This window comes from Nyctereutes procyonoides, unplaced genomic scaffold (assembly GCF_905146905.1).
Source record: "Nyctereutes procyonoides isolate TBG_1078 unplaced genomic scaffold, NYPRO_anot_genome, whole genome shotgun sequence".
NCBI classification, from domain to species: domain Eukaryota; kingdom Metazoa; phylum Chordata; class Mammalia; order Carnivora; family Canidae; genus Nyctereutes; species Nyctereutes procyonoides.
Window position 1 is genome coordinate 9,919,447 of NW_026575132.1, and position 123,103 is coordinate 10,042,549.

The window sequence follows — 123,103 nt, forward strand, 5'->3', positions numbered from 1 at the left end:
ACTCATCCCCCTTGGTTGAAAGGGAAAGGCCTGTGTGCTCAGTCACTCAGTCAGATGCCCCACCCCTCACCCCCAGGAAGGGCAGGCCTTGAGGAAGGACGCTCTCTGCCCCTGAACGAACCTGCCTTCCATCTGCCAGATGGGATGCCGCCCAATTCATGCATTATTGCATAAAGCCAATCAGATCCTTACATTTACTCAGCTGAATTTTCTTTTTTGAACAGTATCATGTATCAAATACTTAACATAAAGTATCTTAAGCTACGATTTCCATTTTATTCTTTTCGTTATTTTTGCTGGTTTGTTCAGGGATGAGTAATTCCATTTCTTCTCTTAATTTTAAAGTTTTACTATACCACTAGTGACACATTTCCACTTATTTTAAGAAACAAACACATATTTCTCTACCACTATTTGAAAACACGATACCAACTATTTCCACCATGAAGTTACTCTCCCGGCCTCCTGGTCTCTGTCCCCGTGTTTCCACCCTTTGCCCAGTGAAATAATACTTTCATAGCTTTTACTTTCCCCTCTCCCCAGCAACCCCACCCCTGAATTGGTTGAGGCTGTGGTCAATTTTAGTTCTAGACTATGAATTGAATTTCCTGTACTATACAACTCTTTAGCATTTATGTTACACTTTCCCTAATAGCCTACCCTATCCACTTCGACTTCCTCCCCCTTTCTCTCTCATCTAAATTACGTTATTGTTTGATCCTTCTACTCAGATGGGTGGTCTTTATCCAGGAGGGAAGATGTTTTGCTCCGCTTAGAGTCCTCATTGCCCTTCTTTCCTCTCAGAAACCTTCCACTGCTAGTCTCCTGCCCTCTAGGGTCCACTAGGGCAGCCAGAACTTTGATACCAGGAAGCAGGTGCCCACCAGCCCCAGAATCTGCAGGTGCCTCCATCTAGAGATAGGACCTGGGAGGGGAATGGCATAGTCAAAACAGTTGAGAATAGAGGGTCTGGAACATAGGTGTTTAATGACCAACCCAAGGGTCCTAAAAGTGCCCTATTATGGGTCTGCTTGGCTGTGTTCTGCCTTTGGGGTTTGAAGAGCTCACCACAGAAGGCAGCAACCTGGGAACACTGAAGTCATGGCCAGTACTTTTCCATTTCCATCCATGAGCAGAATTTGTTGCAGATTTCTTCCAGAAATAGGTTTGTTTGGATTGTTGGGGAAGGCAGTGTCTCATCCAATATTATTCTTCCACTGGGTAAGAGGGACTTTTTGATGTGACTTTAAGACCTTTCTTATAACAAACATAAAACCTCATGGGTCAATATATGTCAAGTTTCTCTCGCTTACCAGAATAACCCGTTTAAAAGGGAAGAAATTTAGCCTTCCCTTTTCATTAAAGGAAAAAAAGAAAAAAGCAGTGGTGGCTTTTTTTTCCCTTTGTCTTGACTAAGATCTGAGAGTCGGAAAACTTCAGCAGAGATTGCATGCTATCTTCCACTGTAGGCAACCTTTTGTTCCCTCTGCTGCTGAGTCATTTTCACACCGAGCTCCCCAGAGCCCTGGGGCTTTCTAAAGGCGAGAAAACCAGAGGTCTCCAGGCCTTACCCCCAGCCCTCTGGGCTAAGCGGTAACCTTTTTGTTTAATTTGTTGACACTCTACGATTTCAATCAAACAAAAGTTTCCCTGCCTGAGACAAGTTTGAGAAACACTTCCCCAAAGCCATTCAGGGTCAGATTTCAGTTTCCCAGCAATTGATGTATTTGGTTTCCGTAATCCAAACTAATTTTGTATCTTCCAAATCTAATACCATAATCACACTTTAGTACCCTAAAACCCTTCTTCTGCATTAAAGGCTTGTATTTTATGTTGACACTGAAGGATTTATTCCTCTAAGTATTTTGAAACTCCATGATCCATGCTTTTCATTGCTAGTGTGCATGCTCCTGTCAATGGGATCCGTGAGCTCTTGGTGTTCACGACTTCCCTCTCTTAGGGGCAGAGTGAGGTGGTGAATAGATGGTAGACCCTGGAAAACAATCCCTGTGTTAGTTTTTCCCTAAATGGAAGCAGCCATAAAAGGGGCCTCTGCCTCCCCTCCATTCCCAGTTCTCACAGAATCAACTCCCATTCATCTGTCAGGACTAGATGTCCCTTCCTCAGGCCTTCACTGATCCCCTTCCCCAAACAAAGCTTATTTCCCTGCTCCATGCTTCTCACAATGATAAATATTTAATGGTATGTCAGTACCTACTGAGTGAATGAATGAATGAATGAATGAATCATTAATGCCTCTTTCACTTAAAAGTATCTCAGGTAACCAATCAGCCATATATTCACCCCCTCAGTTAACAAGTTGTCATTCGTGTTGAGCAGTGGGTAGGGGATACAACCACCTATTCTAACCTCCAAGAGCTTGCTACTCAATTGGGAAAATGAGATAGAAACATCAAATAGACAACCAACTATTTGTGGCAAATAAGAGGCTAGTCTTATTTAATAAGCCAGGTTCCTGGTTTATTAAATGACAAGTAAAGAAGCAGTGGGTTGGATTTGCAGGTGCTTTTGGAGTTGCCTGAAAGAAGAGAGTGAAAATGAAAACCCAACTGCTCAAAACCTTTGGGATACAGCAAAGGCTGTCCTAAGAGGGAAGTAAATAGCAATACAAGCCTTTCTCAAGAAACAAGAAAAGTCTCAAATACACAACATAACCTTACACCTAAAGGAGCTGGAGAAAGAACAGCAAATAAAGCCTGAACCCAGCAGAAGAGAAATTATAAAGATTAGAGCCAAATCAATGAAATAGAAACCAAAAGAACAGTAGAATAGACCAACAAAACTAGGATCTGGTTCTTTGAAAGAATTAATAAGATCGATAAACCCCTTGCCAGGCTTATCAAGAAGAAAAAAGACTCTAATAAAATCATGAATGGAAGAGGAGAAATCACAACCAACACCAAGGAAATACAAACAGTTATAAGAACATATTAAAAGCAACAATATGCCAGCAAATTAGGCAATCTGGAAGAAATGGATGCAATCCTATAAACATATAAACTACCAAAATTGAAACAGGAAGAAATAGAAAACCTGAATAGACCATAACTAGCAAGGAAATTGAAGCAGTAATCAAAAATCTCCCAAAAAACAAGAGTCCATGGTTGCATGGCTTCCCAGGGGAATTCTAACAAACATTTAAAGAATAATTAATATCTAATCATCTGAAGCTGCTTCAAAAAATAAAAATGGAAGGAAAACTCTTTCTATGAGGCAAGCATTACCGTGATCCCAAAACCAGACACAGATTCCACCAAAAAGGAGAATTACAGACTAATATTCCCAATGAACATGGATGCAAAAATTCTCACCAAGATACTAGTCAAGAGGATCCAATAGTACATTAAAAGGATTATTCACCAGGATGCGTGGGTGGCTCAGCGGTTGGGCATCTGCCTTCAGCTCAGGTCGTGATCCTGGGATCCCGGGATCGAGTTCCACATCGGGTTGTCTGCATGGAACCTGCTTCTCCCTCTGCCTGTGTCTCTGCTTCTCTCTGTGTGTGTCTCCAATAAATAAATAAATAAATAAATACATACATACATACATTTTAAAAAAAAAAAAAGATTATTCATCACAATGAAGTGGGATTTATTCCTGGGCTGCAAGAGTGGTTCAACATCTGCAAATCAATCAATGTGAAGCAATACATTAATAAAAGAAAGGACAAGAACCATATGATCCTCTCAAAAAGATGCAGAAAAAGCATTTGACAAAGTACAGCATGCTTTCATAATTAAAACTCCCCACAGTGTAGGGATAGAGGGAACATATCTCAATATCATAAAAACCATATATGATAAACCCACGGAGAATGTCATTCTCAACAGGGAAACACTGACAACTTTTCTCCTAAGGTCAGGAACACAACAGGGATGTCCACTCTAGTCACCATTGTTCAACATAGTACTAGAAGTCCTAGCCTCAGCAGACAACAAAAAGAAATAAAAGGCATCTGAATAGCCAAAGAAGTCAAACTTTCACTCTTCACAGATGACATAATACTCAATGTGAAAAACCCAAAAGACTCCACCCCAAAATTACTAGAACTCATACAAAAGTTCAGCAAAGTAGCAGGATATAAAATCAATACACAGAAATCAGTTCCATTTCTATACACTAACAATGAGACAGAAGAAAGAGAAATAAAGGAATGGATCTCATTTACAATTGCACCCAAAAGCATAAGATACCTAGGAATAAACCTAACTAAAGAGGTAAAGGATCTGTATTCTGAAAACTATGGAACACTCATGAAAGAAATTGAGGAAGACACAAAGAAATGGTAAAACATTCCATGCTCATGGATTGGAAGAATAAATATCGTTAAACTGTCTATGCTATCTAGAGCAATCTATACATTTAATGCAATCCCTATCAATATACCATCAACTTATTTCACAGAGTTGGAACAAATAATCCTACAATATGTATGGAACCAGAAAAGACCCCAAATAGTCAAAGGAATGTTGAAAAAGAAAACCAAAAAAAAAAAAAAAAAAGAAAACCAAAACTAGTGGCATCACAATTCCAGACTTCAAGCTCTGTTACAAAGCTGTAATCATCAAGACAGCACGGTACTGACAAAAAACAGACACATAGATCATGGAACAGAATAAAGAACCCAGAAATGGATGCTCGACTCTGTGGTCAACTCATCTTCAACAAAGCAGGAAAGACTATCCAATGGAAAAAAAGACAGTCTCTTCAACAAATGGTTTTGGAAAAATTGGACAGCCATGTGCAGAAGAATGAAATTGGACCATTTTATTACACCATACACAAAAATAAATTCAAAATTAATGGGAGACCTAAACATGAGATGGGAATTCATCAAAATCCTAGAAGAGAACATAGTAGCAACCTCTTTGATCCACAGCAACTTCTTGCTAGACACATTTCCAAAGGCAAGGGAAACAAAGGCAAAAGTGAATTATTGGGACTTTATCAAGATAAAAAGCTTTTGCACAGCCAAGAAAACAGTCAACAAAACCAAAACACAACCTACAGAATGGGAGAAGATAGTTGCAATGTTTTATCAGATAAAGGGTTAGTATCCAAGATCTATAAAGAATTTATCAAGCTCAAGACCCAAAGAACAAATAATTCAATCAAGAAATGGGCAGAAGACATGAACAGATATTTCTGCAAAGAAGAAATACAAATGGCCAACAGACACATGAAAAAATGCTCAACATCACTCAGCATTAGGGAAATACACATCAAAGCCACGATGAGATATCACCTTGCACCAGTCAGAATGACTAACATTAACAAGTCAAGAAATGACAGATGTTGATGAGGATGAGGAGAAAGGGGAACCCTCTTACACTGTTGGTGGGAATGCAAGCTGGTGCAGCCACTCGGGAAAACAGCATGGAAGTTCCTCAAGAAGTTACAAATAGAAACACCCTAGAACCCAGCAATTGCACTACTAGGTATTTACCCCAAAGATTCAAATGTAATGACATGAAGGGGTACCTGCACCCCAATGTTTACAGCAGCAATGTCCACAATAGCCAAACTGTGGAAAGAACAAAGATGTCTACTGACAGATGAATGGATAAAGAAGATGCAGTATATATATACACAATGGAATATTACTCAGCCATCAAAAACTGAAATCTTGCCATTTGCAACGGTGTGGCTGGAACTAGAATGTATTATGCTAAGTGAAATAAGTTAATCAGAGAAAGATAATTATCATATGGTTTCACTCATATGTGGAATTTAAGAAACAAGCATGAGCTCCAACATCTCTTCTCAGGACCCAGTTGTGGGTTTATTCAGCAACTTTTTAACACATGTAGAACACCTGCATGCACATCCACACACGTGTGTAGACACTCATCTCCACAGGTGTAGGAAGACAAGTATGCCTGGAACTTCAGCATTAGAATAGTAAAGAAAGTTGGAAGCCACCAACTCCACTTGATTAGGAGTGTTTCTGGACTAGCTCTGTGGTGGGCGGATTCTGAAGCCCCATGTGGACCACGAGGGAAAGCCCATCATCCCCAGTTAAACTAGTCAGGAGGATGCTAGGTCCTTGCCGTCTCTGGCTTGAGGCCCTGTCGCAAGGTGAGGTCATCTTAAGGCAAAGGGTTGACCCTAACAGCAGTATGCCAAGGCTCCATGCACTTGTGAAGGACGCGTCAGGGAGCAGAGGGGTCTTGCCTCCGCTCTGGAAACCAGTCCACTTGAGTGGTTACCTGCTTCACTCATAGGTGAGGCCTGGGCATTACTTTAGCCAAAACACAAGAACTGCTTGATTTTACCTCCTAATATCTAACTGGAGAGGTTCAGAAAAATCAAAAATTATATTTTTCCTTTTATTAAAGAATCTGTCTTTACACTTAGTGTTTTAAGCCAAGAGATCTTGGTTTGGGTTCCTGCTTTGCCACTTAACTTTCTGTGTGACCCTGAGCTACTGATCTCACATATCATTTACCTGCAAAGTGGCTGCCTTGCCTTAACTATATCACTCTTTTCCAATGGAGCAACTCTGTGGGTGAAAAGGAAGTAGTGGTGGCAGAGAGGGGCTGGGTGGATGTGGCACCCCACACCTCCACTTTAGGGCACAGAGTAGTACACTTATCCACAGGATTCCCTATGAGGGAATTTCTAGAGTAAGAAAAAAGTTGAGAAAAGTGGGAGGTCTCAGAAAGCCCACTTCTAGCTCTCTTTGAGAAGAATGAAATCCATTCAGAATATATTCCTGGGGCTGAGACGGTATGAAGAGTGGGTTTAAGTTTAGGTGGTTGTTTATGGTTTTCACACTAAAGCCCTCCAACTCACAAGAAGGCAGGAAGAGTGGGCTGTGCACGGAGCAAGCTTTGAAGCCAGGATTGGTGGGAAACAGAGTAAGAGGCCGGGCCACACAGGTGCCCTAGACTTAAAAGGCCACAAAGCAAGGAAGTCTCCACCCATTGTCCTCTTCTCTGGGGCTCTAGGCTGCCTGCTTCTGCACGGGGAAGGATTTCAATTGCTTGGCACTACATTTTCATTTCTCTGACTGGTGCCAGAGAACATCTGCACCTAGAGTTGTAAGGCAAACTGAACTTATGGGTACAATGCCTTGCCCATCGAAATCCGATGACTTGGTTTTCTTTGTGAATGGGAGAAAGGTAAGTGTCGGGTGATACTACCGTGGCTTGCAGAGAGCAGGAAACTATTAGCTTGGGGGCAGTTCTTGTCCAGTCAGGGACAAGAAGCCAGGGACTAGGAACCCATACTATTTTGGGCTCTTACCCACTCAGCGAAGGCTCAGCTTCTGAGGATATGGGGAGGTGGCAAAGCATTGGGGTTAATCACACATGCCTTGGCATCAGGCAGTCTGGTTCCAATCCAGCTCTGCCACTTTCTATATGACTTTATACAAGTTACTTCACCTTCGTGAGCCTCAGAGTACCCATCTCTAGAATCTACTTCCTAAAAAGATTAAAAGGACCCCTTAGGTCCTTATAAAGCACTTAGCACTGGGCCTGATATCCTAGAAGCACTGTATCTAGTAACACGTCTTGAACCTCAAACTCAGGAGGACAAGAAATAGAGCGCCATTTTTATATTTATCAATTTAATTTTTCTGTCAAGACTCCATTAATCACAATTGGTTGAAATGTAATTACAGTCAATTTTCAATCCCCTCTTTCCCAGGTTGCAACTAAGTTCTAGAGGAACCTATACAACGAAAAAAGGGAGCTCTTCCATTGTAGCTCTTCCCTAGCAGCCCCTTTTCAGTGCTCACCATCTGCCCAACACAGGCCGCTGGTTGACCTTCGGTGTCCTTTGCCAGGCCTGCTCTGCTCATGAGCCTCTATCTCTCATTCTATAGTCCCCAACGTGTGTGACTTCTCTGGCATCTTGCCACCACCTCCAAGGCCCCTCAGCCCTCCAATCCCACAAACCTAACTGGGATTTGGCCATGTCTCTCCTCCCACCCCAAGAAAGAAGACAGAACATAGAGCCTCTAAGTTCTCATCATATCCCTCGTAACTCTTTTTCCTGTACCAGTCTCCACAGCCAGCAGCCACCATACATTTTTTTCTAACCATTCATGACCTGAATCCTAACTCACTTGCTCCACCGGCCTAGGCTTTGGAGGCTCCTTTGTCTATTTTCTGTTGCAAATCCCTTCTGAGCCATGAGTCTGGAATTATTTTGGGGGGGTCTACACAAATTCATGTTTTTCTTCTGAGGATAAAGGAAGACCCTAACATGAATAGCCCACTGTGTCCTCCTTTCCTCTGGTTGCCACAGAATGGCTGGAGGTGTTTGCAGGACACTCTAAGACAAAGTCAAAGGAAATATCCCCAAATAAGCAAATAGGATAGAAGCACCAAAGAAGATCCCCCCAGGTTTCTGAGTGACAATCCCCCACTTTTCAAGGAGTTGGGAGAGAAATTCTAGGGTACCACCAGAGGCACCCTGGGTCCTGAGCTAGGACAACAAAGGTTCACCATTAGCCTATGTGCCATGAGGGGACTGGCGGAGGACCCCTTCAGGATGACAGCAATTCTCCCCACCTCTCATTTCTGCCACCAACTCTTGAGATACCTCGTGTTATCAGGGATCCCCAGGAGTTGTCTCAGAAGTGCCAGAATAGAAACCCTTCCCATTCAGACTTCTTCCCTCCAGGAACTTTCATTGTACACACACACACACACACACACACACACACACACACACAGCATCCAAGTCTCTCCCCAGTTTCAAATATTCCATGAATACAAAAGACTGAGTTGGAAGATTCCACAAACATAGAGAATGGAGCAAACATGAAGAATGTAACTCCCAGTGGTGGCTTACCCAGCGGTGGCTCCCCACTCTAGTCACCTACCAAAGCACTGTTGTCTCCCTTATTTGGTAAGCCTCCAGCTCTTTACAAATATGTGAAACTTGTTTGACTTCAGAGCAAAAACTAAACAGGCAAATGAAAGTATTATACCCCAGTCCCTAAATCAAGCAGGCCACCGCAGACATTACACTGGGTCACCCATTCGATCCCCATAATAATCTCTTTTCTGTTCTCAACACAGGTGATAGAGAGGAACGTGGACCCGGAAGTCACTCTGCTGACCTTCCTACGAAAGAACTGGATCCTTTTGATCAAAATCTGGGCAGTGTCTATGTTTGCCTTAAAACTTAAGCCTGTAATGATGATGAAAACTAATCTCACCTCTCCATCCCCAGCCAGCTCCACTGGCCCTTACTCTCTTTGCTTTTGGCAGTAGTTAAGGATATTAAGTTAATTGGGCTATTTGGAGAGGATGAAGTTTCCCCCAGAGCTTCTTATATCTTGATTTAATAGCAATGAAATAGAAGCTAAGCTCTTTACTTCAGTGCTAATTATTCTTTTAAGGGCTCTCCAAATCCCCAGGAAGGTAGTTATATAATAGAGGTTTGTGTTGCGTGTAGCCTGCCCTGGAGGGAAACCAAATTCTCCAGATTCAGAAAGATCATGTGTCATCGGAAAAGATTGCCTTTCCCTACATCCATCATCTTATGACATATTCTCCCTACCATTTTATATTCTGAATTGTATATCTTCATAATGGCAAACATTTTAAATGGTAAGTCTAATGCATCTCTCAGAGAAGCCAAAGGTAAATAAAGAAATGGCTGAAATAATAAATTGATGGAGTCAACCCATGGACAAGTTTTGTTTAAAAGTCCACATGGTTTTTAGTTATCAATGTTTAAAAATTAGGAAATCTCAAATTTTAGAAAATCAAGATTTTTCAAGTTCTCACGAAAAATGAGAAAATAGTCATTGCTGCATGACAGTCGTCTTCCTGAGTAGAGATGGGACTGTCCCTAGTGCCCTATTTAGAATGAGGCACAAGATCTCCAGTTATACCCAGCCCACCGCATTCATTTACATACCCTCTCTGATGCTATAACTTAATTTAGATGAATAAGCCCTATGGCTTAAAAAAAAAAAAAGTCAGTGATTCTGAAATTTTCTTAGCCAGTCTAATGAATTACATCCAATCTCATAAACTAAACTAGGTGGAAATGGACCGCAACTGGGGAGGAGGATGAAAGAGACGGGAAAGAGTCTGAGCCTGGATTTGGGCTTGGACTCAGACCAAGCGAGAGAAGAGGGACACTTTAGGTGGAATCTGAAAGTAAGGCTGGGAGTTTTCTCCAAAGGCTCACTCACTTGTTTTCAAATACAATACAAGTGGACAAAACTAGCAATACATTGAACTGCTAAAAATAAGATCTTCTCTTCTAATTACATGATTGGAACCCAGAATACCTATAATGAAATAGGACTTTTCAAAGTGTTTTTACAGCCATCATCCTATAAGATGCTTATGATAAACCTGTGAAGGTAGATATTACTTTTCCCTCTTTGCAAGTAAGAAAACAGGCAGAGAAAGGTTAATATGTTCAGTCCCACACAACTAATAAGATCTAAAGTGGCCTTTACTGAGACCTGGCGGACAAATGACTTCCCAGACCTATCCTTTACCCCCAGAAGAAGACCTTCCTTATTTTGACACCCTAGGGAGGCAGCTATAATGGGGGTAACATGTGTGCCATGCCATCTTTTCCTTAACCACCCCCCTCTAGTACGCCTCACAGGAACCAAGTATGCCTGTGGAAGAGGAGGCTGTGGTGCCTGTACTGTGATGGTGTCTAAGTATGACCCAGTGTTGGCGAAGATAAGGTATCCTACCCAGAAGCCCAGCAGCCAGAGGGGGTCTTTGTTTCTTTGCCAGGCTTGTATCCTCATCTCAGAGCAAAAAGTCTCTAAGATCTTGTGATTCTAACCCTCTCTAGATCTTCAACCCCTGAAAATCTGGTAAAAGCTATAAGCCCTCTACTCAGAAAGTATATAAACTAGGGACGCCTGGGTGGCTCAGCGGTTGAGCGTCTGCCTTCGGCTAGGGCCTGATCCTGGAGTCCCAGGATCGTGTTCCACATCGGGCTCCCTGCATGGAATCTGCTTCTCTCTCTGCCTATGTCTCTGTCTCTGTCTCTGTCTCTCTCTCTCTCTCTCTCTCTCTGTGTGTGGCTCATCAATAAATAAAATTTAAAAAAAAAGTATATAAACTAATTATGTTTGCACATAGTTTCAGGGTGATTACAGACTTCCTGAGGCCTATCTATGCATCTCAGTTTAAGAAGACCCAATTTAGGTAAACCATTAATTTTATAGATGAGGAAACTGAAGATTAAAGAGACAAAATTATGGGCAGCCCAGGTGGCTCAGTGGTTTAGTGCTGTCTTCAGCTCAGGGCGTGATCCTGGAGACCCAGGATCGAGTCCCACATTGGGCTCCCTGCATGGAGCCTGCTTCTCCCTCTGCCCGTTTCTCTGCCTCTGTGTGTGTGTGTCTCCCATGAATAAATAAAATTTTTTTAAAAAGATGAAATTACTTGTTCAAGGTCATACAAGGTTGTAGAACAAGGCCTTGAACCCACATTTTCTGGCTCTGAAGATAATGCCTTTTCTACCACTGGATTGGACCAACCCTGCAAAGCAGGGACCTGGGCCATGATTGCATCCTTAATTAAGGGCCAGTTTCAGGACTTGGGCTGCTCCCAAATCCACTGGCCTAAGAAATCAAGAAATGGTCTCAGAACACATGCCATTCCATGCCATTCTGTTGAATGATCTTATCCAGAGAGGGTTTTTTTTTGTTTTTTTTTTTTAAGATTTTATTTATCTATTTATTTGAGAGAGAGAGAGAGAGAGAGAGAGAGAGAGAGAGAGAGGAGAGAGCATGAGTGAGGAACAGTTTCAGAGTGAGAGAGAATCCCAAGCAGACTCCCTGACAAGTGTGGAGCTCCATGCCAGGCTCAATTCCAAGACCCTGAGATCATGATCTGAGCCGAAATCAAGAGTTGGAAGCTCAACTGACTGAACCACCCAAGCACCCCTCATCTAGAGAGTTTAAAATTAACAAGCAAAAAATTCTCAAATGTAGGCATAAAAGACATAAGTGTGCTTTTTACCTGTTATGGGGTCAATATCCTAATGAACACTAGTTGAAGTCAAATCATACTCCTAGGGACGTGAGTCCATTCCCATTGAGTCCAGACCCAAGTGGGTCTGTATAGGCTTAGAGCGTTTTTCTGAAGTTCAGAATGCCCAAGTTCCCTCTAAGGGTCCTCAATTCTTACAGATAGTACAGAATCAGCAGAGAGAACTCTTAAATTCTTCCTCCCTATCACCCCTCCAGTTCCCCATCCCCCAGGCTGAATGATAGGCTTGGGGGAGGGGGATGGTTTCTGCTGCCCTCCTTGGTTCACTGGTTTTCCAAGGGGCAGGACTGTGTTACTCTCCTTGTTTTTGTTTGTGTTCCTCGTATGGAAGACACTTCTCCGTTACCGCATGCCTGGTGCCAATCTGCTCTCTGTACGGGAATGCTGTCACCACCGTGGAAGGTGTTGGAAGCATCAACACCAGGCTTCACCCTGTGCAGGTAAGAGCACAGTGTAATTTTCTCACTTCTTAACTCTTTCTTTTTAACCAACACTGTGTTACTGTGTTACCTGGAGCTTCTGGTTTGTGACCAGGCAAGTAGAAGCTTTGGATGCATACTGATCAAGATAATAATATTTAAGGGATTGAAAGAAAGATGAAAATCCACTTACATTTTATTAGATGATCATCTTCTTTCTTACTTTTTCCATTAGAATGATAAGCGGGATTATCAAACATTCACTAATGCCTATGTGACTACAGGCTGGAATACATATTGTACAAAGGATATTATTCATAGAATAAAATGTCAGAGGCAAACAAGATAAAGCTCAGGATCATTCCCTATGGCACAGGACATCTTGGGAGTAAAATTAGAACTGAGGCTGACTGTACCAGAGCACAAGGACAATCATTTCTCCACATCTTAACTTGAAGCTGGAACAGAGAGACTGTTTTTAAGAGAACTGTGACATGCATTGACAGAAAACACACTGACTCCTCTGTCATTGTCACAAAGAAGGGAGATAGAGAACTGAGGAATCATAGGTCTAGATCCACCAACACTGCAAGTGCTTCCAACAGGAGGAGCCCCGAGGGTCTCTGCGCTTCACAAGTGAGAATTAACTCCAGGAAAGGTCAGTGAAGGCAAAGGACCCAGCAGAACTTACTAGAGTGTCTGGGGAGATCAGAGAGGATTACACTGAAATCTAGAACAAGGATTCCCAAACTTTAATGTGCTAATAATCATCTGGGAACTTGTTAAAAATAAAGATTCTGAGTCAGGACGTTTGGACCAGAGGCCTGAGATTTTGCACTTCCTGCAAGCTCCCAGGTGGAACCACCACTGCTGGTCCACGGACTACACTTTAAATAGCAGGGATCTAGGACACAGATCAAAATCTTGGATCTTTGAAAGTAGAGCTCCTTTTGAACTAACACAAAAGAATTTGAAGAAGAAAGTAAAGTGAGGTCAACAGTAAATAGTCTCCAAATTAATCAAAAAGAGGTGGCCCCATGGTCAGAATCAAGATATGGAGATGCTCAGGAAAATAGTTTTTGAAACTTACACATTCTTTCCTTATAATTACTGATTTCTGGAGAATTCTTACTCTGGGAATAGAAACTGCACACCGCTAATTCCCAGTTAGAAGGATCTGAGCTTGAAAGCTGAATGTGGTGATAGAATATGGCTTCTGAGGCACCTCCTCCAGAGCAGCATAGGAAAGGGGATGCTGGCCATCACTGAACAAGGGGAGGGGTGCACTGCTCAGGGACTGGGTTCCACCATGATAAGGGTGGGGCTGAATGTAGACTTTGGTGAGGGGTAGTGACAGCAGAAACACCTGTGATCATGCACATGTCTTTCCAGGAGAGGATCGCCAAGAGCCATGGCACCCAGTGTGGGTTCTGCACCCCCGGGATGGTGATGTCCATGTACACACTGCTTAGGAACCATCCACAGCCCTCAGAGGAGCAGCTCACAGAAGCCCTGGGAGGTAAGTCTTACACGAAAAAACACCACCACCTGCCTGAGGCTAGGTGGGAATCATGCTTCAGACTGCTCCACCCCACTCCTGAGGCTATCCCAAACCCACTGGGATGTTTCTGAGGTAGCCACAGCTCACCTAGGACCAGAGAAGAATGCCAGAGTGCTGGCTGGAGAGGCCTGCATGGAACACATTATGTGTGGACCACACACCCATCTTGACCTCTCACTTCTCTACGCAGTGACCTATTTGGCTGCCTTCACTAAAGCTGTCATAACAAAGTGCCACCAGCTAGATGAGCTAAAACAACAGGAATTTATTCTTTCACAGTTCTAGAGGCTACAAGTCTGAAACCAATGTGTCAGCAGGATGGTTTTTCCTTGCCTCTTCTTTGTTTCTGGTGGTTGATAGGCATCGTGGCATTCTTTGGCCTACAGATGCATCACTACAGTCTCTGCCTCAGTCTTCTCATGGCCTTCTCCTTTGTGTGTCTTTGTCCAAATTTTCCTTAGGATGGATTAGGATGGGCCCGAATCCAATATGACCCCAATTTAACTTGAGTATATCTGCAGAGGACCTATTTCCAAATAAGATCACATTCATGGGTTCCAGGTGTTAGAACTGCAACATATCTTTTTTTTTTTTTTGGAAGAAACAATTCAACTCACAACCATTCACATTTTGAAAGGATGCTTTAAATTTTCCAGTGGGTTTACGTTACTAAAGAGGATTGCCTACTCATATCCCTTTTGCAGGATCAATAAATACCATTTTCAAGCTCAACAATCTCTAAACAAGTCATCTATTAAAAACACAAATTCTTAGATTGAGACCTGAAGAGTGAGCACAGACACACCCTCGTAATCTGCCAGTTGCTGGCAATTGCTTCCTTTATTCTCTTGGCCCCATTACAGAAAATGATACAGTGCCTTAGAAATGGCCTATATTTTCTTGTTTTAAGATTCCCTGTATCCTATATAAATACATGTTGAATGAACGAATAAACTAATAGAATGAATTCAAATGAGCTCACCAGATAGATGATCATCTTCTTTAGGACAGAGAATAAAACTGGAATTGATATGGTAGAAAGGTTCATATTCTAAGAAAAGGAAAAAAGCATTGAACAATCTGGAAGATATTTAAACAGTCTCAAAAAAAGAAAACTCAACCTAGATCTGTGTTAACTTTCAAAAGAAACCAGTAAAAATAAAGCCTACTGATAAGCGTGCTTCTTCTCCGTAAGGTAATCTTTGCCGCTGCACTGGGTATCGGCCAATTCTTGCAAGTGGAAGGACCTTCTGTGTGGTGAGTAGGTGACTGGGGATACCGTACAGAGCAAGAATGACAGTGACAGCTGGTCAAGGCTGGGAATACAGGGGTTGAATTGTTTAGATCATCTAATAAAACTACAAGGGAGACCTAGTGTGTTAGTTCCAACTGACTCATGAAAATTTTAGCTATTTGTTGAGGCTAGGGCGAAAGTTACACCACCTCTGATGTTCCACATCCCATCACAAAGGGAAGTTGGGTGATCTAACCAGGCATCCAGATATCTTCCATGACTCATTAAGCGAAGCATCAGAACAGAACAAGTAGGAGGGCTCCAGCAAACCCAAGGAGATGAGCAAAGGTATGGAATTTACTTTGGAGAGGCAAGGTTAGTTCCAAGAATCCAGACTGGCTGGCAAAGTGTAAGCAGGTAAAGAAACCAAATATACAAAGTGGAATCCACAATTCACCCTAAGTACAAGAACACAGGGAGTTTCCTCCATAACACTGGGTACTTCACTGGGCTGCTGTGAAGATCAAATGAGAAATCATGGGCAAAGCATGTAGCAGAGTCCTGGCTGGCACCTAGTTGCTACTGTTTACTGACCATGCTGTTGAGGCGGGATGGATGTGGGCAGGACTGCCTTTATGCCCAAGCAAGGGGGACTCCATATTTTGGAGGGCACTTTGCTGGTCCTCCCCTAGCCATTCTCGGGAGACCATGGAGCCAAGGTGAGTTGTTCAGCTAGACCTTTCACCCTTTTCTAGACCATGCTCCCGATATGGTCTTGACCCCATTCCCAGACCAGACACCAACGTCTTCCTGAGCCCATCTTCCTAGGGAAGATCATAATGATAGCCAGTGTGTGTACCCCTAGGTTAAATGGTAGCCAACAAACTGGCTGTTTCTGGAGAAAGTGGATGCAGCTGAGGCATTCTGCCTGGGATGCACACCCACATGTTTGAGGCTCCTCGATACAGAACAGAGCCAAGGTAGGAAGAGGAGGGCAGCAGGCCAAGGCCGGGGCGTCCATTTATACTCTTGCCCTAGTTCCACAAATAGTAGAAGAGGTGGGCCTGGACGTAGGTCAGCAGGTGTATCCCTCTCTCCAGAGCCAGGCGTGTCCCAGACTTCTACTGCCACATGGGGGAGCCAAAGTTGATGAGCTGAGAAATAAAATCAATAGCTTGTAAACCCCTTAAATTGCCAGTGTAAGTGAAGCACTTGTCAAATATGAATAAAGGAAGTTAAAAGAAACCTCTCTCCCTCTGGAATATGGATGTTATGCACCTTTCTGGGCACAGACTCTGGGGATAAAGGCAAAAAATGTGGTTGGAGACCTACCCTGTAGCCAGCTGGCCCCAGGGACTTTAATTGGTGAAAGAAACTGTGCCCTGGCAGGAATACGTGAGGCTTATATCTACTAGGTCAAGAAAAAACTGGCTACCTCTGTCATAGTTAGCTCATGGCCCATTGTGAATGTTCTCAGAGCTCTGAGTAAGAGAGGAAGCTCTGGTCACTGGACCCAGGTGGTTTTGCCTCTTGGACAGAGTTAGGAAGATGGTACCCTGAAGCATTCGGGCAGAGAACTGGGGTGTCTGAAAGTATTTTACTAGACACTGTGGAGAAACTTTTTAAGGAAGAAAATACTAGAGGTAAGTTTGGAGGAAATGGGAATTGAAGGAACTAGTAAATGGAAACCTGCTGTAAAATTCATCAATTGTCCATTCATTCCCAGCTAATCCCACACAGATCACATATGTCTAGAAGACTTGGTTCCAAAATAGTTTCTTTTTTCCTGCCTTTATTTTTTTCTTTTGTTTTAAAGATCTTTATATAAATAATAATACTCAATGTTGTTGAATCTTACAAATACTAGAGAATGAATAAATCATCATTGCCCTAAAAGGCATTATATCAATTAATTCTACCACTAGGAATTCACCTAGAAAAAAAGATATACACAAAGCTTTCCATGTAATGAACAGAAATGTCCACTATGTTATTTATAATTATACAATGTAGAGAAAAAACCTGTGTATAATAATAGCAAATGTTATGAATATATTATAGACAAACCAGAAGATTGACTAATATGTGATTGGCAAAATTAAATTTTAAAGACATTTTTTTAAACGTGAGCTTTAATTTTTTTTTAATTTTTATTTTATTTATGATAGTCACACAGAGAGAGAGAGAGGGGCAGAGACACAGGCAGAGGGAGAAGCAGGCTCCATGCACCGGGAACCCGACGCGGGATTCGATCCCGGGTCTCCAGGATCGCGCCCTGGGCCAAAGGCAGGCGCCAAACCGCTGCGCCACCCAGGGATCCCTTTTAAAGACATTTTAATAAAAAAAATAAAAATAAAGACATTTTAATGATATAGAAGAAGATTTGTAACATAAGTGAATAAACATATAAGTGAACAAAACAATAAGCAAATAAATGAACAAAAAGGCAAAATAAAAAGTATATCATATCATAAATATAGTACAAATATATAATATATAATATATTATTGATAAAATAGGGTAATAATAGTGTCTTCTATGCTTCTCTATATTCTTTATTATTATATACATTATTATGCTGTCTATTATATTTTTTGTATATATTACAAATTTTATACATTTCATATGGTCCATATTATCATTTTATTTTTGAAATAAAGCAAAAGAAGAAAGATCTTGTGATTAGCCGTGTTCCAGCAAAAACCACCAAAAATAACTACCAAAAGCCTGGAGTCTCACTTACATTGCCAAGCCTTTCGAGGCACACACCCATATACCTAATAAAAAGTTTTTCTCTTTTTTATTAAAAAGTTTTTCATCTCAAGGCATTTATTTCACTGTCCTAGGAGTCAAATGGCTGTCAACAGAGAGGAACAGGAAAATGCTGCTTGGATCCAGGAGGAAATGATTCTTCCTCAGTTGGCAGGGAAAGTGACGTGAGTCCCTCTTTGTTTTGTCCTCTCCCTGAGAGTATTGCTTAATGCTGGCTCAATGTTAAGACTTTGCTTGTAAATGTTGATAGTCATACTCTGCATTACTTCCAAAACTCCAAAGCACATGCATGAATAAAGCACTTTTCATTTGGAACTCAGTGATGGGGTGATTCAAAGCCAGGCTCTGATTTTCTCTTTCAAGTCTCTGGAAGGGTTAAAAACAAAACAAAACAAAACAAAACAAAAACCATAAAACCACTCAGACAAGAGAAAAAGACCTGCCCCAGCTATGAGGAGTCCCATCCTCGGCTGAGAAAGGGGTTTTGTGCCTGCCCCACCCACCCACCCAGAGCTGTCCTCTATCACTGTGTCCCCCCCACCTTTGCAGAGAGAGGGCGCTGCAACCTCAGGAAGGAAGCCTGTCCAAAGGTACATGGCAAGGGCATGATCATCACAGCTGGGAAAACTAGCCTGAAACATCGCAGTCTCTAGCTTTGCTCTCTGAGAGATTCTAGTTTCTCAAAAAGGCTCACTGCCAAGTTCTTAAAGGAATTACTTAGAGAAGTTGGAATAAGGATAAAATAGTCTACTTCCTATAGACAAGGAAATCTGAGAACAGAGCTGTCCTTAGATGAAACTGAGCCCATCATCCCCCTGCTGTAATTATTTCTATCCCACACACCTACCTTGTTCCCATTCATGGCCTCCCACTATGACCTCATTTTGGTCTGAAGAAAGTGTGCAGTGAAATAGAGAGCGTTATTGCCAAAGAAGGTTGGCTGCACCCCCACCCCACAACTACCTCACAGAGGATCAGTGCACCTCAGAGGAGTCCGTACATTCTAAAGTCTGGTTCTCAATTTTGCAGCCTCAGGGAGTCAATCTGGGCAATGACTGGGCTCTAGAGATCATGTGATTCACTTTAACCAAACTTGAAAAAAACATGATATTTAAATTGGAATGTGCCCTAATATTTATTTACAGAAACACAATTTTAAAGTGGATCTTATGGTCACTGAGCTGCATGTTCTTTCCCTATAGGAGAACACACATAGGAAGCCACATTATAATGAGGTTGCTCAGTGAGCATGGATGCAGAGCAATTGGGTAATTTTAAGGGTAATATAGAAAACCCCTCTCTTCCACCAGGGTAGACTGCTGGATGGTGGGTGTCTGCCCCATGACTCTCCCTTCTCTTAAAGCTCTGTTAAGATCTTCTATTATTAAGTCCTGGCCTAACACTTGATTGGATGAACTTTTAATTCCTCAGATCTGATTCATTATGCTTGTTTTACATTTTCATTCTCAAACACGATCTTATTTCTAGGTTTTAGAGATACACCATATAATTGCCCCCGGGTACTGCCTACTTTTCTAATTGTAGCTAATGCAAAAACTGATTGTTCAGATATTGGCCTATAATTCCTCAATCTGGAGTCTTACTAAGAAACTTTATAAGGAAGAGTTGCAAGTTTCCATTCTGGAACCTGGGAAGACCCCAGACAAATAGAAAAAGAGAGGAAGTGTTGGACAAGTGTCAGGTCCATTTCACCTAATTGTCATGATTACCTTTCAAAATGTGCATTATTTCCATTTAATCTTTAGAGAGATTAAGTACCTTTCCACTGGGAGGGTCAGGGATCCAAGTCATGGCAAAGCTGAAAATGAACCCAGATTTGCCCCCAGGTGTCTACCCATGCTCTCCTCCACTACACAGACCTCTAGCTCTGCTTCCCATGGTTCTCCCACTTTGCCTTACCTCTTCAGGAATGTTTTTTGGGAATAAGTGTTTCCAAAGCTAAAACAGGTCTCTTTTAGGCAAGATTAGAGTTTGGGTAACCTTTCATTGTGCGTTTGATTCCTAATTGGTAAAAATGAAGATGATAATTTACTTTCTTTATATAACTGTTGTGAGGACTAAGCATATTATTAATACATGTAAAAGCCCTTGGAAAAAAAATAAAAGCCCTTGGAATGCAACATTCCATAAATGTTAGCTATTGTTATTAAAATTAGTGTGTGAGGGGGTGTTTATGCAGAGGCATGTATATCTAGTCATTTTTATTAAACTTCAGGATTTCTCAGAGCCGTTAGCATTTTGAACCCTGACTTGACAAGTGAGAGGACAGTGGCTGGGGCACAGCGGAGACAAGTCCCCAAATTTAATGACCCCTGTTCGTTTCTCATATACTGCCGTAGTGTGACGTAGGGGACTCTGAACTATTTCAGAGAACACTCTTTTCTTTAGTATTATATCAGTAGCAAATCAGTATTTCTCTTACAACAAAATTCTTATTTAACACTTTGATTGCATTTGAACCATTTCCCATTACTGTCGCATTAGGAGAGTAGGAGAGTTATTACTATGCTCATTTTTCCTAATTAAGGTAAAGAATTACAATGCTGTTTCCAGTTCAGCTGGGCTGACAAGGCCATCTTCTGCCCTTTATAAAGATTTGCACAGAGTTATTTGCGGAAGACGAGTTCCAACCCCTGGACCCTACCCAGGAGCTCATATTTCCCCCGGAACTCTTGGTAAGATGAGTTGAGTGCTTTATGCGTTTATGTAAATGTCACTGGTTATAAAGTCAGCTTTATAGAACCACCCTTTCCTTCCTGTGAAGTTGTCAAACTGTGGAAATATTTAATCACATCAAGAAGCCTGTCCTCACCCAGCTCACCAAGCCCTCCCTGCCTGATGCCTTGGACACACTCCCTGAAGCTTTAGCTAAGGCTATTTGTTGGATGATTTGGTCATTAGTCTCATCGTTGTCATCTGTAGTGTGTCCCTGTTGACGGTCCAAGCCATTCAACTTTGCTCAGCTTCTAACTTGGTCTTCCAGCCGCTCTGGTACATTGACCCCAAGGAGCACCTCCAGGGCCCTCCCTGAGCCCCCCTCTTCCCTCTGTCAGCATCTCTCTCCTCTCTGACTTCCAGTGGTTCCATCCTTTAAAACATCTATTTCTAAAGGGGGTTCTTATGTGTTTATTCACTCATTCAACAAATATCAATCATCCAGCAACGTGCCAGGTACTGTTCTAGGACTAAATATACAGCAATGCATAAAACTAATACAAAAACCTACACTCGAGGAGTTGTAACCTGGTAGAAACGATAGATAATAACCAAGGTAACAGATCAGAGATACAGTGTATTAACCAGTGAGAAGTGGTAAGAAGAAAAATAATAAAACAGAGAAGGGAGCTAGAATACTGGCCAGGGAAGAGTTCCCTGAGAAAGCAACATTTGATGGAAGTTCTAGCAGAAGTGAGGAAGCAGCCTCGAAGGTATGGGGAAAAGCATTCCAGGCAGTGCACACACCAAGAGCAAAGGTGCTAAGGAGAGGAGAATGCCTGCCCTGACCCAGAGGCAGAGCAGGGTCCAGCCCCACTGGAGCAAGTGAACGAGGCTGGAAAGCCACGGGGGAACAGACCATAAGGACTCAGGCTGCTGACTTTCACCCTGCGAGAAATGAGAAATGATTAGGGAGGTTGGACAGGGGAGGGGCAGGCTCCTATTAATTCTGTGATGGGATATGGGATCGTTCTGGCTGTTGGGATGGGACTAGCCTACCAAGGGGCACAGGACGGAAAGGCGAGCCTAGTCAGGGTGCTAACACTGTACTGAGAGAGGGTGGTACTGGACCAGGCTGCCAGCACGTAAGTAAGTAAGAGAGTGGATTCTGGATATATTTGGAAGGAGAGCCAACAAGATTTGCTGCTGGATGTGATGTGGGGTGTGGGACAGAGAGAGAGATCAAGGTTGACTCTGGGGCTTCAGACAGCTGAAAAGAGGAGTGGCCATTTACAGAGAGGGGAAAGACCTCAAGAAGAGCAGGATATTTTTTTGATGGGGGATCCTTTTGGGGGGCTTTGAAAAGGATGGGCTATGAGGAGCTCAGTTTGAGATATGTTAAACCTGAGATGCCTATTAGACATCTAAGAAGAGACATCAAGTTCTCATTCAGAGCTATGAGTTTGGATTTCAGAGGAAAAGTCCAGACTGATGATAGTAATTTAGGAGTATTAGTATAATTATGATTTTTAAGGCCATGATACTGAATGTGTTCAGTTAGTCTATACTGAGACAGGTGCCAGCCTATATCATCACTTGCCTGCAAAGAGCTACATATACTAATAAATCTTAAGTTAAAGAAGTTAATATCTAATTATGGAAATACAGGCTTTAGTCAATGGGTGTAGTGAGTATCTTTTCAGTCAAGTGGACCCCAGGTACTCCTGAAATCTCTCTAGAGGACCATACCTCCGTCTGGGATCCTGGAAGACAGGTGTGCACTTGTGCATACATACTTGTCCTTTGCACTTAGAGAATGGCAGAGAAGTCAGAAAAACAAACTCTGACCTTTCATGGAGAGAGGATTACCTGGATCTCCCCTGGCACCCTCAAGGATCTCCTGGAGCTGAAAGCAAAACATCCTGAAGCCCCTCTCATCTTGGGCAACACCTCACTGGGTGAGTGATTATAATGTTTCCCACGCCACCGTTAACGCCGAGCTGAACTTCCTGTCCTCTAGTTTGCCCTCAGCCTACGAAAACTACTTTTTAAGGACAAAGCCTCATCCTTTATTATAAAAATATTATAATAGTATACTACAAAATATATATAATAATAGTATATTATAAAATATATATTATTTTAGTATATAGTATAGTATATTTATATTACAAAATATACTATTACATATCATATGATATAATTATCTAATTATTTCTATAATTTAATATATAAATAATATCTACATATTGTATATATTATATATTAGAATAATAATAGAATAGTATATATTATATATTATATATTAGAATAATAAAATATATAATATAATAATATATATTATGTATTATAATAATGATGAGTGATGCCTATACCCTGGGAGTATGCAGCATGATCCCCCGAGATGTGGGGGAAAAATATTAGAGGGTCTTTTTTTATCGTTTAATTTATCTTGTCCTTTTTAATTTTGTTTTTGTTAAATAGTGAGTAGATATAATAGAGGTTTGTAAAATATGTATGGTCACATTAATAGTGCACACCCAGTTATCACCTATACCCAGTTTAAGAATGAGAACTTTACCAAAAACTTTGAAAGCCCCATGAGCCCTCCCAAACCACATCCCCTTCCCTTCCCTTCCTCTCAGAAGCACTCATTAGTCTGAAAGTGGCGGTGGTCAGTCACTTTCTTGTTTTTACAATTTTACCACATGTATTTGAGTGTTTGGGCAATATGTCATTTACTTTAGCATATTTTTGAACTTCACATAAATAGACTGGCATAGTATTATTCTTCTTCAGTTTGTTTGTTCAATGTTCTTGACCTGAAATACACTCAGTGTTGCAGGTGACTGCTGGATTCCATTGTATGACTGTACAATTTGTTCATCCATTCCACTGTTGAAGGACATGGAGTGTTTTCCAAGTTTTGGCTATTATGATTATTCTTTTTTATTATTAAGTTTTTTATTTAAATTCCACTACAGTCAACATACAGTGTTATATTAGTTCCAGGTGTACAATATGGTGATTCAATGATTCTATATATTGCTCAGTGCTCATCATGTTAAGTGTAGTCTTTAATCTCCATCACCGGGAATCCCTGGGTGGCTCAGTGGTTTAGTGCCTGCCTTCGGTCCAGGCGTGATCCTGGAGTCTGGGGATCGAGTCCCGCATCTGACTCCCTGCATGGAGCCTGCTTCTCCCTCTACCTGTGTCTCTGTGTCTCTCATGAATAAACAAATGAAATCTTAAAAAAAAAATAAAGCTCTAATCCCCATCACCTATTTCACCCATTCACCCACCCACCTCCCCTGTAGTAACTATCAGTTTGTTTTCTGTAGTTAAAAATCATTTCTCAGTTTGTCCCTCTTCCTTTTTGTTGCCTTTACTCATTTGTTTTGTTTCTTAAATTCTGCATATTAGTGAAATTATATGTTATTTGTCTTTCTCTGACTGACTTATTTCATTCAGCATTTTGCCCTCTAACTCCATCCATGTCATTGCAAATGGCAAGATTTCATTCTTTTTTATGGCTGAGTAATATTCCATTATATATATATGCCACATCTTCTTCATCCATTCATCTATTGATGGACACTTCCACTGTTTCCGTAATTTGCCTTTTGTAAAAAATGTTGCAGTAAACATAGGGGTGCATGTATCCCTTTGAATTAGTGTCTTTGTATTTTGGGGATAAATACCCAGTAATGCAATTATTGTATCAAAGGATAGTTCTGCTTTTAACTTTTTGAAGAAACTCCATACTGTTTTGCACAGTGGTTCCAGCAGTTTGCATTCCCATCAATAGTGCATGAGTATTCCTTTTTTTCTTCTTGTTTCTTGTGTTTTTTATTTTAACCATTCAGACAGGTGTGAGGTGATGTCGTACTGTAGTTTTGATTTGCATTTCCCTGATGATGAGTGATGCTGATCATCTTTTCATGTGTCTGTTAGCCATCTGTATGTCTTCTTTGGAGAAATATCTGTTCATGTCTTCTGCCCATTTTTAATTGGATTATTTGGTTATATAAGTTCTTTACACATTTGGGATACTAATCTTTTATTGGATATGCCATTTACAGATATCTTCTCCCATTCGGTAGGTTGCCTTTTAGTTTTGTTGATTGTTTCCTTTGCTGTGGAGAAACTTTATTTTGATAGAGTCCCAGTAGTTTGTTTTTACTTTTATTTCTCTTGCTTTGGAATTCATATCTAGAAAAATGTTACTACGGATAATGTCAGAGAGATGACTGCCTATGTTCTCTACTAGGATTTTTGTGGTTTCAGATCTTACAGTTAGATTTTTAATCCATTTTGAGTTTATTTTTGTGTATGGTGTAAGAAAGGGGTCCAGTTTCATTCTTTTGCAAGTAGCTGTTCAGTTTTCCCAACACCATTTGTTGAAGAAACTGTCTTTCTCCCATTGTATATGTTTGCCTCCTCTGTCAAAGGTTAATTGACCAAATAATTGTGGTATAATTCTGAGTTTTCTATTCTTTTCCATTGATCTATGTGCCTATTTTTATGCCAGTACCATACTTTTTTTAAAGATTGTTTGTTAAAAAAATAATAAAATAAATAAATAAATAAATATTGTTTGTTTGTTTGTTTGTTTGTTTAAGAGAGAGCATGAGCAGGGAGGAGGGGCAAAGAGAGAGGTAGAAGCATACTCCCCACTGAGCAGGGAAGCCCAATGCAGGGCTCTATCCCAAGACCCTGAGACCACAACCTGAGCTGAAGGCAGACACTTAATCAACTCAGTCACCCAGGCACCCCCACCATACTGTTTTGATTACTATAGCTTTGTAATGTGATTTGAAGTTTTGAATTGTGATACCTGCAATTTTGCTTTTCTCTTTCAAGATTGCTTTGGTTATTCAGGCTCTTTCATGGTTCCATACAAACTTTAGGATTATTTGTTCTAGTTCTGTGAAAAATGCTGTTGGTATTTTGATAGAGATTGCATTAAATCTGTAGTTAGCTTTGGGTAGCATAGACATTTTAACAATATTTGTTCTCCCAACCCATGAAGATGGAATGTCATTTCTTTGTGTCATCTTAAATTTCTTTCATCAATGTTTTATAGTTTTCAGAGTACAGGTCCTTAATCTCTTTGGTTAAGTTTATTCCTAGGTATTTTGTTATTTTGGTGTCATTGTAAATGGGATTGTTTTCCTAATTTCACTTTCTGCTACTTCTTTTTTAGTGTATAAGAATGCAATGGATTTCTATACAATTGATTTTATATCCTGCAACTTTACTGAATTCACTTATCAGTACTATGTTGTTGTCATTTTTGGTGGAGTCTTTACAGTTTTCTATAAATAGTGTCATGTCATCTGCAAATACTGAAAGTTTTACTTCTTTCTTACCAATTGGGTGCCCTTTATATCTTTTCATTGTCTAGCTGCTGTGGCTAGGACTTCCAGTACTGTGTTGAATAAAAGTCCACTGAGTGGACTGACTTTAGGGGAAAAGCTCTGTTTTTCCCCCTTCAGTATGATGTTAGTCATGGGGTTTTCATAGAAGGCTTTTATGATGTTGAGATATATTCCCTCCAACCTTTGTCAAGGGTTTTTATTATGAATGGATGTTGTACTTTGTAAATGCCTTTTCTGCATCTATTGAAATGATCATATGGTTCTTATCCTTTCTCTTATTGATGTGATGCATCACGTTGATTGATTTGTGAATATTGAACCACCTTTGCCGTTCCTTTCCCAGGAATGAATCCCACTTGATCATGGTGAATGATTTTTTTAATGTATTGTTGGATTCTGTTTGCTAGTATTTCGTTGAGGATTTTTGCATCTATGTTCATCAGCGATATTGGCCTGTAGTTCTCTTTTTAAGTCATGCCTCTATTTGGTTTTGGTATCAGAGTGATACTGGCCTCACAGATTTCCTCTTTTATTTTTTGGAATCATTTGATAAAAATAGGTATTAACTCTTCTTTAGGTGTTTGGTAGATTTCACCTGTGAAGCTCTCTGGTCCTAGACTTTTGTTTGTTGGGAGTTTTTTGATTACTGATTCAAATTGCTAGTAATTAGTGTTTTCAAATTTTCTTTTTCTTCCTACTTCATTTTTGGTAGGTTATATGGTTGTTTGTTTTTGTTTTTTTAAGATTTTATTTATTTATTCATGAGACACAGAGAGTGAATCAGAGACACAGGCAGAGGGAGAAGCAGGCTCCTTACATGGAGCCGGACGCGGGACTCGATCCCCAGACTGGGATCAGTCCCTGAGCCAAAGGCAGACGCTCAACCACTGAGCCACCCAGGCCTCCCGGGTTATATGTTTCTTATTATGACTGTTCTTATGTATGTCTCCTGGTGCCAATGTATCAGAGCTTTCTGATAATCTCCCATCCATTCTGTTTTCTATTTTTATTCACATATAGTGAATGTATAAATAAGTAAATACATATACTGGGAGAGCATCCTTATAAATTTACTTTGAAGGGTATATAGCCACTGCCTTTACATCTATATACATCTATATTAATATTCATTTTTTAAATTAGTATCTGAATATTTTTATGAGAAACTTTCAACACCAAAAAGAGGGCATTTATCTTTCCTAAATCTCTCTAAAATATATATATATATTTACTTTTCAGGACCTGCAATGAAATCTCAAGGACATTTTCACCCAATTCTCCTCTCTCCTGCTAGGATTTCTGAGCTCAGTGTGGTATCTAAAACAAGTGAGGGTGAGTTCCTGGTATTCTTAGTAAAACATTAGTGAACTAATCCCTGCACTAAACTTACACTTCCCAAGGAGCTTGGAACCTACTTATATGTTTGTCTTGTCTGGCCTATTTCTAATTCTTCATCATTTTTCTGATGTGATATAATATCCCTACTATAAAACCTTACCATCAAAATTTTTGCATAGAATATGAGGTATTCAGATTATATCATTCAAGACCTTGTAGTCACCTGCAGGATTCTTGCCTATAAAATGCCATAGTGATCTAAAGACAATAAATTTACAGTGAAATTTTGATAGGAAGATAGCAAGAGAACTAGTGCTAACCATCAGTTGAATAATCAATTCCCAGGAGGGAGGATTTTGGAAGGAGAAAGTAGGAGAACTATCTGACACTTGAATGCTACTTATTTCATGTGGACAACGGCAAGAGGTAAAATGAGACAAAGACTTGCCCAGGTGAGCACCCTCCATCCCTGACAATGTCCTTAAGGGCCTACTACAAGCAAATACTACTGATCATGCAAGGTGGAACTCACAAAGTAGGAAGAAAACATATGAGATTTGCCTTCAAGATGCAGAGTAAACCCTTTGATAAAAGGAACCTTATTTTATTCCTTTCCTCATCCCCCAGAGCTCCAGGCATGTAAGTACCTGCAAATAAATACATGCATGGAAGTGCTCAGTTCAATGACTGACTAATGAATTAATGGGGAAAAAATGAGTGAATGAGTGGATTAGGAACTTGAATTTGGGATGCAGTGGTAATGATGACTTTCTTAAGTCATCTTGGGCAAGTCATCTTGGGCAACAAGATGGTGGACTGAACTGAGAGCTGAGTCAAGACTAACTTGTGGGCCATTGTGTGCTCGTGGGCATCAGTGATAGCCAGGGGAGGGGACCTGCCTTGGCTGTATCACTGTCATCCAGGAGTCCTACCTTCCTGGCTTCTAACCATCATTAGCCGAACTTAGACTGTGCTGCAGACCAGCAAGCATTCCCATCCCTGGCATTACCCTACCCATTTGCCAGGAAAGGGACCCTTCCTGGTTTTCCCAGCACTGGGCTTCACAGCTTCAGCCTCAGGACAATTCAGACAGCACACCTGAATATCACTCAGAAAATGAGGGGAATATGCTTAGATTCCCTCAAAATCTTGGTGATAACAGAAGGGAGAGAAGAGAGAGTAGTAGAATGGGTGGATTGGGAGCAGAGATAACCAGTATAAGCAAGAGGTTAAGGCAGGAAAACCCTTCCCAAATCTTCACCCCAGATATCAGTTAGCCCACAGTTTTCAGACTTTTCTAGCACAACCGTGTCCTCAAAACAAATCTTAAACAGAATAAGTAAATGAAAATATGTTGTTCTATTTGGAGGAGAGGGGAGATTTTTCACCATCACCCTGTCACTGAGCCCCCTTATGTCTGTGCTTGAGAGGATGCTTCAGAGCACAGTTCAGAGTCCCCAGTGTAACCCTAATCCCTCATTTTAGGAATTCCTCATGAGGAAGCCAAGAAGCAAAAGGAGAGTAGACTTGCCCAAGGTCCCCAAACTGGCTGGTGGCCAGGTCACCAAGACACACATCTCCCATTTCCAACTCAGAACTCTTTTCCTTACTTGATGAGCCTTCCCCCAGGCCCACCCTGCGGCCTGCAGTTGTTGGAACGGACTGCTCAGTTTGGATATGCAAACAAAGCATAGCCAGATTCTGAAATCTGAAGAATCCGTATGCCAGCCTCAGGCCTTCTTAAAATTAAAGTGTGAGTTCCCTCTAGTGGCAGAATGTTCCCCCAAGAACATTTCCCAAGGTTCTCAAACTTTTCCCAAGGCCCAGAAGACTGCCAAAACAGATGACACTGTTGAGGGAGGAGTACATTGGAGCCAGATGTGTGTTCCCCCTTCCCAGGACCCCTCCCTGGATAAATTTCTGTGAAGGCTTATGTTTGTTTAAATTTTGCATGCTGATCCATATCAGTGTACGTTTTCACCCTCAAAAATCTTTAGTATAGTAAGTGCTCCAGAAAGTCCCTACATCTTTATCCCGTAGACCCATGAACTCTGAAAAGCATGAAGTTAAAACCCACATTCTGAAAATTAAGCAAAGTTGAAGCTCTTTCTAATTCTATTGGAAGACAAGCGAGGTTTTGTGACCAAAGATGGAATGAAATAGGAATAGGAATATAGTAAATAGAATTTTCTCGGTATAGCTGTGTCAAGCCTGGCACAAAATCAGGGGGTAATGTGAGCAATGCAGAAATAGAGCAGAGCAGACAGCAAGCATTTTATTCTCCCCTGAGGCTGAACTGCCCTGTTTACCTGTGTCAGATAAGAGATGGTCATGCTGGTCTATATGATGCTTCTGACCTTAAAAGAATAACAACAACAACAACAACATCTTTTTTGTTTCTGACTTCTTCCCCATGAATAAGGCTCTGGGACTATAGGGCAGGAGGGATTGCATGACAGGAAGCAAGCTTGGACTTCCCAGTGCTCCTGAAAGCAAAAGCATGGCCAGGATTTTTGCAGAAGTTAAAAACCAAGCTGCAATGGACCCTGGATAGGAAGAAATGAACCATCACTGATGGGCCTCGGATGTGCTCCCATGTTATGGAGTGCCTTTTATGAAACCCTGGGCAGTAATAGGGTGAGGACTCTAGACTGAGACATTCCAGGAAGGAGGAGAAGTTGAGTTACCTTTAGACAAGATTTGCTTAGTATAAGGATAATAAGGAACAGATAGTGGTTTCCCTAATCAGTTAGGTTAGCTGTGATTATTGAAGCTGCAGGTATGTTATGTGTATGAGGATATGTTGGCAGGGGTGGGGGAAGTATTGTACCAAGTACATTTTTAATATTGATAAAAGATAAAGCTAGGTGGGAGGGTAAAATATTCTCAAAGATTAATCCACAAGAGGAAAATCAAAGCCTGGCCCAAAACCTGATGAAAACAGACTAACTGAAGTTAGAACTCAGCCCTCAAAGTGATGTCAAATCAGACTCTATGTGTGAGCTATTCGTTCTACAAACCCAGGGAAGTCAAAGATTAATTTTATTTTATTTTTTTAAGATTTTATTTATTTATTCACGACAGACACAGACAGAAAGAGAGAGGCAGAGACACAGGCAAAGGGAGAAGCAGGCTCCATGCAGGGAGCCTGACATGGGACTCGATCCGGGGTCTCCAGGATCACACCCCGGGCTGGAGGCGGTGCTAAACCACTGGGCCCCTGGGGCTGCCCCCCAAGGATTAATTTTAAAGGCCAACTAAGTGATCTCCTGACGGTTTGGGACTTCTTCACTTTCAAAGATTGATCTAAACCCTTTCCATCCCTACTGTAGGGAAACCCCAAAGCTGGTACTAATATCCTGCCAATACTCACAAGTATGCCTGCAACACCTGTAAATTTTTAATTACTTCCTTGTCAAGTAGCAAATAACATTGCCCCAATCCTCCTGGGTGCTCTCCCATCATTCCCACTGCCCTGGCCACCCCCAGTGTTCCCACACCCAAGAACACCTAATATAATACCCAGGGAAGCTCCCTGCATCCAGGAGCTGTTTTCATTCTGATTGGCTGGCATCCTCTTGGAACTGGTTGTCAAGGATTTTGAGTATCCACACTACCTGTAGAGGTGCAAATCACCAGTCAGAGCATTTTTGAGGGGCGCCTGGGTGGCTCAGACAGTTAGGCATCTGCCTTTGGCTCAGGTCATGATCCCAGGGTCCTGGAATTAAGCCCTGTGTCACACTCCCTAATCAGAAGAGAGTCTGCTTCTCCCTCTGCCTCTGCCACTCCCCACTGCTTATGCTCTCTCTGTCAAATAAATACATGAATAAAATCTAAAAAAAAAAAACTTAAAGCATTATTGATTACAGACAATGCTCTAGGCAATTGAAAGTCCTTTGTCATTTTTTAATACCATCAAATTTATTCCCCTTAATCACGAAACAGTTTCACGTAATTTCACTGTGTTCAGTCAGGAGAGGGTAGAGAAAGGTTCTAACAGGGTCTGCTACCTACTAGTTGTCACTGTGAGTCCCTCTTTCTAGCCTCTATTTCCTTGCATTTGTCTACAGAAGAGTACAGACCATCCCAGGGGTTCCTCTTGGCTACACAAGAGAACTACCTGAGGAGTCTTTGGAAAAACCACATGTCCAAAAATTCTGACTTCATTGATCTGGGAGTGAGGGATCTGTGCTGTTTTACGTTCCCAGTGGTTCCCCGTGCAACCAGTGTAGAGAGCAAATGCACCAGTGGAACACTAAGGCCCCGGCACCATGATTATAACTCAGTTGCTCCTCTCATGTCACCTATAAAAAACAATTTGCCTCCTAGGACTGATAATAGGTGCTGGCTGCAGTCTGGCCCAAGTGAAAGACATTTTGGCTGAGCGAGTTTCTGAGCTTCCAGAGGAGAAAACTCAGACATACCGAGCCCTGCTGAAGCAGCTGAAGAGTCTGGCGGGCCAGCAGATCCGGAATATGGCAGTACGTTCCGGGGGCCAATCACGCGACACGCTGCACCTATTTCTTAATCTCACTGCAGTGCTGAAATAGCATCAGCAGAATCAGTATGCAAAAAGGTCTCAGCAGATTGAAACGACAGGCACGATAAATAAATATTTAATACTTAATAAGCATTATTAAAAATATATTTTAAAAGACTCTGAGTCAAGCTCAATCTAATAGCCAAGTAGTAATGAAGGTACTCATAGCTTTCCTACTTTCATGATAAGACCATCAAAGAACCTAGTCTAGTTTTAGAAGACATTAACAGCAGTTTAGTACCTAAAACTAGGAGGGTAGTCTTCTCTACTCCATACTGTTCAGACCGCAGCTCTGATCTGAGAGTCACACTTTAAAGTCTGGCTGTTTCTGACCTCAGAAAAAAAGCAGAAGAGGCACAGTTAGGTTTTCAAAATATACTTGCTCCCTCTGCTACGTATCCCAAATGGGGTGTCAGAAATCCTTGGGATATGGGGAATTAAGGGAGGACATATTTCCTTCGAAAAAGCTCTTCAAGTAATTCCAAAATAGTCTCTCCTCCTGCCAAGAACTCTAACACCTTGCAGCCTGGCAAGGAGATGGTGGCAGGAGGGTGAAAGGTTGGAAACCACCTCAGAAGGAGGTATGGTGGGGGATGGAACATCAGAGGGATCATGAGAGCTGCCTTCAAATGCTTATAGATTCATGAGGGCAGATGTGATTTATTTCATATAATCACAAAAGGTAGATGTATGATAGGGGAGAGTCCAGGGAGGCAAAGTCAGGTCAGCAGAAACTAGAGCTGTTCGCAAAGGACTGGGAGGATTGGGAACGTCCTCATCCATGTCCCAGCCCAGACCGTGGCAAGCCAGGGTGGTCCCTGGAGGCTCCATCGCTATGTGGGGTAGAGAGTACGAAGTTGAACAGCCAGTCATTTCCCTCCCATGTTCTGAGATGCTAGTGGCTCAACAAGATCCAAGAAGAGCAAGAGGGCAACCGGCTCTCAGCAGTGTGGTCCCCAGAGCCCCAGCACAGCCACATGGGTTCTGGCCATCTTGGAGGCAGTGCTGGGCGCAGGACAGCACCTCTGGAGCTGACACCACAGCCCCCTGTGCCGTGGCCAAGCCTGAGTTGGCGCTGGTTCAGAATGGGCCATGGAGCCCCCTACTTGGGCTTGAATCCCAGTCCTGCCCCTTCCTCACTAGGATACCGTGGTCAAGGCTCATAATTTCTCTGTGTCCCAGTGTCCTCATCTGAAAAATGGGGATAATGGCATCAATTTCATTGGGTTGTTGAGAGAAGTGAGTAACTTCCTGTCCCTCTGCCGGGAAGACCAAGACTCCTTGTGACACTTTCACTGCAAGAGGACCTTAAGCAGGTGCATGTGGGGTGTTTGGATGGGGATAAAATGACCAAGGCTATAACTCTCTCTCTTTAGTCCTTAGGGGGACATATTATAAGCCGGCACTGCTATTCGGATCTGAATCCAATTTTGGCTGTGGGCAACACTACCCTCAATCTGATATCAGTAGGTAAGCTACCCCAGAACATTCTGAACTGCACCTAAGATTTTCCATCTTTCTTTTAGGGAATTGTTGTAAGTGAAAGCCCTGGTCTCTAGCTCTTAATCCACCATGGGCGGGGGGGGGGGGGCGGACACACGACTCAGGATCCTAGAGGAAGACACACTGAGGCATGGGAGTGGCTAGTGCTTCCTTCTGGCACCACACCCCGCACACACACAACCCTCACCCCACCATAACCCTGGGACAGCCAGGGGTGGTGTTCAGAGACTGAGCTGGAGGCCCTCTGCTGCCTGAGAACTGCTCCCTCCTCCTCTCCATGCCCACCCTCTAAGCTGTGGTGCCTGAGGCCACAAGTCTCGGAAGACACACTGCAGACACTGTGGGCCCTCTGCGGGGGAGGGGAGGAAGGCAATGATTAATTTTACACACTGGCTGAAAATATCATTCCCTGAGGGCCGCTCCATGCAGAACCACCCTCGTCTCCCTGGAAACCTCCTGTGCCTCCACTGCTCCAAGGATGCCGACACGCCCCTTTGCTGGGCACTAACTGTGCCAGGCTGTGCTGGACATTGTACACACAGCACGTCTAGTACATCCAACCTCCTGGCCAAGGTCACTCATAGAGACAGACACGGGGGTGGGGGGGACCATTGTCTGCAACAAGCCGTCTCTCCGGGGCCTCTACATCTCCCTGCCATCACGCCTCCCCAGTCCTCACCCACGGCCCATCAGATACTCCCCCTTCCATCCATCTCACTTGGCCAGCTGCCGTTTGCCCCTCCTATGGGCTGACTGGACCCAAGGACTAGGGTGCAGGAAAGCAACCAATCTGCTCCCCACATGAACTTTGGGGTGTGTCCAACCAGGAATTATATCACAGGCAACATAACCCTCCCAAGGGGTTTGTTGGCCATAATATGATCCCATCCCTAGCTGGTAGGAAGTGTTGGGAGAGGCTTTGTGCAGAGGAAAAGCTCTCCTGCCCCTATTCAGCTTAGTATGGGGCCCACCCAGGAGGGAGGAAGGGAAAGGCCTCACCCGGTCTGGCCCTGTCAGCCATTTTCCTGAGTCCTCCCTGCCTGTGGGCCAAGACAACCCCGGCCTGACCCCCAAAGACCAGGAAAGAAGAAGCCGAGACTCTGGGCATCAGGATAGCGAAGAGAGCCTGGCCCCCATGCAGAGCCTTCTACTACACCAGTACTAGTAGTACTAGTAGTACTAGTAATAGTGTGGTTCTTCTCGGGTGTTGGTCATTACCTTTGGCTTAAGGTCTCTGCTTCCCCCGCTTGACCAAAGCCACCTGCAGCCTGAGCACAGCCCCGCTCCAGCAAGGTGGCAGCAGCAGGACGGGTCAGCAAAGGGCAGCGGGGGCTCCTCTGGGGCTCCTGCCTCCTCCACGACCACCCCTACGATCCGGTCAGCATCTGGCCGCCTTTGTCGGGGACAGAACCCACCAGACTATGGTTGGGTCCCATCACCCCTGCTGAGGGGCCACAGAGCACGCTTTCCAGCAGCGGGGGCCAGTCCTCACCACTAACTTGTAACAACTGAGCTCAAGGGAGGTTTCGTGAGCTGCTCACTTGGTTTGAAAGGTGTGGGTCTCCAGCTTAGAAGCCAAAGGCAGGGATCCCTGGGTGGCGCAGCAGTTTAGCGCCTGCCTTTGGCCCAGGGCCGATCCTGGAGACCCGGGATTGAATCCCACGTCGGGCTCCCGGTGCATGGAGCCTGCTTCTCCCTCTGCCTATGTCTCTGCCTCTCTTTCTCTCACTGTGTGCCTATCATAAATAAATATTTATAAAAAAAAAAAAAAAAAAAAAAAAAAAAAAAGAAGCCAAAGGCAGCAGCGAGAAGGCAAAGCAAACACCATGACTTGGGCTCGGCCACTGGTGGCAGCAAACCCTGAAGCTCCCCCCACTGTGGTCAGAGCGTTGACGAGGTGGGGTTCGTTGACCAGCCTCTGCCTGCGGGGCCTGGAGGAGGCAGAGGCCCAGCTGGTGGAGGCCGGGAGGCAGGGAGGCTGGGAGGCCGCACCAGCGCTGCGCTTGCAGAGGACCCGGTACCCCAAGGGCGCACACGGAGCCCGAGGCGGCCTCTCCCCCTTCCCTGCTGACACTCAAGACTGCCGAGCGACTCCTCGTTGCACCGGGCAGAAATGTCACTTTCTTCACCAGAAGGTGCGCGGCAGATGCCTCTGAACGAACGTTTTCTTGCCGGGTTGGCAAGCGCAGACCTTAAGCCAGAGGAGATCCTGGAGTCTGTGTACGTCCCCCACTCTCACGCGGTAAGAATTCTGCTGGCTGCTTCTGAGAGTTGTTTTTCCCTTTTCACGACTGAATGCAGTCATCTTTAGAAATCTGAAAACAGATGGAAGGAAAATAACTCTGCCCTAAAAACCTGTTTCCCGTCCACCGTGGGCTGGCCCAGCACCAAAGCCCGCAGACAGCCTCGAGCCAGCAGCTCCGGGTGTGGACGGGGCCGGGGCTGTTGTTTCAGCTGCGGGTGGGGCCTGCTGAGGGCAGCCTCGCTGCTTCCTGGCCTCCGCCTCCAGGTCTACAGGCCGACCCCGGGAGGCGGAAATTAAAGCTCTCCAGCTCCGGGCTGAGTTTCTCTGCCTGACCCACAAAGAGGTGGAAGCTGGGGCAGGGCCTCCCCACTTCCCACTCTAGCTAACTCCAACAGCTCATGGGAACATGGGGCCTCCGGAGGTTTGCTAACGCAGGGTATCTGGGGGTGATGTGGCCACCCAGCTGGCTATGGAGTGGGTCCTCTGTCCTCACTCAGTGTTCTGTGTCTCTCCCCAAAACTGTACCTGAATCCAGGAGGACAGTCTTCTCAGAGAGAGGCAATTTAATACACACACACACACACACACACACACACACGCCCGCACACTGATCAAAAGCCAAGAGTTAGCTTGGTTATGCAGGAAGTCTTAAATTAAGTCATGTTTCCAGCCATGTATGACCTTCATTTATTTTTCCTTTGGAATGGAAACTTTGAAATGTGTTCTAGTCAAATGTGCATCTGTGTAAAGACCCAAGACAGAAAACCAGGCTGACTCAAGCATGGTGCCCTCGGTGGCTGCACAAATGGAAACACACTTGAGTCAGGTCATTGCCATCAACCCCATGTCAAAATAATGTCAAAACACTGACAGTCACCATGCCCAAGGGCCCAGTGGGGCAGCCATCACCCTCCTGACTCTTGTTCCTGATATAAAATTTCCTAGTCCACTGTCAGAAAGTTCTATTCAACTCCCTTATGACCTTTGCATAGTGGAAACGTAGTCATTTCTACAAACTGGGAAAGGTGGGGGGTCTCTTTCACGCTTGAAGCAAATCGCATTTAAAAGCACCTGTGCTGGCAGGGCTCCTCCATCCTCCCAAGACAGAGGCATCTGAAGACTAGCAGAGAGAGCTGCTGGACACGAGCCAGGCTTCTGGGCCTCAGGAAGAATGCACAGTGATCCCTGGTCCTTGAGGGTATTGGGTGTTGGGGATGGGCCTTTGGGGCAACCCCATTCTCACTTCAAATGGGAAGGCCGCCGACTTATCCTCTAATTGTGCCAAGTGCCTCTTGTGTCCCCTTAGATAGAGTCTCAGTGATTAGTTAGTGGCACCAAGAAGCAGAAACCATGCTCTTTGTTTTGACATGTCGAACAACACACATGGTTCCTGTCTCCACAGTGGGAATTTGTGTCAGCCTTCCGACAGGCTCAGTGCCAGCAGAATGCCTTGGCCGATGTGAACGCTGGCATGCGAGTCCTCCTCAAGGAAGGCACAGGCACCATTGAGGACCTGAGCATCTCCTACGGTGGGGCTGGGGCTGTCACGGTCAGTGCACAAAAATCCTGCCAGCGGCTCATAGGGAGGTAAGCAACAAGCCGCCCTGCACCCCAAAGGTGAAGCTTGATGTCAGAAAAAAAAGGTGGACATTTGGCTCTGGCAAATGTTGTTAACACCCTGGGAAGATGGAAACTCCTATTTGTAGAACAACTGCCTGTTATTTCTGTAATTTTCCTAATAGCAAACCTCACTGGACTTTGATTTAATTAGGAGTGAGGGATACTGGCCCAGGATTGCATCCAGCCCTGGTTCTTGTACGCACATCAGCATTCCAGTACCCACACCAGGCAGTGTCCAAGGGCACCTATTGCTGCTGCTGCCTGACTACACTCTAGCTCTTCCTCAATAAAGGCCTGTCCAGTTCATAAAGGAATTGTCCCCAATTTGTCTATTTGTTAAGTGCCCAGTTCCAGCACGGTCTGGCTCTTGAACATCCTTGGTTCACGTTGCAACGAAACGGTCCCATCCTCACCCTGCCGTGACCCTCAGGCCACTCGGTGCAGTCTTGCAGGCCTGGGTTTTCCTGAAGGACTTGGTTAGGTGATTTCTAAGTTCCCCTCCAACTCATAAAAGGAGACCCTGGGTTCTCTAAATTGTCACTATCCAATATCTAGCACCTACTGGGCGATTGAAACTGCCCTTGAACTCGACCCGTCCCTGCCTTTCAACCCTACCAGGCCCTGGGATGAGCTGATGCTGGAGGAAGCTTGCAGGCTGCTTCTGGAAGAGGTCTCCCTCCCAGGCTGGGCCCCAGGGGGGAAAGTGGAATTCAAGAGGACTCTGGTGGTCAGTTTCTTCTTCAAATTCTACCTAGAAGTTCTACAGGAACTGAAGAAGCTGGCAAAGTTTATGCCTGTAAGTGGTCTGGTACTTATGTGCTCCTTGCAGCCAAAAACTCCCAGCTTTTCCTACTACATTTGAGAACCATCTTGTGGGCAGCCTGTGCCATCATCTGTCACCTGTTCTGAGCCAGACCATCTCGTCCATTCCCAGCCATCCTGCCTTCAGGGATCCAGCCCTGAGGGGCTGCTCCATGAGGCTCAGGATGCCAGGCTGTCTTCCTTTCACAGATATCCACCGTGTGCCCTGAGCAATGCAGCATCATGGTGCGCCCTACCTCCAGTGTGCAGTCTCTTTTTCTTTTAAAATCAACTTATAAATAAATAAATAAATAAATAAATAAATAAATAAATAAATAAAATCAACTTTATACTGAAGTATAATTACATATAATAAAATGCACTTATTTAAACTCAATGAGTTTTAACAAATGTGCAAACCCATGTAGCCACCTTCAAACCAGGTATAGAGCATTTTCAACACTCCAAAAAGTACTTTTTGGCCCCTTTGCAGTAAATCCTCCCACCCCCACCCCCAGGCACCCACCGATCTGCTTCATGGCACTATGGATTAGGTTGGCCTGTTCTGAAATTTTATATTCAACATAAAACACAAAATAAAATTTTATTTTTCAAAAAAATACTAAAATTTATTTGTATGCAAATATTGAAGTGGTTCTAGACTTTCTGATTGCAAACTTCTGGAATAGATTAAGCAAAGCAAAACATTCTCTTTCCCTCCCTCTGTTTCCTTCCCTGACCATGAATATAGCTCTCTCCCTACCTTGTCCCCCCGTTTCCAACCACATCCTACTCCAACACTCTTCACGTCACCCAAACTGTCCAATTTTCATTTACTCAGAGGTAGGCCCTCACCAACCACATCCACCAAGGGAATCATCACTGCCATTTAATTTCTGAATCCAAACACTTGGTGTGTTCAGACACCCAGAGAGCCCTCCCAGTTTTACTGCTGAATTGCTCAGTTGCTGAGAAAAACAATCAGGACATGGTTTCTTTTGTGTACAGTGAACTCTAGCTCATTCTGGGATGGCTTATCCAGCCCCCAATTTTCTTGTCTTTTCTGCCTTTACCCAGCTCACTGGCAGGCCTCTCTCTCCTTGGGGTGACTTGAGAATCAGATTCAAAGCAGTCAGTGCCGTCCCTCCTTCTGGGAAAAGGAAAAGAGGGCAGGATAGCTTCATCAAGGGAGATCCTGGGAGGTGATGTGGACTTTGGTCCTCGAGGCTACCCTGGCCCTGCAGTTTCTTGGGTACTTTAGCCAAGTCATTTCACACAAATTAAAACCCAGTTTAACCATAGACTAATCAGTTCAACTTTATTGTTTTGAATTGTCTCTCAGGACAGCCATCATTATCCTGAAATTCCAGACGGATTCCTAAGTGCTCTAGAAGATTTCCCCATCACAGGACCCCAGGGAGTCCAAAGGTACCAGGTCAGTGAGGGTAATTTAATAGAAACCTAGAAACTAAAAGATAAGCTATAGCTATGTGAACAAAGCAAGCATTTCAGAGTTGTGATCTGTAGTTCTGACTTTCTAGCTTTGGCTGGTACATTGCCCTTTGTTTAGGCCTAGCCAAGAAGACTCTGGATCTAAGATCAGGCCTGAGCTACCACTACACACATTTGAGGCCGAACCAGCCTGGAATGGTTTGACCATGTGACTCATAATTGATGATAGTCTCCTCAAACTGATGTTCTTTGGGCTTTTGTTTGAAGAGCACCTAAGTCAGGTGTGTGGGAAGGACTAAGCAAGAAGTAGCAAGGTTCAGCCTTCAGCCCTGACTGCAAAATCTGATCTCCAGTCAGCAAAACAAGAGCCCTGCCCGTACCTGAACCCACACTTCCTGGAGGACAATTTAGAAAGTATCTGTTATTCTCTGTTGGCATACAGCCCCTCCCCCACCCCATCTACACACACACACACACACACACACACACACACACACACATGACTTCCAGAGTAAACACTGTCTCCCTCTCCTTATCCACCCAGTGATGTTCTGGGGCCACTCACGGGGGCAGCCAAGGCACCTTGGTCTGGATCTGAGTGGACTCCACTGCCATTTGCTCTCCTCCCCTCTCTGCAGCTCCAGGCCCTGTTCAAGTTGACATTCAAGCTTTTGGCTTAGATTTGGGTTCCCCACCATCAGGATTCATATCACTTTAAACTCCATCATCGTGATCACTTTACTGGTGAACGGTTTGGTCATGGGAAAGTTAAGACAGCAGGGCAGAGAGACCCGCTGAATTCCAGAAAAAAAGCAGTACATGGGCATGACTTGGGAAAAGATGCCAAAAGGAGAAGCTGGGGAGGCGGCCCCTTCACCTACTCCACAATTCTGCCAAAAGGTCAGCATGCCCACATAACTGCCAGGACAATTCCCCAGTCTAGTTACATCATTAAATTGTCACCTTTATCATCTGACCCACTCCAGTGTTTGTTGCCTGTGGGTGACTGATTTCTTAATCCTGAATCAAGAGTGTTAGTAATTGGCCAGGCCTCTTCTGGAGATTCAAGTTTTCCAGGGCAACTTCTGTCTCCCTCTGCAGAGTGTGGATTCTCACCAATCCCTCCAAGACCCAGTTGGACGCCCCATCGTGCACCTATCAGGTCTTAAACATGCTACAGGTGAAGCCATATTTTGTGATGACATTCCGACGGTGGATAGAGAACTTTTCATGGTTTTGGTGACTAGTACCAGAGCCCATGCAAAAATCATGTAAGTAAATAGAAAGCTTTCCAAAAAAACTTTTAAAAGCACACCTGCTGGTTCCTTCAAAAGAATGTGCCTCTTCTGCCATGTCCTAAACACAAAGAACCTAAAATTAAAAGAATAAAGAAAAGGTCACCATCCCCAGGAGGAGCAAGGGAGAGTATCCGGAAATGACCATTAAGAAAGAGAGAACAAAAATAGTAGTTATGGGCTCCTTCCAGTCTAACCTCACAGTACCTCAGCTCTCCGCTGGAGCCTGAGGCATGGTGCCCAGGAGTAACTGAGTACGGCGATACTCAGCTGGTGATAAAACCCTGAAATACTGCATTTCTAAACGGTAAATGCCCACTGTCCTAAGCTTCCTAAGACTTGCCACAGCTACACAGGCCCTTCCCCCAATGCTCCTCCAGGAGCCAAAGTGTTACTCTGACCCAGCCTCCTGGACCCTGGGGCAGGTCAACTCTTATTGGTCAGGACCTAAACTGGACCAGTTGCTATATATTTTGATTTTCAACAGTGTTCTATCCTTTCCTTGGGTCTGGGGCCCTCAAAATTTATATTTTGAATATGAATATTTCTCTTTTTTCAGATCAATTGATTCATCTGAGGCCCTTGAACTACCTGGGGTGGTTGATGTGATAACAGCTGAGGACATTCCAGGCACCAATGGGGCTGAGGATGACAAGTTGATGGCTGTAGATGAGGTACAGAGCATGCCTTCTGAGTGACTTAGTGCAGATAATTACCAAGGTACCACCTGGAGTCAGTTTTCAACCACCCCCCTCTACCCGGCCCACTGGGGGATTAAAGCGCTAATTCTAGCTTCTCTCTATACCTAACATCGTTATTCAGACAGGCTTAGAAATTACAGAGTAAAAAGGACATTTATTACAGAAGAACAAGTCCTAGTTTTCCCACTGTGTGCTCTTGAGTCAATTTACCCTCGTCTGAAGAATAAATGTAGGATCCTGACCTACAGGATAGAATACCCTAGAAAGACCTAAATAGGAGAGTACAAAAAAAAAAAAAATACAGCCACTCCCTGTTACTTATACTGAACTCCGTCCCTTCCTGGACCAACCAACCCCACATACAGACCCCCAACACCCTCCTAACTCTTACACACTCCATTTTTTATAAAGTTGCTCTTGCCACCTGGGACCTTTTAATTCAATTCTACATTCATTGAAATCTTGCTTTTGGAGCCAAGCTACCTTGGCTCATGTTCCAGTTCCATCACTCACTAGCTGTGTGCCTTTGGGTATCATTATCTGTAAAATGGGAATCACCATAGCCCCAACCCCATAGTGTTAGTGCATGTAAAATGCTTACAATAGTGCTTGGCACCTAAAGTGAAGGCTCTCAGTAAGTGTTAGCTAGTATTGTCATGTCTCAGTGAGTCACACAGACTGTTTCTCCTCCAGCCATGAAAGGAATCACTGTTCTTTTGGTTGAACTCCAAATGAAGAGATCAGCTGTTACTTAAAGAGCTATATTATCTGCTCAGGCTGCCATAACAAAATACCACAGACTGGGTCACTTTAAAAAAAAAACAGGAATTTATTTTTTCACAGTTCTGGTGGCGGATCACCCAAGATCAAGGTATTAGCAGGTTTGGTTTCTCCTGAGGCCTCTCTTCCTGGCTTGCAGGTGGCCATCTACTCACTGTGTCCTCACATGGCCTTTTGTCTGTGGGTGAGCCTCCCTGGTATCACTTCCTCCCCTTATAAGAACATCAGTCATATTGGATTAGAGCTCCACCCTGATGACCTCATTTAATCTTAATTACCCCTTTAAGGCCCTGGCTCCAAATACAATCACCCTGGAGATTAGGGCTTCAATATATCAGTTTAGGAAGAAGGAGGGGACACGGTGCAATTCATAACAGGAATCACATTGTACAAAAAAGCACATTCCTCATCTTTAAACTCTAAAATGATAAGTGATACCATGAAGATGACCTATGTGAACCAAATTTGACAGAGATCCCAGACAATTTGACGTCCACTCTGGGGCTTACATTCATTGAGTAAAATGGCCAATGGAATCATCTAATTATTTAAATTATTTTTGTAATTAAAAAGTTTTTTTTTTACCCAAGCCTAATGTGATTATTATCACAGTGTGGTTATTATCACAATAGAAACTAAGACACTGGTCTGTTGCTGGTAAGACTATTGCTACTGATATTTTCCTACCTATGCATGTACTTTCCACAGGTGCTTTGCGTGGGCCACATTATCTGTGCTGTGGTTGCAGAGACAAATGTACAGGCAAAGAGTGCAATTGAAAAGATAAAGATCACCTATGAAGATATAGAGCCAGTAATCTTCACCATCAATGTAAGCAGGACTGGCTGGCTTCTTTCCTGTAAGGTTATAGAATCAAAAGCACCTTTGTGAATTTCTTAATGCAAGGCTAATTCTAACTTTTCCTTGTCACTAGCTTGTTGTGGGAAAATCAGCTTTCTCTGGAAGGTATTACTCGTACGAATTGAAATTAGTTTTGGCTCTAAGAAACGGTGAGGGGGGAGGGGACACACCAAGAATTAAAATTTCTTTCTCACATTCAAAAAATCTAGAAGTGGTCAGTCCAGAGCTTATGTGGGGTTCTAGGTGTCAGGGATCTAGGCTCCTTCTATCTAGTTGCTCCATCATGCATGGTTTCTATCATCCAGGTCACACTTTGGTCCACAATGGCTGCTAAAGCTTTGGCCATTAAGTCCACATGCCAGACAACAGAGAGAATGAGAAAATGAAGAAGGGCATATCCTGTCCCTTTAAGGACACTTCCCATATCTCATTGGTTAATACCTATTCACATGCCATACCTACATGCAAGGGGTGCTGCGAAATGTAGACTTTATGCCAGGTGACTACATATCCACTAAAAATCAGGGAAGACGATGAGAATGGATATTGAGAACAATCATGTTTTCAAGGTGGGGTCCAAACACAGAGTCTTTCATGATGGAATTCCACAGAAACTTCCACTCTTATTTTTGAGTCTGATGGAATGCTAATGCTATTTCTAAAGCAGAAAGAATGAAGTTAGAATAGAAAATTCAGATATAGACTGAGATTTGCAGGTTCTAAGTCAATGAAGGTCAAGTTCATAGTAATTGAGTTGAGAAAAGCTTTCTTATTTGTACACATGTGACAGAAAACAGAATTTTTTCAAAGGCCCCAGTGAACCATTTGACATTTTTTAAATGTGCCTAAAAGGTACAACTTGCTCAATATTCCAAGTGTTAAAAAGGCCATGTTTCTTGATCTTTCTAAACCAAATCAGGTCTGTTCCAAATTCCCATTTTGCCAAGTCTGCAAGAAGTCCAGGTCCTTTTTCTTGGCTCAATCTCCGTCCCTGGTTTGTACTAGGATTCAAATGTCAGTTTTTGAAATCTCAGTTCTAATCCCATTTCCTCAAGGGTGAAATGGCTCCCAGAATAAAAACCATGAAATATCTTGGGACTCAGAATGGTTAGAGATCTAGAGTTCTCTCAGAATAGGATTGCCCAGAGTCAGCTAAAAATTTCTTTTGTGAACAAAAGTAGGTAACAAAATAGTCGTACATATCAATTCTTATTCACTCACCCATCCATTCATTCATGTAAATGACCATATATATGAGAAGCAGTGCAGAGTAGTTCTAGAATGAAACTGCTAGGTTTGAACCCTGGCTGCACACCTGCAGACTAACTGCATCACCTTAGGTGAATTAAGGTGTAAGACGGAGATAATAATAATACTTACCTCATCGAATTGTTATAAGACTAAATGAGTTAATACATGTAAAGCACTTAGCACAGTGCCTGGCACATACTTAATCCTCATTAAATATAGTATATATTACAATAAGATGATGTGATCTTATGATGCACTTCCAGTATGGCAGTAAACATACTTCCACACGAACTCGGGTGACTCATTGAGATCTTAGTGTAGCAGGAAATGAAAAATTCAGTTATATCATACATTTTCTGCTGCTTTAAGAAATCAAGTATATTTTACTAGACAAGAGGCTTCTGAAAAACCAAGCCTGGACTTGAATGCTGCCTCTATCACTTATTGGCAGCATGACTTTTAAGAAAGGTATTTGACCTCTCTAAGCCCAGTCTCTTTGTCTGGGAAATGGAGATCACAACGGAATTAATGTGAGAATGTACATAAATACACTGTGTATTGTGCAGTTGCTTGATACCAAGCAAGTACTCAGTAAATATTGGCTGCTCTCATTATCATTATCATAATTAGTAAGATAGATGATGAACTCTAAGGCTATTGGGGAGCAAGAATGCAGGACACAGGTGCCGTCCTGAAGTATGGACAATCACTTTGGGCCTTAAGGCTAAGTGAGGATCAGTTGTCAATAGGTGAATCCACAGAGCCTCAAAGTGGGATGGATTCCAGTCTTCATGTGTAGTCAGTTCACGCTATTGACAGAAAGAAAACATGGAAGTAAGTACTAGAAAGGCCCTTAAAAGATGTGTGAAGTACCCAAAGAAATGAATAAACTTCCCACAACATCTATTGGGCTTTCTTGCCCAGAGATGTGTTAGGACTTAAGCCTCTTCCCTCAATATGGCCTCAATGCTTTAACCCCTGAGTTAGAGGTTCTTGTGCATGAGCTACATAAGTTTGACATGAATATTTTTCTTCAGGGAAAGGTTAAAGAGGGAGGGTCTAGAACCTTACCCATATTGCAGTTAGATCCATCTCCTGTTCCCTGGACATCCACACCGAAAATGAGAAAAGAGTGTTTATCCTCCTGAGCCATCATAGCATCCTCAGATCTCTATTCTTGACATTTCTCTAAGGCTTCCTGTTGGTTTTCCCTGCTGTCTAGAAGACATCTTCTGACATCTCATCTCTGCCACGAGCCCACTACTCTAGCACTCCCCCACTTGATGACTCCCTTCATGGCTATTCTAGGGAGTTTACTGGCCTTTGATTAAGAAAAAAAAATACCATTGGAAGAAAAAATGTTTAAAAAGTGGTTTGTGTGGTGTTTTTTTCCCTATCATTTAGGATGCCATAAAGCACAACTCATTCCTATGTCCTGAAAAAAAACTTGAACAAGGAAATATTGAGGAAGCATTTGAAAAAGTTGATCAAATTCTTGAAGGTAAGCATATTTAATAGAATCTTTGCACAATTCTATTCCAAAGCAGACACTGAGAGCATGTGATTTCCTCTCAGAAAGGGCATCCTTTAAAGGTTCAGCTCTTTTGCCAAATTTCTCTTATATCTCTTCCTCTCAAATTGCAACTGTGTGTGTGTATTGCCCTTAGAGGTTAGGGGATAGGGAGCAACAGAATATATAGAAGAAAAATCCCTAGCACTTTATGATTAGTCAAGGACAGGGGAATAGACCCAGACATTTTCAACTTGTTATCTAAAACTGTAGCCTCAGACACAGACTGCCCTCGGTTGCCACAGGACAAATGCCTGATCCATCCGTTCTTTGGTCAGAACAAATCCAGACTGGTCAGTCCACATCTTATTTTTTTTTAATTTTTATTTATTTATGATAGTCACAGAGAGAGAGAGAGAGGCAGAGACACAGGCAGAGGGAGAAGCAGGCTCCATGCACCGGGAGCCCGACGTGGGATTCGATCCCCGGTCTCCAGGATCGCGCCCTGGGCCAAAGGCAGGCGCCAAACCGCTGCGCCACCCAGGGATCCCCCACATCTTATTTTTGAACTCCCCAACATGGTAGTTTCCAACTAGCACACACTTTCAAGAATTTCCCTACCTTGCACTTAACAGGAGAGGTCCATGTTGGAGGACAGGAACATTTTTACATGGAAACACAAAGAGTGCTTGTTATTCCGAAGGCGGAGGACAAAGAACTGGACATTTATGTGTCAACACAGGATCCAAGTCACGTGCAGGTGAGGTCCAGGATCGCCCTGGCCTTCCCAACTTCCTGATCCCATCGATGGCCTTCAGTCCCCAGAGCTTCACAGTTGGCAGCCATTTTACCTGTAGAAACGTGATGTCCAGGTACTGGCCATCAGTGGAGCAACTAAGAAAACAGAACCCTTTTATTTTTTCTGGTCTTATCAGGTAAATAAAAGAACAGTCGAGGTGAAGGGGATTAAGAGGCACTAATGATGAGCCCCGAGTAATGTATCGAATTGTTGAATCACTATATTGTACACCTGAAACTAACATAACACTGTATGTTAACTACACTGGAATTATAATTAGGCAAAATAAATTTAATTTTTAAAAAAGAACAGTCACCGTGACTTCAGATTTAAAGAGTACATTCATTTGCAACATGCTCAAACGAGTTCTACAATTGGATAACAACACTAAATTATATCTGTACTTGATTTTTCTCTAAAGTAACCATTACAGATAACTTTCGGAGTAAACATATCACTTTATAGCACACTTTCATTTCCCAGTCAGGAAGTGCTCTAGGTTTTAGCTGCAAACATCTTCTTTAGCAACTTGTCAGGAGTTTGCTGATTTTCACCTTGTTGGGACTTGAGGTCTAGGCGTTTGGCTATGATTCCAGCTTCTGACAGGAATCTAGGATTCAGAAAGTTTCCCTTCTGGAAAATACCATTTTTCTGCTGGAATGGCTGTTCTGTAAGATTAACGATGTTTATGAACTGAATAGAGCTCCACAAGGCCGATTTAGACTTGGTTTTTTGGGGTTTTTTGGTTTTTTTTTTATTTTCCTGACAGCAGGTGTGGATGAATATTGCTGTGGTATTTCAGAAAACAAAAGGCTTCTTTGCCATTTCTTGTAAAACTTTTCCATTATCCAACTTTTACAGAAAACAGTGTCGTCTACTTTAAGCATCCCCATCAACAGGATCACCTGTCACGTCAAACGGGTAGGTGGAGGTTTTGGAGGGAAAGTAGGAAGACCAGCTGTATTTGGAGCTATTGCAGCTGTGGGCGCTATCAAGTAAGTGCACTTGGGGATACAAGAGGGTGTAAAATGTACAGAGCTAAGGGTAAATCAGCAGACCGAGAGTCACTTGGATGCTGTCATAAGCATCTGGGTGTCCTTGGGCAATTCAGGCTCCTGTTTTTCTTTATAATTATAGATATAATACCCACCCTCCTAGAGTTATTGGAAAAGTCAAATGTACATAGGACTTCACATAGGCTCATTTGCTATAAAAAGGAAAAGTGATGTCATTAGTTAAATAGCTCCAAGGCTGAGGCTGCCCTGTCCTTGAGCTTCAGGGAAGGTGACCCATTTAGGAGTGGAACAAGTACCCTGCCCAAGTGGAAGCCAAAGGAGTGGCTCCTCCCCCACATTTCCTTACTACTCTAACTGCAGACAGGGTGGATTAAGGAAAGAAAGGCTCCCACCCTCTGTCCCTCTGCACCTGGGAAGGGCTGGCTATTCAATGTTTGCTTAATGACAGATGACATCCTCAAAAAAAGTTCCCAGGCTAACCTCAACCGCAAGGCTTGCTCCTTTGCTGTTCTTGCTGTTCAAGTTGCTGGCTTTTCTGTTCCTTGTTCATTTTCTATGGCTGTTTCTCGGTGGTAACAAATACTGTCAGAGCCCCAATCAGCCTGCAAAGTTCAAAGATCCTCCTTCCTTTGACAGAGTCTGTGTAATTCAAAGCTAGGTCCCAAAGCACTCAGATGTATGTCTTGTTCTGCAGTGAGAGGTGGGAAATCACAAGATCTGAATCCTATCTCCAGTTCTCTCCATTATGAACCTCTCTATTTACACCCACCAAGTACCAGCAAGGGATCAGTTCATCATTCTCCCACCAGGCTTTGTGCCTTTAAGACCTCCCAAGCATTGCTGCACAGTTAGAATCATCTGGAGAGTATTTAAATCCCAATGCCTAGGCTGCCCCATACCAATCCATCCAGGTCAGTACATTTAAAACTACCCCAGTGTTCTAAGTGTGGGAACCAAATGCCTTAGGCTACAACCCTACCTTAGCACACATCTGGCATGCATTAAGTAATCTAATCCCCAGAGCAGGGTTCCCAAACTGTTGAAAATAAGACTATTGCAGGCTCATAGAAATTCCTGCCTCCCCATCCCAGACCCACCAAATCAGAATCACCAGGGGGTGGACCCAGAAACTTTATATTTAACTCATGCTCCAGGTAGTCTTCACCATTAAAACAAAACAAAACAAGAAGTCTTGTGCCAGAATTGTAGTTTTCAACATGTACCTGAAAATACTTGCATAAGAATCACTGAGAATAATGACAAATCTGCGGCGCCTCCCTAACATACTGAATGAAACTCCTAGTGCTAAGGCTCAGAAATCTGCATTTTTACCTAAAAACCAGATGATTCTTTTGTACTCCAAAGAGTATGGAACCTCCACCCTAGAGATACAGAAAAGCTAAATCTCTGACTATCCAAGGGCCCAATGGGGCCAATATGATAGCATTCATGGGTAGAAATGAAGACACTAAACCATCAGACTAAGGACAAGTCCTTGGCCTTGTTTTTGCAGTTGTGTTAAGTTTGCATTTATCTATTTGCACGCTTTCTCTTTTGTCACATGTGGTAGGGATGTGCAAAATGACTAGATCTGGGTGAGCATCAAATCTGAAGCCATTAGAATACAAGCTAACTGCCATGTGGCATTAATCACTTTAGCTAGATCTCCAACCACTAAGTTATAGGCTAAGAGACACTAGTAATTTGGTCACATATTAATTCAGATCAGTGCCTACCTCATTGTATGTTCTCAAGGAATATATATGGGATGGATGGATAGTTAAATGAATGGTTGGATAAATGGGTGGGAGAATGAATGGAGGATGGATGGGTAGAAAGGTAGATGGATGGGTGGGTAGATAGTTAAATGAGAGGATGAATAAATGGGTGAGTGGATACAGAGGGATGAATAGGGGAATGGATGGGTGGAATGGGTGGAGAATGTAAGATTTATTTTCTTTAGAACTGGTCGTCCCATTCGTCTTGTTCTTGATCGTGAAGATGATATGTTAATAACTGGGGGAAGGCACCCATTATTTGGAAAATATAAAGTGAGTATTAAAGATGAAATTACTAAATTACCTCATTTTATCTGAGTGGTTTTAACATTTTCTATTATTTTGATTTTGCTAAATTCTAAAAACAATTACCTTATCTAAAATATTAAATGAAAAAGTTGTGCATTTAAATACTCAAATTTTATAAGGAACTTTTAGTAAATCTAGTGTAGATTATAAAGAAATTGAATGATAAAAATACAATTTTAAATTATAAAAACATTATTGAAGGAATAAGATTTTCATTAGCAGTTCCTCAAAGATAAAAAAAGCTACAAGCACTTGTTATACCAAAACTTCTTGACTATAAAAATATTTTTGCAGTAGAAATGTTTAGACACAATTTTACCATTTTAACTACAAAATCATTTTTACAAGTGTTCCCACCTAGTTGTTATGAAAGTGTCCCAAAAGATCTTTGCAAATAGGAAGAAAAGAACTCACTAATGAAATAATTTTAAATTGTTTTAAACCATGCTCATTGCATTTTATGCAACTATGGCATAAATACCATTAAAAATACTGTTAACATTGGGCAGCCCCGGTGGCTTAGCGGTTTAGTGCCACCGTCAGTCAGCCCAGGGTGTGATCCTGGAGACCTGGGATTGAGTCCCATGTCGGGCTCCCTTCATGGAGCCTGCTTCTCCCTCTGCCTGTGTCTCTGCCTCTCTCTGTGTGTGTGTCTCTCATGAATAAATAAGTTTAAAAAAAAAAAAAGAATTCTCTCTGCTACCTTATCTGTTATACGATTTTGCTTAGCAATTCTTCATGAAAAGTCACAGGTAAACTTCCACCCTGCATTTGTCAAAATTACCATAAATTCTGAATTTGTGCGGTTTTCTACATGTGCTAAGTGCTCTGCTTTGTTATCCAACATGCCCATAGATGATAATAGTCATATAGTTGTGCCCATTTTTTGGGAACAAAGAGACCAGAGCCGATCCTTTTCTGGTAGGACTACAACAGGAAGTGGAAAATTTTCAATCTGAGCTGTGCAGACCAACAGGTCTAGATGAGCCACAAGGGAGTGGCAACTTCAGAAAAACGCAAGGTGCTTCTTTGAGTCCCAATAAGAACAGCAGCACTAGCTCACCTTTATTCCATCCTTAATCAATCACAAAGCCTCAGCTCTCTAAAATAAGAACAGCAGTTCTCATGTCCATTCCTCCCCAGCCTCAGTTTCCAAGGCTTTCCCATAACAAGATCCACTGTGATTCATTCCCATGCACTCTGGAATTCCAGAGACTTCCATAAGAAAGAGAAGCTACAGACTAAATTATAAGGAAAACTAGTAAAAAGTGAAGGAGATTTGGGGTACCTGGGTGGTTGAGTCAGTTAAGCATCTGACTTTGGTTCAGGTCATGATCTCAGGGTCCCGGGATTGAGCCCCCAGGATGAGCCCCTGTCAGACTCCTCACTCAGCAGGGAGTCTGCTTCTCCGTCTTCCTCTGCCCCTCTCCCTACTCATGCATGCTCTCTCTCTCTCTCTCTCTCTCTCTCATAAATAAATAAAATCTTAAAAAAAAAAAGTGAAGGAAACTCTTCCAGAAATTAGGAAGAAGAGGGTAGCAATCATATACCAGGAGGCAAGGAAGGACTTTGGAATTCCATACTGACTGAGATCAGAAAATGACACTTTGAAAGGAAGGGCTCAGCAAAATTCAGGTCAGAGGGGGTCTTTGTCAGTGAAGCACTGAGATACAAGGGGACGGCCGGGTGTGGCAAAGAACCACACAAACAAGAGCAGAGTCTGTCTTCAGTCCCACCGAATAGTAGAGATGGGCTGTGACTTAAACTTGGCATATAAATTTTTTTTAAGATTTTATTTATTTATGCATGACAGAGAGAGAGAGAGAGACAGGCAGGCTGAGGGAGAAGTAGGCTCCATGCAGGGAGCCTGATGTGGGACTCGATCCCAGGTCTCCAGGATTACACCCCAGGCAGAAGGCAGCGCTAAACCGCTGGGCCACCAGGGCTGCTGGGCATATAAATTTTAAACAGATCATAAAATGCCCTTCATTTGGTGACAGGTGGGATTCATGAACAACGGGCGAATCAAAGCTCTAGACATTGAGTGCTTCATTAATGGAGGATGCATGCTGGATGACTCTGAGCAGGTATGTGCATCAGAAACCAATAACATCCTTAATGGTGAATAGAAGGAAGAATTTCCAGATGAGTCTTTATGGAATATATTTCTTCAAGTACTTACTCAAGTTCCACAAGCAAACTCTGTACTTGACTTTTACAGGGAAAAAAAAACATATTGTCCAACATATTTTAATACCTCCTTTCCCTTCAGGTAACAGAATTTCTTATATTGAAGCTGGAAAATGCATATAAAATCCGTAACCTCAGGTTCCGGGGTCGTGCATGCATGACAAATTTACCATCTAATACAGCCTTTCGAGGATTTGGCTTCCCACAAGGAACCCTGATAACAGAATCTTGCATCACAGCTGTGGCAGCCAAGTGTGGCCTTCTGCCAGAAAAGGTAAGGTTGTAATCAAGGTCATAACCAACGTTGTCAAAGAAGCAGATGAGGTAGGGAACTAGCTACCCAAGGAAAGATCCTAGAAGAACCACTCAAATTAGCCCTAAATCAGATTTCAAGATAAATTAAGTGCTACCCAAAAGAAATGACTTTTCACTATCTTCCTACTTCCTTATGCAAACAACTTTCTGTTCCTTTCTTTCTTTTTTCTAACTTGTACAAAAATACTCTTTTTAAAATTCTAACCACATTGAGGTAAGTAAAGTAAAAAGTGAGCATCCCCTTTTCCATCCCATCATCCCTATTGGTCAAGAGTAGCTACTGTGAATGGTTCTATGTTTATTGTTGCAGCCTTCTGTATTCATACACACATACGTAAACATGGATGTATTTTGTATATATATATATATATATATATAGATATATAGAGAGAGAGAGAGAGAGAGGGAGAGAGAGAGAGAGAATTATTTACCAAAATGGGACCATGATAAGCATGTTATTCTGCACTTTACTTTTTCTACTTGACAGTAGGCCGTGGCCATCTTCCTGTGTCAGTAGAATGACCCACTTCATTCTTTTTCATAACTGAATAGTATTATGTAATATGGACGTACTGTAATTTGTTTAGCCACTCCACTATTGATACACATATATGTTGTTACGCAGTTTTGGCTATTAAAATGATGTTGCAAGAAACATCTTGGTACAGAAATACCAAAATATAGATGTGTTTTTGCCTTATTGTCTATCTCTGTACAATAAATTTATAGAAGTGGAATTGCCAGTACACTTGAAAACTTTTGAGAGATATACTGCCAAAAGAATACCCTCCAAGAATATTATTTTGTACAGTATCCTAGAAGGTGCATAGCATATACAGGATGCTAAACCAGAGAGAGGCAGACAGACACTGGCAATTGAGATAATTATTAATAACACCTTTCTAGCTTTCACACATTTCAATTAGACCCTACCCTACTTTTTACACTTCTCTTCCCTTTTTCCTCCGAATAGTCCCTCTGCTCTAGAGAGCACACAGTATATTGCCCTTTGAACCCCTTTGTCCCTAAGTTCAACAGAAAGGACCACCAGGTTTGTGATTGTCAGGGTACTTCCTATGCACAAGAAAACACCTACATACTGTACAATGAAGATAATAATTATCCTAAGAGAAGTCACATAAAGTGTTCTATGTGTACAAAGGAGAAACACATCACTTTGACTTGTGGGGAGGAGAGTCAGGAAGAACTTTCTGGAGAAGATAACACTTAAAGATAGGCCTTGAAGAATAATGGGCACAGATAATGGGAAGGTAATCTAGGCAAATGGAATGGCTCCAACAAGGAGAGGCAATCTTTTTGTGGTTCAGTTTCCTTATCTATAACACAAGGACGATGTGACTCACTACACAGAGTTCCTGCAAGAATCAAATGAGTTAGCACTTGTTGAAACATTTGTTTTCATAAACTGGATAGTATTATTCCAATGTTACTTCTGAGAATAATAATTCTTTTATTGTTACTAGAGTGAAATGGGGAGAATGAAGACTTCCTGGGCACGTCTCAGTGACTGAGATATGGCAGCAATACTATTCCTCTTTGGCAGAACCAATCTTCATTTAGGACAGTAAATCCTTGCTTTTTTTTTCTAAGATTTTATTTATGTATTCATGACAGCCACAGAGAGAGAGAGAGAGAGGCAGAGACACAGGCAGAGGGAGAAAGAAGCAGGCTCCATGCAGGGAGCCTGATGTGGGACTCGATCCCGAGTCTCCAGGATCATACCCCGGGCTGAAGGCAGCACCAAACCTCTGTGCCATCAGGGCTGCCCTAAATCTTTGCTTTTATATACAATATACCAACTCTTTTTTTATCCTCTGAATCTTGTAGGAAAAAAGGAGTATCTGCTTCCCTCACCCCTACAGCCTACTGCCCTGCAGGGACCAGTTACTACCATTACCCTCTATTTTCAAGAGGGAAAAACCCTATTAGTACATTGAAGAAGAGATAGGAAATAACTCCCATTATTTTTTTTTTAAAGATTTTATCTATTTGAGGGATCCCTGGGTGGCGCAGCGGTTTGGCGCCTGCCTTTGGCCCAGGGCGCGATCCTGGAGACCCGGGAACGAATCCCACATCGGGCTCCCGGTGCATGGAGCCTGCTTCTCCCTCTGCCTATGTCTCTGCCTCTCTCTCTCTCTGTGACTATCATAAAATTAAAAAAAAAAAAAGATTTTATCTATTTGAGAGGGAGCACAAGTCGGGAATGGAAAGGAGGTGAGGGACAGAGAAAGAGGGAGAAACAGACTCCCTGAGCAGCAGGGAGCCACCAGGGAGCTCAGTCCCAGGACCCTGAGATCATCACCCAAGCCGAAGGCAAATGCTTAACCGACTAAGCCCCCCAGGCACCCCTAACTCCCTTATTTTTTCAAAAGCACATGCTGTTCAAAGAAAGAAGAAACACCCTGTCTTCTCCCCACCAAAGTTTGTGTTTTAATGGGGAAGCTTTTCAAGTCTCTTTTTTACAGTCAGTTTCTGTCTTACTGTAACCATCAACTCAACTTCTCACCCATTTCAGATTAGGGAGAAAAACATGTACAAAACAGTTGATAAGACCATCTACAAACAAGCGTTCAGCCCTGAGACCTTGATAAGATGTTGGAATGAGTGTCTGGACAAGTCTTCCTTTCACAGCAGAAGAATGCAAGTGGAAGAGTTTAACAAGAAGAATTATTGGAAGAAGAAAGGCATTGCAATCGTCCCCATGAAGTTTTCAGTTGGCTTTGCTGCAACAAGCTATCATCAGGTAAGGCTTTCCTATGTGGTAAATAACCCTCAGGTCAGACGCACTTCTAGCCACATCAGCTCCTGTTGACTCTGGGAGAGTGCCACATTTTCCAGGTACCGAGCCCCTTCCTCCCCCAGCACCTGGGAGAAATGTAAAGAACTCTCCTGAGCAGAGTAACCACATCTGTAAGCACGTTCAACACAGCGCAGTAGAAAGCATGTCTCAGTGGCAGAAAATGGCATCAGCAGGCAGGCTGCCAGCATAACTGCCAGGTCACAGCAGCGTGACCACGACCACTACCCCACCCCACCCCGAACCATCCCTATCCCAAAGGGAACAAGAGCCCACAAGGCCTGTGGTGCTGAGCTCTCTGAGCCCAGAGGTTATGGCTTGGGCAGGAAATGGGCCTCGCCTGGTCTGTGCCCCAGACACCTCAGCTCTCTTTGGTGCCTGAAAGTCTAGCATGTTGTCCTGACAAGCTAGCTGTTTCCAGCCACCTCTCCCAGGCATCTGTGTCAATTCTAAAGGGAAAATGGAGGTACATGGTCCAAAAATCCTTCCGGGTAGATTTGCCAAAGGAAGAGGCCCCATCCAGAAGGGAGCAGGAAAAGTAGCAAATAGGTGAGTCCATTAAATAACACAAGACTGTTACAGACAAGTGTTCCTAGCAGTCCCAACAGGTCATATATGGGAATGCTGTTTAGAAACCTGGTTAATGTTATTGCCTCCCCATTATTGTCCACCAGAAGCAGAGGCTCCACAACGGGAAAAATCTTGTACACATTAGATTTCCCTTGTATATGTACCATTGAAAGCATTTTTCCACTTATACCCAACTACAAGCAGCCAATAGACACACACACATACACACATCACAAAAGCTGCCCTGTCCAAGGAAATCTTTCTTAGGGAATAAAGCAGATGCCCCAAAACCCTAAACAACTAGAGTCAGGTAGACTTGAGAAATTCCTTAGCCCTGCCACTTACTCACTGTGTAATATTAAGCAAGTCATTTAATCTCTCTGAGTCTCGGCTTCCTCAATTATAAAATAAGAGTAATTACCCTTTCTCCTAGGATTGATGAGGATTCAACAAGCTAAGAAACAAACGTAAAGCACTTGGCAGGGTTCCTGGAGCACTATATAGTTAGATCTCTCTCCCCCAGAGATCTCAGACACACCTCTCAGGGCTGCAGCTACTCCTACAGGCAGGATAAGACTCCCTGGCTGACGGAGTCACACTCCTATTCAGATCCAGCATGCCCATTCAATACAGAGGTGCGGAAAGGTTAACCGTTATACCTACGAGCCTGAACTAACTCAGCAGCTAGAGCATAAATGATTCTAGATATCCACCTGTGTGTTTTTTTTTCTCTGACACAAAATGTGTTTTTTCTGCACCGATCCCCCAACACCAACTAAGCCTGCAGCAATTCAGTTCAATTCTGACACTAACTTTAACCCCAAGTTAGCACAGACCCCACAGATCAAGGGCTAGTCTCACAAGACTGCCTCCATTTCAGACACCAGCAAAAGTGAGGTGCCCAAACTATTCACACTTCTGCCCAGGCAACTACAAATTCAGGGGTTTCGACTATCCTCCTCCCTTAGGTGTAATAATTTGCTAGAATGACTCACAGAGCCCAGGAAAGCACTTTACTTACTATTGGTACTAGTTTGTTATAAAGGATACTACCCATGAACAGCCACATGGAAGAGATGGGCAAGGTATGTGAGAGGGAGTGTGGGGCTGTCATGCCCTTCCCCTCTAGCTTGCCAGAAGCTACCTGAACCCTGTTGTTTCCGAGTTTTATGAAGGTTTCATTACATAGGCACAGTTGATTAAGTCATTGGCCATTGGTGGTTGAACTCAATCTCTAGTCCTTCTCCCCTCCCTGAAAGTCAGAGGGTGGGGCTGAAAGCTGGAACCCTTTAACCATGTGGTTTGTTTTTTCTGGCAACAATACCCAGTCCCCAGGAGCTGTCTAAGCTCCTCCCAAGAATTATCTGAACAGCAGACAAAAGACAGTAAATTCCCAGGGTTTTAGGACCACTGTGCCAAAAATCAGGGACAAAGACCATAGATTTATTTTTTATTATACAACACTTCTCCTCATGTGATGGCTGCCCCTCACCTAAACCACAGTCTACTCTCTGCCATCATCCATGGGAGCCAGCTTCTCACCTCGACACACACACACACACACACACACACACAAACACACACACAAACACACACAAATCCTTAAATCAAGCAATGACTTTAAAGCTCTATTTGGAAGGTCTCCAGCTTCTTCACAGAGTTCCAAATTGATGCATCCAAGAATCACCAGGCTAGGAGTTGAAATGTGTAATTTCAGGGCAGCTGATGACTCACAAAGCTGGAATACCTACTCTTCAAACTAGGCATGGGTAGCATTGTCAGAGGGAGTCAAAAGGCCCATGATGATAAATATTGTCACTAGCATCTCAAGCCTGGCTGCCCCAAAGCTCCTCCAAGCCACTCTGAGCCTCCAGGCATCTACAGACAGAATAAACTGAAGTCCTAATTCCTCCTCCTTCTCCTCCTCCCCCTCTTGGAATGAAAACTACCACATTTCCATTTGTCCAGTTCAACAAATACTTATTTAGTTCTCTGTGAGTCAGACTTGCTCTGACTTCTCTACAGGACACAAAACTGAATGAATCTCTCCATGAGACTCTCACAGAAGAGCTGGTCACCCCCTGTATTCATTTTCTGTGGCTGCCATAAGAAAGTACCACAGACTGGGTGTCTTACAGCAACCAGTTCTCCCAATTTATGCTCTCCCAGTTCTGGAGGCTTGGAGTTCAAAAGCAAGGTGTGAGCAGGGCAATGCTCCTCAGAAATCTCCAGAGAACCCTTCCTTGCCTCTTCCAGCTTCTGGTATCTCCTAGTGTTCCTTGGCTTGTGGCCATGCCACTCCGGTCTCTGCCTCCATCTTCACACGACCTTCTTTGCTCTGTGTCTTCACATGGCCTTGTATAAGGACACCAGTCATTGAATTTAGAGCCCACCATAATCCACTATGACCCCATCTTTATTAATTATGTCTGCAAAGACTCAATTTCCAAATAAGGTTGTATTCTGAAGTTCCAGGTAGACAGGAATTTGCAGGGGACACTACTCAGCCTAGTTCACCGAGAAGCAGGTAACTTATCCTTCCCAGATGGGAATGAGAAGTATTTGAGGAAGCTTTAACAGAACAGAGACCACAGATGTGGGTCTGAAGCCCGGGGAGCAGACCAGGAAGTGAGAACAGCGTAAGCATGAGCACAGGGCAGGAAGGAGCAGCAATCACACAAAGCAGGAAAAGACAGTGATGAACTGGGAAAATCTACTAGACCAAATCCTAAAAGGCCTCATACTGTAATGAGAAGCTAGGCTTTCCCATACAGACAGACAATGGGGAATTTTGCCCACCTTGCCCAGTAGTGACCCTTCCTCCCTTTCATGATTTCATTCAATTGTCCCTTTGGGGAACCCTTCCCCAAGCCTCTCAAAAGCAGCTGGATCTGTCCTCCCAGGACCCTAGGGCCCCTTATGCCATGCCCATTGTCTCACAGATCATTCTGCATTATAATGACTTGCTTTCCAACCTGTCCCCCCCGCTTACAGTGTGTGCTACTGTTTTGTTGAGGAAGAACCACATCTTGTTCACCTGTGTATATCCAGAGCTGAGCACAGGTTGGCACATAACATGTCAATGACTTAAGAAATGTTTATATGTTACCTGAGTGGTCAGCCAGAGCCTTTAAGCAGGGGAGTGACTTTCAAATAGTTGGAACCAATACTCATAACTCCTGAGTATCCAAAGAGGCTCCTATTAAAATCAGGTTCCTGGGACACCTGGCGGGCTCAGTCAGTTAAATGTCTGACTCTTGGTTTTGTCTCAGGTCCTGATCTCAGGCTCATGAGACTGAGCCCCAAGTCAGCCCCACATCAGGCTCTGCGCTCAGTGTGGAGTCTGCTTAAAATTTTTCCCCTGCTTCTCCCCCACCCCATGCCCCCCCACCACTCACGCTTGCTCGCACTCTCCCTCTCTCTTTCCAGGTTCCTTGGAATAGGAATGTTCTTTACAGGTGACTTTTGCACGGAACTAAGCTTCAGAATTCCACCAGGAAAGACTGCCCCTCTGACCCTCCTCACTCCGTGAGACCGGGGTGTCACTATCTTATTTGTTTATATTGAACCTCACTAAACTGAACTGTGCCTTCTGGGTTGTTTTACTAGGCAGCTGCCCTCGTTCATATCTACACAGATGGCTCTGTATTGGTCACACATGGAGGCAATGAACTAGGACAAGGTATTCACACCAAAATGCTACAGGTAAGCCACGTACAGTTAAGTCATTAATCTCTCTGTGCATTGTGGACATGACTGACTTTTGGACTAATCTTAGGGTGGATGATAGTTCCTTGTATCCAAGCCCTAAGCTCTTGGCTATTTAGTTGAAAAACTTCTTTCAAATCAAATAGAATGTCTAAAGTAGCAGAAGTCCCATGTATGTATAGATAGTCCTAGAGTGTGGCCAGGCTGTATGGGTGGAGGTGGTTGCTGATGAAAACACCACTAATGAGCCCCTGGAGTGCTGCGTAGGTGCCCCACGCAGGCTTTACCTAGAGTAGGAGTTTCTCAGGTTTTCTACTTTGAGACCAGTATGAACGATTTTTAAAGTTTGGGCAACAGCAGTAGGTTGCTATATACAATTTGGACAAGTAAGGACAAGTATGTCATCAAGTGCCATCATGCTATAATTTTTCAGGTATATTTTAACACACACATACATAACACAAAGTAGGAAGATATGAGCTCAAGAGAAAAAAGAATAATCCTTTAAATTGAATAACTATGATAAATTTGTTAATTATTATAGGACACATCTGCAGCTTCTTACTCTCCAGCCCATTAGCTCCTTTAGAATACAACCCCTATGTTCCCTAGAGTCCTAGAGGACTTCTCAAGTCTGGTACCTTTTAGCCTCATTTCCCTCCTTTCCCCAGCTCCTGCCACAGATACAGGCACAGGTGCCAGGTCCAGCTAGTCATGGCTCCTGAACTGACTGGCTGCAGGGACGGGTCCAGGGGGAAGGCATGTGACCAAGAGCCTTTCCTGGGACTGATGTGCAGATGCTGGCAGAAAAGAACTATCATTCCCTTATGGTTGTTTAGCTCCTATGCTGTAAACTAGGGGTTGTCAGAGGCAATTTTCCTGTGCCATCAAGAAAGCATGACTATTCTTGGAAATAATATAGCCATTGTAGAAAGAAAAACAAATGTGAGAGACAGCCAGAGGACTCTGAAGAAACCAGAGTCTTTAAAAAAAAGAAAGAAAGAAAGAAAGAAAGAAAGAAAGAAAGAAAGAAAGAAAGAAAGAAAGAAAGAAACCAGAAAGACTTAGATACTGATATATGTGACACTGGCTCCATCTGTCCTTCCCAAATAGGGAACCCAATAAATTCCCTTTGGCTCTTCATCATCAAGAATAAAACTGTCCTTTTTTTTTTTTTCATTTTGCCTCTTTCTGGGGAAACTTAGTCTTACAACAGCATTAGTCTGTAGATAAGCACTCAGGAACAGGTATATAACTGCAGACATCTGGAGAAACTGTTTTTGTCAAAACTAAAAGACAAGAGAAACCAAAATAATGCTTCTTCCCTTCCTTCCTCCCTTCCTTCCTTCACTCTCTTTCTTCTCTCTTTTGCATTCTTTGTGATTAAAAATCTTTCTTTTCACATGTGTCTGCTAGAGAAACTACAAGAAAAAGAACAGAACAGAGAACAGTGAAGAGCAAATGCAAAAGGAGTATAAACAAGAGGAAACAAATAAAAACAAAATTTAAAAAAAGAGAGAGGGAACAAATAGAAGACAATGGGAAGAATGGAAAGATAAGGTGGGAATGAGGGCAAGAGAGAAGACAGGCTCTCAGGGTCACTTGAAATTCATCTGATGCTTATACCAACAGATTCAGGACCAACCTCTGAACCAATCAGTCCAATCTCTCTCTTCCTGTCATTGCTACCAAATAAAACTCAGAAAAAAAGGAAGTCCTTAACATCCTAAACACTTTATTTTTATTTTTTATTTTTTATTTTTTGCTGGGCTTGAAAATATTTATTTTTCTCATAGGTGGCCAGCCGTGAATTAAAAATACCCATGTCTTCTATGCACATCTGTGAAACAAGTACAGCCACGGTGCCTAATACAATTGCTACAGCAGCTTCCATTGGTTCTGATGTCAATGGCAGAGCCGTACAGGTGCTTCCTCCTGTCTGTCTTTCCCTTCAGCACTTTTTCCATATTGCTGGTTTTCTTAGCTGGATACAAACATGAGCAGTTGGCTTCAGGGCAGTCATCTGTGGCACTAAACATAGGATAGGATAGCCAAACTGTCAGGAGAGGGTGCTAGTTTGAGTAAGCTAAACTGAAGTGACACATAGACACATAATACAGTGGCTCAAACACAACAAAAGTCCCTTTTATAACACGTAACAGTTCAGAGGGATCATTTGGTCATCAGGGCACCCTGGGATTTTTTTTTTTTTTTGGCACCCTGGGATTAATGGCAGTTCCTCCACCTTCAACATGTGACTTTCATGGTTGCTCTGAGGATCATCAGCAAGGAACATGCATGAGGTCAGACCTGGAAATGATCCAAGTGACTTCCACTAATCATCCACTAGCAGAACTAGTCTCAGGTCATGTCTACCTGCAGAGGAGGTTGGGGAAATGTGGAGTAGGATGCCATATTCCTGGCTACCATGGAACAAGGGGAGAATAAGGTTTGATGAGCAAGCAGTCTCTGTCCCTCGGAGACACAGAAAGAAGAAATCTGGGTACCAAGTAATGCAGAGCTGGGCAAGTTTCCTCTGACACAAGCAAGTTCTTGCAAGCAGGTAAGCAAGCGGAACCCCAGCCAAGTAGATATGGTTCAATTAAAGTGTCTACATCAGTGGAATTTTACCACAGCACTTACACTTACCCTTTGTACTTATTTTCAAACTATTTTTTTAATTGCTTAATTTTCACTTCTTCAGAATAGCCTGTGTCTTTAATATCCCTTAATTCAAATATCTGATCACATGTACTTTTGAAGCAATGTCATGTTTCTGTTATATACTGTCCACTTTTTCCCATTGGGATATTGTGGAGAGACATATTCTCAGAACACTACACTTATGCTACCAAAAGCAGCCACTTTCAAGTCCATCTGATTTTCATGGAGACAATTGTTAGAGGCTAAAAACCAGAGGCTCTTGCACTCAGAACAAATACACAGGACACTTCAAATTCATGAGACCCAGTTTGGGGTAGGATCGAAACGAAGATAGGAATAGCTCAGTGTTAATGGGAATTGTCAACCCTAACTAAGCATTAACCCATCTTCTAGAGTTTTATGTTTCTGTGTTAAGGATCAGAAATTTTGCAGATCTAGGTTATTATAAAGACAAACTTAGTTATTTTCTCACTTCGTATCCAAAACTAAGGCCTTCATTCCAGTAGTTTGATGGTGGATGTATAAACTGATGGGAGGATGGACAGAGAATTGACTAATATTTCAGACCCACAGAGATATTGGCATGTTATTGTTGCAGATTGGAAAGCACATATTGGAATGAAAATAAGATGTTTTGTTCCTTTTATGTTAATGGCTAGAAAATACAAAATAATGTGCAAGTCAAAAATGTAGAAAAAGAGAAGGAATTAAGAGCACAAATAGAAAGGGGACCTGAAAGTAGAAATTCAGTTGAGCCCGTATTTTCATAGGAAGTGAACCAGGGAGGTTTAAAAAAAAAAAAAAAAAAAAAAACAACAACAACCCTGCAGTAACTGATACTCTCCTCAAGGTCAGGGGCTGTGCTGTTCTTGTCTCTGTGTTCCCAGCATATTAATATCAAGCAGTCCATAAACATTCACTGACCTAATCAGTTATCAGTTACTCTTCTCCCATAAAAATCCTAACTACCGGGCTCTTCTCTAATGAGGCTTCACTTCTTTACCCCTTCAAGAATGCTTGTCAGATCCTTCTGAAACGACTTGAACCCATCATCAAGAAAAATCCAGAAGGTACTTGGGAAGACTGGGTAAGTGTTGCCCTCTGTTTGTGACTACAAATGAGAAAAGAATCCAAGGCAGTGCTGAGAACATCATGGCAGCATACAGCCACACCCATACACAGGCAGTTTTTCTAAGAGCGGATTTCTGCAAAAGGGCAGGATCACAAGAGGTTGAGGCAGCTGCCCCCATACTGTATACCAGGTACATGTGAGAGAGCGCACAAGGAGTAGCATCACTGAGAGGAGGAACGGAAAGTGTGTGAAGAACACCCAGAAGACCTTACCCACTCTGCTTAAATAAGAAGAGGGAAAGACTTGGCCTTCCTAAGCCACACACACACACACACACACACACACACACACACACCATGTTTTAAATGGGGAAGAGGAAAAAAAAATAATAAAATAAAATAAAATGGGAAGAGGAAAACTAAAAGGCCTAATTGCTATTAAATATGTCTGAAAGGAAATGACTCATCTAATCCAACTTCACAATGTCCTTTATCTTATCTCATTAGAACAGTTATCTCATACACGTACACTTATCAAGAGTTCTAACATTTAGAAACAAAGCCCATACCTTGTGAACTAAGCCCCTACATCACGGATGTGCAGTAGGAGTCTATTTATTTGTTTAATTCAGACATCTCAACCCAATCAGAAGGGAATTGTTAGTGTAACCAGCTGAGGAAAACAATATGACAATGAGTTCTATTATTGGTAACAAAGCATCAGCAACAATTATCAAATGTCAATTTTGATACAGGGAATACTTTCATTTTCACCTCTCAGATGATGTATCTAAAATACTCTGACTAAATATGCCCATTCTGCAGATAGAAGCTGCTTTTGAACAAAGAATCAGTCTTTCGGCCACTGGATACTTCAGGTAAAAATTACAATCATGGGAAGACCTGGGTGGCTCAGTGGTTGAGCATCTGCCTTTGGGTCAGGTTGTGATCCCGGGGTCCTGGGATCGAGTCCTACATCGGGCTCCCCACAGGGAGCCTGTTCTCCCTCTGCCTATGTCTCTGCCTCTCTCTGTGTGTCTATCATGAAGAAATAAATAAAATCTTCTTTAAAAAATTACAATCATGTCTGGGCTTAGCTGAGAAAATATGAGGTGACCCAATTGCTCTGGGGTTTAGGTCCCTTATTTGTAAAACAAGTTTTTATTATGTGATCAATGAGGTCCCTTCTAAGCCTAAAATTACATGATTTTATGTAAGCCTTTGAACTATGTCCAAAGAAATATTAAATAATAAAGATACCCTTATTGGGTAAAAAGAAAATTTTTAATATGACTTAGAACACCTCATCATCATTTACTATTCATTGTTGAGTAGTAAAAAAAAAAATATATCATTATTAGAAATAACTTCCAACTCAGCTTTACAAATCTCCCTCCCATTACCCTAAAACCTTTCTGTTTTGAATCTCCTCTCTGGGCAGGAAGAAACAAGTAGGATGATCATCACCAATCATCATTTGTGCAGTTTCTGTCTGTGGGAGGCTCTCAATCAATTCATGTTAATTGAATGAAGCACAAGGAGAACTGATTGTCAAGTTCAGGAAGTGTATGACATCAGTTTTATAATCTAGTGAAACAAGTGACCAAACCAAACATACACATACAGAGAGAGAGAGAGAGAGAGAGAACAATAATACAATTTTCTCATGAAGAAGGAAGGAAAAAAGAAGGCAACAGCCCAGCCCAGTGCCCTGTACTTGAGTTCTGAATTTCTGAGTTCAGTTACCCAAGAAGAGAGCAAATCAGCCCACGAGCTGAGTATATCTTCAGCTTATACATTGCCGCATTGAATTTACGTGTCCCCTTTTTTTAAGCCCTGAATTATCATCAATTCCCCAATGAGTTGGGCTAGCACAATGTAGAGGGTCCCTTTGGGAATGATGATAAAATTCAGTTGAGGTTCTCAATCCACAGAGCTAAAGCTCAAACCCTAAATGATGGATACAGACACACTGGGAGGTCCACATCAAAACAGTCAGTTGGATTCTTTCTGTTCTTGGCATCCTAACTGTAGCACAGAGTATCCTCTTTAAATGGAGGCATCTGCTGGTGTGTAATTAGCTAGGTTGGAAATACATGCAGTAGTTTAAATGAGCTTAAAAAGCAGTTGAAATAAATATCAATAAAATGAATTACTATCATAAAACTTTAATAACTTTTAACATGAGTCAACGTTGTTTGCAACCGCACCACCACCGCCACCCCCAAGTTGAGAGGCTTGTTTTCTCCCATCAGGGGCTACAAGGCCTTCATGGACTGGGAGAAGGGAGAAGGAGACCCTTTTCCATACTACGTCTATGGAGCTGCCTGTTCAGAGGTTGAAATTGACTGCCTGACGGGAGCTCACAAGGTAAGCCAAATATAACTTTCCTCTTGGCAAATTAAAAGAACAACCACAAAATTGTGTTGTACAAGTAGGCCAATTTCATTGTGTAATGCCTGTACAATAAGAATAGGATTTTTTTCAGTTCCTTGGGAATGTCTCACAATCCAGCCTCATTCTGAATTTCCACTTAAGAAGTAGTCAGGAAGGCATTGCTCCTAACAGTGGCTGGTAGTTGCCAGAGGTAGGTGGTAAGGGCGTTGATGAAGGGGTAGGGAGGTCAAAAGGTACAAACTTCTAGTTATAAAATAATTAAGTCATGGGGATGTAAGGTACAACTTGGAGACCATAGTTAATAATACTTTATTGCATATTTGAAAGTTGCTAAAAGAGTAGATCTTAAAAGTCTTCATCAGATGAAAAAAAAATTTTAACTACACGTGGTGATGGTAACTATGTTAACTAGACTTACTGTGGTGGTCATTTTCTAATACATACAAATATCAAATCATTATGTTATACACCTGAAACTAACGTTATATGTCAATTATACCTCAAAAAATTAAAGTTTAAAAATTTTTTAAAGAAGTAAGCAAAAAAGAATAGTTCATGACAGCCTAAAATGCATTGTTTTTAATTCCATTTCAGACAATAAAATTGCCTTCCAAAGTTTTTGCAAAAAATAAAAGGATCTGTTCCTAAAGTGAGGTCAAGTTATCTAATCTGAAGGAAAACGTCATTTAGTAAATTGTCTTGAGTAAACAATTGACAGTACATAGCAATGTGATGTTTCTCTAAAGCCAGTTTCCCAAGAGTACTGCTGTCCTTAACAATATAGATGGAGGATGGATGTGAAAATAATTTTTTAAGTTCACTAAAATTAATCAAGCATCCTGCTTAAGGCAGAGAGTCATATTTAATCAAAAGTTAACAACTTCCACTATAAAAGGTAAGCCCATGAATATACCCCAGGTATTCTTGGAATAGAGATTACAGAAACCTTAAGTAGAATATAGTATATACAGTAAGAGACTCTTAACTCTAGGAAACAAACTGAGGGTTGCTGGAGATGGAGGGATGGGGTAACTGCGTGATGGGCATTAATGAAGGCACATGATATAATGAGCCATGGGTGTTACATGCAGCTGATGGATTACTGAACTCTACATCTGAAACTAGTGATACACTATATGCTAATTGAATTTAAATCAAATAAGTTATAAAAAAAAGAATATACTATATCCAAAATATAGAAATTGTTGGGAAATTTAGAGAATGGACCAATGACACATCTAAATTCCATACACAGGTTATTCCAACATCATCTTGAACCATCTTACCTGAAACTAGAAATAGTCAATTTATGTAAAACAGGAATGAATTTGCAAATGCTGACTTGCAAATCTTATCAAAATATCTTTGATTACCCCATTGTTAGTAAATTTGTCCATCACTTAAATTCTATATAAATAAGATATAAAATACAGGGGCACCTGGGTGACTCAGTCAGTTATGCATCTGCCTTTGGCTCAGGTCATGAGCCCAGAATCCCAGGTCATGAGCCCAGCATCAGGCTCCCATTCAGTGGGGAGTCTGCTTCTCCCTCTGCCCCTCCCTCCCCCTCATGCTCTGTCTCTCACTCACTTTCTCTCTCTCAAATAAATAAATAAAATCAGGATGCCTGCTGGCTCAGCAGTTGAGCATCTGCCTTTGGCTCAGAATGTGATCCCGGAGTCCTGGAATCGAGTCCCACATCAGACTCCCTGCACGAAGCCTGCTTCTCCCTTGCCTATGTCTCTGCTTCTCTCTCTGTGTTCGAATGAATGAATGAATTAATTAATTAATTAATTTTAAAAATCTTTAGAATTAAAAAAAGGATAGAAAATACAGTAAATGAAGGGATGCCTGGAGAGCAGTTGGCCTCACATCCCACTTGAGTTCATCCTTAGGATATATCATATCCCCATTTTCATTCTAGATCATTGTAAAGAAGTAAACTCATAAAATTAGGATCACAGATTGTTCGTATGATTATTTTATGTTTCCTAATATTTTTTACATCATGGTACACATAGATAATGATAATATTGATACAGCACACTTTTGCAAACAAGGAAGTCATGTTGGCAAGTGACCAGCCTAAGAATCCTGCCCCAGATCCCACAGAAGTCCAAGTGTCAGTGTCCTGACACACCTGTAATCCATTCAAGGCTCCAAACTCAGTGGAAAGCTGTTTTTAATTTTTTTTAAGATTATTTATTTGAGAGAGAAAGAACATGAGCAGGAAGATGGGCAGAAGGAAAGGGAGAAGCACACTCCCCACTGTGCAGGGAGCCTGATATAGGGCTTGGTTCCGGGACCCTGGGATCATGACCTGAGCTGAAGGCAGGTGTTTAACTGACTAAGACACCCAAGCACCCCTGGAAAGCCGTTTTTAGAAATCAACTAATTTTCTGATCCTCCACCCTGAAGGTGGTTGCCAGATTTGTTGCTAACAAATAAAAATACAGGATGGCTGGTTAAATTTGAATTTCAGATCAACAACAAATAAATTTCTGATATAAGTATGCTCAATGCAGGGTTGGGACATACTTATTTTACCTGGCAATTCTATCTGGTGGCCTTGATATAAATCTCTGAAGAGACAAATCTCATGGGGGTCTTCCAGAATTTATGATAAAGTTAAAATCTGGTTGTCCCTGTGCCTTCCTTGTTACTGTTTAAGGTTCAGTCATTTTGGTATCACTTCAGCCCTTGAAATAATTTATTCCTTAGGGAGGCAAAACTTCCTTTAATTAAAGGGAAATCAGAGAAATTAAATGACAGGCCTGTTACTACTGGATATTTATGGTCGTTGAACCAGAATATATGCCAATCCCATTAGTGCGTATCTATCTCTTCCCATTGTACAACACCCCTAATGCAAAATATACCAGTTTTTCAGATGGAAGTAAAGGCCCACTCTGAGGTGTGTCCAATCTGCTGCCTTATCTGTTGAGAATAAATGAAGGCTGGTCCCAATGTCCATAGAAGCTTGTCTGAGAGGTCAACATTTGAGTCAAAAAAGAACTGCCGATATCCAAAGAGCTAGATAGAAAGTAGGAGCCCAGCTAGTAAGCCCAAGCAGAGAATCCTGATATTGTCAGAACAAGCGCATGGGGGCAGGAAGAAAGTCCAGAGATATTCCCAAGATAGACCACTGGCATTTTGGGGCTTTCTGTGGCTCCTAAACAACCTATCTGCATGCCAAAACATAAGGGCCAAATTAGTGCGATGTTTCTTGGGAAATTAAGTAAATTAGAATAGTCAAAGTTGGTCTCAACATTTTCCCTTTATATGTTCCAAGACCTTTCAATCTCCAATTTCATACATGCCATAGCTATATGACTTCCTCAGTAAAACAGCAATAATACCACCTACATCAAATCATCATGAGGACTAGATGAGCTCATTAATTGTATTAGAACAAGAAACCCAGGTTTAGAATCAGATGAACAACCAGGATCAACTATTTACTAAGTGACACTCAAAGGCACTAACATACCATGGACTTTGGAGTCACTTAGGAGAAGTCAAAACCATGATGACAAAAGATCTTCTGGGGTCATCGACATTCCTGGTGCTAAAGTTGAAGAGTTTGTCAGATTTCTTACCACCCCTAATATTGATGAGGTTCAGTGCCATGTTAATTTACCAGCAGGCATTCTGAAATACCTGGAGACCTTTTTAATAAACTTTAAGATGATCTTTTTAATTTAAGTTTTTATGGTGAGGTAATTTTCATTTTTTGGCAGAAAATCAGAACAGACATCATCATGGATGCATGTTGCAGCCTAAATCCCGCCATTGATATTGGGCAGGTAGGTGCTGGCCCACTGAGATGGATGCCACTTCCTGAAAAGTCATTGCAGGATAGGTAAGTACTTCTAAAAAGCATAGAGTATCACAGAGTTTGACATTTCCCCCTTTCAGGTTGAAGGTTCCTTTATTCAGGGAATGGGCCTGTATACCACTGAAGAGCTGAAATATTCCCCAGAAGGTGTTCTGTACTCTCGAGGCCCAGATGAGTACAAAATTCCAACCATCACTGACATCCCAGAGGCGTTCAATGTCTCCCTGTTGCCATCATCACAAACTCCACTAACCATCTATTCATCCAAAGTAAGGCCCCAAACCTACTGTTGTGCAATGTGATTGGTCAAGTTGCATGGTAAATGAAAGCAGGTGAACAAAGTAAAAAATAATGTCAACCTGTATTAGGACTGACTCACAAAAGACTGTCAGGATTTGGGGAAGAATCACCTAGAGAAAAGTGAGATTCAGGGAGGATAAGTGATCTCTTCCCAATGGCCATCCTCAGCCACTTTATTTATTAATATCCTCTTTCACTGGAAATGCTAAAATTTTGTGAAAAGTTCTGATTTAATAGAATAATATTTTCACCTAAACTTAAGACTAAAATATTAAATGGGATTGAAGGCATGATACTCCTGAAATCCTGGGAAGGAGTGGCAACATGGGAAGAAGCCTGGACTGAGACCTCAGTGGACCTGGGTTCTCAGCCTAGCCTTGCCAGCTCCGTATGATTGTAGATGAATCACTGACCTCTTGGGGGCTCACAGTCCTCATCCATACCCAGAAATGGATCTAGAATAGTGTTTCTCAACTGGTCTCCAGGGTACATTTGGCAATGTCTGAACACATACCTGGTTGTCCCAACTGGGGTTGTGGAGGGAGGAGATGTTCTTACTCTGGGTAGAGAGGCCAAGGATGCTGCTCAATAGCCTTCAATGCACAAGACAGCCCCCACAACAAAGAATTACCTGGCCCAAAATGTCAGTGGTGTCAGGAAGCAAAGACACAAACCGTTAGTAATTGCCAAAGTAATGGAGTTGCAAATTAAAATAAAAGTCAGCATTTATTTCCATTGCTGTATGCAGATTGTGTGAAAATCACTCTCAGAATAGAAACTTCCTTTAGGTTTGAGATGTATTGTTAAAATTTTCGTTCATGTCTTTTAGGAGACTTCTTACTAGGGGTGACAAATTGATATAAAAAAAATGAGTTCATGTAAATTGGCTGAAATTTTATCATTTCCAAACTGGAACCCACTTTCAGCCTAGGAACTTTCTCTGGGCAGATGGTGAGGGAGCTGGGAGGTGGAGGGGTGGGAGGTGCAAATATGAAAGGAAGAACAATCAGCATCACCTTTGGATTCTCATTAGGCTGAAAATCACTCAAAGAGCAGCCTTCAAGCCACCAAGAGCAATAGAACAGGCAGGACTGTGAGTTCTATGGTTGTGGCCAGCCACTCAGAGGTGGACCCTATGATGAAAATCATGGGTTTACAGGTCCCCCATGGAGTGTACTATGTAATAATAACAGGGACTGACCATGCTAGGTGATTTTGTACTTCCTGAACTTATAATACCCTGTAATGTTGATATCATTGCCTGAATTTCACTGATAAAGGATCAGAGGCTCAGAGAGATAACCTCACCCAGAGAAACAGAGAGAGTAAGGGCCAGCGTTCAAACTTAATGTCTCTAGCTCAGGGTTGCAAATTGGGAGCCCACTGGCTGAATCCAGGCTGCAGATGTGTTTTCTGGGATCTACACAGTATTTTTAAAAATCAGGGAATTGTAGGGGCTCCTGGGTGGCTCAGTCAGTTAAGCCTAATTCAAGGTTTTTTGTTTTTTGTTTTTAAGAATTTATTTCTTTTTTCACGAGAGACACAGAGAAAGAGGCAGGGAGAAGCAGGCTCCTTGTGGGGAGCCTGATGCAGGATCCAATCTCAGGACCCTGGGATCACAACCTGAGCCAAAGGCAGACACTCAACCACTGAGCCACCCAGGTGCCCCTAGCAACCAACTCTTGATTTTAACTCAGGTCATGATCTCCGGGTCCTGGGATTGAGCCCCTCGATGGGCTCCATGCTCAGCAGGGAGTCTTCTTGAGATTTTCTCTCTCCCTCTGCTCCTCCTCTCTCTCTCTCTCTTTCTCAAATAAATAAATAAGTCTTAAAAATCAGGGAATTGTACATTAAAATAAGAATATCTAAATTGTCTTGAAAACTTAGATGATCTGGTCATTTTGGTAACATTCTTAGAAGGCATTGATTAGCTTTAGACAGCATATGAGGGTATCTCCACTTCACCATAATTTCCACTTTTCCTTGCTGTCCTCCAACTGCCCACATCACTCATTTATATTACCTGACCATTCCTTGCAGATAATAGGCTTGCAACCCATTGTCTGGTACCCAAGTCAATACTCTTCTACTAGAATACCCTACCTCCCCTGATGCTGGAGTCATAATGAGGCATTTTTCTTTACTCATGAGGTTGGCCATTGCATGTGCTTCTCTAAATAGGATAACACACACACACACACACACACAAGGGGAAGTTCAGGTGGTACTGGGATTTTTCAGAGTACGCAAGCTTCATTCAGTCAATAAGTCAGTGAACAAATATTTATTGAGAATTATTGTGAGCAAGACACTGTGCTAGGATTTGGGCATGAAATGGTGAATAAAGACCTGGGCCCTGAAATATAGCATAGCTTGTAGAATAGTGTAGAAGATTCTAAAACAAATGTGCTCTCTTGCAGGGGCTGGGGGAATCTGGGATGTTCTTGGGGTCATCTGTGTTCTTCGCCATCACTGATGCTGTGGCCGCAGCACGCAGAGAAAGGGACATAGCTGAGGACTTCACAGTGAAGAGCCCAGCAACGCCAGAATGGATTCGAATGGCCTGTGCAGATCGGTTCACAGAGATGGTATGGAATTATTGTTTATTTCCCTAAAAAGCAATTTTTCTACCTGTCATTTCTTAGACGTCTAAGGTAAAGTAGACTTTATAATCTGATCAAATTATAAAGTCAAATTATAAAATATAAGCTAACCAAATTATAAGAGGATAAAAATAAATCACGCAAATATGCTTTGTAAATGTAGCAATTTTAAATTTTTGAAAAGCATTTCTCCATCTGTTATTTAATTTGATTGTCTTGGCAACTCTGAAGTAGGATGATTTATCATGCTTCAAACACTAACAACTAAATATGAAACAACTGGATAATTTCATTGAACCATTATAAATATTTCCTCCCTCTATCCTACCTAATCTATCCTACTCTTCAAGAAAATCAAACACAAAAAAATAATCCATGTGTCATGTAGCTGTATTTGATAATACACTTTCCACGTTCCCTATACAAACACAGAATACACAGTCTACCTTTCCTTTAGAAATAACAGGATCTTATTACCAGTTCCACTTTTCCACTTCATTCCACTTCACGACAAGGCTCCCAGCCCAGGAGACAGAGGACTGAGGAGTTATCTGCTAGATGCACATGCACGCAGCAATCCAAACCTGCTGACTATTGCAGATACAACACGTTGGTGAGGTCACCGAGCCCATCTGTGCCCATGTCTTCATAGGTTCCTAACATAAATAATAACACTAGTTAGCAATGATTGAACACTGTCCTAAATATTTTACACAAATTATTTCATTAGTCATTACTGTAACTCTATCAGGTAACTAGTATTATTTTCTTCATTTTACTATTGAGGAAATTTTGCCCAAAGTCAAGATTCAAACCCAGACTTGTCTGGCTTCAGTTTAGTATATGCCCTCTTAGAGAGAAAAGAATTTATTTTCTACCTCTTAAAAGAAATTTCTATTTTCATAACTATTTTACAAGAAGCTTAAATACTTAACTGACCTCTTCAAAACATCCAGCCACAGAGTGAAAGAATAATGGGACCCAGGATTTGGGAATTCTGCTTAACAGGAAGTATCATGATTACAAATTTCCTTCCCTTACGTGATCCAGTCCTCTTCCCATTTCCGAGTCTGACTCAATATCCCTTGTACTCCAGTGGTACCAACCACCACCCTGTATTTCCCACCAAGTGTCCCAGCAATAGCTCTGCCCCCTAGGCTGCCCCTCACCTAACTGCACTATCCACAGAAGGGTTACAATCACCTGCCTCAGGTCAGTCCTGCTCAGCTGGCCACAGTCAGGGAAGCAGCACTCTTCTACTGCAGGGACCCCTTCCCTGAGCTGACTTGGGCCTAGAGGGCCATGTCCACCCCCTCCCAGGAGCAATGATCACACGGTAACTGCAGGTTCACATGGTCTCTACACCAACACGTAAGCAATCCCTACCTTTCGAAAAATATTCTCAGTTGTCTTTTTCAGTAATAAATATCCTTTCCCAAAATGGGGCAGATCAGCAAAACCACAAACACAGCAACAGGTTCTAATCTTCCTTTCTTGTCCACACTGGACTTTGTTGGTCTTCAAATGGCCTGGCTCCCAAAAAGCGAACTCCTTCATTTCCAAGTCTTTGGGCCATTTTTAATAGTTGGGTTACCTGGCAAAGTCACTCTGTCACATGCAATGGTAAGAGGTGAGCCACTTGGATTTCATCTACCATTTGGGACTCAGCCCGCCAGGTACCTTGTCCGTGGGAAGGGGCCATAAGTCCGATAGTTTCTTGATAAGACTAATTTATTATGTCTTCACAGATATAAATCATCTACTAATTTGTATACCCATCAATCAAGTGCTCAGGGCCAATGTGAGAGTAGCCTCACATTTTCTAAAATAGCATCTTATGTTATAATCTAGATTTGTTATGATAAACCTCATTTGAGTAACATGTATTATTTTTTATCTTCATGAAAGTAACACATCGGGGATCCCTGGGTGGCTCAGCGGTTTGGTGCCTGCCTTCGGCCCAGGGCATGATCCTACAGTCCCAGGATCAAGTCCCACATCGGGCTCCCTGTCTGGAGCCTGCTTCTCCCTCTGCCTGTGTCTCTGCCTCTCTCTATCTGTATCTCTCATGAATAAATAAATAAAATCTGAAAGAAAGAAAGAAAGAAAGAAAGAAAGAAAGAAAGAAAGAAAGAAAGAAAGAAAGAAAGAAAGAAAGAAAAGAAAGAAAGAAAGAAAAGAAAAGAAAAAAGAAACACATGTCCATTATGGAAAAGTAAGAAAATGTCGCAAAGAATAAGATGAATGTTAAAATCAGCTAATCCCACTAACCAGAAATAACCATAAAAAATTTGGTATTATATATATATATATATATATACATATATATGTGTATATATATATATACACACACAACACTTGTAATCAACTTTTAATTCATAATTATTTATATGTACAATGTACCTTATATACATACTCATTTTCCAAAATTGAGATATCCCTGACATGAATGCTTAAAAAGATTTGAACAGTATAATTGGGAGTGATTTCATTTTTTTTTGAAGATTTTATTTATTTACGACACACACACACACACACACACACACACACACGGGGGAGGGGGCAGAGACACAGGCAGAGGGAGGAGCAGGCTCCATGCCAGGAGCCTGACACGGGACTGGATCCCGGGTCTCCAGGATCACGCCTCGGACCAAAGGCAGATGCTCAACCACTGGGCCACCTGGGCGTCCCTGGGAGTGACTTCATGATGAGAGTATGGGCTTCTTCAAATTCTTTTTTTTTTAATATTTTATTTATTTATTCATGATAGTCACACAGAGATAGAGAGGCAGAGACACAGGCAGAGGGAGAAGCAGGCCCCATGCAGGGAGCCTGACGTGGGATTCGATCCCAGGTCTCCAGGATCGCGTCCCGGGCCAAAGGCAGGCGCCAAACTGCTGCGCCACCCAGGGATCCCAACCCTCCTTCTTCAAATTCTTGACAAGACTTCAGGGAGAGATTCAAGAGTTTCTCTGTTTTGACCTGTAGACATCAAGAGCAAGAAGATGACCAGCAGCCAGCCTTGAGCGGGGCCTCCCAGGGGAAGCAGAAAGGAGGAAGTCCTGACTCTTGGTTTAACAAAGACACGGAACACAGATTCTTCTGCCACTTCCTGTCACAGGACATGGCAATACTCTGTGATCCATATTGTACCACAAAGCAGGTGCCAGGCATTGTTCTGGGTGCTGGGAACTCAGAAGTGGATGAAACACAGACAGCAGGCACTCCCTTTGCGGGGCTCACTTTCTAGAGACCCTAACCTTCCATCTCTCCCGCCTGGGTCCACGCAGCCCCCTCACTGGTTTCCCTCTACCCCAGTGCAGCCACGTATTTGTGGTGTGACAAATATGATCATGTCACTCTAGCGTGCACTCAAGGTGACAAGGTGCCCGTTGCTCTTAGGATAAAGATATAACTTTTTAACTTGCCCCACTGAGCCTATAACCTGCAGAGCCCAGCGTGGCCAGCTTCACCCACTTGTGCAGCCATGCATGATACCCTACCCTGCCCTCTCTCTGAATACTTGCCGCCTTCTGCTTCTCGTATCAAGGACAGAGGCCTCCACCAAGCTCTGCCTTCTGCTTGGAACCATCTTCTTCCTTTTCCTAGGCTAATCCCTACTCACCTTTCATATTTTTTTAATTCTTTTATTTGAGAGAGAAAGAGATAGTGACTGAGAGCACAAGTGAAGAGGAGAGGGAGAAGCGGGTTCCCCACTGAGCAGGGAGACCAATGTGGGGCTCAATCCCAGGATCCTGGGATCAGGACCTGAGTCAAAGGCAGACACTTAAGCAACTAAGCCACCCAGGTGCCCCAACCTTTCATATTTTTAATCAAATTCAAGAAATTAATTCACTACTTTCCTTTTTGCATATTTTGAGGTACCAGGAGTATACTGGTGAACCAGACTCATGAGAATTGCTCTCAAGTTGTTTACAGTGCAGCAGGGGAGAAAGACAATTAGTGTGAATTATAAGTGCTTAGCTGACTCTGGGTTATGCCTGTACATCAGTAGAACAAAATTTTTCTAACTTAGCCTTAACCTTTTCTTAAAGTCAAAGAGGTCATAGATTTGGCCCCAGCTTTGCTCATTCATCATGCAATCATTCACTCATTTTTCCATGCGCCAGGCAGTGCTGGGGAACTAAAGAAATAGTGAGCCAGTCAGTCACTGCCTGTATGGAGCTTACATTCTGGAGAAACCAGACAGTAAACAAGTAAACAAACACACAATATAATTTCAGTAATAAACACTGTGATAAATACTGTGAACAGGCTTAACTGACCTGGTGACTCAGTTGGTTAATCCTCTGCTTGGTCATGATCCCAGGGTCCTGCTGCTTCCCCCAGTCATACTTGCTCTCTCTAATGAATAAATAAAATCTTTTTAAAAACGTTTTTTTAATTTTTAAAATGTTTTAAAAGAATAGTTAATGCAAAGGTCCTGTGGCAGTTTCATTAGATTGAAAGTAGCATGGGACAAAGCAGCCCTCGAAATGGCCTTACCTTTTAAGTCTGTGATAGTGTTAGAAAAAACTTGTAACTAAAAAGCTACAGTTGTTGTTCTTCCTGGCATAGAGATAGAAGAAATAAAAATGGGTGCCTGGGTGGCTCAGTCAGTTAAACATCCAACTCTTGATTTCATCTCAGATCACAATTTTAGGGTCATGAAATCAAGCCCCACATCAGGCTCTGCGCCAAGTGTGGAACCTGCTTAAGATTCTCTCTCTACCTCTACCTCTACTCCTCCCACACTTGCACTAATTAATTAATCAATTAATTTGTGGCCATACCACTTATCTTCAGATCAGGAGGGTAAAACCTGAATAATCCTTATTCCAGCTTCCCTTGCAACAATCCCATATCACAATTCAAGTCTACATCTTGAGTTCTTTAGAAATTATGATTTGTTCACACAGCAGGCCTCCTAAAGTTCTCATAGCCTGGCTCCTCACACAGACCAGTCTCTTTAAAGCATCTTAGAACAAATCTGAGCCTGTATCAGATTTACATTTAATCAAACTACAATATGGTATTTTAATCAAAATTCAGTCAACCCTTGAACAACAGGGGCTTGATCTGTGCAGGTCCACTTATACCCAAATTTATTGCAGTACACACTGTAAATGTGTTTTCTCTTCCTTAAGATTTTCTTTATAATATTTTCTCTTCTCTTACTTTATAATCAAAATATAGTATATAACACATATTTGTTAATCAACTATTTTATCAGTGACAGTTCATTTCAGTCAACAGTAAGCTATTAGTATTTAAGTTTTGGGGGAGTCAAAATTTTAAGTGGATTTTCAACTTCATGGTGGGGAGTCAGCCCCCATGTTGTTCAAGAGTCAACTATATGTAATGATTCACAATGGCATATAACACTCTTACTATGCAAAAACCAAATTTTTGAGAAATAGATATTAACACTCTTAGTATTTGGCCTTTGAATTCTGTTGTCAAAACACCATTTGTTCGGACATGTAAGAAGCCGAGAGGTTCAAAGGATCTGTGTGCTAGAACATGAGCATTGGAAAGTCTAAAACCTCCTCTTTTAATAACCTCCTTATAACCATAAGGTAAATAACAGCTTACCCATATCAATTTTTAAACAGAAATGATGGCCAAACCCTCACTACTTTTCATTTGGAATCAAATAAAATAACACATGTAAAAATATTGTGTAAATACAAGTCACTCTGTAAATATTAAAGTAAAGTTTCCACCAAATACCCGTAACTATTAATGACTTTCTTCAAAATAGGCCTCTCCCAATGGGCTTGAAAAGAATTTCCACATTAAATCAAGTTGACTTGCTAAGGGCTGGAAAAAAAAATCTTAAGACTAATAAACCTCATTTTCACAGATAATTAGTTTCCAGTTTCAACAAAAAAGCAACAACAACAAAAAAAATTCTATTTGATTCTATTTGAACATTTACTATATCATTCTATTTGATCAATCATTTACTATATCAAAGACTGTTTACATCTGTGGCTATGGTTACCTTGATCAGAGTTGTTGATTGTTTTTATCCATAGGCCCTTTCCTAGGTGGTTAACTCCTGCTCAGAACACTGTTGCTGGTGGTAGTTTGCTCTGAGCCCAGCAGAGCAGCCTGGCTCAGCCAGACCTGGCCAGAAACGTCGTCTCTACATATTCGTTTTTTGGTGATGGGAGAAAGAAAAATGTGTTTTTTGGAAAATGTGTTTTATATAGTCATTTTAAAATTCCACAAGGGAAAAAAAAAGGAAATTTATCTTAAAGATATAGAGAAAATACCTAATTAATACTTTCAAGTTAGAACTTTTCCTTAGCAACAATGATTTCATGAAAAAAAAAATCTTTAGGATTCAGAGACACAAAGAGTTCCACAGCCTTAAAAATTTTTTAAATCCTGCCTTGGAGAATTTGGCAGTAGGACAAATCAAAACCCTCGTTATCACTAGCAGCAAAAAAGTATTTATTGAAGTAACTTCAGAAACGTGGTGTGGGGGGCACCCGGGTGGTTCAGTGGTTGAGTGTCTGCCTTTGGCTCAGGTCGTGATCCCAGGGTCCTGGGATCGAGTTCCGCATCAGGCTCCCTGTTCAGCGGGGAGCCTGCTTCTCCCTCTGCCTAGGTCTCTGCCTCTCTCTGTGTCTCTCATGAATAGATAAATAAAATCTTTAAAAAAGGAAGGAAGGAAGGAAGGAAGGAAGGAAGGAAGGAAGGAAGGAAGGAAGGAAGGGAGGGAGGAAGGAAGGGAGGATGTGGGGGCTGCCACCGTGGGAGGCCACATAAAGCCAATGAGCAGATTCAGTTTCCATCTCCTGGAAGCTAAAACCAGACATTCGGCTTAGAAACAAGTATGTAAACAGGTTTCAGTTCACACCACATTTTGAAAGGGAAGCTTCATGATGCTGACTCATAAGGAATACTTGCAATCACAAGTGGTTGTGTCCTGTGTTAGGCTGAAGCCTGACTTCAGAACAACTCCGTGGGGGACAGTCCTTTACTGCTAGACCAGTGCCCAGTTCCAGCGCCCATGCCTGCCCTTCCCTGTTGTTCTGTACCGTTGGCGGAGGTCTACCTGCTGAAGGCTTTCACCTTCCCCGCTGGGCAAACCCTCAGCCAGCCTCCTCCCACCTACTCTCTTCCCTCTGCATCACTAGCACCTTGCAGCCCCCGTCTTTCTTTTTCCCTTCCTGCTTCTTTTTGCATTTCTAGACGCCCAGACTCAGTGAGAGTTGGCAGCATTTAAAGTGCCACCTGTTTAATTCAGTAAAAGGAGCCCTTCCTGCCAGATGAAGGAGAGACACAGGGACATTTCCTGTGCTCTGAGCAGCCCAGTTTACCTACAGCGGGTTTGCCCCCAAACTCTAGTTCTCAACCGCACATCCTGTGCACCTCCTTGCATTGCTCGGAGCAGAGGGAGATGTACGACTGCATTCTCTTTCTTTATGGTGTTGGAACCTACCCCAGTAACGTGTAGAAACACGCATTCTGCATCCTGTTCTGCTGAAAGCTAAGCCACAGATACGTGGCAAAGAAGGCCTTAAAAGCAGCACAGGCCCACCTCAGCCCCCTGAGCTCCCAGAGCTGGAGCACGGACACAATCTGCACGACTCAGGAGATGACTCGGAGTGGAGGCTCCCATGGTGCCTTCCTCAGAATGCTGTCTGCCACTCTGTCCTGTGAGATGCGCAGACACACAAACATGTACACGCGTGCAGGTGCACGCACACTCAGCCAGGCACACGCTCTCTCATTCTTCATCACATTCTTCCCCTCCCTGCCTCTCACGCTGTCTTGGAAGAGCCTTTTCTGGCACTCTCACAGGCTCGAAACTGGTTCCATGCTGAACATGCCTGTCCCAGGGTGCAGGGACTGAATCTGTTCCCTGAAATGCTTGGTGACACTTCTTTCAGTGGCTTTTCTTACCACTGAAGGGGGATTATCTGACACTGTTACGGAGTGTATATTTTTGTATCTAAGAGCTCTCCTACCTGGTCTCTGGAAGGCAACCCCTTTAGTTGAGAGAAGCAGGGGGAAGAAGAGAGGTAGGGATAGCATCTAAAAAGGAACAGGACGAAGCCGGAGGCATTCCTCAGATGAAGAGAGGGGAGCAAGCAATGCAGAATATGAAACAGGAAAAAAGTAACCTTTAATTGGCAATGGAGCAGAGTTACAATGTACTATTTTAGCTTAGTGGTCAAGACACAGACCCTGGAGTCCGAAAGATGGGGGGTTAGAATCCTAGCTCTACCTTTGGTGATTTATGTCACTTCTCTGATCATTGGGTTTCCTTATCTATAAAATGAGGGGAGAGGTATGTGGAAAGAATAATTCTAATTATTGTATGGTGCTGTTGTAAGGATTAAGATAACTCATGAAAAGCATTTCGCAGTTGTCACACATAGTAAGTGGTCTATACACACCGATAATGAGGATGATGGTGGCGATGATAATAAAGATAGAGTCAAACGTCCACAAACCACCTTCAGACTTAATGGTTTGTCAGATGGATTCACAAAACTCAGAAAAGCAGGTATACTTGTGGTTATGGTTTATTACAGTGAAAAGACACAGGTGAACATGAGCAAAGGAACATAGGACAGGGTCCAGAACAGACCAGGCACAAGCTTCCAGTTGTCCTCTCCCAGTGGAGTCACATAGATAATGCCTAATTCTCCCAGCAATGATGTTTGAGAAAATCTACAAGGTATTGCCAACCAGGAAAGCTTACCTGAGCCTTGGTTTTTATTAGAGATCAGTCAAGTAGGCGTAAGCTGTCTGCATCTGACCTTAGCTACTCAGTGTCCAGACCTTCCAGAAATCAAATGATACCACATGGCTCAGGCCCCAGGTAAACAAAGACATCTTATCTTATGGGATTTCAGAGGCTTTGGTGTTATCTCCCAGGAACTGGTCTGGGGCTAAAACTTTCTTTGAAATGTGCAAGGTTTGGACAACTCAGGCCTGCTGACTGAATCCTTTACTGCACAATGATGATGATAAAGAATCCTGTATTAATGGCCACTACCTGTTGTCACTAGACCTTGAGACTGGTAAGATTGGACCAGATACATCTCAAAGCTGCGAGTTAATGAAAAGCAGAATTGGTCTTTACAGTCATAGTGAATATTGTCTTAATTATTGAGAACCAACAGGGAGGAATAGAATGGAGAAGGAAAGGAATGATGGCACCAAGCAAAGAAGATAAAGGGAAGATCACCAAAAGCCAATGAAGAGCACCTCAAATCCCAGAGATGGGGCCTTTGGGACCAAAAAAAAAAAAAAAAAAAAGTTATATCCTCACTCTGAGAGCTGGGTGGGGAGTTGGTAGTTGGTAAGATTTAAGAAGGCCGGGAATGACTATTAATCTGTGTTCCAAGGCAGAGGGGCACCCTGGGAGCCCAGGTCTGGTGAAGAGAATTGGAAGCAGGTTCTGGAAAAGACTAAAAATTCCATTCCCTTTAGCAAAGGATCTGACCTGAAACCACCTCAGACTAGACTGAGGCGCTTTGTTCCGGTCTTGCCCAGCCCAGGTGCAACTGGCTGATTCTAAATAAGATTGCGAACAACTCCTGGAGCCCCAGTTAAGTAGAGAATAGGGAAAGGCCCCCCATTTACATTTCAATACAGATTAAGAGCAAACAGAACAGGATTTGTAAAGATAACAGGTTAGAAATTGGGTTATTTTGTTTGCTTTGGTTCCTTGTCTTTTTGTATTTCTGTGAAAAAAAAAAACATTACAAGTTTTGGGGGATCTTTAGAACTTTCCATTACTTATAGAAAGTTTGTTTTTGTTTTTAACACTTTTGTAACTAAAAGTCAAGTCTTCAAGCAAAAACAAGACAACAGCAGAGGGAGGGAATATCTGCTTTCTACCAGGCCAAAGGGAGAGAATTCCCAGCAAAGGACTCAGGAATTGAGGAGCACAAGGGAGATGGATAAACAAGTCAAATTCTTAGGGCATGTAGTCCAGGATAATAGAATGAGCCTGGGGCTAATTAGCAAGGACACTGCTCCACACAAATTATTTGGCTAAAGGTGTAAAGGGGCTGTTCTTAGATCACTACAGAGGAGACCAAGTCTGTAGGCTCCAAAGCAAACAACTCTCAGCCTAACCACTCTCCCCTTCCTACTATCACAACATTTTCATAATATGGATCATTCTCAGGGGTGCCTGGATGGTGCAGTTGGTTAAGGATCTGCCTTGGGCTCAAGTCATGATCTCACGGTCCTGGGATCGAATCCCACTTCAATTCCTGTTCAGTTTCTCCCTCTGCCTCTCTCCCCCACCTCTGCTTTTGCATTCTCTCTCTCTCTCTCTCTCAAATAAGATATATCATTCTCTTTGGAATTCACATCTGGGAAGCAAAAAAGATAGCTACCTAATCAAAGTGCCCTCTTAAGCAACATTTAAGTGTAGCAGAGATCACAACACTGAATCACTGTCTCTTCAGAGTTGTCATGAGAGGAATAGTACTGTCCCATTCCTCAGGAAAATCCTTCCTCCTCTGCCAGAAAATTTTTCAAAACCTACAGACTCGATATAGTTTTTCTGATGAGATGCTGTAATGGCATTATGACATTATTTAATTTGCTTTCTTTCTTAGATCCCAAGAGATGACCCGAGGACATTTAAACCTTGGTCTATCCCTATAGCATAACATTGCTGTCATTTCTTAAAAGGTAAGATCATTAAGCTGTAAGATAATTACTCAGGAAAAAAAAAAATCAGCCAGTCCAGTAGCTTTCAAACTGTGTTCTAAGGAAATTTAGGATTGTACAAATGTATAAATCTAGTTTCATTTTTCTTAAGATTATTTATTTATTTATTTGAGAGAGTGAGAGAGAGAGAAATAGAGAGAGAGAGAGAAGGAATGGGGGGAGAGGAAGAAGCAGGTTCCCTGTGGAGCAGAACACCCCCTGCGGGGCTCCATCTCAGAATCCTGGGATCATGACCTGAGTCGAAGTCAGGAGCCCCAGACTGTCTCTTTAACTTAAAATAAAATTTAAAATGAGAAAGCTTGAATTAAGATATTTTAAAGATCCTATTTCTGATTTACTTGAGAACCACTTATATCTTGAGTGTAAAACACCAAATTAAAATCTATTGTTCCCACATTTATAATTAATTGTGCTATTTAAAAGCAATGTCTAGGGCAGCCCCAGTGGCGCAGCGATTTAGCACCGCCTGCAGCCCAGGGCATGATCCTGGAGTCCCGGGATCGAGTCCCACGTCAGGCTCTCTGCATGGAGCCTGCTTCTCCCTCTGCCTGTGTCTCTGCCTCTCTCTCTCTCTGCATCTCTATGAATAAATAATAAATAAATAAAATCTTTAAAAAAAATTAAAAAAAGAACCTTAAAAAAAAGATAATTCTAAAAAAATAAAAATAAAAAATAAAAGCGATGTCTAGTTGTATTTGTTGGGTTTGACTGCTACAGTTTTGTAGTACAGCGTAATACAGAACATAGAGCATCCGAGGCTTTGGAGAAGGGCCACCAAAACTGCCTGGGAAATATATCCTGACAAAAAGAAACATATTTTCACTGTTAGAAAATTAAACTGGTTTTCTGCACACTTACTAGGCAACATTAAAAAAAAATGAAAGCAGAAGAGAACTACATCATAAATTCAGAGAAAAATTTTTTTTCATCAAACTCTAATTTTCCAATTAAACGTCTAGAACAACCTATGCATATTAACAGATATATGTTTAATTTCATTGTGCTTTGTCACATTGAGTTAGGGACCCATGGGGCTAGGCAGGGAAAGATAAGGGAAAGGCCCAGAGTCAGGCTCCCATAGATCCCAAGGAAACAGAGCTAAGGCAACAAAAACAGAGACAAGCAAGTAAATCTGGCCCCCTGGCTCCAAATGTTAGGGAGTATCTTCCTTTGACAGCTACAAAGGAATCACAGAGACTCACCAGACCCAAAAACAACCATATGTCATTCACTCAAGACAGCACAAGAAATCTCAAGGCCATAAACTCCCTGATTAGGTTCTCAGTAAAAGACCAACCCTACAAGCCCTCAGTGGCAACCCTGCCGGGACCCCTCTCACTTCTGAGACTTTCTCTGTATATTTGCTTAAAAACTTCTAACCCTTTACTCACTCTCCTGTGTCCACGAGATTCATCCTTCAACTCCCGGAGAGAACCTAGCTCTCCTGCTTCAATGTAAGAACTCACATTGATAGTTTTGCTAAATCAGATTACATAATCGATGAGGTTTATTTTTCCTTTCACAATAACAACAAAGATCAAAATAGTCAACATTTAAAATTGTTTTTTAAATTATTATAAAATGGTAATTAAAAAACATACACCCAATTATAGAGGGCAGACCACCTAGCTCTTTAATTATTCTCTCTCCTTCCAAGTATTAAAATTAAATGTGGATATGATGACAAATTCACTCTAATGCCGTAAACTGCACGGCATTGTGCCTGACACTAGTACTCAATAAAGGAAAGCTACACACACACACACACACACACACACACACTCGGATAAGTTAAATGCCAAACTTTAACAAATTGGAGACCACCAGTGAATGAACTGCGTTGTCATGTTTTTGTACAAACTTCAAAATAAAGACCATCCTCAGAGTGTAAGAGAAATTTAAAAAACAAATATCAAAACCAAACCAAAAAAACTCTTTTGCTACTTTACTGCTTACAGCTATTTATGTGTCAGAAGGATCTCCATGCTGTGCAATTTTTAAAAATTCAGATATAAATTGCATTCTGAGTCTTTAACTGTCATCCCTTACCTACACTTGCAGAGAGTTCTGCTTTCTTCAAAGTAGCATCATTGTTCTCCTATATTTGCTTTATAAGGAAGTGTCAAACATCAACCTTATTAAATTTATACCAGAACAAAATCATATATGTGTGTGTTCCCATAACATTTTAAACCTCTGCTAAAAATGTGTGAAAATTTCTGAGCTCATCCAGCTTCTCATTTATTTTAAAAATGAAGATATGGAGGCCAAGGAAGAATAACTACCTAATTGTACATATTTAGGACCCTGGGTGGCTCAGTCGGTTAAATATCTACCTTCAGCTCAGATCATGATCTTGGGGTCCTGGGATCAAGTCCTACATTGGGTTCCCTGCTCAGTGGGGAACTGGCTTCTCCCTCTCCCTCTGTCCCTCCCACTGCTTGTGCTCTCACATACTGGATCTCCCAAATAAATAAATAAAATCTTAAAAAACAATAAAAGTAAGATAAATGTATTTATTCATATCCATAAAGCTTACCAATCCAATTTTTCAACTATTGTTTTCCTTACATGCAAAAGTTATTAAATATGAAATATTAAAATTAAATATTAAATATTATTCTCTTTTCTTTTTTCCAGGTTTCCAGTTTTTCACAAGTGAAAAGATGATTTGTTAATCCAAACCAATATTCTTATACTGTTGTGTTGTAACACAAATTTTAGAAACATTATTCAAGTCTGATTAGGTTAAAGATGAATCATTATTTACAAATTATTTACTTAGACTTTCTAGGCTAGAGGCCACCAGACAAACACTGCAATATCCACAGTAGCCAAGTTTAAGTTAGATTTGTTTCTGAAATATTGCTCTAAAAGCAAATTTTTTCTTTCTGTGTCCATCCAATCTAACTCGACTAGTACTGCAAGTTATAATTCTCAAATGAAAGACACTTCTCAGCGAATAAATGGTGATTACTTTTCTCATAGGTGTGTTTGATTCAGTGGCCACAGGTAGGGACACCACAAGAGTTCTGCAAGGTTTGGTTTTGTTCCTCCTGTAGATTAGCTATGGGTCTGTGCATGTGCATTTGACAGCAAAGGAGGAGTGGTATTTTACTCATGTAGATCAGCTATTCAACTGGTTAGCATTCTTTTGGAATTTGGAGATAAAAGGCAATGTAAAAACATTTTCAATGTATTGTCATAAAACCCTTTAATGTTTTTATCTGTAAAAAATATCCAATCTAGTATCAGTTTCAGAAATACTTCACTGCTCAGTTTCCCAATATTGAAGAGGTACCACAGAGCAAAAGAATTCTAAATTGTAATCATCCCAATGTTATAGTTTAAAACTTGTGGGATCTGGGGCGCCTGGGTGGCTCAGTCAGTTAAGCGGCTGCCTTCAGCTCAGGCCATTAACTCCGGGTCCCCCCAGTCTCCAGCATCTGGCTCCCTGCTCAGCAGGGAGTCTGCTTCTCCCTCTCCCCCTGCCCCTCCCTCTGCTCATGCTCTCTCTCTCACTCCGCACTCTCTCTCTTTCAAATAAATAAAAACCTTTTTTAAAAAATAAATAAAAATAAAAAATAATAAAACAATAAAAAAATAAAACCTGTGGGATCCACCATATTTTTTTAAAGATTTATTTATTTACTTATTCAGAGAGAGAGAAAGAGAGGCAGAGACACAGGCAGAGAGAGAAGCAGGCTCCATGCAGGGAGCCCGACGTGGGACTCGATCCTGGGTCTCCAGGATCACACCCCGGGCTGCGCCACCGGGGCTGCCCTCCACCATATTGCATCAATCTGAGTTTTGGAGGCCTTTAGAGGAGGAGAAACCAGAATATGAATTGGGCCTTATTTAACAAGGAAGTCAGGATGTAAACTGACACTCTGTCAGCCAGATTCTGCATGATAAAGTCATCCAGCCACTGTCCGCAGACTCCAGAAGTGAAGGAGGGAGGTGGGGCTGATCAGAGAGCCCTGGGTGACTGTGAGAGGAGGCAGAGGTTCAGCTGGCAGTGCCACCTGGCAGAGGCTGTAGGTCACTGGAGGCAGTGAGTGCATCCAGCTGAAGGGACTGGGGTACAGCTGTCCACAGGCCTGTCCACTGACTTTGGAGACTCCACTAGGCCATAGGTGCAAAGAGAAAGGAGAACAGAAGGGTCACAGGCAGGACAAAACATTATGCAAGACTTCTGCGCACGTGAACAGAAGAGCTGGGGAACTTAGTGGGAGTAGCCAGGGCAAAATAAGTTGAAAGTAACTTAAAAAAAAAGTTTTGGCTCTCGAAAATGAAATCCTTAACTGTGTCATCCAACGTGAATATATGAAACTTGTTTTGGGGCGCCTGGGTGGCTCAGTCGGTTAAGCATCTGCCTTCAGCTCAGGTCATGATCTCAGGGTCCTGGGATCAAGTGGGGAGCCTTGCTTCTCCCTCTCCCTGCTCCCTGCTTGAGTGCTCACGCGCTCTCTCTCTCTCTAATAAATAAATCTTTTTCAAAAAATAAGCAGAAATAGCTGGAGACAGAAAATAAAGGCATTCTCTCAATCTCCCTACACAACCTTGAATGAATTGATACTAAGATATCACTGAGCACAAAACAAGAATGTTCTTTCCTTGGCATCGCCACCACAGCAGGACATTCCCACACTCCCTTCAGATTTCAGTGATATCACCAGCTGTCTAACTGGTCTTCCTCCAAACCTTTCTGCCCATAGCTGCCTGGATAATCTTTCTCAACATCTATAACCACCTACCCTCACTGGGTAAAAGAGTAGCATTCAACAGGACAGTTTCTTCTTCGCCAAAGGGCTGTCGTATCATTTGTGGGGTAGTCAGTTGTTTTCATCTGCTTGACGTCTTTTCCTTTGGGAAGTTTCCTGCCCTCCTGTGTTTCCTGTTTCTCCATGTGTTTCAGGAGGGCTGCTGGGAAAGGACAGGATAAGCTGGGTCAGAGTCTCTCCTGAGAGTGAGACTCTTGAGTAAGTTACGTGAGGTTCAAAGGCCACAGGATTAGAGTGCCTGGAAGGCCCAGCTGTGGAAAGCAAGTCCACAAGCTCTGCTACCAGGTCCTCAGAGGGGCCTCTGGCCCCATGAGTCTCAAGACTTGCTTCCATCAGCTAACCAATTTCTCCCCAGTTTTATTAGTTTCCTAGAGCTGCCAAAACAAATTCCCACACACTGGATGGCTTAAATATTTATTCTCTCAGAGTTCTGGAGGCTAGAAGTCCAAAATCATGCTGTTAGCTGGGCCATGCCAGGGAGGAACACTTCCTTGCCTCTTCTGTTGACTCCTAGCATTCTGTGGCATTTCTTGGCTTATTGCTACATCACTCCACACAGCCTCTAGCATCACATGGCCTTCTTCCCTGTATGTCTGGATCCAAATCCTCCTCATTTTTCTCTTATAAAAACACCAGTATTTGGATTTAGGGCCCACCTGAATCCAGTGCGATCTCGTCCTAACGTAATTACATCTGCAAAGACTCTATTTCCAAATGAAGTCACATTCTGAGGTTCCAGGTAAACATGAATTTCAAGGGAACACTACTCAACCCACTATGCCAATAAGCCTTCTAGCTGAAGCTAACAGATACAGTTTTGGGTAGAAGTGACCCTTCCTCCTTTTCACCCCTATTGTACCTGGTTCTTCTATCACACTATCTATCTGCCTATAGGCCCACTGACTGATGGCAGGAACTGTATTTTACCACAGGGTCTGTCTCAAACTGATACTTTCACATGTTTGATTAAGGAAGAGTAAATGAAGGTGCTCTATTCAAAGTATTTGTGAGACCTATACTGTGTCCGATACCAATGAGCCAAGAGAGCTAAGAAAAGTAAAAAGAAGGAAGCTATAGTTCTTTGACAAAGAAATCAGGCTCCACATTGTTATTGGATTTTAATCTGTTGGAGTCACTATTTATTTTACTTGTATATTTTAAGAAAAACTTTCCAACACTCCGAAATAAGGGGGAAAAATACTGTGTGACCTTTCAATGTCATATTCCAACACTATCTAATAAGCCCATTCCAGAGTATTCTGACGCTCTAGGGCTGCCCTGTCAATATGCTGGCCACTAGCCACATGCACCTACTAAAATTTAAATTTTGGTTACTTAAATAAAAAATTGGGATGCCTGCGTGGCTCAGCGGTTGAGCAAGACCCTTTAGTTTAGGGCGTGATCCCAGAGTCCCAGGATCAAGTCCTAAGTTGGGCTTCCTGCATGGAGCCTGCTTCTCCCTCTTCCTGTGTCTCTGCCTCTATCTGTGTCTCACATGAATAAATAAATAAAATCTTTTTTTAAAAAAATTAAATAAAAAATTTCCTTAGTTGCCCTAGCCACCTTTCAAGTCATCAATAGCTACATGTGACTTATGAGTACCACACTGAACAACACAGAAGAGACCATATCATCATCTCAGAAATTTATATTGGACAATACTATTCTAGGGAAATGTAACTTTATATATTCATTGCTTATTAGGGTTCAAATTCTGAAAAGCAAAAAAAACAAAAAAAAAAAAAAACAAATTCTGAAAAGCTAGGTCTTGCGGTAGGCAGTCTCTAGAAGCTGGAAAAGGCAATGAAAGGGACTGTCCCCCGGAGTCTCCAGAAGGAACATGGCCCTGCTCACACCTTGATTTTAACCCAGTGCAACTCATTTTGGACATATGAACTCCAGACTATGTTATTTTAAGCTCTCTAGTTTATGGTAATTCTTTTTTTTTATGGTAATTCTTTATACGAGCAATAGGAAACTAGTACAGGTACTAACTTGCAGAAGATTGATAAATTGCAAATGATTTCTGTATAGTTGAAAAAAAAAAATCTGAAGGTTTTACTTTTTTCACCCTGTAAGACTTTAACCAGTTTTGTTTTGGTTTTGGCTTTTGATTGGGAGGGGAGGGGGATTAGTCTAATTGTGCAATCTTACTATCTTATTCTGACATTCTTTTTTTCTTTTTAAAGATTTTTTTTAAAGATTTTATTTATTTATTTATGAGAGGCACAGAGAGAGAGAGAGAGAAGAGTGAAAGAGAGAGAGGCAGAGACACAGGCAGAGGGAGAAGCAGGCTCCATGCTGGGAACCCAACGTGGGACTCGATCCCGGGTCTCCAGGATCACACCCAGGGCTGAAGGTGGCACTAAACCTCTGAGCCACCCGGGCTGCCCTCTTTTTAAAGATTTTATTTATTTATTTGAGAGAGAGACAGAGAGAGCATGAGCAGGGAGGAGGAGCAGAGGGAAAGGGAGAAGCAGACTCCCCACTGAGCAGGGAACCTGACACAGGGCTCTATATCAGGACCCTAAGACCATGATGACCTGTGTGGGAGGCAGACACTTAACCCACTGAACCACCTAGCTGCCACTGACATTCTTTTTTTCCATATCAGTTTCTTATTACTTCCTTCAAACTTGCTTTATCATCCTGGCTCTCTCATTGACTACATCTGACGCTTGCTTGCTATATATTATAATAGTCATGGTTTAATATTTTAAAAGTTACATGCTGATGTGCATCTACAGACATAAGACTTTGAGATTTTTCAAAAGTCAGAAGAGCCTACACATTTATACAATGGTAATCTGTTGAACAGTTAGTTTACAATTTAAATGAATACACTTCATATTCTACAATAAATATAGTTTATAACCAGTAGACAATTACATTCCAGGAAGAGGATATGAAGAACTTTGTCTTGGGGCACAGTGGTTGGCTCAAACAGTAAAGCATGTGACCCTTGATCTTGGGGTCATGAGTTCAAGCCCCCTGTTGGGCATAGAGTTTACTTTTTAAGAAAAGTCTATATTCTTTCTCAAAGAGAGTAAATAAATCTCTCTTGGTGGACTGGTATTAAAAAAAAATTCATCTTAACTTCAAACAAATAACCCAATGTAATTAACATTAAATGTATAACTAAGAATGGATATAACTAAGAACAAACTTCTTCCTTCTTTTAGCAAATAAAACAGAAATAGAACCTGTATCCATTTCAGTAAGAACTTTTCCCACCTGTCTGGTCTCTTCGTACCTTGTGCTCAGGAAGGTGTGCTACTGGAATATAAATGTTCTCCAAGGCTTATAGAGACTAGTACATTGAAAATGCTAAGTACTTGATTTTTTTTCCTCCCTGAGGCCTTTCAAACACCATTGTGACCAATGGTTATATATATATATATATATGTGTTATTTATATTTTTAATGAAAGACTAGATGAATCACAGTTTGGAGCTTATTATTTTAAATTCTATCATTTCTCCTCAACAATCCATAAAAATTGAGGTGATAGAATGTATACACAAAAATAACCCCCCAACCACACACACACACACAAAAAGAAAAAACAAAGCCCCTGTCCTCTCTCTCTCTCCCTAGCCCTGACATTCTTCTCCCCATGCCATTCCATCCTCCACCTGGAGGAAGCAGAGGTAGACATGTCAGAATCAGATAAGAAGCTTTTTCAAAATTCCCATACCCACACCTACCCTATCCTGATATACCACCCCAAACAGGAATTCCCAGAATCTGTGTAGTTTAAAAATCTATAGGAGGAAAAAGAAGAAAAGTAAGCATATAAAACACAGGTTATAGGAGGGTATATCGAGTTAGATAAAGTAGAATCCAACAGGGTTTTACTTTTTAGCCCACCATGGCTGTTTCAACCGAGAGTGACCTTTCTAAAATGCTGACAGTCCACTGGTGTCATACTGTGATAATCTCCAGTGGTCTCCACCACTGATCAGATTGTCACATACTGTCAAATACAGCAACTGACAGGCCCTTGGAGTAAATATCTGCAGCTTCCACCAGACCTCCACTAGGCCAAGCATCTGGCATGCTAGGTTCATAATGAGTAGATAGGACACTCTAAATAAAATTTTTTAAAAAATCATTTGAAATGCTTAAGAAACCAATTTTGAAGTGCAGATTCATGATTTGGATTCTTCTAATGTAAACTACACCTATGACACAAACTGACTATATCTGGGGCATAGATAAAAGTTAAATATGCTTAGAAATGCACAATGAGTAAAAGAGTATCTCATCTGATAAGTTGGCGTTAGATCATCATAGGTTGTCCATAAGCTTTTTTTGGAAGAATAATAATTATATTTAGCTTCCTTTGAAAGCAAAACAGCCCTACTTCCTCACAAAGTTTATGTGAAGAATTCTGAAATCCATGTGAAAATATTTTGGTTTTTTTTTTGGGGGGGGTTCGGTTTTTAAAGATTTTATTTATTTATTCACGAAAGACACACAGGAGAAAGGCAGAGACACAGGTAGAGGGAGAAGCAGGCTCCACGCAGGGAGCCCAACTCCGGACTTGATCCCAGGTCTCCAGGATCATGTCCTGGGCTGAAGGCGGCGCTAAACCGCTGAGTCACCCGGGCTGCCCATGAAAATATTTTGTAAATAATATCTTCTCTAAATGCAATCACAGGTAACCTTGTTTGTTTCCCTTTAAATAAATGCCTTGAATGTTAATAACTTAGAATGTAGCTATTATGGTCATCCAAAATATTACTTACTTGGCAAGTTCCTTCAAACTATTTTCTGAATAAATATTTGACAGGAGCAAAGAGTTTTAACCTTAACCTATCATCATTCCTATGTGGAGAGAGAGATTGAATGCCAAGTTTCTTGAATCTCTAAGCCTCAAAAATCTAAATAATACAGTCTGTTTCAAGAGGAGAAATAAGTATCTTAAAAGAATAACTTGTTTACCAAATTTTATTTAAATGTTCAGGTAATTAGCAATGCTTTTTTATAATCTTGATTTTAACAACTATTACTACTAATAATAAATATTCTTTTTTAATAGTAAATATCTTAATAGCCAAATAAATAAAATCATTCTATACAGCAAACGAAAGCATTTGTATATATGAGGTATGCCTGGCTGTTAGCTCAGTCAGTAGAACATGCAACTTGATTTCAGAGTCCTGAGTTTGAGTCCCACCTTGGGTTTAGAGATTACTTTTAAAAAAAATTTTTTTAATGGTATATATGAGATACGTAGCAACTATTTGATGCATTTTCATCTAAAATGAAATTATTTGAAAGCTCACAGCACCTCAACACTTTTTCATTGTAAAAATCTTGTGGAGCCTGTAAAAATACTTCTAGCTACACACACATACATACATTCATATGTACATATGAGTATGTATATATATGTGTGTAAACATATATATACATGATACAATATTTAAGCCAGGTTCATAAGATATGCTACAATCTTCTATCCAAAGCATAGGAATATAAATACTTTTCCCACTAATTTTTAGGGAAAGCAATGTTCTTTTTGAAACAGCCCCTCAGCATCTTCCTAATTTTTGGAATAAAGACCTATTGTTACTTGCCCTGCAAAAAGAAACACTTATCTATTTCCACCACCAAAGTTAAAAGTAATATCAAATTCACATGTTGCACATCTTTCATCAAAGTAGGTAAAAAATTTAGATCCAAAAGTACCATGGGGAACTTGCAACAATGGCAGAATGAAGATGTCAGCAAATCCTCTCTCCAAAACCAGCGATAAAACCGGGTAAAAATATCCAAAACTACCATTTTAAGACTGTAGAATAATCAAAGACCAACAACAAATTGACAAGTGTCTATTCATGAAAAACTATTACACTTCAAATAAGAACACGAGGTTGGTGGCACCTCCTGTGGAAATCAAGGAAATAAAAAACAAAATCAAAAGAGAAAAATCAATAAAATCAAAAGATTTTGTTTCTTTGAAAACTTCAACCAAACTGATAAACCATTAGCTATTCTGACTCAGAAAAGAGAAGACACAAATTTTCAAAGAATGAAACAAAAGACATCACAACTAAATTTACAGATATCAAGAGGATTATAAAAGAATATCTTGAACAACTAATTGTATGCTAACAAATTAGACAATTTAGACAAAATAACAAATTCCTAGAGAGACACAAAGTACCCAAGCAGACTCATGAGGAAATAAAAAATCTGAAAAGATCTATAACAAGTAAAGGAACTAAATTATTAATTAAAAATCTTCCCAGAGAGGAAAACCCAAGCCTATATGGCTTCATAGATAAATTATATCAAATGCTTCAGAAAGAAATAATACCAACCCTACACAGTGATATAGAGACTACCAGGAGGGATTACTGAGATATTTTCATTCATGAAATGAATCTTCATTTAAAGCAGGAAACTCGGGGACACCTGGCTGGCTCAGTCAATAGAGCATGTGACTTGATCTCAAGGTCATGAGTTCCATCCCCATGTTGGTGTGGAGCCTACTTACAAATAGATGGATGGAGAAACAGCTGGATCAATCAATCAATAGATTGATAGATAAATAAAAAATAGGGAACCAAAACTGGCCTAGCAACGATGGAAAAAATTTCGAAAATACTTTTATCATAAGACACTGCCTTGAATGTTGTTAATATTTTACCAAAACCTTTTTTATTTACATGCTGGAGTTCGCAAGGTTAGCCATTACAGAATTCTTAACTGAGCACAGAAAGTCTGAGTAACAAAGTTCTGCATAGCACTAACAAAACAAAAGGCAATTTAAGGTGGGCTTGTCTTATGAGGCATTTCCTCAAAGATCTGATTTATCCCTCTTCTCAAGCTCATTAACTTTAAGCTCCTTAACTTTAAAATTAACACTGTAACCTCCTTAAACTGTTAACACTAGTACAGCTTTTATCAGGTGGGGCATGTAGTATATTGTTGGAAACTCCAGTCAGTTTAAGGATACCAATAACAAGTCTACAAAAAGATATGGAACCCCAGGAAGGGTCTTAGCTGTCATGTAAAGCATCAGTACTTACACTTTACAAAGAGGTTAAGTGACTCAAGTAAATCTCAAAAACAGCCAGGGACAAGATTCGTCCTTTAAAGTCTATATTCCAGCATTGCTATAAGAAATCAGCTCAACCTTCCTTGTCACCATTCTTTCTCCTCCATGGGAAGTACTAGCTTTATCATTCCATACTTACTAACACATATTGCTTGCCATACATGGAGGCACCACTAAAATGAGTAAGAAATTGCCCTTGCCATCAACATTTTCAGTATAGGATAAAGGATAAGACAATCGTAAATACAAAGTAGATGAAATATCAGAAAGAAAATACAAAGTTCAGAAAAAGGAATGTGTTCACATTGGCTTCAGTGACTAAGAACAGCTTAAGGGAGGGGTAATATTTGAGATAAGGCTTGAAACAATAAATAGGATCTTGACAGTAAAAAATAAGAGAAGGACATCTCAGTCTGACTAAAGCATAGAGTTCAGGTGTTGGGAACCTTTTCTGCCCTAATATGGTCTATAGCCATTTCCTTTGCAAGCCCCTGCCCTAATATGGTCTATGGCCATTTCCTTTGCAAGCCCACGGTATCTACTCCCATGGGCACACCTGAAAGCATAGATAAAATAGGCTGTCTGCCGTATACAATTCCCAATGACCCCCATCCCCAACAACCACCACTTCTAGGAACACATATTAGAATGTAAATAAGTGAGAATGATCTTATAAGAGATAATCTTCAATCTGCTTTAATTTTTAAAAGAAAATCACTTGCTGGGGCACCTGGGTGGCTCAGTAGGTTGGGTGTTTTGACTCTTGATATCTACTCAGGTCATGATCTCAGGGTCTTAGGATCAAGCAACACATAGGTTCCACGCTCAACAAGGAGTCTGCTCGAGAATTTTCTCTCTCCTTCCCCCCTGCCCCTTTCCCCATTCTCTCTTTCTACAAATAAATAAACAATTCCTTTTAAAAAATGAAAATCACTTGCTAAATTTAATACAGTTTTTAGTCAAAAATTGCTTGCTATACACCCCACAATGGAGGGCAATAACAGATTAAGAACTACCAATGAGACGGGAAGTAAAGGTGAGAAACATGGGCCAAAACTATCCCTGAGTGATCTGGAATACAAACCAAGGTATTTAAACAGTGAAGAAAAATGATTCAGGCTGCATTTGGGAAGGTTACTCTGGAAGTGTGGAGAAAGGGATAGCAGTTAGGAAGTTATTGCAAAAGTCCCAGTTACTTAGGGGAAATAGAAGTCTAGATGAAGATGATACTGGAAAAAAGTGATGGAATTGAGAAATGTGACAAATATAGATGATAAGCTTTGTGAGGTCAGCGGTCTAACTTGTCACCTCTGTACCTCTAGTGGTCTTTAGTTCCATAACTATTTGTTGAATGGATAAATAAGATCTTGGTGGCAAGGCAGTCATGCTATAGTGGTGCAGCCAGACTGCCTGAGTTCAAATGAAGCTCTTCAATTTACTACTTCTGTGACCGTGGGTTAGTTACTTGAGCTCTCTATGCCTCAGCCTTTTATTTAGTCTATTAAATGGAGCAAATAATAGTTCCTAGATCATAAGTTAGTTTTGAGGATTAAATAAGGTGAAGTGCTTAGAAGAATACACGATACATGTATCTGCCACATGAAAGTCGCTCTTATTTTTATTGGTAAAACACTGTATCTTTAACAGAACTTCAGAAGTGAGAAAAACAGCCTTGGGGTAAGAGGAAGAGTAATCAATAGTAAGAAGAGTGTTTAATTTGGCATTTAGGGAGGTACCAAAGAGTGGGGCTTGGGGACTTGGGAAAAAGGGTTAGACTTAGAAATCTGACTCTTGCCACTTCTTCGTGCTCCCCGCAGTCCTCCCATCTCCCACCAAGATCCTGTCACACTAGCCTCTTTCAGATCCTCCAACAGGTCAGGGTTTTCCAACCTCAGGACTTTCCCACTGCTATTCCCTCAGTGTGGAAGGGCTTAGAACCTAGACTTAACAAATATTTAATGATTCAATAGAATTTGTCCCACTTTTAAAAATTAAATCACTAGGAATATCTGAGACTGTCATGTAAGAAAGCATGATGGGAGGAAAAAAAGGTTTGAGCACAAAAAAGAGGTGGCAACAATTACAAAGGAGTATCAGGGAGGCAACCGGAACAAAGTTGTAAGGACATGGGTAATGCCCTAAGTGCTCAGAGGAGGATAGGACGGTGAGGACTGAAAGATCACTGGATGCGGCAATCATTTCAGAAAAGAACTCTTGAGAAAGTAATTTTCCAAACAGTTGTGAGAGGATGGGGGCAGGTCAGATAAAATAAATCAACTAATAAAAACTAATTTACCGGGCAGCCTGGGTGGCGCAGCAGTTTAGTGCCTGCCTTCAGCCCTGGGCCTGATCCTGGAGACCCGAATCTAGTCCCACGTTGGGCTCCCTGCGTGGAGCTTGCTTCTCCCTCTGCCTCTCTCTCTCTGTGTCTCTCATGAATAAATGTATTTAAAAAAAAAAAAAACTAATTTACCAAAAACGTGTAAGGAAGAGAAGCAGAGTCCAGGGAAGGTGACCTGTAGAAACAAACTCGGGAGTTTGTGGGGTTTTGGTGTTTGTTGTTTTCGAGGCAAATGACTAATGCAAACGGGAGATAAAAACACGAGGCTAGATCTTGGGAGACGTTGTACATCTGTTTGTACAGTGCTTCTGGCACTTATTGCCTCGCCCCCAGCTCCCTAATGATACAGCCCCTAACTTGGTGGTTCTCAAAGTGTAGACCAGCTTCATCAGCATCACATGGAACTCGCTGTTAAAGTCCCACTACAGGGACGCCTGGGCTGCTCAGCGGTTGGGTGTCTGCCTCTGGCTCAGGACGGGGTCCTGGCGTCGAGTCCCACGTTGGGCTCCCTGCAGGGAGCCTGCTCCTCCCTCTGCCTGTGTCTCTGCCATTCTCTCTGTCATGAATAAATAAATAAAATCTCAAAAAAATAATAAAATAAAAATAAAGCCCCACCACAGATCTACATCTTCTGTGCTGGGGATCTGACCCGGGAAGCCGTGTTTTCAAAAGTCCTGGGGGGGGGGGGGGTCTGACGCTCTCCAGGTGCCCGAAAGCACGACACTCAGCAGAAAACGACAAAGGCCGCCGCCAGGAGCGGAGGCCGCAGGAGGAGGGCAGGGTTTTCTTCGGAAGCCCTCCGTCAGGCCCTCCCTCGCTCCTGGGAGCCGCGGGGCACGGCCCACCCGGCCAGCACCGCCGAGCGAACGCCATCGACGCCCGCGGGCGCGGAGGTCAGCGGGGTCAGCGGAGGTCAGCAGAGCTCAGCGGAGCAGCCCCAGGCCGGACTCCGCCACTGCCCGGGACCGGTCCGAGCGCGCGCGGCCCCCGGGCTCCACTTCCGACTCGAGGGGGAGGGGCTCCGGGCGGACGCGCCCAAGTGCATCGGGCCCGGCGGGGGGGCGCCGGGGTGTCTGCTCCCGCAGCCGCTCCAAGTGCTAAGAGGGCCGCATGGGGCGGAGACGGAAGAAAGACCGGCTCGTCCAGGATAAGCTCCCGGAAAGCCTGGAACCCAAGAAAGGCGCAGAGAAGCCTCGAAACCCCCGCTCCATCCCCTTGCCCGCTTTCCCACCCCCGAGCCCCAAGGAATGCGCGAGGCGGAGGCTCAAGGCCGCGACCGCGAGGGACGCGGGGGTGGACGCCCCGAGGAAGAAATCTCGCGATAGGAGGCTGGCCGGGACGGGGGTGACACCTCTTCCCTCCTCCTCGCGTTAGTTCCGGTCGCAGAGGAGACACCGCTGCAGTTGCCGCCACATCGGGGATTTCTGGCTCTTTTCTCTTCGCCTTAAATTCGGTGAGGCGCGACGCCCGCTTGTCCCTGGCCGCGGCCGGGGCCCCTCGGCGGCGGCCCGGGGCGGGCGGTGGGGCGGGGGCCAGCGGAGGCCGCCGCAGGAGGCCAGGCCGGATGCGGGGCCTGGATTCGAGCCGCCGCCGCCGCCGCCGCCTCAGCAGGGAGGTCGACGGGTTGCGGCCCGGAGCGGAACGGGGGGCCAGGCTGTGCGCCGCGGCGCCTGGGACCGCGCCCGCCCCGGCTGCCGCCCTGCGCGGCCTGGGTAACAAAGCCGCTGCGGCCTCTGTTGGGTGATGTACGCGTGGGGGGTCCTGGCGGGCGGGGCGGAGGCGCCGCCACCACCTCTGCGGCCGCCTCCGCCGCCGCTGCTTTCGCTGGAGGGCGGGCGGATGTACGGGGCGGCCGGGCCCCCGGCGCGGAGCGCCTCGGCGCCTGTGGTGCGCGCGTTGCGGCGGCCGCCACCGCCAGCAACCGGGTCAGTGGGGAAGGGGCCGCGGGCGGGGAGCAGCCCCTACGGCGGCCCGCGGTGGCCACGGGGGCCGGGGTGGGGGCGGATTATCGCGTTCGCGCGGCCGGCGCGGGAAGGGCGTGGAGGGAGAGACACGTGCCCGGGGAGGAGACGTGGGCCGCGGGGCCCGGGCACAGGAGGCTGGGCCTGCCGTCCGCTCGCCGTGCGCGCCGGAGTGCCGCGGGCGGCCGCTGCGGGGCCCTCTGGGGGACCGACTCCGCTTCTGACGGGGTCTGGAAACTGACGTGCACGGGCTGGATCCCTCCTGACCGTGGTGGTCGTCTCCTTTAGCCTTCCCGGATGCTTAGAGGTAGGGGACTCTGCCGGGGACTCCATAGAGGAGGAAGGAGGAAAGCCAACAATTGTGTTTGTGATGGGTGATTTGCCACCAGCCACTACGGGGCTGTAAGGTCCTCTAAAAGTGCACAATCACATTCCACCTCTCTAAAGGGTTTCTCGTAGGGGAGAAATGCAGCGTTCGAGGTTACAGATCATCCAGGCCGAGGTGATTCATGGTAGTGCCCGGCTGAATGTGTGTGATGTTTGACTTCTCTCTGTGAGCAGACCAAGGTTCGATGCTTTGTTTTTAAAAATCAATGTTCCGGCACCGATATTTTTAAAGCTCTGTTTGTCTTTTCTTAGGGTGTCTTTTATGAATAATCAAAAGCAGCAAAAGCCAACGCTATCAGGCCAGCGTTTTAAAACTAGAAAAAGAGGTAAATATTTATGTTTTAATCTCTCTCTTCAAACTCCCGGAATAACTTTTACATGTTGGTTTCTCTGGGGGCACAGCTGCTTAATAGTAAATTGTAAGAGAAAATACCAGAAAGGAACTTGAATTTCTACCTGACTGCCATTTTAGATGTACCCTTAGTATTTCTGTTTTTTAAGCTTTTAGTTTTTAGTATCAACATATATATCTCCTTTTTTAAGATTTTATTTATTTATTCATGAGAGACTCAGAGAGAGGGAGTGAGAGGCAGAGGGAGAAGTAGGCTCCATGCAGGGAGCCCAACGCAGGACTCGATCCCAGGGCCCTAGGATCCCACCCTGGGCTGAAGGTGGCGCTAAACCGCTGAGCCACCGGGGCTGCCCAACATATATATCTCTATGCAGGTTACTGAATGGTCTTTTTATTGTGAGAATAAGGTACATTTCTTTTAAATATGGAGTGCATTTTCACTAGATAAATTTTATCCAAGCAGGCTTTTGCTTGAGGGGAAAAAGTCAACTTATGAAAGGAGAGCTCCTGACATGATTGCTGATTTCTCCCAAACTTTGTGAAGGTTTGTGAGAGAAAAACCAGGCTTCATGCATGGAAGTTAATTATGGAACAGAGTTCACGTTGTATTGCCTTTTGAAGTTCTATATTTCTCAAAGACTGAAAAAAGTACTAGAATGTTATTAACTGTTTCTCTTAGTGGATGGTTAGGTGAATATTAAATTCTGTAGCAAGGCACTATACTAGTGATACAAAGTTAAATGAGCTATGATCTCAGGTATATTTTGCATTAGGCTTAATGCTTTCCCCAAAATCTTTTGATGTTATTGCTCAAAAACCTATTGACCTTATTTTACAGGAAATTTTGAGGAAACTGGGTCAGCTACTGGTTATAAATTGTATTTTTCTACCCTGGCTAACACAGTTTGAGATACATGTTACAGAATCTTGTAATCCCTGATCATAGACTGTCCTCTTAACAGTGGGGAGGCTGAAGAGTGATTAGATTCTAGTCTTTGCAGATTTCTTTAGATTTAACCTGGTAAATTTTCTCAAGAGGAGGAACAGAAGTTGGAAACCAAAGCAATTCAGCAGTAATGGAGGAAAGCCTGTATTCTCTTGAGTATGTGGTAGTATCAAGTAGTTTTATTGTTATTAGCATCAAGAAGAGCTGCCACTTACCCAGTTCCAGATTGAGATCACTCATGCCCTCCTAGTTCTTTTTTTTTTTTTTTTTTAAAGATTTTATTTATTTATTCATGAGAGACACACAGAGAGAGGCAGAGGCACAGGCAGAGGGAGAAGCAGGCTCCATGCAGGGAGCCCGATGTGGGACTCGATCCTGGGTCTCCAGGATCACACCCTGGGCTGAAGGCAGCGTTAAACCGCTGAGCCATCAGGGCTGCCCGCCCTCCTAGTTCTTGATGAAGAACTAGGTGCTGGGTAGCATGAACAATTAATTGGAATTTGCCTGAAACTGAAGATAGTTCCCAGGACATAGGCTATTCAGTGCTAAAACAGGGCAGAGTTGGTCACTCTAGTGCTGTGTGAAAAAGAAGATAGCATCTAACCTAGAGAGGGAGGTCAAACCGTATCATGGAGTGTGTGATGGCAACCCAGTAAAGGCTGGGTATGCACCTAAGGCCCTGTTAAGTATCAGATGAATGATTTAAACAAACATAGAAAGTGTTATGGGCATTTAAAGAAAAGAATAAAGAGTTCCAGTGTTTGGGCAAAATTTCACCCAATAATGAAGTTTACCTGAAATTTAGACAATGTCCTAAATTTCAGAAAAGCCCAGGGGTGATAGAAGAGCATTCAGGATAGAAATATTCTCCTGGCAGTAGGAACATACTAGCTCGTTTAACTTACCACTTATGAGACTTGTGTGAAAAAATAGTGGAAGAAAAGCCACACAATTCTTGTGACTAGGCTGTCATGCCTTGCATTTGCAGAGTGTATGTTTAGTCTTTTTTCTTGTGTTTGTATTTTCCAGCTGTTGAAATAAATAAGATTGTGCTAAACGCGGTTAATTTATTCAGTATAAAAGTATCACTTTTCATAAGGTGATAGTTTCTTGGTATTTTGGTAAGCCATTTAAATGTTGTGGGGTTTCTCCCTCCCCCCCCCCCAGATGAAAAAGAGAGGTTTGACCCTACTCAGTTTCAAGACTGTATTATTCAAGGCTTAACTGAAACTGGTACTGATTTGGAAGCAGTAGCAAAGTTTCTTGATGCTTCTGGAGCAAAACTTGATTACCGCCGATATGCAGAAACACTCTTTGACATTCTGGTGGCCGGCGGAATGCTGGGTAAGTGTCTGGGTTTTGTGGGAAGTGTTATGTATAGAGTTTATGTGGAATCCAGAATACGAACTATTTGAGAATCCTCTCAAATTGGGGTGGCTTTGTTTTTGGCTTTTTACCTCCTTATAATTTTTCCATTTTTTTTTTCCTCCCAGATTTTAGTAACGTAGCAAACTATTTCATAATCTAGCAAATTATAAAGCCTTGTCTAGCTTTATAGTTGAAATCTTCTACAAAGCCATAACATTTCAGGATGACTTTTCTGATTCTTGTGTCCTTATTGCATCCCCGATCAATAATTTTTCCAGCCTATGTTTGAACACACCCTGTGTTTGAACACTCTGAGTTAATGGAGAAACCCTTACCTCTTCTGTCTTACGAAATACTTTTTTTTGTATGCTTGAGGACTATTCCTGCACTCTTCAGTACATTAGCCACTACCCGCATGTGGCTATTGATCGCTTGGAAAGTGGGTAATCGAAATTGAGGGTTCTATAAGCATCAAATACACATTGGATTTTAAAGACTTACTATAAAAAAGAACATAAGACCTCTCAATAATATTTTGAATACTGAAATGTTTAAATCAATATTTTTGATATGTTGGGTTAGAGTATATTAAAATTACACCTTTAATAAAGTTACTAGGCATGAAATTAAATCATGCGACTCATGTGTTTCTGTCATGCAGCACTGCTCTAACTTACTCCTACCTCCACCCTTAGCAGCTCAGGATATCTTAAGAGAATATGCCATTTAGCTATATATCTTCAAATGATGATGGTAATTTCATTTCCATAGCTCTTTAAGATATTTCAAAATGTTTTCACGGTGATACTATATTGACCCTCACAAACAGGCTGATAGAGTCAGAACTCAATTTGTAAGCCTGTAGGGTGGAGGCTTAGAGAGGCATTGGTGACTTACATGAAGTCAAATAATTACTCTGGTGGAACCAAGAAACTTAGGTTCATATTGTTCTAATGCTTAATCAAATGAGTATTTCTTCACTGTATCATCATTTTGTAGTAAGAAATATCCATTTTCTTTTTTTTTTCTTTTTTTAGATTTTATTTAATTATTTGAGAGAGAGCAGAAGTAGGGGGGAGGGGAAGAGGCAGGCTCCCCACTGAGTAGGGGACCCCAATGTAGGACTCCATAGGACTCCACTCGATCCTGGGATCATGACCTGAGCTGAAGGCAGATGCTTAACCAACTAAGCCACCCAGGTGCCCAGAAATAATCCATTTTCTTTCTTTCTTTCTTCCTTTCCTCCTTTCTTCCTTTCTTCCTTGATGAGAGAGAGAGTGGCAGAGATCTAGGCAGAGGGAGAAGCAGGTTTCCTGTAAGGAGCCCAGTGTGGGACTCCATCCCAGGAACCTGGGATCACACCCTGAGCCAAAGGCAGGTGCTCAACCACTGAGCCACAATTCTTTTTAACACTTTTACTAAAGAAATTTTCAGAGCTGTCCTAGAGAGAATACTATAATGAATTTCTGGTCTATTACCTGACTTTAGTAATTGTTAACAGTCATACTCTTGCTGTGTCCCAACTGACTTTGCCCCCCTCCCCAATATTTCAAAGTATATATCAAACATCACTTTATCCATAAATACTTACAAATATATGTAAAAGATATAGTTTCTATCTTGTAGGCTTTTACAGTCCAGTCTCTCTGGCAACTTGAAGGGTTTTCTCTACGGGAAGTTACATTATCAAAACCAACTTAGAACATCTCTGCTTGAGTGACAAATTTGATACTGTTGGATGGTTAATGCTACAAGTTTAATTGGGTTGCTAAAGGAGGTTGATTCCCTTAAATTGTTTCACTTTTTATGCATATTGAACCAACCATGTTCCTACTGAGATACTGACTGCTTTCAGATCATCTTTTAGAATTTTTGTCATTTTATTTTATAATGGGAATCCTTCCAGAAAGTGAGATTGAAACAATTGCTAATTGCAAATGAAAGTCACTGCAAATTTTTTGTAATATATACCTTAGCCCCAGGTGGTACACTGGCAGATGACATGATGCGTACAGATGTCTGTGTGTTCGCAGCACAAGAAGACCTAGAGACCATGCAAGCATTTGCTCAGGTAAATGAAATTTTATGTATTTATTGCAGTTAGCTATTATCTATCTGAATGGGAATAGTCTACTTTTAAGAGGTTGAAAATAGGTTTGAAGGAATTTGAACTGAAGGTTTAGAGATACTCTTTGTTGCAATCTAATAAAATATGTTAAGGAAAACAAAGCAGAAAAGATTGAATCATTTTATTTATTTGAGAGCACATGAGAGACGATGAGCAGAGGAGGGAACAGAGTGACAAGGGGGTCTTGATCCCAGGACCCTGACTTGAGATCATGACCAGAGCCAAAGTCAGACACCTAAATGACTGAGCCACCCAGGCACCCTGCATATAACATTTTTTTTTTTTTGCATATAACTTTTTAAAGAAGAATGGGTTATAGGCAGATTAGCTTTCCAATCAAAATTTCATTTGAAGGTTTCATACATAGTTAAGTTTCTGTTATCGCAAGCAAATAATTCAAGTGTATCTAGCCTAGAGATTTGTTATCTGTGTCATTAGGAAAGTAGAATTATATTCTGTGATCTTACTCTGTTAATATCCTACAAATGGTTAGATGACTTGTGTTTAAGCAATAATTAGTCCTTGCTTTAATATTTAGCAATAAAAATCTATTGTGGGGTGGCTTAAGTGTTGTTAGATCAGCATACTGTAGAGTTTGAGAGTTGACAGTCTCTTGTAACCTCTTCTCTTCAGTGGAAGGTTTACTTCTTCGATGTTCTAAAGATTCTATGAGATACTCAAATCTTTCAGGAATCTGACATGTATAAATACGAAATTATCATTAAGTTCCTTCACTGTTCTTCATAGGTTTTTAACAAGTTAATCAGGCGCTACAAATACCTGGAGAAAGGTTTTGAAGATGAAGTAAAAAAGGTATGAAGAACAGCATGCTTTGTGGAAACACAGGTTGGGGTCAAAGAGGAGAATGTTGTATCTTAGTCCTGTCACAGATTTGAAATGATTAGCTATTTTAGGCCTGAAATGTAGTTTGGGGTGTATCATTTAGTTTAATTTGCTATACACTGTTTCCTTAGCTTTGTGTCCAAGCAAGTGGCAAAAGGTGTTAAAGATCAAAATGGAGTTTGTTCAAGATAGGGGATAGAGAATCAGAGCTAAGCATATTGTGAAAGAAATTTAGCACACTTGCTGTTGGAGTCTTAGTTATTCTATATATAGGCAGACCAAAAAATCTAGTAATGTTAATAGTAACATCACGTTTCAGGTACTATTGTAATTATTAACTCATTTAATACTCCAACTCTGTGAGGCAAGTTTTATTATCCACATTTACTTATGAGGAAACTGAGCCACAGAGGTTAAGTAACTTGCCCACGATCACTCAGCCAGTATTACAACTGAGATAAAAATTTGAATGGTTAGACCCCAGAGCCCCTACTTTTAACCACTGTAGTTTGTCTTACTACTTCTTTATATATAATGCAATTGCTCTTTTAACCTTTAACTGTTTACTTTTATAGCTGCTGCTGTTCTTAAAGGGTTTTTCAGAGTCGGAGAGGAACAAGCTGGCTATGTTGACTGGTGTTCTTCTGGCTAATGGAACACTTAATGCATCCATTCTTAATAGCCTTTATAATGAGAATTTGGTTAAAGAAGGTAATCAATCTTTGGTAACGAATTCTCTTTGGTTAGCTGAGAGTGGGGATAGATAAGAGCATGAAAGATGAACTGATAGAAAAGCTAGGATGTTGTTCATGTAGATTTGACTTGTATAATTGTCTTCGTTTTTTTAACCATCCTTAATTCTAATAAAATTCACTAGGTATTTCATGTATATCTTTGGCTATCTTTAAGCATATAGCAAATGTCCAAAGTTCAAACAAAATGTGGTTATACATAAAAAAGAGAAATGCCAGGGAAACCCAAAAAGATTAATTCCAGTTGGGGGACATGTTAAGCCAAAAAGAAAATAAGGTGTCCCTCTTGTAATTTTCATAGTTAAATAATTTGTTACACTTAAAAAACTAACTTTTTTTAAAAAAAAGTAGTAAGTACTTAATGTGCCATATTTCTCACAGCCATCCTCTGAAGTGTCAGAACTGTTACTTTTCATTTCACACATTCAAAAGGAGTTTAATCACTATAAAAATATATAACTAGCCAATGATCGAGAAATTGGAGTGAAATGGTAAGCAGCTTAGTGGCTGAAGGAAGTTAGGGATAAAATGAATAATTCTGTGCGTTGATATGAAGAGATACAGTTGTTGAAATCCGCTTTTGTTAAGTAAGCTCTTTTGTTCTACAGGGGTTTCAGCAGCTTTTGCTGTAAAGCTCTTTAAATCATGGATAAATGAAAAAGATATCAATGCAGTAGCTGCAAGTCTTCGGAAAGTCAGCATGGATAACAGACTGATGGTTTGTAACTTGTTTCATTCTTGCCAACACTTAAAGTGTAATAAGGGAATTTTCTCATTTCTAGTCTGTGAAAAGAGGAAGTGTTTTTCTTGGTACGATTAAAGACCATTTAACCAGATTAAGTTCTCCTTTCAGGAACTTTTTCCTGCCAATAAACAAAGCGTTGAACACTTCACAAAGTATTTTACTGAGGCAGGCTTGAAAGAACTTTCAGAATATGTTCGGAATCAACAAACCATAGGAGCTCGAAAGGAACTCCAGAAAGAACTTCAAGAACAGATGTCCCGTGGTGATCCATTTAAGGATGTAAGATACTTTTGTTTAGACCATCTTTATGGTTTCTTTCTGGTGAAGAAAATAAACATTTTCTTGAGGCTTTAAAGTATTTCACCAGAGTGTTTTTTTAATTACTAGCTATAAAATGTTATGTTGGGGCCTTTCATCAGTCTTTTTCATATTTTATATTTAGTGCTTTACTAGTGCCCAGAAATTTCAATACTTGGGGATTTTGTAGGGTGCAAGCCAATAGGTAGATCATGTATTTCCATCTCCGTTCTTTCCTAGGCAGTTTGTCTATGTGTAAATTAAGGTTTGGACTTGAGGTCCATCTTTTCCAGTTTTAAAAGTTCTCTGACTATATGTGGTACACGTGTGGTCAATGCCAGTTGTGTGGAAAGGTGTTTTTATTTATTCATAAAAGGTCTGAGTTTGGTGTGTGGAAAGGTGTTTTTATTTATTCATAAAAGGTCTGAGTTTGGTGTGTAGAGTGTACATATCAAAATTGATTTCTTTTACTAAATTTGGGTTCTTTTTGCAGATAATTTTGTATGTCAAGGAGGAGATGAAAAAAAACAACATCCCAGAACCCGTTGTCATTGGAATAGTCTGGTCCAGCGTAATGAGCACCGTGGAATGGAACAAAAAGGAGGAGCTTGTAGCAGAGCAAGCCATCAAGCACTTGAAGGTATTAGAATTATGCCTTTGCAAAACATTATCTGCTTTTAAGTGGGGATAAGTGAGCTGTTGCTGTACTTAGAGGATGTATCATATCCTGTGGTTCCTGGGAATAACCACTAGTGAGTCGACAGAGAACTATTTGTGGCAGTTCTCAACTTTTTAAAATTTATTTAAATTCAGTTAATTAACATGTAATATATTGCTGGTTTCAGAGGTAGAGGTCAATAATAACACCCAATGCTCATTACATTGTGTGCCCTCCTCAGTGCCCATCACCCAGTTACCCCCCACCCCCTCCCCTCTAGCAACCCTCCGTGTGTTTTCTCTGATTGTCTTATGGATGACTCCCTCTGATTTCTTCATTTTTCCTTTCTTCACGTATGAGTGAGATCATATGGTGATTGTCTTTCTCTGATTAACTTATTTCTCTTAGCATAATTTCCTCTAAGAACTTGGTAATCTTTTAAAAAGTCTGACTTTTCTTTGGTTCACAAGTTAAAAACAAATACATGTTTAAAATTAGCATAAGCCTGCGATTTGGTGTTTGCTTTTGAAGGGAATATTGGAAAATAAGAGCACTCCTTTTTTATCTTCTAAATTATTAACATTGTATTGACAGTTGTCTGGATTCCTTGGTGCCGTATTGTTTATTTGACTTAGATGCTTTGTAGATTCTTCTCATTTATTTAATAACTTAATTTATTTATTAAGTTTCCACTACACAGAATATAATTCATAGTGATTTTAAAAGATGTTATTTTCTATATTTTAGGAATTTTGAAATGAAGGGTTATTATAAAAAATGACAAAGTTTTTTTCTCCTTTCCCTTTAAAAGCAATACAGCCCTCTACTTGCTGCCTTTACTACTCAAGGTCAGTCTGAGCTGACTCTGTTATTGAAGATTCAGGAGTATTGCTATGACAACATTCATTTCATGAAAGCCTTCCAGAAAATAGTGGTGCTTTTTTATAAAGGTAATTTAAATTTTGAATTTTGTGATTAAAAATTCTAGGGGTGCCTGGGTGGCGTAGTCAGTTAAGTGTCTGACTTTGGCTCCAGTCATGAGCTCAGAGTTCTGGGATCAAGCCCCACATGGGGCTCCATGCTCAGCAGGGAGTCCACTTCTCCATCTCCCTCTCCCCTACCCCATGCTTACGTGTGAGCTCTCTTTTTCTCTCGCAGCTAAATAAAATATTTTTTAAAAAATCCTAGAATACTCCTTTTAATTCCAATGAGTAGTTGTCTGAATATCAGCTCCATAAAATATTTTACTGTAATCATAGGATGAAATTGGGTACTTTTTTAGTGCATTAATAGCATAACATCTCTAAACCTCTTTAATAAGTTAAAACCTAAAACCTTGATGCAGCCTCAAACTTCACCTTTCCTTCTCTACCAGTTCTCTTTCTCAGACACACTCCACATCTCTCTAGTCTTTGGCCCATGAGAGATTGACTTTCCTTCACCCTACCCCATTATCCACTATAGACTTTTACTTGTCTTGGAAGATCAGTTCAAAATGTTATTCCCTTTTTCAGCAACTGGTCTAAAGTGGTTAATAAAGATAAGAACTTTGTTGGGAGAGAGTCCTTTGCAATATTTAGTTTACTATGGTTGTTGATAATGTGTTCTTCAGTTCTACATAAATCAGACCAGCTTTGGTCCAAGTAAGTACAGTTAGTGTGCACATGTATTTCCATGACCTAGTTTTTATAAATGATTTTGTTGGTTCCTATATTCTAAACTTAGAATAGAAGCCTATATCCCCAGGGCACCTGGGTGGAAAAAGCCTATATCCCCATTCCCCCCTGCCCCCCAATTTTTTTTTAAATATTCATGAGACACAGAGGCAGAGACACAGGCAGAGGGAGAAGCAGCCTTCCCCACCGGGAGCCCGATGCAGAACCAGATCCCGGATCCCAGGATCAGGCCCCTGAGCCAAAGGCAGATGCTCAACCACTGAGCCACCCAGGTGTCTCATAGAAACCTTTATTTAACTAATTTTTCAGTATAGATTTGTAAGTACATGGGCTTTTTTTTTTGTTTTTAGTAAAACCATAGTACCATTTTCACACCTAAAAAATTTAATCAGTCAAATATCCCTGATCATTTGTCAGAAGGTTTCTCAGTCTTGGCACTACTAATATTTTGGGCCATTTAACTCTGGTTGGTAACAATCCTATTACTATAGAGTATTCGGTAGCATCCCTCCCCAGTGTAACAACCAAGAATGTCTCTGAACACTGTCTAATGTCCCAGTGGAGGAGGGTGTAAATTGCCTTCAGTTGAGAGAATCACTGGTGGTTTAGTAAGTTTTTCCTAGTTGTAGGTTCATATATGAGCAACAAGTTGATAAAACATTTCTTATTATAAGGCTCTTAATTTTATCTTTCCTATTTTTCTTTAAAAATTGAAGAAACCAATTGGGCCATTTTGAATACAATAGTTTTTACTTAACTTTTCAGTGGGCTCTTTTCTGCCGTGCAGGCATCTGCACTTTAGATGGTTTCTGACTGCCTGAAAACTCCCAAATGTAATGATTGCTCTCTTTATAGCTGAAGTCCTGAGTGAAGAGCCCATTCTGAAGTGGTATAAAGATGCACATGTTGCCAAGGGGAAAAGTGTCTTCCTTGAGCAAATGAAAAAGTTTGTAGAGTGGCTCAAAAATGCTGAAGAAGGTAAGTCTTTTCCTTGGTGCAGTTTGGTAAAGTCTGAGAACTAATTTTAATGTGGCCTTTTTTCATTCAGATATTATTTTGTACCTCGAGTACACATTTTTGTTCATTTGTGGTAGACCTGCAAATACTCATTTACTTTAAGTCAGGCGGGGAGAATTTGACTTTAAATATTATTTTGATGGCTTAGCCGATATGCTAACATACTTAGGGGAATTGGAAATTTTGAGATTATTTAATATAATAAACATTTGAGATTTACAAATGAAGGCTTTTGAATATCCTCATAAGTAGGGAATTATTAATAAAATTTCTTAATTGTAATAAAAAGCTTCAAAGTTATAAATGGAAACTTTTGCTTTCTGATATATAATGCTTGGCTGCATTTTTCCCCTTTTCTAGAATCTGAGTCTGAAGCTGAAGAAGGTGACTGAATTTTGAAACTACACCCTCAGTAAAGCAAACAGGAGTTGTAGATAAAATGTCATGTCTCATGTGTCCTGGTTCTTACATCTTCCTACCTCCCTATATCAAGCATGATATAAGGGCTTTCATGGCAAATTTTATTTTAACTGTTTCTATGGTTACTGGAAATGTTGGGTTTAGTTTCTAAAACCATGTTTTAAGTAGCTACAGGAGCTATAGATTTGAATCTAATGTTGCATTAGTCTTTTCAGTTATCTTCTACCTCCTGTATTTTCTACTGTAATAATGTAATTTAAGGCCTTCCACAATGAACAGTTCACTTTATTCCCTGGGTTTTCTATATAAACAGTTTTCAAGATATGATTTGGTTAAAAATAATTTGTTACAAAAATTCTGTTTGCAAATTAAACTGTAAAAGTATCCAAAGTCTCAAAAGGCAATGATTTGTGTGATAATTTGGTATGCCCAAAGCCCTGCTCATCAATGAAAATCTCATATACAGTAATTCATTAACATGAATCTTGAATATTTGCACCATTGCTTGCATGTTGATATTTTCTTGCATTTTTAACCCTGGATGTCCTTGAGCTCAATTGTTTGCTCTCTGGTTTTCATTCTTTAGTAAAGCCATGGAGAACAAGCTTGAAAGTGAGTTCTTTGGGAAATTATATGTGGCAGAGGTGGGAAGAAGAAAGTTGAGCTTTTTCCCTTTGAGAAACTTCTGCATTCAGTTTGTATCTTTCCCAGCAAAACAAATGGATATTCTTTTCATGACAACCATTTTCAAATGTACCTTAAAAATCTTGTCATTTAAAGTATTTTACACTTGTCATGCACTTGGATTGAAAGGAAAGGTTCAAAATAGTATGAGTTAGGGGCGCTCAGCTGACTCAGTTGGAGCATGCAGTTCTTGATTTCGGAGTTATGAGTTCAAGCCCCACAATGGGTATAGAGATTGCTATTTAAAAAATAAGTTAAAGTAATGTGCATAAAGGAAATGACTATCCTAAAAACCCACAGTTATTAAATATTTAAGTGGTCAGCATGTTCTAATTGAGACTCTAAATGTAACACATTTCCTCTTGGCTTAAGAGTATTTGTTGTAAAGAATGAAGTGCTATGGTAATATATTCCCACTTGATCATACTGGATCAGCTTCATTCTCTCAACATACTTATAGCTCCAGCATCTGGCTATTATTAACATACCCTAGGTGCCATCTTTTTAAATTGTCATGAGCCAAATATCTCTTCTATATAATTGACCCATTTATTTTAATGGCTGCCTTTTAATTTCCTTTTTTCTTTTCTTGCTGCTACCCACATATATATTTTATATATATATATATACACACATATATATATGTAGTCATTAGAAAAGAAGATATGACCACTTTGGTGGAGATACTTCATGTTAAAAGTGAACGTTTTGAAAGTTTTTTTTTCCTTGATGAAAGAAACTAACTTGGAATAATGCCCCTTTCAAAGGTGCCATTCTTATGCACCAAGAATTTGGTGTTTAAAAGTTCATCTTGAGGGAATAATGTGTAATATATAACCTTATAAAGAAGAACATTATAACTGATACCATTGTGAATGGGTTGAAGTTGTTAAATGAATAATTTTGATAAAGTTTTCATGCACAGGCAAAATGTATTCACTAGGTTTCTACATAGTGATCTGCTTTTACTTTGTAATTTGTAGTCCTCAAAAGACTTTTTTTAAAAAATAAAGTCCATCCTTACACTTAGGTTATAGGTCAGTGTTCTTTAATTTTTATATATATATATATATATATATTCCATGTTAATGTTTAGGAGTAGCTGTATGTTATGTGTTCAGACGTCTCTACTATGTAAATGTTGAATAATTGTCCTTCTCATCCTTCCAATTCCCAAACTGTAAACACCCATACAGAATTCTGATGTAGTGAAAACTACATTAATACTTCCACAGCCAAACCATTGCATGTTATTGTCGTACAAAGTGTACCCTATTTTGTTATATACTGTGTATAGTGAAAGTGTGTAGTCTTCCAGAACTACATTATGATATTTGATCATAATTTTTTTTCTTCATAACAACAAAGTAGTATTCACTTATTATGGAATTACAGTAAATGGATAAGTCACCTGTGACAGTATAGTAGAAAGAAGGGGAGTGCTTCCTAAAGACAGCAGATTTTCATTTTGAATTTAAGTGGTAATTTTGGAACTCAGCTGCCAGTGCCCACCTATGGCCTCATATGTAATGCTTAATCTAGATGTTAAAATTGTACTTGTAATTATGATTGGATAAATGCTAGTTGATTTTCCTAACTTGGTGTTAGTTTCTAAGGATAAGTCTCTTTAGTCATAATTAAATGTGCATTTAGAGTTGATTATAGGTTTTGTAATCTTAATTATTTTGGGAGTATTGTCCTAGAGATATTTATTCTGTTCTTATTGAAAACTCCAAACACCAAAAATGCCACAGGATATTTTGACATAGCATAGTGATGGTGGTGCCTAAGAGATGTATCTGCTTGATAAATGAAAAAGAGGAAGGGTGATTTTTCTTTTGGCCCCACTTGGCAATAACATCACCCCAATTGCAAATGCATGACCTAATATTAATGTATCTTTTTAAAGGACCTAATGATATTTCACCGGCCAACATTATCTTTTGTATATCCATATCCTGAGGCAGTATTTTTTTCTGCCAATCTTAACAGTTGGGCTTTACACTCCAGCCCACCATAGACCACAGACAAATCATTTCCTATTGGCTTTAAAGGTATTAACAGATTCTTGACTGTAAATGTTATAAATAGAATCATTTGGAATCCTGATCTATAAAAATCAATTAAAATCTTAGGTAATGGTTTAATTAAAGTTGTTAGGCATAACACATGGATAATGGTTTTGAAATTTTACCAAGGAAACTACAGGAGATTCAGGATCTGACAGAAATATTGGTTGGCTTTAAGTATAATACATGGTCAAAATTTTAGTGTGCTTTATTACTTGGACTACTGAATTAATCTTTGAAAATTTTCCTGAGATGCTATTTACAGGTAGCATGTAAAATAGGTTAAGCATTTCTGTGGGAATTCTGGTTAAATTGCCATGCTCTGATTTTTTTTTTTATGTGAAGTATTAGTCCTTTAGTATTGATAGAAGTTGTTTTTATTCAGCCTACAGAGGCCTAAAGGTTTAAAATATAATTAAAGTTTTCAGTAGGCTTTATATAAGTGGACTAGAAGATATAAGTACTTTTGACTTCAAAATAATGAATCTATAATTGGCTTCTGTTTAAAAATGAATTGCATTGGATTTGTGTCTAAACCCAATCATGCATGCATAATTGTATGACACTTGGTGTGGATTAGAAAGGCTTCCCAACTACCCTTTCCTTACCAACTTTCCCCCCCCTTTTTAACTGGGCAATGAGCAGCCATATCAAATCCAGTCTTGATTTTCCATGCATTTAAAATAATTTTCTTTATTCTGGGAGTATAATCTCACCTCAGTGAATTGAAAAAAGGATTGAGGATACTTTACAAATGCACTCAATCACTATCAACTGAGTATTTTTAATAACCTTATTTAAATGAAAAGCTCAGCCACTTGTGGTGCCCACTGTAGTGCCATAGAGAAACACTGGAGTCTTATTTCCTAGACTATCTGGAGGGACCAGTACCTTGTCCAAACTATGACAATGTTGGTGGTGTTTTAGTGCAGGCTTGGGAACTGCATTAAATGTATATAATGACTTTGGGGTGTTACAAAGTTATCAAATACAATTGAGTTGTTTGTTCTATTTCAAGAGTTTCCCGTCAGTGTAACTATTTTACAATCTCTAAGGACAGAAAGAGTTTTAGACCCATTTTTTTAAAGCTGAAACCCCGAAGACTGCTTTAGCGGCTGACTTAGAGGTAAACTTATTGGGGGAATAAGTGACCCATTTATAGACTGAAGCCTCTATTCAAAAAGATGTTCTGTGTTCTCTGGCATCTTAAGAATATTTTCTCTGTAAATACACCTCATTTCCATTCTAGTTAGGAGTAATGGACCCGCCCTGGCAAACAGTTGAAGAACGGAGAAAACTGGATAGCTGATATATCAAATAGTTGTTGGCACTCAGAACCACCTCAAGTACAGCCATCCAAACCAATAATTACATTGCTGCATTATTTCTGTGTTAACTGTGAAATCTGCTTCTTGTCTGTACCCTTGAAATTGAATAAAATTTCATGAGACTCCTTGTTAACGTAAAGAGAGAAGCAATGACTGTTGTTGCATTGGTCGTTGTACAATAATAACCTTTAAGTGCTGGAGTTGGTTATGGCTCCTGGTCTTTTCAATTTTACCTTGGTGTTTTAAATACCATCCAAAGGCCTGTTCCTCCAGAGACTTTTTTTTCTTCAGGCCACTTGCTTTTTTGGGGTCGCATACCTCAGAATCATCCAGTCAAAAACTGTTCAAGTTTCACTTCATAAAATACTAGTGCCATCTACCCTCCCTGGAAAGAGCTCATTTCCTCAGCCCTCACATCTTGTGGATTAAGTTCTGTCATTTCAACTCCCAACTTTAATGCCACCACTCTAATTCAGGCCACCAGCATCTCTCAACAGCTAGACTTAGTCTGAATGCGAATAAAACAGTTTAAGACCTTTTTGCCTGATTGAACCTGCATGATTAATTCTTTAGCTTGATCTGCCTTTTTTTCTTACCCCTATATGCCCAGCATCCAATAGTGCTTGTCAGATAGCAAGCATTAAATATTAGGTAAGTGAAGAAATGAGAACGTGGTAATACTTGTGGATTTAGGATACTGAAATTGATACGAAAAGTGAGGAAGTGTTGCAAACCATGAAAGTTCTGTGAATTAGAAATATTTAAAAGCAATTTAAGGTTAAATCCAAGGTATTTCTGTTCCATGGTTAGGATTGCTATGACAAGTGACCAAAATTAGGTTAAGAACCTGTCAGTCAACAAATTGTAAGTGCATGTTGTCATACTCTGCTTAGCTTTATTTAGCACTACAGTGACAGGCAGGATTGGATACCAAAATTCAGGCTTACAGGAGGAGGTAGGTAATCAAGAGTGAGGTGAAGGCAAAACCAAGGACATGGTAGGTACTGGCAAATTGGGAGGGTCAGGTTTCAAGGGTCAGGTAATCTGTAAGTCATTAGAACCACCATGGGAGGCCAATTACACTCAACTATGGCTTGCAATCCCTAACATTGAACAAAATAGACTGCATGCCTAACCTGAAGCGGCTGGGGAAAGCTCCCATCTACTAGCTGTGTGGGCAGGTAATTCAACCTCTGAGCCTTGTTTACTGCATCTGTAAGAATTACAAAGCTTAAATAATGCCTATCTCATGGAATGATTGAGAAGTTTACAATAAAATAATCTACCTCAATAAAAGGAAGGTACTTAAAAACAGCACCTGTCCTAATAATCACCTGTGAACTGTGGCTGTTTCTGTTTGCCAAGGATGTGTTGTGGAAGAGCGAAAAACTGACACCGCTAAAGCCCTGAATACAGGTTTCTTGCTTGATTTAAGCTAAAAGAAGGTAATAAAAGTCCCCCCAAACCATCATGCTTGCTTTAGCACTGTAGAAAGAGACACAAAATTAACATCCCCAGGGCTCAGTAGTAATAACGGAAGCCACGTTTTGTGAGGGTGGTCAAGTACCTAGTCAATGTCTTCCAAAAGTCCATTCTAATAACACAGAAGTTATACGCCCACAAAGAATTAATGGTATGTGATAAATATGTTGAAAGAAGGAAGGCAGGTGACCAACAGGTGGGTGTGATTTTTAGCTTTTTCTGTTCCGCTAAGCGCCTGTGGTGCGGAGAGCTAACCTAGATGTCGAAGCTAACCTAGGTCAGTATCACAGGGCCAAGGAAGGCTCAGAGGTTGGGGGCACTGGTTTCTTTTAAGGTAAGGGGCAAGGCTGAAAATATGACTTTATTGGAGTCTTTAAAAGGAGTAGCCACCTTCTCTGCTCCCCTTAACTTACACTGCCAGGTGACTGCCCTTAAATTCAGCAGAAAACAGAAGGTTCACCATCTGCAGAAGAAAGTTACAGAAAAGAGCCTGGGGGATATCGACGTGGATACCAGACCCAGGTGAGCGTGAGGGCACCGTGTTAAGATTCAAAAAACAACAGAAGGGCAACTGGGTGGCTCAGTCGGTTAAGCATCTGCTTTCGGCTCAGGTCATGATCCCAGTGTCCTGGGATCAAGTCCCACATCGGGCTCCCTACTTGTCAGGGAGTCTGCCTCTCCCTCTACCCTCATCCCTACTTGTGCTCACGCTCACCTCTCTCATCTCTGTCTCTCTTTTTTAAAAACCAATACAATGGATAGATCCCTAGCACTGTACACCTATGTTGCAGAGACTAATCGTGCTCCCTGATGTTTATTCCCTGATTCTTTCTCAGAATCTCCGACTTTTAGCTGGACACATGACTGCTCAAAAAAATATCTCCTAGCCTCCCTTGTAAGTGTGGCCACATGATTTTTTTTTAATTTTTTATTTATTTATGATAGTCACACAGAGAGAGAGGGAGAGAGAGAGAGAGAGGCAGAGACACAGGCAGAGGGAGAAGCAGGCTCCATGCACCAGGAGCCCGACGTGGGATTCGATCCCGGGTCTCCAGGATCACACCCCAGGCCAAAGGCAGGCGCCAAACCGCTGCGCCACCCAGGGATCCCTGGCCACATGATTAAGTTCCGGATGACGGGACTGGCTATTTCAAGTGCCCTTGAAGAGGCCATGTGTTCCCTTTTTCCTTCCTGTAGCTGGGCAATGGGCGTGGTGACTAGGGTTCAAACAGGGGTTTTGGACCATGAAAGTGAATGACTTGGCTGAGCATTACAGAGCAACAAAATAGATTGAGTTCATGACATGAATTTATTCGGTGTTCCATCCCTGGACAACTGACATCAGGACTTCTCTCAAGTGATAAAATAACTTATTTTTATTCTAGGTAAGTCTCCTGTTACATGCAGCCGAATGTAATCCTGAATAGCTGTTTAGAAATAGAAAGAAATAGCGAAAGAAACAGACTCAAAATAGACAAGATGAAAATCTGAATAGATCAATCATCTTAGAAGAAAAAAATCAAGTGGTAATGTGCCATTAAGCTGTTATCTCTCAGCTTCAAACACTCTTTTGTTCTATGGGATGCTGGGGCTGGAACTCTGCAGACTACATTTTATACATACTATTGGAGGTAGGGAAAGGTATGGAGAAGAGTGTTCCTGAAAGAGGAAAGAGCATGTGCAGAAGGCTGGAAAAAGAATTTGGTTTATTCAGATGTTTTTTAGACCTAATGTATTAAGTGTACAATTCATTGTTTTTTAATTTATTCACAAAATTGTGCAACCATCACAACTACTTAGTTTCAGAACATTTTCTCATCCTCAGAAGAAATTCCATAATCATTTTTGCAGTCACTCTCCATTTCCCCCTCTCATCTCATCAGCCTTTGTCAACCATGAACCTACTTTCTATAATTTGGCGTATTCTGGACATTTCACATAAAATCATACTATATGTGGCTTTTTACATCTAGTTTCTTTCACTTAGCATACTGGTTTCAAGGTTCATCTGATTGTACCACACATCAGTATTTCATTCCTTTCCCTAAAAGGCCGAATATTCCATTGTACGGATATACCACATTTCATTTATCCATTATTCAGTTGATGGATATTTGGGATGGTTCTACTTTTTGGACTATTTGAATAATGATGCTATGAATATTTGTGTACAACGTTTTGTGTGGATAAATGTCATTTCTCTCGAGCGTATACCTAGGATGGAATTGCTGGGCCACATGGCAACTCCACATTTAACTTTTTGAAAAGAACCTAGATGTTTTCCATAATGGATGCACAATTTTTACATTCCCACTAGCAAATTTCTCTACATCCTCCACACATTATCATTGGGCTCCTTGATTATTACCATCCCAATGAGTATAAAGTGTTATCTCATTTTGGTTTTTATCTGCATTTCCCTGGTGAGTAATAATGTGTATCTTCTTGGCTGTTTGTATATATTCCTTAGGGATATGTCTATGCTAATCTGTTGCCTGTTTTTAAGTGGGGTTACCTTTAATTGTGAGTTGTAAAGCTTTTTTCTCCATATAAGGGCATAATTCCTTATATGGTTTGCAAATATTTTCTCTGCAGGTTGTCTTTCATTTTTTTGATGCCATCATTTGAAGCAAAAAAACTTTTGAATTTGTATGAAATCTCATTTATCTATTTTTGTCTTTTATTCCTTGTGCTGTTGTCATATCAAAGTAACCACTACCTAATCCAAGTTCATAAAGACATATTCCTATGCTTTAGTTAATTTTTATATGTGATGCGAGGTGGGGATCCAACTCCACTCTCTTGCATATAGAAATCCAGTTGTCTTAGCAACATCTCCTGAAAATATTATTCTTTCCCCTTTAGATTGTTTTGGCATCTTTTTCAAAAATCACTTGCCCAATTTCTGGATTCTCATGTCAGCTCCGTTGATCTATATGTCTATCCTTATGATAGTACCTTACAGTTTTGATTCTCACTGTAGCTTTGTGGTAATTTTTGGAACTGAGAAGTGTGAATCCTCCAACTTTGTTCTCTTTTAAAATTATCTTGGGGGCACCTGGGTGGCTCATTGGTTAAGCAACTGATTCTTGATTTCAGCTCAGGTCATGATCTCAGGGTAATGAGATCAAGCCCCATGTCAGGTTCCACGTTCAGCATGGAGTCTGCTTGTCCGTGTCCTTCTGCTCTTCCCCTCACTTGCCTGCAGTCTTTCTCAAATAAATAAATGAATAAATAAAAATCTTTATTAAAAATATTAAATAGGGGTGCCTGGGTGGCTCAGTCAATTTAAGTGGTTGCCTTTGGCTCAGGTCGTGGGATCAAAGCCCCACGTTGGGCTCCCTGCTCAGTGGAGAGCCTGCTTCTTCCTCTGCCCCTCTCCCCACTTGTGCTCCTTGCTCGCTGGCTCGCTCTCTCCCAAATAAGTAAAAATTTAAAATAAAGTTTTCTTGGCTATTTTGGGTTCCTTATATTTCCATATACATTTCAGAATTAGCATATCCATTTCTGCAAAGAAGGAAGCTGAGTTTTTAAGATTTTATTTATTTGAGACACAGGCAAAGACATAGGCAGAGAGAGAAGCAGGGTCCTCACAGGGAGCCTGATGTGGAACTCGATCCCTGAACCACGGGATCACGCCCAGGCGTCCCAGAAGCCGAGATTTTGATCAGAATGATTAGAGGTGCCTGGGTGGCTCAGTGGGTTAAGCATCTGCCTTTTGCTCGGGTCATGATCCCGGGGTCCTGGATCCAGCCTCACGTCGGGCTCCCTGCTCAGTGAGGAGTCTGCTTCTCCCTCTGCTCATCCCCCTCCTCGTGCTCCCTCTCTCTCTCTCTCAAATAAGTAAAGAATTGTTAGATCAATTTATGAGTATTGCCATCTTAGCAACATTAAGTCTTCCAACCCATGAGTATGAAATGTCTTTCCACTTATTTGGCTTTTTAAAATTTCTTTCAATGAAGTTTTAGTAGTTTTCAGTGTACAAGCCTTGCACTCTTGGTTAACTTTATCTTTAAATATTTCATTCTCCTTGGTGCTATTGTAAATGGAATTTTCTGATTTTCATTTTCAAGTTATTCACTGCTAGTGCATAGAGCTACAAGTGATTTTTATATATTGGTCTTGTATCCTTCATCTTCCTGAACTCATTTATTCTAAACATTTTTTCAGTAGATTCCTTAGGATTGTTTTTGTCATATATCAAGTTTATGTCACTTGCAAATAGGGAATTTTACTTTTTCCTTTCTGAGGAATTCTTGCCTATTTGCCTTGGATATAATCTCCAGTGCATTATTGAATAGAAGTGCCAAGATCAAACATCCTTTTCTTGTAGCTGATCTTCAGGGGAAAGTTTTCAATCTGTTTACCATTAAATACAATGTTAACTGTGGGTTTCTCATAGATATCCTTTATCAAATTGAGTAATTCTCCTCTTTCAGCTTTATTGAGGTAGAATTGACAAAAAATGTATGTGTTAAGGGGTACAAAGTGATTATTTAATATACATGTATGTTAAATGATTACCACAATCAGGTTAATTAACACATCCATCACCTCACATAATTACTGTGTGTGTGTTGTGTGTGTGTGTGCGCATGCGTGTGTAGTAAGAATACTTAATATCTACTCCCTTGTCAAATTTCAAGTATTCAATATTAACTCTAGTCTTCATGCTGCATATTAGATCGCCCACCCAAATTTATTCATCTTATGGCTGAAAGTTTTTATCCTTTGACCACCATCTCTCCCATCTGCTATTCCTCCTTCCCTGACAACTATCATTCTACTCTCTAGTTTTCTGGTTTTTAGATTCCACATATAAATCAATGTATAGTATGTGTCTTTCTGTGTCTGGCTTATGTCGCTTAACAATGTCCTCCGAGTTCCTCCATGTTGCTGCAAATGGCAGGATTTTCCTATTTTATATGACTGAATTGCCCTTCTATGCCAAGTTTGTTGGGTGTTTCTTTCTAAAATTTTTTTTTTAATTTTTTTTTAAGATTCATTTACTTAGGGGATCCCTGGGTGGCGCAGCGGTTTAGCGCCTGCCTTTGGCCCAGGGTGCGATCCTGGAGACCCGGGATCGAATCCCGCGTCGGGCTCCCGGTGCATGGAGCCTGCTTCTCCCTCTGCCTGTGTCTCTGCCTCTCTCTCTGTGTGTGTGTGACTATCATAAATAATAAATAAAAAATTTAAAAAAATAGATTCATTTATTTATAAGAGACAGAGAGAAAGGCAGAGACACAGGCAGAGGAAGAAGCAGGCTCCCTGCAGGGAGCCCAATGCGGGACTTGATCTTGGATACCGGGATCACTCACACCCTGAGCCGAAGGCAGACGCTCAACCACTGAGCCACCCAGGCATCCCCATTTTTTATTTTTTTAAAGGTTTTATTTATTTATTTGACAGAGATCAAGCACAAGCAGCAGGAGGGGCAGAGGGAGACAGAGAAGTAGGCTTCCCATGAAACAGGGAGCCCAACATGGGGCTTTATCCCAGGATCCTGGGATCAGGACCTGAGCCATAGGCAGTCACTTAACTGACCAAGCAATACAGGTGCCCTTGTTGAGTGTTTCTACCATGAAAGAATGTTGGCTTTGTCAAAGACTTGCCCACATCTGTTGAAATTATCAAGTGTCTTTTGTGGGTCACCTGGGTGGCTCACTGTCTACCTTTGGGTCAGGTAATGATCCCAGAGTCCTGGGATTGAGCCCCACATTAGGTTCCCTGCATGGAGCCTGCTTCTCCCTCTGCCTGTGTCTCTGCCTCTATCTCTCTGTCTCTCATGAATATATAAATAAAATCTATTTTTAAAAAATTGGTTTTTGTCTTTTGTATTGATTTGGTGCATTACATTGATTTTTCATATATTGAACCATATTTTTTGCATTCTTGGGATTAATCCCATTTGGTCACAGTACAATCCTTTCGTATGTTTCTGTATTTGGTTTTCTAATATTTCATAGAGAATTTTTGCACTTATAGTCATAAAGGATATTAGTCTGTAGTATTTTGTTTTTAAAGATATTATTTTTGAGTAATCTCTATACCCAACGTGGGGCTTAAACTTATTACCCTGAGATCAAGAGTCGTATACTCTACCAACTGAGCAAGCCTGTGCCCTGGGCTGAAGTTTTCTTGTGAGATCGTTATCTATTTTTGGTATATGGTTAAGGTTGGCTTCATAGAATGAGTTGGGAAGTGTTCCTTTTCTCTGTTTGCCAAGATTTACAAAGAACTGATGTTAATTTTTTAAAAATTGGTAGAATTCATCAGTGAAGCCATCTATGCCTGGGCTTTGTGCAAAGATTTTTTTTTAAGTTTTATTTTAAGTAAATCTCTATACCCCACATGGGGTCAAACTCACAACCCTGAGATCAAGAGTCCCATTCCCTTCTGACTGAGCCAACCAGGTGCCCCTCTTTTGTGCAAAAGTTTTTATCTATTTATTTGAGAGAGAGAGAGAGAGAGAGAGAGAGAATGAGAGCAAGAGTAGGGAGAAGCAGACTCCCCACTGAGCACGGTGCCCCATGCAGGACTCAATTCCAGGATGCCAGGATCATGACCTGAGACGGAGGCAGACACTCAACCACTGAGCCACCCAGGCTCCCCATGTGCAAAAGTTTTCAATCACTAATTCAATCTCTTGTTATAAGTCTTCTGTTCTACTTTTTTAAGATCTTATTTTATTTAAAAATGTAAAGAAAATTTTACTTTTAAGGAATCCTTACACTCAACTTGGGA

At 41.5% G+C, this 123,103-nt stretch overlaps 2 protein-coding genes and 1 long non-coding RNA gene across 6 annotated transcripts; 2 read left to right on the forward strand and 1 right to left on the reverse strand.

Annotated features, from left to right (window-relative positions):
* The first annotated feature begins 7,091 nt into the window (after positions 1-7,091).
* Positions 7,092-86,087, forward strand: LOC129522704 (aldehyde oxidase 2). The gene is made up of 36 exons (XM_055345004.1): positions 7,092-7,145; positions 9,057-9,114; positions 10,600-10,696; positions 12,349-12,457; positions 13,829-13,955; positions 15,193-15,254; positions 18,078-18,167; positions 20,619-20,699; positions 22,493-22,637; positions 27,300-27,392; positions 31,728-31,879; positions 33,315-33,408; positions 35,574-35,683; positions 37,089-37,273; positions 37,925-38,102; positions 39,450-39,542; positions 40,661-40,830; positions 41,414-41,528; positions 43,044-43,166; positions 45,852-45,948; positions 46,593-46,717; positions 47,618-47,751; positions 49,736-49,823; positions 51,860-51,946; positions 52,132-52,323; positions 54,901-55,128; positions 59,362-59,457; positions 61,257-61,385; positions 63,137-63,211; positions 64,021-64,073; positions 65,451-65,565; positions 69,333-69,398; positions 69,511-69,699; positions 72,151-72,318; positions 82,935-83,010; positions 85,690-86,087. The coding sequence occupies exons 1-35, from the start codon at positions 7,092-7,094 to the stop codon at positions 82,986-82,988; spliced, it is 4,032 nt and encodes a 1,343-aa protein (XP_055200979.1). The 3' UTR covers positions 82,989-83,010; positions 85,690-86,087.
* Positions 72,158-76,664, reverse strand: LOC129522705 (uncharacterized). Of its 2 annotated transcripts, none has more exons than XR_008666959.1 (3): positions 76,620-76,664; positions 72,811-72,989; positions 72,158-72,293 (listed from the first exon to the last, which is right to left on the reverse strand). It is a non-coding gene; the product is annotated as an uncharacterized LOC129522705 (long non-coding RNA). The 2 variants fall into 2 exon arrangements; XR_008666958.1 differs by lacking the exon at positions 76,620-76,664 and adding an exon at positions 73,720-73,995.
* Positions 86,088-98,570: 12,483 nt separating the features above from the next.
* BZW1 (basic leucine zipper and W2 domains 1) lies at positions 98,571-112,509 on the forward strand. 3 transcript variants are annotated; one of them, XM_055345330.1, is made up of 12 exons: positions 98,571-98,699; positions 99,847-99,920; positions 102,060-102,236; positions 104,237-104,331; positions 105,136-105,201; positions 105,807-105,942; positions 106,592-106,701; positions 106,837-107,007; positions 107,519-107,665; positions 108,495-108,633; positions 110,215-110,337; positions 110,737-112,509. In XM_055345330.1, exons 2-12 carry the CDS (start codon positions 99,857-99,859, stop codon positions 110,766-110,768), a joined length of 1,260 nt encoding a protein of 419 aa, XP_055201305.1. In that variant the 5' UTR covers positions 98,571-98,699; positions 99,847-99,856; the 3' UTR covers positions 110,769-112,509. The 3 variants fall into 3 exon arrangements, with proteins under 3 accessions (XP_055201305.1, XP_055201306.1, XP_055201307.1); XM_055345331.1 differs by lacking the exon at positions 98,571-98,699 and adding an exon at positions 98,936-98,958; XM_055345332.1 differs by lacking the exons at positions 98,571-98,699; positions 99,847-99,920; positions 104,237-104,331 and having other exon boundaries at positions 102,159-102,242.
* The last annotated feature ends 10,594 nt before the right edge of the window (positions 112,510-123,103 follow it).

Excerpts from the sequence above, each read along its gene's own strand:
- LOC129522704 (XM_055345004.1), top strand. The coding sequence starts at position 7,092 with ATGCCTTGCCCATCGAAATCCGATGACTTGGTTTTCTTTGTGAATGGG. Across the intron at positions 35,684-37,088 it reads ACGTCCCCCACTCTCACGCG|TGGGAATTTGTGTCAGCCTT; the intron begins GTAAGAATTCTG and ends CTGTCTCCACAG. Across the intron at positions 69,399-69,510 it reads CCGCCATTGATATTGGGCAG|GTTGAAGGTTCCTTTATTCA; the intron begins GTAGGTGCTGGC and ends TCCCCCTTTCAG.
- BZW1 (XM_055345330.1), top strand. The coding sequence starts at position 99,857 with ATGAATAATCAAAAGCAGCAAAAGCCAACGCTATCAGGCCAGCGTTTT. Across the intron at positions 99,921-102,059 it reads TTTTAAAACTAGAAAAAGAG|ATGAAAAAGAGAGGTTTGAC; the intron begins GTAAATATTTAT and ends CCCCCCCCCCAG. Across the intron at positions 102,237-104,236 it reads GGTGGCCGGCGGAATGCTGG|CCCCAGGTGGTACACTGGCA; the intron begins GTAAGTGTCTGG and ends TATATACCTTAG.